Here is a 144,179-nt window from a genome sequence, read left to right on the forward strand (position 1 = left end):
AACTTTATCGCTCAGACACAATTTTTTATTAGAGCGTACAATTGCTGGCGTATGCCGATGATATTGACATCATCGGCCTTAACAACCGCGCTGTTAGTTCTGCCTTCACCAAACTGGATAAAGAGGCAAAGCGAATGGGTCTGGTGGTGAACGAGGACAAAACGAAGTACATACCTCCTGTCTTCAAACAAACAGTCGGCGCACTCGCGTATCGGCACTCGCGTCACTGTTGACAGCTATAACTTGGAGGTTGCTAAAGGCTTCGTTTATTTAGGAACCAGCATTAACACCGATAACAATGTCAGCCTGGAAATCCAACGTAGAATATCGCAGGCGATGGAACGATGAGCTGTATGAGCTTTACGACGACATAGACATAGCGCAGCGATTAAAGATCCAGCGGCTACGTTGACTGGGTCGTGTCGTCTGAATGGATGCAAACGCTCCGGCTCTGAAAGTATTCGACACGGTACCAGCTGGTGGTAGTAGAAGAAGGGGAAGCTTTTTTCAAAAATTTAGATTTTTTTAAACAATTAATTCCCAAATAATTGTCGAAAATCTGAAAAATATTTCCTGAGGCCGCCGTATTGTTAATTTCGAGAAAAAGCTTCGATCAGGCACAAGATTATCTATTAAAAAAAGAATTTCTCTTGTTGAATGATTTTAGACGAATCTCCAAGGACTTGTGATAATCACCGCAAGTGACTTCTGGAAAAACGGGCTGCACACTAACAGCGATAGCTTTTACAATTATTAATGATTTTTTTTGAATTTTGCTAAAGTTAATTCGAAACGTGATGTATTAATACTATGTTTTTGTGTTTGTAAAATAAAGCAATTGACAAACACACAAAAATTATTGAAAATTATAATTTTTTCGGGGTAGCCCTAACCCCGTAAAGCTTTCGTCTCATTAAAAAACAAAATTGATTGTGTTTTTGCTTATTTATGTAGATTAAAGGTTCAAAAATATTGTTGCGAAACGATTTTCGAAATTCCGAATGTTTACGGAGATAAAATAATTTTTAACCGCATCCTCTACTGCAAAACTTTAAAATTAGTTTTCAGGCAAAACAAAGCGTGAATTGCTATTTATGCGGAAAAAATGTTGTTGGGTTTGTGGAAGCAAAACTGCAAAGCTAGTTTCCAGATATATAAACAAAAATTTATGTACCTAAATGTGCTCAAATTTAAGCGTTGACATTTTTACAAAACCAGTTCTTCGAATTCAAGAAGGAACATACAATTTAGTTTGTCTCGAAACCACGTATTGGCCACACATGCATATGTATATAGCCGGTTCTACTTAACCGATTTTGATGAAATAAGATTTAAATGACGTATAATTGATTTCGTTATCATGTGAACTACGAGCGTTTGGAAAAAAATTGTAGTATTTTTTCGGACCTCTGAAGTCAAAAAAAGGGCCAGACAATTGTTTTTCATTTTTGAACGTACGCTTTTTCGTAAATTTTTTTAAGATTAGTTCACACGACAACGACATTCATATTAAACAAGAATCTTTTTGCCTTTTTGATTTCAGACACCTGTGAGTCCCGGAGTCCGTGTCGCCAGCGACATACCGTTTTTTGGAAGACCTTTTTTGCAGGCTGAGAAATTTTTGAACGAACCTCGTTTAGCCAAAACAATTTTTTTTAACAATGCATCAAAGAAAAACATACTCAAAACAAAAATACAAATCCTCTTTTGGTTTCTGTTTCACGCGCTTTTAAAGAAACACCAAAAAACATTATTTCAAACGTGGCCAGGTGCTTAAACGTCAGAATCGCCAATTAATAATAAACTATAATGACTCTAAAACTAAACTATTGAAACATCGTGGGTAACGAGATCTCTGACTCTTTAGCCCGATCATCCACTCAATTCTGCAGCCATCAAAGCCACGTTTAGCAAACGGGATTACTTTATCCCACAAGCGAGTTTGGAAAGCTGAGAAAGGCCACAGATGGGCAAAACTGATGTTACCTATCGTGTCCGACCGACTGTCACAAATCCTTCAGTCATTAAGCGGAAGGGAGTGCAGACAGCTGGTTAGACTGACGACGGGCCAGTTTCTGTGGGCGAAGCACATGGGAAAGGTATGCATTTCAGACAGTGCACTCTCTGCAGTATGTGGGGAGGAGAATGAGACGGTGGACCATCCTCTGTGCATCTGCCTGATCTTCTTTCGAATCCGGCTTGAGGTCTTTGTCACTGATATGTTAAAAAGCGACCCTTGGGTCCTTGACACCAAAAGATCTGCTCAGACTTTTTCGGAGGTCGGTTAGATTTAAAGAAAACGTTGCTGGAGTGCTGTACTTGCTGTTTGTCCAAAAAAAAAAAACTATAAACGTACTCTTTATTTTAGTTTTACTTCCTTCTCTCTTTTCTAAATACAACTATTTCCAACTCATATTCTTTGTCAAAGTAAAGGGAATTTAGCTTCCATGTAAAATCTTAAATAGAATTTTAAATATCATACAAAATTTTTTATTTTTTTGATTTTTAACTCCATTTATTACACACAATCTGTCTTTAAAAAAAAGTTTAGTATTATTTAGAGTTACAATAGAATGAAGTTTAGCTTTGCGTAAGAACACACCTTTGACTGGAATCTCTGTAGCATTTTCAGGTTAGATTTTGAGGCGGAGCCTCATATTTCGACTCCGTACGTCCATATTGGTTTAAGAATTCCTTTGTATATGAGGCCTTTATTGGCTTATGACAATGCTTGGCTACAACCAGGAACCAGAAAAATGCACGCCCAATTTTTTTTTGCTTTAAAAATATATCACACCTGTCTGGATTAAATTAGATTGCAGGTTCTTACTCTCGACAGAGCCGAGATCTTCCAACTTATTAAATGATTGTCTACCCAAAATGGCGAGTCTACGTCTGTATAGAGCAGGACCGTGACACAAATAGTGCGGGATCGTCTCTTCTTCTTCCTCGTCTAGACAACTTCTGCAGAAGTCATATGTTTTCACACCCATTCTCTGGGCATGCCTACCGATTAGGCAGTGCCTCGTATTAACTGAAATCAGAGTGTTAAGACTGTGCTTATCTCTTCTTAGCAGAAGTTCCGTGCGTTTAGCATTGAGAGTGGGCCACAGGTGTTGGGCGATTTTGCAAGTGGCTTCATTACGCCATATTTCATTCGCTACTCATTCGCTTTCTTCACGGATACGTAATTTACATGTTTGCAAGGGTATACCTACATTACTGTCTATGTACTGATCAGCCAATTTGGTACCGATTTTTGCTAGTTCATCGGTTCTGAAGTTCCCCTCAATGTCACAATGGGCATGAACCCGTGTTATCATTAGGTGAAATGACTCAGCATCTCGTTAAGAGATGCGCGGCATTTCAAGGCTATCTTGGAAGTTGTCGGCTGTTTTGTGACGGATTTTATCGCCGCCTGGCTATCAGTGAAAATATAGATATCATCTCTAGGTATCGCATCACACTGTACCAGTGTCACCAGTGACGCCTGTCTAGTAGAATGCCTAAATATTTGTCATTATCTGTCTGAGGTATTAGTGCGTTGTTTAGAGGTACGGCAAGACATGAGTTGTAGAGAGGCATGAAAGTAATCTGCACAGATTTGGTTTCGTTATCAAAAGTAAAAATAAAAACATATTCGTATAAACGCATCAATTTAATTTGTAATATAGACATATTTACAGAAATTTTAATAATTAATTGGACTTCTATTAAACTTTTTTTTATTAATAACTTGAAAAATACGTTTTGGTATTGATATCAGAAAATTTTCCAGCAAAGTGTGATCCAAATTTTACTAAGCATCCTTAATAGCCAATTTAAGCACTAGTACAGTCTTTTACTGGTATCCTTGCCCTTTTCTGTGCTTACATTTTGCGCGTCATGCACCCAGAGAGGCTCTCAACCGGATTCGATTCGGGACTGCAGGGACTGCCAGGAACTGTTGTGCTCTTTGAACCATTTCAACGATTCTTTAAGAACGTGAATGGCAGTGTTAGTTGGTTGGGAAAAGCTCTTAAGTTCATAAAAATACCCGATAGGAGAAATAAACTGAAAAACTCTTGTAAAAAAATTTTAATAATATTTTGTGATTTATTCAATACTGAAGATTTGGGTATAGCGTTTTTAAAAGTGAAATATCTTTGGTTTTTAGTTTAGTATTTAGAAATTTGTGAATATATTTTAAATATAATATAATTTAAAAACATTTTTTTTGTCAGCTATTATAGCCAGAGCGGAGAAAATTACGAAAATTCACAACAGGTCATCTGCCAAGATTGGAAAGAAATATCGATAGCCATATGACTCCTTACAGACCACATCCTACTCGATATACGCAAACCAATCAGCGGCCTCCCACAGTGACTTTTGCAGAAGCTGTTATGTGGAAGAAAAACCAAAAACTATCAGGCAAGTATTGAAGTTACTATGTAACTGCCCGGCAATATATTGGTAGGAGAAAAGAAAGATAGAAACATTTTTCAGCAGAAGGGTTTTAAGTGAAATAAGAGCGGCAATTTCTGCCGTTTATAGACATAAACAGTTTTCAAAATGAAAATTTTCCAAATAATCCAAAAAAGAATCTCGCAAAACGCTTCAGCAAATATAGTCTTATGAGTCATCCGCTAAAAATATTTACAAAAGCGATTCATAATAGAATATATGTATAAAAAATGTGAAAAAGTAATAGGGCAATCACAATTTGACTTCAGAAATGCTATGAGTGCAAGAGGCGCATTATTTTGTGTTCATTAGCTAGTAGAAATTTGAATGGACATGAACGTTTTTTGAAGTTGTGGAATTTATCACCAACTTTACCATATGTGGCAAATATTTTTTTACACGATTTTTGGTTTTTTTTGCACGCATTTCTAAGAACGTAACTACCGTGCTAAACAGAGCCAAGTGTAATTTACAGTTTTTTAGAATATTGCGCTAGCTCGCAGCTTACTTACAATGGCATCACAACAATGCCATCAGCGAAACATATTTGCTAAGGAGTTACTAATTTGTTGCTCCCCAACACGCATACAAATGCTCCCTCATTAGCATTCCTGACATTGCATTAGCATCGGCGTCATGCGAACATTATTTGCATTAACAGCCTGCTATTAACATTAGACTAACATTGCACTTAACTCTCGTGAGCGTCAACATATGCAGGAAATGTGTTAGTAAGTGTTTATTGTTCTTTTTGCAATAGTAATGTGCGGAATTTGATTTTGAAGCTTGCGAAATTCGAATAATGTAAAATTAAATTTATTTTCAACAAGGCGGTGCTACGTGCCACGAAACCATTGATCTTTTACGGGAAATGTTTCCAGATCGTGTTATCTCTCGAAGAGGTGATCACAATTGCCACCGAGGTCTTGTGATTTAGCATCTTGTGACTTTTTTCTTTGAGACCACGTGAAAGAGAAGGTCTACGCCAACAGTCGAGGGTCGATTCTAGACCTCAAAGATGCAATTCGTGAGGCTACCGAGGACATAGGGCAGCCACTTTGTAATTCGGTTATGGAAAATTTCATGAAAAGGATATTGTCCTGTAAGCGTGGCCGTGGTGGAAATTGGCCTAATGTTATTTTTCACTATTAACGGTATACCTTCCTCTTTATAAACATTCGATCATTTTATATTAAAAAATAGCATTTTTCTTTGAATATCAAAATAATACCTCTTATTTCTTACCATAGAAAAAGAACTTACTTGGAGTATATTTATTTTAAGCTTAAATATTGTGATACAATTGAATTCTTCTTCTTAATTAGAGCGAACTTAACAAAGCGCGCTAGTCGTTTCTTTCTCGTGCTAATTGGCGCCAGTTGGACACACCAACGCAGAGGACGCCTTCCTCATCTTCTGCTACCACCAGCTGGTACCGCATCGAATACTTTCAGAGCCGGAGCAAAAGTCCAAAAATCTTGCACAGAATCTTTCTCTTAAACACTCTAGGCATCGCTTCATCGAATATTGTTATCGTCCACGCTTCTGCGATATATGTATGTTAAGACGCGCATTATGAGAGCCTTGAAGAGTGGTAGTTTTGTTCCTCGAGAGAGGACTTTACTACTCAATTGTCTACTTAGTCCAAAGCTGGCAAGAGAGTTTCTCCGTTGGAGCGATTGAGTTTTACGGCTCGCACGTTCCCCTCCAACACCAGGTTAAAGAAGTCACACGAACTCACGAATTCTATGTTCTGAATCAAGGAAATAATTATTTGCGACATATTTTCTTTAAGGGGTTTTTTGCGTCGACAAATAACGTTATGCTGAAGAGACCCATAGTTAGTGCCGACCTAAATTCAATAGAACGCCTCTGGCACATTCTTAGCAAGCAATTTTATAAAGACAAGGACGTAATCCTAGTGCAGCTTAAAAAGCTATTCAAGAGGAAAATGCGAAAATCGTCCCTAGTGTCCCTCAGTGACGAGTGAATTCGATGCCACGAAGACTAGTAGCAGTTACAATAAATAAAAGAGGACATACAATCAATTAAATATTATTTTATATATTTGTTTCTTTTTAGGTTTAATAGTGTTGTCGTATGTATCTATTTTCTTTTACGCCTTTGAAAATTATTAAATTTTTACAAAAAAAAAAATACAATTAGATACATTTTTTAATAAGTTTTTTTCTTCCGGTTGTTTTCTTCCCTTACGACGAAGGGTGGGCTAACCTCTGATAATTTTAAAGGGTGGTTAAGTTTCAAGGGTTGGAGTTGATTTTGAATAAAATACAATTTTTAAAAAAAATTATTGTGATTTCTCTTTATTATGATAATATTAGTATGGCTCAATTACGTATGGAACAAAATGACCACCGCCTCGCCGGCACACCTCCATATGATGGTCCAAATTTTCGATGACGCTGAGACATAATTGAGGTTCTATGCCGTTAATGTGCCGAATTATCTCATCCTTTAGCTCTTGAATGGTTGCTGGCTTATCGACGTATACCTTTTCTTTCAAATAACCCTAAAGAAAGAAGTCTAACGGTGTCATATCACATGATCTTGGCGACAAATTGACATCGCCGCGACGTGAGATTATTCGGCCATCAAATTTTTCGCGCAAAAGAGCCATTGTTTCGTTAGCTGTGTGACAAGTAACACCGTACTGCTGAAACCACATATCGTCCACATTCATATCTTCCACTTCGGGCCATAAAAAGTTCGTTATCATCTCACGATACCGAACACTATTCATAGCAACTGCCTGACCGGCCTCATTTTGGAAAAAATGATGCCGCAAGCCCATAAATCGCACCAAACAGTCACTCTTTCTGTGTGCATTGGTTTTTTGGCAATCAGTCTTGGATTATCATTTGCCCAAATGCAGCAATTCTGCTTATTGACGAATCCACTGAGGTGAAAATGTGCTTCACGAAGTGCGCGATATGCATTTTGATTTGAACGCCCGTTTTCATAATAAGTCTGAATAACTTTAACGCGTTGCTCGATTGTGTATCTTTCCACGGTTCAAATAGAATTAGTCTGAAATTCAAAAATGTGTAATGAAGTGCAGAAACAAAATTGAGGTTTAGGAGTGGTTTACATTCAATATCGGCCATTAAAATTTAACCACCCTTTATAACAAAAAAAAAAATCATTTTTCAGGGTTCCATATACCTATTTCGCCTAGTGTATATGTATGTGTAGCTCTAGAAATATAGAACAATTATCTTGTTTGTTTGTTCAATGCTTACAAATATTTTTTTACTTCAGCTTTAATAAGTACGACGGGGAAAAAGTGAAAAATTCTGCGCTAAATAACCTTTAGTGCTATCTGGGTTAATTTATAAGGGAATTCATTTTTTTTATGCAAATATCTACCTTTACCTACCTGCCTCACTTTTTCACTCTTCAAATACCATAAACTTTTGCCTTCATAATGGCAAATGCTTGTAATTTTAAATCAATTTTATGTTACAAATCTGCAACTATTCGATATCTGATTGCCAAAATATGACAAATCCTTTTCTCATTTGGCTGACACACATACATATGCACATATTTACTCGAAAGTAACGAAAATAGTTGGTTTCGCCGCAACACCGAAATCAACATGAATTACACAATTTTTACACTGCAAATCCATCGATTGTGTGCTTAGGCCTACGAAATCCGATTTGTGTGAAACATGAGCATACGAGCATACACGCACTCGAATCCATAGAAGTGTGTGGGGGAGAGGAGAACATTTTTGAGGCAAACCTAGATATTATATACTAGAAATGTGTTCGCAGTAGTCACTTAAATGGTAGATTCCAAATGAACTTCGAGTTGTGCAAAAGCCGAAAGCCGGTGTGCTTTCGTACATGTATGTGTGTATGTGTGCGCATTCATATTTCTGCGAATGCGAGCTGGTGTGTGGTTTTGATGGCTATGCTGGCATACAGCCAATTTATTTTATTTTTCCGCATTTAACTGCTCACTTGAATCGACTTTATATTTCTCAATTTACCTTTTTTGCCGTTATTTCTTGGGCACGATGTGAAAATTCGAAGATATGTTTTTCTTGTTGTTAATATTTTGGCATGTAAATGTAGGAACTGTGTTTTTTGTTTCGGTTTTTGTTATTTTATGGATATTACTTTTCAGTGTTGGGTTGAATGATCCTTTTACTGGCTACTGACAGCGAGAAATCTTTTAAAATAGCGTTTTTCATGATTTTTTTTCCTCCCCAAAAGCAAGATTTTCATTCATTTTAGTGTATCTAAGAAGAACCATTTTTTCTAATATATCTCAGAAGTCCGTCGTTTTTCATTGTTTGCTGATTTCTGATGTATTTGCATGTTTTGTGATTATACGAGGTGTGGTTACCAATTAATGAGATTGATTCTGCTATAAAGAAATTACGCGTGCATCGAATGTGAAGAATGTGTCGATCGACATTAGCTGGATTGACTTTAAATTTCCGATGGCTAAGGGTGATTAGCTCAGCAGCATTCCCCAGAAAATGTATGCAGAATGAAAATAAAAAAGAAAATAAAAAAAAAATAAAATAAAAATTTAACCTTCGCTTTCGAATGCAGCTTCTTTTGCTTCTGTAAAAAAAAACGGTATTGCCATAGAATTCCTTCGCACTGAAGTTGCTCCTCTGATCCTTGATCAGATAAATCAGACAAAGTGTAGCAAGGATTTAATCTGGAATTTTACATGAATTTTTTTTTTTGTTTTTTTTTCTCCACATGTATTTTGTACATCTCTGTTGACCTTAAGTGTGCTAGTGGTGCCAAACATAGCAATTGATAAATTATTTTCGTCAGGAGGTGGTATGTCTGCGGTGAACAAAACATAAAGTAGTGGTCCTAGAACGCTTCCTTTCAGAACTCCAACTATTATTTGATGAACATCTGAGCAACTATTGTTCTATTGGGTTGTTCAATAGGTGCGCTTCAACTTTTTTTCGATAGGGAGGGCGAACGACGCAATATTTTTTATTTTTCGCTTGCCATTTGTAAACTTCATTAGTATACATTTCATCATGGAACGGTAGACACTTGAGCAACGATTGCAAATCGTGCAAATGAAAATGATCGTTCTGTTGCTGCTACTTTAAGAGCATTACGGCCATCTTACGGTCCATTTAACAAGCCGTCCCGTTTTGGGGTTATCTGAAGTCATTGGTCTACAGTAACAAGCCGGCGACGATTTGTGAGCTCAGAGCCAATATTGAACGCGAAATTGCTGGAATTTCGGCCGATTTATGCAAAAGAGTGGTCGAAAATTGGGTTCAACGATTGGACTTCGTAAAACGTGCACGCGGTGGTCATGCAAAAGAAATCGAATTTCATACTTAAATGTATATGTTCAAGCTCGATAATAAAAAAAAAAACTCCGGTTGGTTAGGTAGCTCAAATAGCGAAAAGATTGTGGTGGTGGTGGTGATGTTGTCTGACTGACACAGCCTATACCCAATTAGCACAAAATAAGCCATTTTGATACACCACTTGTTGAACCACTGCGTTTTATTAGCCTGTGTCGCCTTGTTTCTTTTCTGTAATTTCTTTCAAGTTAGCCATCAAGACTTTACCCAGTATTTTATGTCGTAGAGCACCTAAACTTGGGCGCTCACACTGATACTCAAATACCGTTTCCTTAGAATCTTCTTGATTGCAGATTGCCACCTTCCCAGCATGGTCTCCCAAAGGCCAGTGGCCTATTATTGTTGATGTATTTTTAAATATGTCTACTCGTTGCTTTCTTAACATCTCGACAGTTCTGGATTTGTTGAGGAATTGGAATTATTTAGTAATTTTGCAGGTATCCATGTTAGTCCATCTGTTAACGGCCGGCTTCTAGAAAGGTGGCAAGATCTGCCTATTGTGCACTCCTTGGAGACAGCCTATTTCCATAGCTTCGACGTCTTTATAAGATCACTCCTGTTTTGCCAGTTCATCAGTTATCTCATTTCTTTTTATGTTCATATGACCAGGTACCCAGATGTAAGTGAAGTCTGTCATGTTGAGCATGCATTAAGGTCTTAATTGCATTGTCTGATAATTCGATGCTAAGATGGCTGCTTGATTGTCTGAAAAAATACATGCTTCCGTTAGTTGTTGTGGATGGTTTCTAAGTATCCTGCAAGCTTCCCTTATCCCGAAAACTGTGGCTTGAAATATACCATTCTAATTCCCCAAGCGAAAAGACTTGGCAGTTTCAAGGTCTTTCGAATATACGCCGGCGCTGACGCCGCAATCCATTTTGGATTCGTCAGTATAAAGTGCAGTTGTGTTCTCTTTGAGAACTGAATTTAAATACTATTCTTTTCGCGTGGTCAACTTTACCTTAAACTCCCTTCTGAAGTATATGGGGTAGTACATATAAGTTAGTAAGGCTTCGGCTGTTTAAAATAACACAGTGACCAAACGTCCTACCATTCCAAAAACCACCTTCTTTATTCTGAAGGCAGTATTCGGTGCTATTGCCGTAGTTGTAAGTCTGTTGGTACAAGTAGCGCATGACATTAAGTGCCTCTGCTGGACATCTCATATATATTATATAATTGGCCCGTAAACCGTTTTTGGGTGTTTGGCCGAGCTCCTCCTCCTATTTGTGGTGTGCGTCTTGATGTTGTTCCACAAATGGAGGGACCTACAGTTTCAAGCCGATTCCGAACGGCAGATATTCTTATTTTTACGAGGAGCTTTTTCATGGCAGACATACCTACACTCGGAGATTTGCCATTGCATGCCGAAGGGCGACCGCTATTAGAAAAATGATTTTATTTATTTTGGTTTCACCGAGATTCGAACCTGTGATTCTCTCTTTGAATTCCGAATGGTGATCACGCACCAACCCATTCGGCTACGGCGGCCGCCATAGCTTCAGTTATTCCTGCGCAGTCAAAATGTAGTATTGTTTTGATTTTGTGAATTAAGCCTTTGTGCCACACTTTGCCAAACGCTTTAGCAATGTCCAAAAGCCACGGAGTAACGATTGTTTCAAGATCGAAATGGATTTTATATTTTTGGGCAAGTTATTTTTTCATATATATCCGCCTTATTATTTTTGTAAAATCATAATAGACGTTGTTCTGGTTGTTGATTTTCCTTTATTCCTCATTCAACCGAACTTTTTTGAAGTGATTTGTTAAAGTTTTCACCTTTTTCTCGTTTGTAACGTCTCATGAATTGTCATATTTCTTGATTGGTGGTTGATTTTAGTACCTTTCCATAAAGATTAGCTTATATCTTTTTTATGTCATTTCTCTTACTTAACGTATCGTCTAAAATTTTTGTAGCTAAGTTTTCGTTTGTCGTCGGGTGACTTAGTTTTTCGTCTTCTTTTTCTTGAGTTTCTTTTCTTAACTTTCTTTTCTCAATAATTTGCTTCTTAACTAATAGAAACGTCAGTTGCTGCTGTATTTGATATATTTGCTTGCTTTGGCGTCAATCTGATCCCTGCTTCTAGTACCACGTCGTTGAAGTGAATAATGGCACGTTCAATGTCGAGTTGCGGTTTTAATATCAGATTATTCATAAGTTGCTTCACAATATAGTCGGAATTCTTTCCAGTTGTCATCAAATATGCGAAGTGATAAATCTATAGGTTTAATATCACTTAAGTAGTTGAGTATTATTGGCGAATGGTCAGAAGAAAGTTGATAGCATGACTGCATTTTTAATTGGTTAAGGTTTATCTTTTGGTTATGCAAAAATCGTTTAAGTTTGGAATTTTTTTTTGTGTCAGTTGACCAGTAGGTAGTTTCCTGGGTACTTAAAAATATGGAATTGGTTTTGCAAATTGCATTTATGAATGAATGGTTTTTAAGAGATTGGAGGGAAAGATATTTAAAAGATGAAAATACGAAATGACATTGAAGATGAATCGCACCCAAGGCGCTCTTCTACATGGTAAAAGATTCAAAGCTCAAGGAAATGATGCCCGTTATTTAGGATACTCATAAGATTATATACATTCCATGGCTCTCTAAAGGACAGTTAGTAGTAGGAATTTATTCTACAACAGTTCTTGCTAATGATGACCCGAATTGTGGAAACACAAATCATGGGTTTTCCATTCAGAAAATGTTGCAATCCAGTCTATGTTACATTGTCTGCCAAGAGGTTTCTAACCAAGTGTAGTAACCCAGCATTTAAACATTCACCTTATTCACATTATACAAAGGTGACTGATATCTGTATATAAAGTCTGCTTTAAAAGGAGCACAACCTGCACTGCTTTGAATAATTAAGGCTTCGCTTAGAGCTTTGTGAGGATAGAGGGGACGTGTACTTGTATTGTGAAAATGTGAATGAGTAAATTTGTGTGAAATCAAAACCAAATGATTTACCGTGTCCGTATCCCCATTTAATGGACCACACCTAGTAAGCAAATTTTTGTGTGTAAGAGTGTAGCTACTTTAGGGTGGCAAAGGGCATGAAACACAAATAAGCTAGCGAAAACAAAAGAAAGAAAAACCAAAAAATAATGAAAGAACAATATTGAGCGAGGAAATACGAGTAAAAAATTGATTGCTTTCTCAGGTAAATTGTGTGAAGCAGACAATTGAGCAACCAAACGGTGAAAATTATGAAAGGCTATAGGTAAATCTTGCCCAGTAGAATGAGAAGTGATACGTCCCAAAACGAAAAATAAAAGAATATTTCTTTTGGCATACAACTGGGACAACAAATTTAATTTTTTTTTGCTTTTGTATTAAGGTACAGAAAAGGTGGTGCCCGCAGCTCTGTTTTTACACGGTTAAGTTCTTTGGAAATGCGTGCAAAAAAAGTAATTTAAAAATATATATGGGACATATGATAAATTTGGGGACAGATTCCACAACTTTAAAAAGTCACGTACGATTTAAAAACTTTAAGTGTTTTCCCAAAAAATCGTGCATCAGAAGTGATATTATAATCCATATTACGTAAGTATTTGTAAAACAAAAACAGTTCATTTTTATTAAAAAAATATCAAAATTAGTGTACAGTGAAATTTTAAGCCACAATTACAAAACTTATAAAAATTCAAACTGAAACTATATTAGTAAAAAATAAATAAATTTTGCAACTTCTTGATAAGAAGCGTGCACGTTTATTACGGATTGGACCAAAAATGCTAACATCAGTATATGGTACACCATATGTCAGATATTATGCCTGATATGCCCACTCCATCTATCGGTTGTTTTAGTATTAGTAACAGCTTCTTTTGGTTTATTCCTTGTAACAAAGTTTGTTATTAACCATTGGTTTTGCTCTCCCGAGTTGTTTATACAAAGGGGCGCAAAATTAATCATTCTATCGGAAAATGTATAATTTTTTGCAAATGTGCATATTTGGCCCTTGTGAACTGAACAGCTGCAGTATCCGAACAGACAAGCCATAGAACGTAAAGATCTAATAAAGATTTTAATCACTCAAAATTATTTTTTTATTCAGTAAAAAAATATTCAAAATTGGGTGGTTAATTTTGCGCCGCCTTGTACAATATTTTTTTTTTTTTTTTATTACCAAGATTACGTTGAAATTTTAATGCACAGGGTTAGTTCTAAAATGTACTTATTGCTCTTACAGGAAACATTTTTACTTGAGAAGATCTCATTTTTGGAATTATGTTTTGGTTGGAAAAAAATTTGTTGTTGATATTTGTGCAAGAACTAAAATTTCGTGGAAAAAACTTTATTAGTGAACAGTGCTATTTCAAAATCGTGTAAAAGCCGTATGTTTCAGGGTATTTCTTGAAATATTTTATTCTAGGGAGTGCTGTCGGGAGAAATATTCTTTAATCACTTTGAAATCGAAGAGAGCGGAATTTGGGATATTCTCTATGAAGAATCTTGGTGGCAATTAATCTGCTGAAACTTTGCTGTCGAATTCTCGTTTGGGTTTTACTAGACCACGATTTGAAATTTTAGTGCATCCATATGGGAGAGAAGGTTCTCCTAATGGAACACCACAGCAACGTTACAGCTTGAATTGGCAATCAGGTGGCTTAAAATAATGCACCAGTTTATAGTTCTGGCTCTTCCCACACACAGCACATCGTTCGTAATACGTTTTGATTTTGTTTGTCTCAATTTTAGTTATTATTTGAATATAAAATTAAAAGAATAGAGCTAAGAACTCTAAAGGGATAAAAATTGACATTTTGCTCGCATTTCAGAAGGGAGAATTGCCGAAATCACTTATTCCTTGGATGTATCGCCAGAGTTATTGAATCCACAGATAAAATACCAAAACCCCTCATTATGTTAGTTACGCAGTGCTGAAGTCACCAGCAACAATAATATCTTCATAAGGTAACGAAATTTTTTTAATGGTATTCGCGAGTGGGGCACAGTCAACATTTTTATTTTCACAAAACATTTCTATGACTCCTTCACAAAGACCTGCCAATTTTATACCCTTTGACTGCGAAGAGTTCGTTGCACATATGGGAAGTGAACCATGTTTTTGATACGCACACAATATAAATGAGAGAATTTTCAAAATACCACTTAGGTTAGGTTGGAATGGGCACATTTGGACAAAGATAAACGGATTCGTTCCTTGTGATCGAGAAAATTAATGCTACGAAAGGGTGAGGAGAGATGATGGTGGGTTGGTTAGGAGGATGGGCTTAGAGTGTGCGGATTATGAACGATGACTGTGCTGCGTTTGCGTCAACTGCTTTATGCTGTTGATGAAGTTCAACAGATTTGTAATGCCAACGCCAGCTATATCAGGAGTAAGAGCCAAGATGCCTAGATCTTAGCCCCGCCAAAGCAGGGCAGATAAGGAGAAGGTGCTGAGATGATTCCACCTCATCCTCCATACATCCGACGCAAAAAGGACTTGGGGCAATTCCAAGTCTCTCAGCATGCACTCCTCGCGCATAGTGTCCTGTGAGAAAACCCACGAGGTTTGAGAGCTGAGATTTTGTCAACCTCAGAATCTCGCCCGAGCGCCCCAGATCCACACATGACCAGAAGGATTTCGGGACTTTTCAAGTTTTTGTACTTGCACAACGCTCGCTGAGTTGGCGGGAAGCCTATCTTTCCAGGGGCAGACCGCAGGTAGTCAGGGAAATCCCAATTTTCTCCCTTTGCGGGGAAGTCACCTCACAGATCCCTTGTCTGGCCAGCTCATTTGCCTCACAGTTTCTCGCAATGTCGCTGTGAACAGGAACCCAGATGAGGCTTATGTCAAAGAATTCGGACGCAGTCGAAAGTGAGGTCAGTCATTCCTTGACCAGTTTCGAATATACGGCCACTGACTCGAAGGCCCTAATTGCCGCTTGGCTTTCGGACTAAACATTCATTTAGTACGAATGTGAACAGTCAATCAGCTGCCTCCTTGATTGCGGCCACCTCTGCTTGGAACACACTGCAGTCGTCCGGTAACCTGAGTTTGAGTCTGATGGGGAGCTCCTCGCTAAAAACTTCTCCGCCAAACTTTACTTCCAATTTCGATCCATCCGTGAACATGTTCATCAGGCCTTGTCTCCAAGTGCAGTACCCCGTCCACTCATCCCTTGATGGAGCGTGAGTGGAGAAAGTTCCGGTTGGTCTAAGCGAGGGTATACATGGATCCGTTGGCAGGCGGATGAACTCAAAGTTTCTAAGGATGCTTGAGTGTCCATAAGTGAGGTTTATCCTGTAGTCTGAACCCTCCAGTCTGATTGCGATACGTGCAGCGGCAATTCTGCCTGCGATGTCTACGGGTACCACATTTAACATTGCGTTGAGCGCCAGAGTAGGAGTTGGTCGAAGCGCCCCACTGTTCCAATGAGTGGCGACCTTTGAACTCTCTCCACGTTCTTTCACCAATGCCGTCCTCTCTAGTGAGTTCCACCAGACTATGAGTCCATATAACACGATTGGATTTACAACTCTACTTTAGACGAAAGACCCCATCTTTTGGCAGTTGCGCTGCCGGTTATAAATGAATCTGCTTTCTACAGAAACTTTACTTTTAGGCTATGAAACTCAGTCTGCTGTAAACAAGCCACACCACTCAAATCTGTGAAAAATTATGCCACATTTCCCGTGGAAGGGTTAAGAGTGCCGGTTTTCCTTACTCGTTTGAGATGTTTGAGGTTTCGTTCTACTGGAAATACTTCGTAGGGATTCGTAGAACTTAGTAAAACTAAGTTTTTAGTTTCCTCCTGCATGCATCCATCCAAACAAACTATCTCTCAAATAATATGATTGCACACGAAAATGTAAGTAGCGCTGAGGAGTAGTCGAAAGGGTGAACTACTACTGGGTATATGGTATTTTATGTAGCTTTCTATGTATGTATGTATTTGGGTCGTGGTCGTGGCCATTCATTTCTGTTTCTCTTTTTTTATTATTTAGGTTGCATTAAGTTGTATTTGGGTAATGCTTGTTAGCTTGAGAAAGTAAAAGGTGAACAAGTGGCATTACTAAGCAAACAATGGATTTAAAAAGCTCCTTTGAAGTCAGTAACTCCATTAAGAAAGGCTGATAGCGGGGAAGGCGATAAATTAATTTTGATTAATTCGGTATAAATTTTGTTTGGTGTCTATGAGAGAGTTGGTGTGAAGCCAAGTTTATGACGCCAATAAATTATGCAATTTGGAATCGATGTTCCGCCTAAAGAATAAACGAATTGCAAAGTCGGAAAAATAAAATGATCAAAGGCATTTTACTGCATACTAAGCATGTTCCGTCCAGAATACACACGAGGGGTGCTTTTTATATGTCGGGATTAGAGAAAAAAACAAATTTTAATCATCGAAAATCACTTTATTGTTTCTCCATGAAGATCTTTACACTTTTGCATGCGTTTGAACCAATTGTCGAAGCACTTTTGCCACTCTGAGTGAGGTACCTCCAAAACATGCATTTTGAATGCCGCAACCGCTTCTTCAGGTGTCGAAAAACGTTGACCTCTCAGTTTGTTTTTTACGTACAGGAATAAAATGAAGTCATTCGGTGCCAAGTCAGGACTATACGGCGGATGACTCATTAATTCGATGTTTTTGGTGCTCAAAAATGCAGTTGTTTGAGCCGAAGTGTGAGAGCTCGCATTGTCCTGGTGAAGAGTGATCCGTGTTTGGCGATTGGTTTTCCTAATTTCTTGGAAGACAACTGGCAAACAAATGGTTGTGTATCACTTAGAATTTACTCTTCTGCGTTGTTCTAGTGGTACGGTTGCGACATGTCCAGTTTTTCCGAAAAAACAGGCGACCATTTGCTTGGAAGTGCCTCGTGCGCGAACAAGTTTTGTTGGATTTGGCTCATCTTGAAACACCCATACAGTCGACTGCTGTTTACTTTCGGGCTCATACGCGTAAATCCATGATTCATCACCTGTCACGATGTCATAGACGTGTTTCGAAGCCCCGCGATCGTAAACAAATTGTGTGAGATCCAACGCGAACAAATTTTTTTGACAGTCAAATGTTTATGCAATATTGAATGTATGCTGGTCCCACTAATGCCTAAGATTGTCTCAATCTCACGATAGGTCACATGACGATCTTGCAATATCAGTTCGCGCACAGCATCAATGGTTTTCGGAACAACAACTGATTTCGGACGACCTTCACAAAATTCGTCTTGGAGTGAACTACGACCACGATTGAGTTCACCGTACCATCGATAAACACTGGTTCTTGATGGAGCTTCATCGCCAAAAAATGAATTAAGTTCATCCATGCAATGTTGCTGAGTTAATCCACGTCGAAAGTTGTAAAAAATAATCGCATGTTCACGATTTAATTCCATTTTTGGACCGAGGTGAATCTTTTAAGTTGCTGTAAACAACACAAATAGCGCTGGTATTTCAGAACGTTCTGAGTACGTAAAAGCCAAAAAATGTCAAACTTTGCGATACAGCTGTCAATTGCCAAATTGCAACTCCAGGGTTGTCAAATCCCGAAATATAAAAGGCACCCCTCGTATATATTATATATTAATCAGGTTCCGAACTTGCAAACTCTATTTACTGCTTATGGAATCAAGAAACAGGGAAGCCTAAATTAGGTCGGTAATGGACCTACACACATTTTAGTCAAATTTTATTTGTGTTGGCTGTTAATACTTGGAATCAAACAAACTCACTGACAACGGGAGCTGTAGCTTGTAATATCAGACGGACGGACGAAAATATTGGTTTTAGCATATAAAGTGGGCGTGGTTTTTATCCGATCTCAATAATATCGGATCTAAATGAAGTGAGTGGCATTACGTATATCACTTTTGCTCCAACTTTTTTAAGTAGTTATTGAGATATGGCCATTTGTACAAAAGTGGGCGTGGTACTGTCCATTTTCAAATATTTTACTTGAGTCGTATTTACGGTTTTGGGCCCTTGATTTGTACTGAACTAAATTTGAGTAATTTGGTTTTTTTTATTACAGAGATAATTACTATTCTATCAGTTCTATGCAATTTGAACCTACCTTAAACAGAGCGTAAGGTGTCAACCAAGCCTACATTGAAGTATACATAGTAGTCTTCGCGTGGTTCATCGTGCGCACAGAGGGACGGGGGGTAAGACGGACAAATGTGGCTTAACCGACTCCTTTCAATATCCTAGGCATTAATTATAAAACTCTAACAGGGTCTTATTGTCAAGTTTTCACAATATTTTTAAAATTTTATTTTAATATTTTTTTTAATGAAATTATATTTATTTCTTTCATTGAAGCCATATATTGAGTTGGGGAAAAAGTAAGCATTCCTTCGATAGAACTCTTTCTGCTCTATAGACTATGTTATTTGTATTTTTGAGTTATTTAACTTTTTATTCTTTTTAAGGCGTAGATATGAAAGGCTCTTCTTTGCTTTTTATCGAGGTCAGAAAGCTGCCGAAGCAGCCCGGAACATTTGCACGTGTATGGAGAAGGTGTCATAGGCACGAAAATGGTTTGCAAAGTTAAAAATAGGTGACGTTGGTGACACACCCCGAAAATCACCCGGTGCCCGTTGGAATTTGTCGAAAGCTTCTGCTACCTCGACTGCACTACCTCGGTTGCACTTCAGTATGGGAGTGAAACATGGCTTGTCCCTAACACCTTCACACAGAGCCTACAAACCTTTATCAACAAATGCCTCCGCATCATCTATAGAATATTCTTGCCAAATACCATCAGCAACGACGTGCTGGTGAGATTAACAATGAGGCGTATCAAATGACAAAACAAAAGCAGAAAGGTTAGGTCAGAGGTCGCGCTCGGCTGAAGAGTACCTGGAGAAGGTCGCTGTTGCGCGAGCTAGCAGATGTCAACATCACATGTGAACCGTGTACGGAGGAAGGGTCTTGAATAAAAAAATAAAATTGGAAGTTTTAACGGGCTGTACTGGGTAATCTAGTTAAATTTTTACTATTTTTTTTAAGTCGGTATTCGGTGGCTTTTCTATATAAAAAAAATTATGTAAAAACAGCACCCCATTGTACTTAAATTGCATCTTATTCTTTCATATTTGCTACACTGCATGCTTCTTGCCCTTTTTTCATTCTATTTAGTCACGCGGCCTTAATATTTCTATTGGGAAAAAAACGAATCTATCGCGTAAGGTCCAAAGAAGCAATATTTAAAAAGCGTCTGCGTGTAAGCAAACTTGCTCACTTGCATGCTGATATTTACGAGTATTAATGCAGTTGAGTGTTGTCTTTATTTCACTTCAATTAGGGTCAGTAAAGACCAACTCTTCACTACTCACGAACTAGTACGAGCATGCGAGTTTTTAATATTCAATTATAATTTCTCTTTCGAGGCTCCGCGAAGCGTAAGTGTACATTACGTGCATTCAGTGACCCTCGACATTTTTCGAAATAATTTGTACTTGAAATTAATTTATTGTATAAAAAGTGCAAACACGAGAATTGCATTTCAAATGCAAGCGCAACAATGTTGCTTGTGACCATATAAATGCGCATATGCAAATTCGTGTGTATGTGTGAGATTCGCATGACAGCAAAGCGAACATAAAAGCCATGCCAACCAGCCAGACAGCCTGGACACAGTCAGCGTGCCAGTTTCGCGTTATCCCTTAAATTTTTTAATTTGCATTCAGCAGTCGCCACGTTAGGGCATCGATAGAGTTGGAGGTGTTGGTGGCGCTGACGGTGGCGGTGATGGTGACGAAGGCGTTCGCAACGTTGGCTGTGCTGTGTTGTGATTGTGTCACGTAGCCACGCATGCCGCTGCATACAACCTTGCGCAAATGTAGCAAGTACACGCACACAGATCTGCATATTTTTATACGAGTATGTGTTTTTGTGTGTGTACTTGCCACGAGCTCACACATGAACATCGGCACTTGAATTTACAGCCAACTGAATACATTCATATGCCTAGATTTGCCCTTGACCGAAACGCGAGTGAGTTCAGTTATGCTTGACATTTATTTTATATTTTTTTGCGAATATTTTTTTTTCAACCAAACAGATTTCGCCTCCAAAGCAGATGACCCAGTTGCGTCAAGATTGCTGTGCAGCAGCTAGTTAACTCATACGCCGATATGGAATGCGAATGTGAACGGCATGCAATGATTCAGAGATTTTTTAGCTTAGATTTCGTTGACTCCATCGCTCATGCTTTCTCGTGGTGTATTTAAGTATTTTACACACGCAGTGCTCGAAACGATTTACGGCGCCTAAATGTAGGCGAGCAAAAAGCGTTTAAATTTTTGCTGCCTTTTTTTGCCATGAGTTGGCGATAACACAGCTCGGGCGAGAGATATATGCCACCTGTCAATTTCGTTTTCGTGCTTCGGGAGCCTGAAGGAGCTGCCTTAATAAGCGTTCGTTTGCCTGCTGCTAATTAAACAAAATATAAGTAAAAGCAATTGACGTGAATATTTAAGTTTGGCAGGCATGATTTTGCCTTGCCTTTCACCAACGGGGAGGGATTTGGTTGGTGTTTCGTGGCGCATGACACAGTTACATAATACCTTTTGACTAGCGGAGATTAGCTTGGCATTTGCTCAATTTAAGATAAAACTTAAAGCGCCAAAATGAAACTTTCTTAAGGTATATCTACATGCATGTGTATGGGTAGAAGCAATGCACAGTGCAACGTGCATGGCTAGGAAATTTGGAGGAAATAAATAGATATTAATAAATTGTTCGATTAAAATGGGGAAAAAGCTTAAAATGTGGAGTCAGAAGAGAAAAATAGAGAAATAGTTGTTAAAAAAAAAATTGAAATCATATATAATAATTTTATTCTTATATTTTTCATTTTGCAACACAATTTTTTTTTTTGCAAAAGTTGCTAAATTTTATAAATTAAAATTATTAACTTCCCAATCGCTTAACGTGTTTCAGTCTAAAATAGTAAATACTAAAATAGTTCATAAGTCCCCCTACCGGAAGATTATTAATTTTTTCCAATGACGTCATACATCTGTCATATTTGACACTCGCGAAACAAATTCTAAATCCCTCAGAATTAAAACTGGAGCTAGACAAGGGGTCACGCTCCGATCAACAGTCTTAAACCTTATGCTATGCTGACTGGACATAAATTAAGCAGAACTACCCAGAACTTCGCATACGTGGCTAACATAGCAATGGTCAGCAAAAACATCTACGCCCTATCAAAACTTCACGCATATTGAAATTGCAGCTGGTAGAATTGGCTTTAAAATCGACGAAGATAAGACGAAACAAACGGGGATATTCAGACAAGATAAGCGAACATCAGACAAACTGAAATTTAGAGATTTTTATTTGTATAGACAATCCAGCAAGCCTCACCATCGATTAGAGTCACCAGCGAAACTCTTCAAATCGAAACTACTAAACAGGCAATGCAAATCGATTCTGTAAAAAACCACCTTACCCATTTCTAGAGCAATCAAGGATTACGGCGAGTGACATATAAGGCGGAACGATGAGTTAGACAGCTTAGATATGGCGAATATATTATACGTTTCACCAAAGCGCAAAATTGTAGAAGCCAGAGCGTACAACACTAGAGCAAGAGGAAGACCGAGAACAAGATGGGCCACCGAATCAGCGAAGGACTTCAATAAAATTGGGATAAGGAATTGAAAAAAGTCGCAAGCGATCGATATGTATGGAGATCCCACGCGCAAAGGGCCAAAGTTCACATAGAGCGGTAGAGTAAAAATGTGATGACGTTGCTTAGGGGCGTCCATAAATTACGTGAGGTGTTTTTTTTTTAATTTCTATACCTCCCTCCCCCCTGGTGAGATGTCGTGAGATTTTATTCAACCCCCTCACCCATCCCCCAATCTCACTTGAGATTTTTCAAAATGTGGGTTTCTTATGTAAACGCGCGTTGGATTGTTATTGTAAAAAGAGAAAACAAAAAATTGCTTCGTGCTTTTATTTACAATTAGTTAAGACTAGTAATCAATATTGCTGAGAGTTATAAGTGTAATAAAAATTTAACAATAGAAGACTTAAATCGTAACTACTGCGATTAAAAAAAGAATATCTACTCTAATTCAGTCCATGGAGAATCATGCGCGGTTTCAAGAGAGACTACGCGCTTGCTTAGCTGGTGCAATGTGAGCTGCTCGCCTATGCTCTGCAGCTCTTGTGATAGATACGAAGTAAATACTGCATGTACTGCAGCATCTTTTCTCTAAATTATCACGTATACTTGGGCAATAGAGATCATAATTCGTGCTGATGAAGGCATTCAGCGGTTGAATCGGTAGGCGTATTCGAAATGGAGCGAATGACTTTCCGTCATGTTCTTTAAAGTCCGAAATTGTCAAACGCCCATCAACCTGAGTTATAGGGTATGGAGGTGGCAGAAAACGGTCGTGAAGAATCATATGCAGATCACTCCGGCGTGCGCTGCAGCACTTAGGTCAAGCTCCATATGCAGCTTAGCAATCTGTTTCTTCATAGTATCTTGTGCTGGAGTGGGACGTACGTTAGATGGTGTAGTGTTCGACGTAGCTTCATCCTCATCATCGCTGATCACAAGAAATGACCGCGCTAATATTTTGTAGTTATGATTTTAGCATATTTTATCAAGAATTTCACTGTTTCAGTAGACCGAACCTTTTTCTCAGTGGATTCCCTGAGAAGCCGTTCAATCTCATGTTTAATGTGATGTATTAACTCTTCTTTCTTCGGAAATTTTTGCTTCGCAGTATTCCATAATTTTATCACATCGTCGTGGCAGGACTTCTTCGCCTTATAGACGTATCTTTTGACGTATGCGTTATAAGAATCTTGATAACTCATTTTAAATTAGTAAGAGCATGAACTGAGTCGAGTAAAACATTTACAAGAATAAATGAAGAGGGTTGGAACCTGTCCGTGTGTCGCTGCCACTCAGCTCATACGCTCTTGTTCATCGAATCGCGCGTTCGGCTGATAGTGGCGCGAAAACAAACGACGGGCTACACTGTACCGTAAATTCAGATTAAATTGAGCTATTTGGTATAAAACAAATATGGTGGTTTGACAGTAGTAATGTACATATAACGTCGAAGTATGAATGAAATTATTTTCCTTTAAACGAATTAGTGATTGATCTTAATCATACTACGATTACGCTTAAGATTGAATCTTAAGCATGTACAATCTGGATAAGGGACCAAAATAGTATAATTTTTTTTGTTTCAATCAGAAAAAAAATTGCGTGATATTTGCCGAGAGCTCCAACGTAAGATTAGATGAGATTTGATTCGACCCCCTCCCCCCTTAAACATCTCACGTAATTTATGGACGCCCCCTTATGAACTAAAGGGTCTTTTAAGAGACGCACCTAGATGTAATTTTGAAATAAAATATGTAAAAAATGTTATTCTTTCACGTTTAATTATTTTTATAAAAAATGTCCATCATGTGCACAAATAAAATTCGCCAAACAGTCGATGCCAAATTATTGAGAATCGATGACGTCGAAGTATCGACGTTGAAGGCTGTTCAGCAACAATTTGCGTTACAACAGCAAATTCTCAACAGAACGTCTAGTTTTTGGTCTGCCAGTTCTTTTTCAATGCGTAACAGGCTCAGTTTCTTAAAATTTTTTAACCAAAATTTGAATTGCCGATTCCTTCGGCGATATGTTGTTCTTACAGATTGACCATTTTCACAATACGTTTCAATAATTTTAATAATTTTTGTATGTTGTAAAATAACAAGCAATGGAACGCTTAAAGGTCAAAGAAATTTTCATCGCTCAAAATCATTTTTTTTTTGTGTTTTATTTAGTAAAAAAGATTTTCAAAAACAAAATTTCGTGATTATTTTTCCGCCACCTTGCATTTTCCATCAAAAATTATGTGTGCAAAAACATTTGCCGCATTGCAATGAGACGAAAGTTATTCACGTTTTTCTCCTCACGCGCTATGAATTTTGTATGGCAAAATAAAATAAGTGTACATTCTTTGAAATGAGATCCGAAGTAAAACACGATTGTTATTAGACGACATATACACACTTAATAAAACACGTTCACGGTCAAAATCTTAACAGCTTTGCAATTTGAGAGACCAATGAAATTTTTGGGTGACTCACAATTTTCGGCAATTTCAATTTATTTTCTCACACTAGTCTCCAAATCAAACAGATTTTGGCAAACATTCTACAACACAGTTTTGATTTTGTTAAAATTTTATCTTTATTATTAGAAGAGAGATATGCACGTACTTGATTTTTCCAAAAACGGTCGCTCATCGGCAGGCAATGGTGAACTTCTGAGTGTATTTCAGCCATGAAAAGGCTTCTCATAGAAAACATTTGCCGTTCGGAGTCGGCTTAAAAAAACTGTAGGTGCCTCCATTTATGGAACAGCATAAAGACGAACTCCATAAATCGGAAGAGGAGCTCAGCTAAACACCTAACAGAAGAGTACGCGCCAATTATTTATTTATTTTTAAGTCAATACCCTTACGTATATAAAATTTTCCACTTAGTCGAAGGACAAAAGTCGATAGGTTCAGAACGGCGTTTTCTTCAAAACTTCGCTCTATGAAATTCGCGAACAGATTTTTTTTCAAAGTAAGCTTCTACAACTTGGAATCCTTATTCTGACGTGAAGTGATCCATGATGATGTGAAATGTCAAACCTTTCCGAGTAGAAGTCTCAACACAGTTTGCCATTCTTAGTTGCCAAATCACACTTATCGATATCGATAATTCTCATGCAGCTAAAAAACACTCGATACATAAGATTTATATAATAAATATTGCACAACTGTGTCAAATAGCGGCGCAGATATAAAAAGCTATGTGCGTTCTTGTATGGGGCGTGGCACTGCGCACTTTTTGAAAGTTACGTATAGCCTATATTATGCCCAGGGAGCGCATGAGTCTACTTGAAGAATTTCGTTACTATCGGTTGAATACTTTCGCCGTCTATTAAAGACACACACACTCACCCATAATTTTTTGTTTAACTGCAAATTTTCTTCCAAATATTTTGACCGTATATTTTGCACAACTGTTACACTGTGCTTTACCTTAACAGCTCCAGCTTTGTTGGAAAATACGCAGATCGTTTAGCCTCGTTAAACTAAGCCCATCGTATGCCAATTGCGGTAAGACGCAACAGGGAAAAGAGGCAGGAGAATTGTTTTATGGAAGCTGTTTTCTGGCAGCGCTGTGAAATTAAATATTTGCCAAACAGCGTGAGAAAGGAAAATCCTCATCTCACTGCTGGTATTTATCACAACTAAAATGAAGTCGCGGCGAATACTTACACCTAAAAAGTAGCCAAATATTTGGATATTTCGCAAAAAGTTTGTGGCCTACAATTTGTGAATGTTTGCTTCTGTGCTTTCAACGTCACAATACCTATAGGCTCCGCAGACAAACTTCTCGAGTAAGTTGCTTAATGAAAGTAGAATTTATTCTAAAATTCCAAAAGAAAAAAAAAAAAAACAAAAAAAGTATGGCAAACTATAATACTTTAATGTGTCTCAGTGCACAAATGTCCTTATTGTACACACACGTAAATACGTAATATGTAAATGTGTGTATGTATGCATGTATGTGTATGTGTTCATGAAAAAGCAAAACACACTTTCCTTCTAATTTATTTGCGGCAATTAAAGTCGAGCAGCAAATGTCAAATGTACTGCCTCAGAATTTAGTGCCTAGTCGTACAAGTTGCTCCGAATTTCTTCTACAACTGCCTTCCTGATTATGTATGAACATTTCCTTCCTGCATGCCACCCAAAACCATTGTGCAATTTTCGGCAATGCATCACACACACACACACATTCTGTTGTCACATAAATAACGAAATTTTGTCGTAACACGAAAACTTTAACAAAACTTTGTGTATTCAATGGAGACGCAACTAAGTACACATTTCACATATATGTATGTATGTGTGCACTTATACATTTCTTCTTCAACTTCTTTACTTGTGCTTCTGAATACTTTTGCTCATACTCTGCATATGCTTTTTACTCTTCTTCTTCAACACTTCGCTGATCTGCCATTTTGGGTGGCAAGCAAACTTTCTCTTTCGTTGTTGGCATATTTCTTTACCTGATTTGCTGTATTTATACGAAATCGATGCTTTTCGCATGACAAAAATTCGTGCATTTAAAGTTGCTCGAGCTGTTCGTATTAAATAATTGGATGTGTGTACGTGGAACCTTGAATTGAGTTTTGCGAAGTGAGCAGAAGAAAAAAACATACTTCTCTGATTGCTTTTTCGCAAAACTAAATGGTAAGCAGCTTTTCATGCGAATAAATATAGTTGCTGACTACTATAAAAAATCTTTAAATCTGAAATGCGTAACAGAGTCAACAAAAAAAAAAAAAAATCAGAACCAATGCAATTTTTAAACCAATTCAAGTTTCTTCTTCTTGATTAGCGCGATTGGCCCGTTTATGCAATTCTGGCCGAGTTTAACAAAGCGCGCCAGTTATTTCTTTCCTGGCGCCAGTTAGACACTCCAAGTGAAACCAAGTCCTTCTCCATCCTATCTTTCCCTACGCAGAGGAGGCTTTGCTCTTTCTCTTCTACCACCAGCTGGTACCGCAGCGCATACTTTCAGAGCCGGAGCGTTTGCATCCATTCGGATGAGTTGCCGCGGGATCTTTATTCGTTGCGCTATATCTATGTCTATGCGGCCGTCATTCGGAATTCAGAGGAAACGTGGGTTTGAATCTAATAGCGGTCGCCCCTCGGCAGACAATGGCCAACCTCCGAGTGTATTTTTGCCATGAAAAAAATTAAAAAAGTATGTGCCGTTCGGTGTTGTCCTAAACCTGTAGGCCCGTCCGTTAATGGAACATCATCAAGACACACGCCACAAATCGAAAGAGGAGCTCGGGCAAACACCCCAAAAAAAAGGCAAAATTGGGGGACATCAGAATTCGTTTTAGAGGTATGGTTCCTTCGGTAAAGTTTCTTATTTTGATCCCTAGAATACGATTTTCACAGAGCAATGAGCGCTTTTTAAATCGACCCACCCTAATATACATATATTTTTATGTCATCGCAAAGCTCATACAGCTCATTGTTTCGTCGTCTGCTATATTCGCCATCACCAAAGTGCAAAGGTCCAAAAAGGTTCTTTCCTTCAAACACTGGAGGATGGTTCCATATATAGAAGTTCACGCAAGTGGGGAAGGTCACTGATTGTCATTCACTAGGGAATAGCCAGGACGATTCTTCTACATAGGATCCAAGCAACTCGCAGCTTCCGGACTTAGCCCAAAATATCCTCTGGGTGGCTTCCGAACACTCGTTCGAGAGCGAGCTAATGTGAGAAGGCGAAGCAATCTGGGATAGAAATCTCGGCCAATGAAAACAAACCGAAGCCACAAAGCCTTTTCTACAAAGTTTGATACTTTAAGTTATACAGTTGTTGTTCTTGAACGAACTATAATTTTACAAACAATATAACGGAAAAGGTTAGGTCAGGTTTTGGTCGCAGTCGGTCTGTACGACCAACGCACTTAGTCCTTAAAGTCCGTTGTGATATCATGAGCGACATGAGAACCACATTTATTTTTCTTTGTGGAACCATTTTCTGGCTCTTATGAAGCGTAGGATTGGTACGATTCTCACGACAGGCAGTTCCGTAAGAGAATTGAGGAAGTATCTGCTTTAAAAGCTTTCTCTGATTTTGGGTAAGGCTGGACAATCGCAAAGAAAGTGCTCAGCTCTTTCTTCTTCTTCTTCATCTATACAACTTCTACAATATTCATGGAAGAAAACTCCTCGTCTCACGGAATGTCTGCCTTTTCTGTAAGGCTAAAGTGTCTTTGTATATAAGTGTTAGGCCTCATGCGCTTTTGGCCTATTGGACAATGTTGCTTTTTATTTTTAGTTTGCTCACGGCCAAGGTATCCAAATGATGCTTCTATCACTGAGCAGTTGAAGAGTAGTACCTTTCTTGGCTAGCTCATCGCACCGGAGCGCATAAAAGGCTGCCCGTGAATACGACACGAATATCATTTAGAGCTGCCTGGCATTCCTGTGTAACCTTTGATATTAGTATAGCTGCATCCAATGACTTAATGCCCGCCTGGTTAACCAAGAATGCATTCACTGTAGCTTCTATTACGGCATACGTAGACACGTGGCCACTTCTTTTATAGCTAGAACTTCTGGCTGATAGTGCAAGTCTCAATTCCTTCGCAAATACTGCATAGTCAACCTTATCGCTTCGCTCGGAACCATCTGTCTAGAAGTTTAATTCTCCATAGCCTTGGTGATTACCACTCTCTACTTGACGGTATGCTCGTCTTGAGGAGTTTTTAAAGGTGAGTCTAGAAGTAGAATTATTATTATTATTATTAGAAGGCCATTACGCACTGCGACCAGAGCTGATCTATTGTGAAAGGCCTATTTTGTAACCCTAGAGTTTTAAGCTTTTTAGAAATTTTAGCACAGTTTTGGGTTTGTTGTTCCAAAGATTGCATGGAGATACTACGATACCACCAAGGTGGTGAAGTCTTTGTCTGCCCAACGCAGGACATTCACAAAGCATGTTCTGAGCTTTCTATGTCCATTTCGCAAAAGCGGCAGACATTGGTCTCGGATAGACCAATATTGTTTAGATGGTACCTCAGGCTGCAGTGACCTGTAAGGTATCCGGTTAAAAGACGCAGATCTACTCTGTTTAGTGAGAGAAATTTGTCAGATATTCCTTTGTTGGGACTTAGGAATAGTTTGGCTTGACGCTGACCGGCACAGTTTAGCCAATGTGCGGCAAGTTTTCTTTCCTCCCATTTCCTAAGGAATTCATTAATGTGGCCTTTTGTCAGTCCACAGAAAGGCTCAGGACCAGTAAGTTGCATATTTGCTCCTTGTTTTGCAAGGTCGTCAGCCATTTCATTTCCCTCATGTCCTTCATGTCCCGGAATCCAACATAGTGTTACTGTGTTGAGGTTTCCTAACGTGTTTAGGAGGTTTAGGCAATCGTTTACCAATTTAGAGGTGATGGTTGTTGATAGAAGGGCTTTTAAAGCCGCTTGGCTATCCGAAAGTATGTAGATGTGAGTACCTCTCATTTTCCTTCTAAGGCATTCTCTCACACATATTTCAATGGCATGTATTTCTGCCTGGAATATTGTTGGGTAGGATCCCATCGGAATCGATTTTTTGAATTTGGGCCCATTGATTCCTGCCCCTGTTCTACCATTTTCCAATTTGGACCCATCAGTAAACCATAGCTGGGAGCCAGGTTTGAAGGTGATAGAGTTAGTTCTCCAGTCTGTTCGTTCATTGATTATAACTTGGAAGTTCCTGAAGAGTATTGGTTTGGGTGATAGTATATCATCCCTATGAAGAATGGGACTATGTAGGAAGTCTTCTAAGATCTTTAAATGTCCTTTCATATCCCCACTTTTAAGTTCAGATATACCTTTTAGTCTTAAGGCACTCGAGCGAGCTTCCCTTTCAATTAGAATTGGAAGCGGTGGTATGTTCAGGAGCACACCCAATGCATCCGTGGGACACGTTTTCATAGCCCCTGTAATACCAACACATACCAGGCGATGCAGTTTGCTTAATTCGTTTGCCGCCTTTCTTTGCTTGACCTTGGGCCACCATGCTAAGGATGCATAAGTGACTATGGGTTTTACAACTGTGGTGAATGTCCAGAAGGTCATTCTAGGGCTTAGTCCCCATGTCTTACCAAAAAGCCTTGTACAGGCAAAGAATGCCCTTGTGGCTTTTGAAGTAACTCTCTCAATATGGGAGTTCCACGTAAGCGTTTTGTCAAGACTAACGCCAAGATAGTTCGCTTCTGTCGAGAGTTCAAGTGTTGTTCTGTTAAGGGTCGGACATTTGAGATTTATGTTCCTTCTCCTAGTAAATGGTACAAGTGTTGTTTTGGATGGGTTGATGGAGAGCCCTTTTTCCGTGCACCATTTGTTTATTAGTGTAAGGGCTTGCTGCATGCGATCCGAAATGGTTTCCTCATGCCAGCCTAATACATAAACTACTAGGTCATCAGCGTAAACCTGAGTGTGAAATCCTAGGTTATTCAGTTTGTGGAGAAGTTCATCTATGACTAGAGTCCACAGAAGAGGAGAGAGTACGCCACCTTCAGGGCAACCTCTTGTGGCTTTAATAGATTTGATTGTTCCTCCTAGTTCGGTGCTGATCGTCCTAGATTTCAGCATGAATATTATCCATCTAGTGATGGGTTCAGGTACCTCCTTTAGATATAGGGCATTATAGATTGCCTCATAGGAGGTGTTATCAAAAGCTCCTGATATGTCAATAAATGCACATAGAGCTATCTGTTTGGACTCAATAGCCTTTTCAATAACTGTTACCAGGCTGTGTATTGCAGTCTCAGTGGATTTTCCCTGTTGATAGGCAAATTGAAGTCGATGCAGTGGGAATTTAGCTAGATTGTATTCCCTAATATACTGATCAACTATCTTTTCGTTTTGAGGAAAAATGAGCTGAGACTAATTGGTCTGTATGATTTAGGCAATTGTTCGGGTTTTTTTCCTACCTTTGGAATAAATACGACCTTAACCTCAGCCCATTTTGTAGGCAAATACCCTAGCAGTAAGCTTGCTTTGTATAGTCTGGTCAAATTAGGGATAATATGGTGTGCACCCTGCTGTAAAAGACAGGGGAATATCCCATCAGGACCAGGAGATTTGTATGGGCTGAATGTTGATATCGCCCATTGTACCCGCTTTCCATGGAATAGCTTGTTTGCTAGTTTTAAGTTCTCAGCACCCGCAGATGTAGTGGCTTCTGCCGGTACAGAGATCTCGTCTAGCACAAGTGATCCAGGGAAGTGAGTGTCCAGCAGAAGTTGACTGGTTTCCTCTGGATTCTTTGTGTAGCTTCCGTCTGGCTTTTTCAGGGTACTAATGCCGTTTGAGTGATCTTTTAGTAGGGCTTTTTGGATACGAATAGCATCCGGAAGACTACAAATCTTTTCACAGTGATTCCTCCAAGTAGCCCTTTTAGATTTCCTCAATTCTTTATTGTAGTTGGTTAGGGCTGTTGAGTAGGAGGACCAGTCCCACATTGCTTTAGCTCTATTCCATAGGGTTCTTGTTTCTTTACGCAGGTTGGAAAGTGTACTATTCCACCAAGGAACATTTCTTTGTGGCTTTTTCACTTTTACTGGGCAACTTTCGTGAAACGCAGATATTATGTTTGAATGTAGTTCGTTCGATTCGAACTCAAGCTCAGATATAAGCTGAATGTGACGCTTAGAGCAGTTAACACTTTGTTCTAAATAGAAGTGAAAGTAGTCCCAGTTAGTTTTTCTGGGGTTTCTGTAAATTGTCATTTGTGGTTTGGTTGCACCTATATCGAATCTAATATGTCTGTGATCCGACATAGATGTTTCCTCTGACACATGCCAATTTGAGACTTCGGACAAAACATTATGGCTAGAGAGAGTGATGTCAAGGACTTCGCCTCTGATTGCATTAATGAATGTAGGTTCGTTGCCTCGGTTTAGGATAGATATATTATACCTAAGTAGAAATTCAATAAGGTACTCACCTCTTGGATTGATGTTTGTGCTTCCCCACGCTGTGTGGTGCGCCGGAGACGTTTTTGCTGACAATATTCCACCAGGGCTATAACCTCCCTTGTTGGAGCAGTGACCTCATCTCCTGGAAGGTAGGCGGAGGCAAGTACTACCTCATGCTCACCTTTGCTCGTTGGCACTTTTACCCAAATCGCCACCAGGTCTTCTGTAATGAACTGTGATATTGGGATAAAGGTTAGTTGATTATTTATTATCAACGCCGCTCTGGGACGGTCTTTGTTGGCAGCATATATCAACTTACCGTTTGCGCTCTGGAGTCCCTGAATGACTCCTTTACGTACCCATGGTTCTTGAATGAAAGCTACATCCAAGAGTTCTTGGTTAAATCTCCTCGTAAGCACGTCCGAGGCTGCTTTTGCGTGATGGAGATTTATTTGAAGGCATCCGAGTTGCCTTCTGGTGTTGTAGGGTTTTTGCTTAGGCCAGGTCATCTAGTGATCCTTCGTTTGGCAATGGCTGCCTTTTTCTTGCCTCGGTTGCTTTTCAGCAGGACTGCTTCCTCAGCGGACATCTGATCCCCCCTTCGATCCTTCTTGTGGCTGTGCGCTTTTTTATCAGCCTGCAGCGGGGGTCGCATGCGGATACCCTCGGCCACGTTATGGCGCCATGTGCCGGATATTGTTGGCTTTTCTGGCTCGTGTCTGGAGCAGCTGGCCTTATCGTCCTGGGCTATTGAAGCCGTTGGAGTCAAAGTTCCCGCTTTCTCAGAGCTTTGTTTCGCCGAGGGGTCAGGGTCCTGTTCGGTAACCTTAGGCGGATCAATCGGGCCTTTAGATTTTGGCCGAAGTTGGGTTTTACCGAACCCGTAGTTCAACCAGTTGTTGGAAGTCTTTATGACTTCTGCGGAGATTGGGTCAATAGCAATGGTAATTTCTACCACTGTACCCTTGCGCACTCTGTTGAGCACCCGCCAGTCATTGGTGTTGAGGCCCTCGTTTTGGCCGTCAAGGAGGCTAATGATATCCTCAGTTGAGGGGCTGTCCAATTCTGGAAAGTGACCAACGAAGATTTGTGGGCGCGGTATGTCCGCCTCCTGCACAATCTTCAGCTGTGCATCTTTCCATGGCTTCAGCTTAGGAACTACTTCCTTTAGCCAATTAGCCGTATCATCGCAGCCGCATGATATAACTATATATCCTGGGCGAAAGGTGCAGCTATTAAATTTGGGCTTTGCAGCGCCAGTCTGCTTTTTCCTTATCGCCTCCAGGATAGCATGTTGTATGGCCGTTAGTCTTTCCGTCGACCATACTGTAGTGGGATAGTCAGGAGGAATTATTCCCAACTTCGTGCTACACGCCGCGTCTTTGTAAGACATTTTTGTTGAGTCTACCTTGACTTCTGGATTAGGCACTGCTGCCTTTGGTCCTTCCGTTTCGGTAGGCTCTTCTGCCTTTTGTCCAACGCTAGAGCTCCCCTGTAAATTGGCACGTTTAGGGGAGCTTTGCTTTGGCGTGGTGCTGCTGGAGCGTTGTCGCTTCAGATCAGCTGGTTTTTGAGCCAACTCTCTTGCCTCGTCAATGCTGTGACCTTTTCTTAGGAAGTACTTTAGGCGCTTTCTGGCGGCACCGCAAAGCCGCACCTTGTCTTCGTCCTTTCTTCCTGCGTCACGAGTGGGAGAAGATAATAGTTTCTCCTCTTCCTCTGGTGATATGGTAGAAGCTTTGCCATCTGGCCCCAGGGCCATGTCGTCAACTTCCATATCGGTACTTTCGCTGACAGTTGGAGGGCATTGTTTGCCCTTAGCTGCCTGCGATGTTGTTGGTAATTCGGCACTATTTACCGAAAGGTCGTTATCGACCTGGTTTATATTAGGCACTTCTGCCTTTTTTAATAAATTGTTTGACTCTGCCATGTGGTCCCACGAGTGAAGGGGAAGGGAAGGTCGAGCCACGACAGTGCCCCGGTGTCGCGGTAAGGCTAATTACAACCAGAGGCCGCCCGATATCTGGAGGTCACCGTTATAAGACACACTTACGTAGTGCCATTCATCCTATAGGCACGGTTCGAATTACACCTAGGATTACGGGTTTTTTTCGAGTTATGCCTCTCTAGATCCGCCATTTTTGGTTAAAAGCAGGGGCACCTCGTGCAGGAGTGGCATTCTACCACAATGGTCGGTCTTTAGGCTACTGGCACAACTGCCATACGCCTCTGTGTGCATTCCCCCGAGAAGCAACGTACACTTCACCCCCTAGAAGTAGAATAGTCCATTTCTTGTTTGTGCCTATTCCGAATGTGTAAAATAGAGGCTTTTCCAAATCGTCGGTCTTTCCATACCGCCATACCTTTAGTATGAATCTTTTCCGTGAAGTAGGTTTTTTTTTCTCGCAGTGCCGAAGCGCCAGTATACGAATATTACTTGGCAATGTTTTCGCCAATCACAGTAGGGTTTGTCGTCGTGGTTGAACTTATGTAGATGTGCTTTGACGCAGCCAAGTTCTCTCAAGAATTGGGCCTGATAAAAGTTCACTTCTCCAAGGGCCTCATTGGCCCAAAACTGATATTCAGGATGAATTTGCACGTTCAAAGCCATTTGCTGAGTTATTCCACTAGATTTGTTTTATAGCATGCTCTAGTTGTGTTTTGAAACCAAAATGACTACCAATTACTCCACAGTGATTTTTAGCGTCACGAGTTACATTGTCTTTTTACTGCTAATACGCATCTACGCCTTCTCGAAAGTACTTCAGAAAGAGTTACTGTAAACATAACCTCAAAGCTGAATAAGTACAATAAATAAATAAAAAAATTATATTACAAACAACACCTACGAAATTTAGGGAGCATTGGCAATGTTACTTCTCCGAGTTCAATGGGAAATATGTCCTACAGAGGGATTTTTCTGAATACTACTTTGAAAGAAAACTTTTCAGACATTTTAGAATATTACAATTTTTGAGAATTGCTAATAGATTCCTTTTAGAAATTTTAATTCATAGAATTAGAGAATGAACTTTATTGCCCTTTAGCTTAATGCATTCATATTAACATAACTTCGAAAACCCAACGTTGAACTTATCTGATTATAAAAAGAAATAATGCATCCTTGAATTAAATTCTCATTAAAATTTTAGACGAGAAAAAGCTGTAACACCTTAAATCGCTTGCCAACGCTCCACCCGACTTTGCCCTATAGATAATTATACGCTGTGAGCCTGCATTACCAACACACAAGCTTCTATGCTACTCAAAAACTCGCCACAACTTGGCGTGAGTTGTTTGTCATGTAGTGCACAATTTTTGTGACAGCTTAACCGAGAAAGGCAACAACACACTCCTTGTCAATGTATGTAGGTACAAGCTGTACAGGTACAAGATGTTGGCATAAAACTTGCTTGGCCTAGCCCACATGTGAACATTTCGCTGTATGTGTACATACACAGGAGGCACCCACAAACAGGCGCACTCAGAACAAGGCACACGTGCCCTAAACACTGTAAGTGCTTTAAAGAGGAGCGTTTAAAGACGCAGTACTTAGTAAGCTCACACACTTACACACACGTGTATGTATATCTGTGAGTGAACATACACACGTTTAGTAAAGTATCCACACCACAAATGGCGTATGGCTAAGTTATTTTCCTTGTGGGAAAATTAAAAATTGAACATAAAAAGATGAGCCGACCGGCAAACAAGCAGCCAAGCCTCGCACACACACACACCCACAGCACTCAGCACATAGCGCAGTGCTTTTTGTTGGCAACTAGCGGAAGAGAGCGAGCGAAAAAGGAAAAATGAAAAAATTCTCATAAAACCAAACCGGCGGTTTAGTGCGACGCAGCGTGGGAGTTGAAGTGGCGTACGGGGCGTATTTGGTGGCGGTGACGGAGGCGGCAAATAGGCTGTTTCTTGTAAATTGTATGCTTAGAAGCTCAGTGGGTTGCTCGTTTTTCGGTGTGGCAGCAGTACATTAAGTCACCTGCTGTTTATTGTTGATTTTTGTGGAGTGTTTTTGTTTTTGCTTTTTTAGTATGCTTGTTACTATGTACATACATGCGCCTAAATGGCATCATAGTGTATCTCGGTAATTATAACTCATTTACCATGTGACCTTATTTGTTTATTTTAATTAATTATTAGCATCCTTGCACCCTTTTATGGGGCAGTTGTTGGTGCTACTCTTCTCATTGCGCGCGCTCTTAACAACGCAAGAGTAAACGTACGCAAATATGTTCGAAAGAGCGCACGCTCGCTCTCTTTTATCCGCCTCTGTATGGCGGCGCTACGGATAAATTGCAGATGAAACTAACCTAGGCAAAAGGCGTGCGACGCCATCAAGTCGCATTCAGTTGTACGCAGCACAAGGCAGAGAAAACAATCGAATGCAGCGCGCGTCTTACCGCACGGCAATCAAAGGAAACAACTATAACAACAACACAAATACATTCACGTTTATACGGTTTGATGAGCGTTGACTATAGTGCTGTCAAAGTGTGCATATTAAACGTGTGTTGACCACGTGTGGGTGTATGTGAGTGTGGGTGTGAATGCGCGCAAGTGTACACGCACAGATGAAAGCCTTTCTTGCGGGTACGCTGGAATACGACTTTTTTTGGAAATTTGTGAATTGCAAATTAAACAGCGCAGATGAAAGAAAATAAATAAATAACTAGATGAATAAATAAGTAAAAATGTAAATAGATGAGTAAATAAGCGCTTTCTTAAGTGAAGTGAATTCAGCAAGAAAGAAAACAACAAATTGGTATTCAAATTAAATAGAAATATGTTGAATAAGTTGAGAATTGTTAATTAAGCAATCGACCACCTGCTAGCCACCAGGCAGTGCTACAGTGAGGCAACAACGGATGTGAGAAGAATGCAAATAAATGAGTGAAGGGAAAGTGTTAATCAAAAGCAAGTCATCACAGCACAGCTGGTGCCGCAGTAAAGTATGCTAAAATGCGAGCACAAAAATACCTGAGTGGCAATTAATTATGTGTAACCTTGCGTCGCAATGACGTCGTGGCCTCGCTACAATTGTGCAGTGTTTCTAAAGGCTAGCCAAGGTAGTACTTGAGTCGAAAGTCGGGCTACTGCTGGCCATCGCATACAAAAATACTCGCACCATCGCGGTACGGTTATTCTCGTATTTCGGCACGCACTTGCTACTTAACAACCCGCTGTCTGCTGACAACCTATACAACAAAAAACCACAAAAACAAAAAAAAAAAATAAGAAACGTAATACAATATAAAAAAAAAAATCCACCATTGATTTAATGCTGTGTACCGTGCGCGTACGCAGTAAAAGTGAAGTGTGCCAAAGTGACGTGCTGAGTGGCAGTAGTGTTAGCAGTGGTAGTGAGTGGTCAGCGTCCATTTTATCTACTCAAATTACGTTGCGCGTCGCAAATACAATTTAAGTACAATTTGATACTATTTCGGTGCGTCGGTGGATCGCAAGGGCCGCGTAAAGCCAAACGAAGCGAATAATATTCGTGTTCGCATGCAAGTGCTCGCTGACAGTTCCAAAAATATCCTATCCTCATATCTGCATATAAGTACGCACAGTTGTCGCGGCACTTATGCATGTGCGCTGATATCCAACTGACAAGGCGAAGTGTGTGCGTGCGTGTGTGTCTTTGTCGGTTACTGATTACTCATACGCAGAGGCGTCAAGCTGAGTGCTCTGCGCACTTTTGTGTGTTCAAAGGAAAAAAATGGTAATTTTTATTTCTTTTATTTTACTCAGATTCATACATAACTAAATGCATATAGTCAAGAGCTGAGATATGCTAGATGTGTATAAATATGTTCCCACATATTAATAATACAAATATGCGAATAATGCGAATATAGAAAAAAGCTTGAAGGCGCGCGCGCGTTCATGCGGGACGTATTATACGAGCATGCCGAAATAAGTTTGTTCACGCGTTCGCTTAAACGTGCGTGTATGTGTGTGTATGAATATGATTTTTTTGTTTGTTTTTGTATTAGCTCAAATTGCACTGGCAAATTGAGCGCTCTAAGTGGTTCTATGCATGTCCTTGCGGGCATTTGTGAGAAATGTTGTGCATAAAATTTAATAAAACAACAAATAGAAATATATACAACGCACAGTGCTAGTAATAGCCAGCAGGCGCACAATGAAATAACGCAATGCGACCGCAAACCACATCTCTTGCCGCACAGCTACTTTTGCCGCTTCACTGCACTTCATTTCATGCTTTTATATGTATGGGTTTGTATGTGTGTGTAGTGTGTTTGCAGAGACAATTGTGAGTAAATAAATTGAAGTAAGTTGCGTATACGCCAGAGTGTCTGTGGTTAAGCGGTGTAGCATAGATTGGCATTGTTCGAGTATTGCGCGCTACGATTGTTGAGGATTGTGAAACTTTTAGATGAATAAGATTGAAATATAATCTCTTAAGTGTCTAAAGCGTTGTTCATTGTTTTAAGTAAGAAAAAAGTAGAGAATTATTGTATTTAAGCCCCCACGACACAGCGCATTTTATGCTTTGAAGAATCACATAGCTGCATTTATTCTAGCAACTTTGAATGGCATTTTCTTTCTCGTTATTGAAATAAGTTATATACAGGACCACCAGAAAAGTCGGCCTATATATTAAAGGACATTATTACTTAGGGTGTTTCTGATTAGTTTGTTTACATTATATGCAAGATTTAACGGTTTTCGAGAGGTTCGGTTTAAGGCTTTTTTATTTCTGGATCTGCTTCTTTTTTTTGTTTTCTGAATTTTTTACACTATTCACTTTTTCTATAAATGTCAGGAAGTGGTACTTCAAACACCGAACAAGGAACCCCATTTTTGATAACGGGTACATCAATTACGATCAAGATAAAGGCATCAATAAAATTTGAACCAAGACCTAACAGTTGAAAATAGCCGCTTGATTCATGGTTCCATTGTACATGGCCCTGTACTGTTTGTTTTTGCACCGTCCCATAAGATGTCGCATCTGTTAGTTCACGCAACACCGGCCTTCTTCAAGTGTTGTTTGGTCGACCGCGACCTCTGCTCCCTTGCGGATTACAGTCCAATATCTGGTGGTTTTCTCAATGTGGGACTGAAACAAAAAGTTATAACACTTAAATTAAAGAAGTAATACGGAGGCGGTGTGTGCGGGCTTAGCTAATATTATAGAAAGTAAAACATAGTAAGAAAAAAATGTAAAAATACTTCACCGAAATAATTTAAAAATTGAAATATTTGTATTTATTATAATTCGGGGTCGATATGACCCAATTCCTGATACAAATTCTCATTCTACTACTTCATTTTCTTTTAAATTATTTAAATTATGTCAGCTGACTCCCATCAGTAATGAGGATGCCCTAAAGAGATGATGCAGATGACGAATTGAGGCTGCATCTCCAAACACTAATTTTTAGTAAACTGAACAAATTGTGAACAAAAAGTGAACAAATTTTTATCAAAATTTAGCACATTTACATTGGAGTTTTCAGGAAAATTTCTGGTGTGCAGTTTTATAGTCTATTTATTAAATTTTGAAGTAATAAGGTGAAAGTTTTAAATACCAAAAAAATTGCCTTGCACTTTGAAAATTCTGTTTTTTTTTTTTGCTGGCGTTTTTGTGTACTTTCTCGACACATGGAATAATCGATTTTTTTTATACTGTAGAAAACGTTAATTTATGGTGTGCATGTTAACATTCTTCCACTAATTTTACGTAACCTTCATACGGCAGATGCTGTTTTACGATGAACTTTTTCATGACAGAAATACACTCGGAGGTTTGCCATTGCCTGTCAAGAGGCACCCGCTATTGAAAGAAAAGCATACCAATTATTCAGCTGTCTCATTCCAGTGGGCTTCGAATGGTAGTTAATATCGAATGGTAATCACTCACCAACCTATTCGGCTATGTTAACCACCTTTACTTATACAAAAGTCATTTACACGTTCGAGGTTTCGCAAAATAAAAGATGCGAAATCAAGCATATCACAAAAGAATATCGTCTATTGTTGAAGTGCCCGGGCGTCCGGCACGCTTTTCGTCGTTCACATCTTCTCGGCCTTCTGAGAACATTTTCTACCACCGATAAACGTTGCGTTGGTTCAAAGTATGACACAGTCAACATTCAACGCACATTTCAACACGAGTTTTCTATTTTAGGGTTGCGAAGAGCCGATAGTCGCTGGGAGCGAAATCTTTCGATATCGGTGGATATGGCATGAATTAAAAGTTCAATTCAAGTAGTTTTGCCATGGCCAAATATATAAACATATATAAGGTCCTGTAATTCCTAGTTGAAGCATATGGCGTCAACAACTGTTCTTCGTTATCCAGCTCTGTTTACGGACCTAATTCCGCCTCCGCTGAGCGGCGCCAGATGGTTTGTGGTCTGCTTGCACTTTGTCCTTTCTGTTTGAAGGGGTTCCTTCGCAGCGCTTGTTTGGCGAGGTTGTCATCACTCTTCCTCAGGGTGTGGTCAATCCATTGCCATTTTGTTCTGCGGATTTCAGTCGCCACATCATATTGATTAGCCTTCCTCCGTAACTTGGTGTTGGATATAGTTCGAAGCCAGAAAATTCGCATTATGCGGCGCAAGCAGCGGTTGATGAACGTTTGGAGACGCCTTGTGATCGTTGCGGTGGCCTTCCACCGTGTACAGCTATATAGCAGGACGTACTTCACTCATGCTTTGACAATTCGCAGTTTGGTGTGCGTAGTTATGTTATTACATAGTTTGCCAGAGTGACGCTTTGGCTTTGGTAATTCTGCTTTCGATTATATCCCAAATAACAGAAATTATCCACGCTTTCAAATACCTGCGCACCCACTTTAAAGTGGGTGGCCCATGACCAAGCACTATCCAGAACCATCAACACGTTTTTGTGTTTGGTCAGCAGTGACGTAATAGGGCTAATGGAGATTGTATCAGTGGACTTCTTCAATTTCTTGGGAGAGTTCGGATATTTTAACACATATTGCATGTAGATTCACTGTAAATACTCATTTTATTTATTGCATTTTTCATTTTTCAAGAATACTAAAATACATGAAATAAGAATTTAATATAGAAAATGTATTAAGTAGAAAAAAATAAAATGGCCATTTTAGTTAAAGGATTGTACCTGACCTTAATATTTAGCGTCTAAAATCCCTCCCAATGAATTGCATTTAAAATACATAAGTAAGATATAATTATGCTACATAAGAGTTGAAAGTTGCTTTGTTATATTTTGAAGGAAATCCAATTTTTAAGTCATTATTATGAACAGTTGTGAGAGTTAGTCATTTTTATTGATTGCTTTACTCCCCCAGAGAAGTTGCTAGTAATCTGACAGATATATATTAGCAACTCGCACAACAGCAAACGTAGCAAGTAAAAGCCATTAATTTTAAAAAGACTCGAACACTCAGCCACAAAACTCAAATATGAATATTTTTCTTGTTTGCTCCTCCTTCATTAAATAGCCAACTGTAATGCCTGCACGCGCTCACGGCGTTGCTCAGTCAGCGTAATCGCGTAAAAGTGAATGCTACTGTGTAGTAATATTAAAATACATATTACACAAGTACATATGTATATACACACATACATACATAGAAGAAAATTTATATTGACCAAGTGCCTTTCAGTTTTATCGATGGGATATTGGCGTGACTTTCTTCAACGGTAACCGTTGAAAGCTGCCGCAACATTTAGGTACCTGCGTGCCATTCAATACAATTACCAATATTTCTAGGAGTTTACTTATTTTTACATAAAAGACTTAATTAGATTCTAGGAATGTTATAAATTTATACAAAAACCTATGTCATTTATTTCAATATGAATGCCGTGTTCTAATATAATTGAGTAAGTGACCTTTGAATCCTTAAAAATGTGCTGCGCTATATTTACTTCTGTGCTCTATAAAAATATGAAAAATGTTTAATCGAAAAGGCAACAATTCATAATAGCAATAAGGAAGTGGAACGCTTTTCTTATACCTACACGCGCCATCGATTAAATGTGCAGATATGACAATTTTCAAGAAACATTTTATGGTAGGTATTAAAGGCTTGCATGCTTGCACCGCCATGTAGAAAAATATTTGTTTGAGCTAAAAGCAGTCAACTATTTTTGCGTATAATTTTTACGCAAATAGTTTGAAATTGTTTTATGGCCGATCTTTCTCGTAAGTTCAAGCTACGACCTGCATTTTTATTCACATTACTCGCGAGTGCTGTTCGATCAAAATCATTAAGAGGTTAAGAAAAGGAAGCTCTTCCTAAACTCATTTAAAAACAACAACATTGGTCACAATAAACGCCGACTGTACTTAGTCTTGCAATAAATTCTGTGACAAATTTTACAATGCATACGGCAAGAATAAATTCCTAATTATTTTCACTTTTGTTCGTTTGCATTGTCTACTCATAAATTATACTCGGTTTCGTGGCAAATTTCACTTGCTAACAATGGAGTGGGGAGCTAAGGTAAATCGCGTGGCAGTGATTGGATTAAATAAGTTTGGTAAAAGTCTCACTCGTACTTTTACCAAACTTATATAATGCAAGAATTGCTGAAAAAGCTTAATATTTCGAGTGTGTTTGTTTATCGCACCACCAATCGTTTTTTCCAAATGTCCGAAGGGACAGACAGAAAAAGAAGTGGTCATCCTCGCGTGGCTCGAACCAGTGCAGCCGTAAAAGCCGTTCGAGAATGCATTCGCAGATATCCCCTTATAAGCAGAAAATCATGTCCAGGGAAATAGAGAATTATCTACACATGAAAGCTTTCCGTCCTTCTACTGACCATCTTTTGACAACGCGCTTGAAGAAAATTAGACACGACAGGAGCAAGCAGCGTCTTCGGTGGCAGGCGATCAACGGTCATGAAAATATTCTTTTCACAGGTGAGAAAATTTTCACGATTGAAGAAGCTTTTAATAAGCAAACCGACAAAACCTATGCTAAGGCTTCTAGAGACGTAAAAATGTTGTTCCAAGGGTTCAGAGTGGCCACCATCCAGTCTTCGTATTGGTTTGGTGGGAAGTGTCTTGTAAAGGCATTGAATCTCTCTATTTCTGCGAAAAAGGGGTTAAGACCGGGGCAAACGTGTTCAAGAAAGAAGTATTAGAAGGCCTGGTGAGGTATTTGAGCAGTACTCTCTTCAATGGAGATTGTAGGATTTTCCAGCAAGACTCCGCTCCGGCCCATAAGGCAAAAATCACCCCCCACAGTGGCTAAAAGGCAATATTCCTTTGTTCAAAGCCGCAAAAGATTAGCCGTCTGGTAGTCCACTTCTGAGTCCATTGGACTACAGTTTGTGGTCAGAGAGTCTCAAGTTTGGAGAGTTTCATACAATCTTAGGTTCGAGCAGTGACGTCAACATCCATGGAAACCGACCTAATCGTTTGAAGGCATGTGTAAAAGCAAATGAATACCATTTAGAACGAAAATTAAATTCTTTTTAATGTTTACATGGTTAAATAAATCAAACCTCATTAGTCTACTGTAAGTGTACTAGCCGCCAAGCCATAGGTTGCGGGTTCGAATCCGACGTACAGCACGGTCCTCGCACTTTTCCAAAATTACCTACTTTTCTGGTATCTATAAAAAAACCAAAAAAAAAACAGAAAAATTTGAATAATAATCATTCCTCAACCCCAACAACTTTATCCTTTCAATCCTTACTCCCGCACAAAAGTCAGCGCTTTACTTGCGTTGTGGCTGCTAAAACAAGCAAACGACACAGTTACACATTGCAACAGTGGCGCTAGCAAGATGAAGCGGGTAATCGCGGTAATAGCGCAGACACTCCAAATTTAGCAAAGTCCTCAACCATCTGTGGATCCTTCTGGCAGAAAAAATGTGACACACAGATGGCGCTTCTAGCAGTAAGATGCTTCCTACTACTTAGGACTGGTAACGTCAGGCTAATCACCTACGCTGTCAGAAATCAAATAGATTAACGAAACCAACGCAAGACTGAGTCTTGTCGAGGTCCTACGCTCCAGAGTGGAGTGAACAAGGAAAACAAACAAAAAAAAACCTCATCAAAAAAAGTTTTATAATATCATATCTTTAAGGGACTTAACTTGTAACAGAACTAATGGCAGGACAAGTGTATAAATGTGAATCAATAACTCTTTTTTTTTTATTTATATTAAGACAACAACTAGTCATGACTGACCAACGAGCAGTTTACATCGAGTAACATAAGATTTTAAAATCAATACATTCTATTGTATATTATTAAGCATGAGCTACCAGTTCAAAAGGTTTTGTACGCTTCAATCGTCTTCTTAGATTGCTAGTATAGGGTTTTTCAGTAAGAGCGCTTCAACTTTTGAACTTTTTTGAATAAAACACAAACAGTTTGACTTTTTTAACTAATTTTTTATTTTTATTTTTATTATCGAGTTTGAACATATGCATTTAAGTATGAAATTCGATTTCTTTTGCATGAGCACCGCGTGCACGTTTTACGAAGTCCAATCGTTCAACCCAATTTTCGACCACTCTTTTGCATAAATCGGCCGAAATTCCAGCAATTTCGCGTTCAATATTGGCTCTGAGCTCACAAATCGTCGCCGGCTTGTTACTGTAGACTGACTTCACATAACCCCAAAACGGGACGGCTTGTTAAATGGACCGTAAGATGGCCGTAATGCTCTTAAAGTAGCAGCAACAGAACGATCATTTTCATAAAAAATTTGCACGATTTGCAATCGTTGCTCAAGTGTGTACCGTTCCATGATGAAATGTATACTAATGAAGTTTACAAATGGCAAGCGAAAAATAAAAAATATTGCGTCGTTCGCCCTCCCTATCGGAAAAAAGTTGAAGCGCACCTATTGAATAACCCTATATTAAGCAAATTGCTGGCTTCTTGATTTGGGTGTAGGCGAAGTCTTTCCTGGTGAGACGCTGCCAATTTGTTAATTTCTGCGGTGATGGTCGGTACTTTTAAGTCACGATGAAGGTCTTATGTACTATGGCGCATTTACTATAGTTCGGAGTATTTTATTTTGGAAGCGCTGTATGACTTCTGTATTTCTTTTCTTTGCACAATCCCATAGTTGTGCACCATACATCCAAACCGGCTTTAGTATTTGATTGTAGCTTGCAGTAAACAGACAGTTGCGAGTTTCTGCTCAGGAGACATTGGGTTTCGCAATTTCATTTCTAATTCATCTTTTTTCATTTTGATGTGCTTCTTCTATTTAAATTTCGCGCCCAGTGTCATACCGAGGTATTTTGATGTATTTGAGTACGGTACTTGATTGACGAATATGCTTATTGGGGGACATGCCATTTTTTTTGGTTGTAAAGTTAATATGTGTAGATTTTGAGTTATTCAACAGAATTTTCCATTTAGTCGTCCAAGCCGCTATTTCATCGACAACGTTTTGAAGTTTCTGTGTTGATTTTATTTCTGTGTTGTCAACAGTAAGCATTGCAATGTCATCTGCCAATGTGGCTATGAATGAATCTCTAGGTGATGGCATGTCGTATGTGTAGAGTTAGTATAGAACAGGTGTCCAAGTATGCTGCCTTGTGGAACCCCTGCTTTAATTGGCTTTAGTTCAGAAAATTTATTTTCATCAGTTGAAGGGAATATATTCAGCTTAAATTATTTCTGGAATACGCAAAATGTGCTCGACAAGTTGCTAGGGTACCAATACAGAACGGCTGTAAAAATTTAGGTTTACAGAGACACAACAAATTTGTTAGTTTCTCCATTTCGAAAGCCACTGGTAGTAGGAACGCATTTTGTTCCGATTTCTCTGAACTTTCCTGCTTACATATTTATACATATGGTATATACCCACTTATTTATACATAGACGTACACTCTAATCAGCATACATTCGCAATTTTCACCAACTCCGCTCAGATGGAATTAGCGCTAATGTCATTTACCAATCACCAATCAATTAGTAAAATGCATGCCCGAAAAGTTGTTTCTAACAAAAGTAATAAAAATTAAGCACCTAGTAAATTGCTGCTCCACAAAAATGCCACGCAAATAAATATATTGTCAAAAAATTTTCAAGTCCCGTTTTTGTTATTGTATTTATTTACTAAATAAGTCGACAATAATTACCAACTCGAGCATTAACCGTAGCCAAGAAAAAGATGTAGAACGGGCACACTTCAACACAAAAGTCTGCATTTATATACACACACACACACACACGAGCATACTCATACATAACATACATATGCACTCATAATTGTCGTAACCCGAACACGCACACTTTGAAACACATTATCGTAATTGGCAAAAGTTAGCCAAAGCGAGTCGAATGTAAGGAATTTGCACGATCCACTTTTGCTGTTGTCGTAACAGAGGTAGAAATGGGGTGGCATGGACGGAACTATGTTAATGATGGAAAAATACAGCTTCGATAAGTTGGTTGTGAAAGTGGAAATGCTAAGAATATTAACGCCTAATTGCAAGGTAAATAATTCATAATGAAGGTGAAACTTAGTACTTAGTTAAATAAGCACGAGTTTTGGAATTTTTCAGATCAATGTGGTATTCAATTTTAATATATTAAAAACAAAAATAAAAAGCGCCGTTCCTTTGAAGTAAGTTTTAGTAAACTCACTGTTGCACGTGTTTTATGTATTTTCTTCCTTTTTGTAACTGTAGCCTCGTTTATGACTCATAAAAGGCTTGAATGGACTGAGGCGAGATTTTACACAATTTCAACAAGTCCAATTTGTATGTTAAGTAGGTGGAGGAAGACGTTACGACCTTTCTCCGCTGGGTGTCTTTAGTGAGGCCTATCTTTAAAAATTTAAAATATAATATAAATTTAACGAAAATTTCGAGCTCCCAGTGCTTCGAAAAATATTCTTTCACCGTCGGGTATTTGATGGTACAAGCTTTGTGTTCTAGTGTCAAAAATATAGATAAAACAGAGAAAAATCGTGAATATGTAATAATAAAGAAGAATATAGTACCGCTATAATTGAGGTGAAAATTTGGTGGTGGTGGCCGTTATAAGCCCAATGCAAACAATTTCAACCATTTTCAAATGATTTCCTTCTTGTAATATGGACGCTGAAAATGAAGCAAACTCGATAAAACCCCGGAAACCATATAGTCGCATAAGCTTGTGAACACTTCTCCCATTTCACAGGATTAGTAGATTAGCTAGAAAGCCCTTCGGATGGCGCGATTTTCATAAGACTCACTTTAAGAGAATGCTTAGTATATGGGTCACACAGATCATTACTTCTAGAGCTGATAGTGAGAGGGCGAGCCATTGCAGAATTTATTATACAAGTGGAAGCGCTCATTGATGCGAACCCTTCAAACTCAATGACGACGCTTGTAAAGTAACTTAATGTTTCTGAGGGTCTTATACGTCGAGATTTCTATAAAAATCTCTGATACAGATCCTACGTTATGCGTAGAAGACAGTTTATGCCGAAGAAAACACGAGAAAAGCGAATTATTCGAGTTATTCAAAACGCTTTCTAAATAAAGGGTGTTTTTTTTAGAGGTTAGGTTTTCCAGATGAAATAAAACGTATATAATTTAATGTTATGGCCAAGAATTTAGCTTTATTATAAAGATAAGGGTTTGCCATTATGTTTTAAAAATGATTTCGGGCAAGTGGCCGCCGCGGCTGGCTCGAATAAATTGCAGCCGAGAGGCCCAATTTTCGACCACTTTTTGCAGCAATTGGGGCCGTATGTCAGCAATAACGCGCCGAATATTCTCTTCCAAGACGTCAATCGTCTCGGGCTTATCTGCGTAGACAAGCGACTTCACATATCCCCACAAGTAATAGTCCCGCGGTGTTATATCGCGCGATCTTGGAGGCCACGCCACAGGTCTAGGGCGCGAGATAATGCGCTCACCAAAAGTTTCCTTCAATAAATCGATTGTTGCGTTGGCTGTATGGCATGTAGCGCCGTCTTGTTGGAACCAAAGGTCGTCCACATCAACATCGTCCAATTCAGACACGAAAAAGTCATTAATCATGGCTCTATAGCGCTCTCCATTGACTGTAACATTATGGCCGGCTTAATTTTTAAAGAAATATGGACCAATCATTCCCTCTGCCCATAGAGCACACCAAACAGTGACTTTTTGAGGATGTAACGGCATTTCAGCAATGGCTTGTGGATTATGTTCACTCCAAATGCGACAATTTTGCTTATTGACATACCCATTCAACCAAAAGTGAGCTTCATCGCTGAACAAAATTTTCTTGTGAAAATCGGGATCGGTGGCCATCTCGTTTGGGTAATAAATTTGCAAACGTTGTTCAGGTGTAAGTCTATTCATTATGAAATGGCAAGCCAAACTGAGCATAAATCAAGTGACAGCTGTCAAAAAGACCATCTACGAAAAAAGTAGTGCCAACTTGAAAACCTAACCTCTAAAAAAAACACGCTTTAGATAGATGTAAGCACCTTGAAGCGCCTGGGACCACTAAACTTATACAGAACACTAAGTTAATTTAATGAACAAACTTCTTCGAACTACTTTGTTCCCACGGACTTAAATTCAGTTAATTACTATCACTCCAACAGCATTCTCCGTACATGTTTTTTCATTTGTTTTATGTTTCTTTGATTACTCTGCTTGGAAGCGTAGGACCTCGACAAGACTCTTTCATCGTACACGGTTCTGGACTGTTCTTTGTACAACGTCTCATTCGATATCGGCATCTGCTAGCTCGCACAATACCGATCTTCTCCAAGTATTCTTTGAACCTCGCGAGCTCTCCCACAAGAGAGTTCCAGTCTAGTGACATTCTCGTTATTTTATCTGGTGGTTTTCTAAGCGTATGACCCATCAGTTCTCATTTTCTGCGTTTGGTTTGCCATGGGATGGGTTTCTAATTCGTTGCTCGCCACAGCGCGTCGTTTCTGATCGTAGCCTATGTGTGATGTTGTTAGAGACTAACCATGGTGTTAGAGCGCCTGGAAATTTGCAAACTCGCCCATACTGTATGAGTGCGCCAGAATGCCGCCGTTGCTTTGTTCAGCCTGATCCACCGTCTGCCGTAGTAGGGCGGCCGTCGTAGCTGAAGCTTTCGACAAATTACACCGGGCACCCGTTAGATGTCTCGCTTTATAGCAGTTGATTATCATAGTTTTAGTCTTGGCGATGTTGGCCTTCAGTCCAGCATTACGTGTCAGCGTGACTAGTCCACATTCGCTTGCATGTCAGTGAGTTTGTGAGAGAGGAGCAGATGTTACCAGCGAAGTCCATGTCTGGTGAACTCCATACGATAACCCTTTTGTGTAAGGGCAATTAGCTTATGACGTCGTCTAGAGCAATACTGAAGAGAATATGTGAGATGGACAATCTTGCTTTGCGCTTAGGTTGTTGGTAAATGGATCGATGATATTGCCGTTTTGAAGCACTGCCAATTCGGAGTTCTTATAAAACGCTCTGATGAGGCAGAATATCCTAACGCAAACTCCCTTTGTATTCAACACCAGCCATATTGAGTATCGTTTGTTTATGTCGAATGCTTTCTTAAAGTCAACGAACAGCATGTAAAGCGGAGAGCGCCACTCAACAGACTGTTTTACTATGATTCGAAGAGCGTTGATTTGGTCAACACAACTTCAGTAAGGGCAAAATTCAGCTTGCTCTTCTCTTAAGGAGCGTTCTATACATGTACGCAAAATTTTTCTGCTGTTACAGGAGCAACGAATTTTTTTGTTATGCGCAATTACAAGTATTCGGTGCTCTAATTACGTGAACTGGCGCATATTAATTGGTTCTTGAGTTTTGTTGCCGGACTAGACGAAGAAAGGCAGCAGGTTGGCAGGTGTCGGTATTTAAATCTGTTCAGCTTATAGACAAATTTAGTCAGCTCAATAAAAACATGGAGGTCAACCCATGTCAATCATTTAGTAAGAGAGGGGAGTATAATTTTTTTTTTAACTATAAAAAGTGAGTCTGTTTTAAAAATATTGACATTTTTTCATATTCACATAGAATTATTTTAACTTGGATTAATTTACTGCATTTGTTTTTTTATTTGCAGACTAAAATGAAAGCAGTGCGCGCAGCAATAAATGACGAACTTGACGGAGTGAAAGCTTAAAGCGTTTGAAAACGAACAGTGAAAGTTGTGAAATGAAAAAAAAATTAGCTAGTTAATCAAAAATCGAAAAAATTATTAGCATAAAATTAAATTGAAAAAAAATAATACAGTTAAGGTCATTATACAAAATTTAAAAAAATATTTAAAAATATAAAAACAAAAATAGGTTGAAAAAGCTGCTTGGAGGTGTATATTAAATGTCGATACAAATTTAATATTGTGTGGGGAGTTAAAAAAAGTTAATAAATTTTAAGGCGAATTAATTCAGCGCCATTTTTGCGGTTGTAAATGTCCCACTAGACATCGCTGAAATTAAAAAAAACGAGCAAAAAACAAAAAAAAAAAGAAATTTTAATTAACAGTTTTCGCAAAAATTTAAACCAAATTAAAAGAAACATATCAAATTTTAGTCTGATTTACTACTTTACGCCTCTTCAAGTATGCAAAGCCAATATACAAAAAATTCATTAACTAACAAATAATTTCGTTCAAACTTTAATATATCTGCAACAACAAGCAGTTCGTTAAATAAACCAAAAATATTACGATAAAAAAGTTTATTAAAAATTAAAAAGTTCTGAAGTAAAAAAAAAAATAAAAAATAATACAAGCAAAAATTTATATAAAAATAATTCTACCTAAATATGCATGCATGTGAGTGATTACCTATACATATACATGCATAAATACATACTCAATTTCATATTACTCTAAAAAATTGCTTGCAGCTGTTCCTACTAAACGCAAACAAACTTAACTGCGAAAATTGCATTTTCCAACAATTCGCTTAGTGTTATTATTGTAATCGAGTTTCCGTGCATTCCACTGCAATAACCGAATAAATCTGTGTCAAGTAAAATTTGCAGGAATTCGCTCCACTTACGCCCGGGTAGTGTAGTGCGTGCTTGTGGTAAATAAAGCAACAACAAGAGTGAGATCAATTGCATACATATATAAATGGCAAGTGTATGTAGTGGTATGTGTATGTGTATTGGGTAGTGTGTTTGTATGTGTGCGCCGGGTACACGTGCTCTTGAAAAGCCGCTTATGTGGATTTCATCAAACAAAAGGCAGTGAAAGCTGTTCAAGTTTTACGCCAAGTAATCGTCTCACTTACACACAATTGGCTTATTAATAACACCGCAACAACAACAAAGTCAAACATGAGCAAAGCAAATCTAAAAGAGCTTATAAAGAATTAACCGAAGGAATAGCAACGGAAAGAGTTTACGCCAAAAAATAAATAAATTAAATTAAATTGTCGAAGGGAGTGAACGGGAAAATATGGAAGGATTGCAAAAGCATTTGATCAGCAAAAAGTGAGTAGAATTCAAAAGATGTTTATAATAACGATGAGCTTTCAGGTATTATTTTATTTTCGTAATTGTAAATGTTCAACGTAAGGAAATGCTGCTACTTGGCCAATAACAGCCTCTACGTTGCCGCTGTTTGGAACTATCCAGCGTAAGAAGAGTGGAGAGAAAAGGCTGTGAAATTATTTTATCTGTTCTCCTTCAAGGCAGGTGTCGTTCCAGATTCTTCATAAAGTTTATTTATAACATCAAAGAAAAGGAAAAGATAAGCCTTTAAAATAAGCAGAAAAAGTCGATTTAAAGTATTATTTGAGAATTTTTTCCTTCGAAAAGTTTTTTTTTTTCATTGCCGAACATAAATAGAAATATGAAAGGTCTAAATCTATATTGCAACCTATTTTAGAAGCATATGGTAGTATATATTATCTAGCAACTTTCGAGCCCATATCTTTATAGTCAACTTATAAGTTATTTTCTGAGTTCTAAAGCAACGACACCCATCCGATTTTCAGCTACTTGGAATTTTTATTCAGTGCTGTGATTTCTTGAACCCAGAATCACTCTCCATCAACAACCAGTTCAATAAAATCATCCCTATTCTCACTATAAAATTTCAGAAACTTGTGTGAAGTTTTGATGCTCCTGAAAAGGCACACATTTTTCGCTGACCTTAGACATCGCACGATGCTCATGGATGATGTTCAAACTGGCTGAATAAAGTCTCCCAATATTTGTCTTGCTTTGAAATGTGTATTTTACATCAAAAGTTGTTCGACTTTTACAACAATGTCTGAGGAAGTCCCTCTAATTGCAATCGACCGGCTTGAGCGCTAATCTTTTTCAATTTTGTCCTATATGTGTTTTGTTTTCTGGAGTTCCCATACAAAATTGGGATCCTTCCTGAGTTTATCTGTCGAACTCTTGTTGGCTAAGCCAACTCGTTTCGTGCTACCCAATTTTTGCTACAGTCTTATCTTTTCTTTCTGTTCGTCTTGTTTACACAGCGATCATTAAAAAAAAAAACGTCGAAAAATCCAAGGCATTGAAAACCAACCACACCAACGATAATTACGTAATGATAGTAGACAAAGAACTGGAGTTCGATGATGGCTTCTGCTACCTGGACTGCACTATCGCAGCGGAAAGCATCAAAAACAGATGGAGCAAGGCAAGGGCTTACTAGACTTAGACAGATGGCACTACAACAATTTGTCGGTTTTGGTCGAATCTATAACATTGCGCCATCTAGCTTGGCTTGCTCATTGCTGGCGCCAGTTGGTGATACCAAGCGCTGCCAGGTTATGCCTCGCTTTATATCCCCAACGGAGATTGCGTCTTCCTCTTCGTCGTCGTCCACCAGTGAGATCTCTCTCGAAAGACTGCCGTGCCAGAGGACTCCCTCGAGACATGACCAAGCTTGCGCAGTGGCTGTACTTTAACACGATTCGATATATCCACATCACGGTATAGTTCAAACAGCTCGCTGTTATATCGGCTACGGAACTCATTCTCGCCTACACGAAGAGGACCACCGATTTTTCGGAGAATTTTTCTCTCGTCGCTATCGTCCAAGCTTCTGTGCGATATACAAGAACGGGGATGATTGGGCTTTTGCACAGCCTTATTTTCGTTTTTCGAGAAAGGGTTCTATTGCTCAATTGCCTACTGAGCCCAAAGTAACTCCTGTTTTCAAGAGTTATGCTTCTTTTACTCTCTAGGCTGCCGTCGTTCTGGCTGTTTACACTGGTTCCTAAATAAACAAAGTTCTTCACCGCTTCAAATTCGCGGTTGCCAACAGTGACATGTTGTCCAAGACGGAAGGACTCCTTGTATGTTGGCAGCAGCTTACTTTGTTTCGCTCTAGGTCACCCTAATACCCACTTTTTCTGCTTCCTTCTCCAGACTGGAGTACGCTTAACATACGGCGTGTCCCGACAATGTCAATATCGTCAGCATACGCCAATAGCATGACACTTTTGCAGTAAATAGTGCTAAAGCGGTTTAACTTAGCAGCACGTATAATTTTTTCCAGTAGAAGATTGATGAAATCACGCGAAAGGGGATCGCCTTGTCTGCAACCTCATTTGGTATCGAATGGCTCGAAGAACTCCCGATCCTGACAGAGCTTACGATAGCTATCAACGTCATTTTACACAACCGTTTAAGTTTTGCGGGGATATCAAAGTCAGACATAGCGGCATAGAGACCATTCCTGTTTGTGCTATTGAAATTGACGAAAAGCTAGAGTGTGTCGATTTGTCGTTGGTAGGTCTTCGTGAAGATCTGGTCAATTGTAGACTTACCAGGTCTGAAGCCGCACTGATAAGATCGAATCAGTTCTTTGGCGATGAGCTTCCGTCTCTCAGTTTTGCGCAGTTTATAGAATCACCCTCTTGAGGATTGAACAGAGTACGCTTAAGTTCCAGTCGTTCGTTCCGACCCATTCGATGCATCCATCCGACCATATTTTGCAGATCATCTGGTGCATGCGGTGTGCTAGATCTTCACCTCCAGCTCTGCCGGTAGTCCGTCGACTCCTGCGGATTTGTTATTTTTTAGCAGTGATATGGCTATTCGTATCTATTTAAATTTGGGTGGTGTTACAACTATTACGACGCCCACGACTGGGGTATCGGTCTCAACTTCGTTGCTCTCACTGCTACTACCACCGTTCAACAGTTGTGCGAAGTGATTCAACTCAAGTATTCCGTGGACATCTGCCATTAGATTACCGTTTTCAAGGCAAGGATTGCTTACGGAAAATTTTGGAAAATTCGCAAATTTCCAACACCAACTCATGCGTCAAGTGGAAAATGCTATATGGAAACGAAACGTGTCTTCTTTTGAAAAGGATCACGCAGAAACTCGCATGCTTCACCAAAATTTGTTTGAGAATAATATGAAGCATATTCTGGCCCAACATAATAAGTAAGGAAGGACTCTGGAGACAAACGAACGATGAGCCCATTTTACGCCAGCTAACACACATGAAAATGGAGTTGGATAGGACATGCTCGTAGAAAACCGCCCCACAACATCACAGAAATGTTCCTAGATTGGAATCTTCAATTAAGCAAAAGCTGCGGCCGGCTAAAGAACACCTGGAAAAGATCCATCCTGCATGACTTATCCTCCATAAACCCAAGCTGGGACAACTATAAGACAATATCATCTAACCGCGTACGTTGGAGAAGCCTTGTAGAGGCCCTATGCTCCTTTGAGTAATCCGGAGAAGAAAAAACAAACAAAATATGTCAGAGGTTAATGCATCGATTTGGGTGAAATTAAATGTATAGTCACATTAAATCGCCAAACAGTATTAAGGCAGCCAAACAATTTTTTCTGCTCTATAACTCTTTTGCTCCTCTTCATACTGGCTAGCTTTTTGACTTCGCTTGTAAGTTCCATTTGCAAATAAATTTAATGGCTAGATTTCCCACGGCTACTGCGTTTTGTTTATTTTATCATTTATTAACGAATTTAAAACGAATTAATGAAAGAAAATATTTTTGCAAATATTTTATAATTGTAGGTGTGTATTGCTGTCTGTTTTCTTATGCTTAGAAATATGTTGAAAAACGTTTATTTTTACTTTTATTTTTATTATTGTCTCTCTTGGTCGATTAATGACCATTGTAAACAATCAGCCAATTGCCTCAAAGTGAATACAAGAAGAGGAGAAAAAAGAAATATTTGCTGCACAGTAGGCAAATAGTTCCGTATACAGCGTGGGCCATTTTAGGTTTGCAATATGAAATATATAGCTTTAAGTAAAAAAGGAATGATTTTTTTCACTGTATGTAGATTGTCGTTTAACTTTCTGTTCTTAATACCAATGCAGTTTACCTGACAAATGAAACACCCTCAGTAGTTCCAGCTTCCAGCGTTGGATGATTCCGCCTATACATTCCAACTAAAGAAAATTTCCATAATCTTACATGAACAATAACATAGGCGCACATTGAAACCGTACCCTCGCAACACCAAATGATATGTAATACAAAATCCGCAAAAATGAGTGAATTTCTACAGTAATGGAGATTCCTTCTTTTTGTGAGTTCTTGCAGTAATGGTACATGATTTTCGCACTGACACTTCCCTGTTAGAATTCCTTGGAAATTTATGAAAAATATTTGTTAAAACATGTAGACCAAAGCCTCTGTTAAAAACAAACAAAAAATTGTATGATAATTGAAGAGCGCAATCAATGCCATGGTGAAAAAAAAATCAGAAGCTGTGACCAAAATCAGTTGATCGACTGAGATTTTGTTGATGTTATTCGAAAAAAAAACAAAAAATAAAATAGCTGCAGATTTTGCAATGAACTAGAAGAAAGGAAAACTCTCCAACACCTTCTATATTTTTGCCCTGCAGTGGCTAAATCCCGAATGAAATGCTTAGGAGCTCTACAATATAAGAGGTTAGAATGTCTCTCGGGGTTAGAGATTCAGAGCTCACTTCGATTCGCAAAAGACGCATGCTTATTACAAGAAGCCTACTACAAGAAAAGGTCAAGGTAAGGGTCAAGCTCCATCTGGTACCACTAAGGACCAATAGGTCTATGTGATGGCTATCAGCCAGCCAGGTCAACCTAGCCTAACCTATGAAAAAAATCAAGCAATGCCTCTTCGTTGCCGACTGAACAACGACTGATTGGACGAGTGTGTGAATATTTGGGAAATGAGCGAGCAGATTTCGGCTGCCGAGCCCCTAAGTGCCGTGACAGCCAAAGTTCCTCTCACAATTTTCTTTTTCACTTTAGCTAAATAACCAACCAACATTAAGTCTTGACCTTCTGAGTACTGTCCTAGTATTTTCAGGTAGATCTCTCTGACCAACGTTTCTCTAAAAACAAAATGCTTTGATTATACTTAAATCTTCATTAGGGATATTTTTTTGCCACCCAATTGGGGGAAGATAAGAGGGAATATACGAATACTGAAGTGACATCGGTAATCTTTTTTTTGGTACCTATATTAAAGTATCGTCGTTGATAAAACCAGGATTCATCATTACACACCAGAATCTAAGCAAGAATCCCAAAAATGGATTTCTCCCGGCAAATCTGCTCCAAAGAAAGCGAAGACAATCTCATCGGCCAGAAAGGTTATGGCGACGATTTTTTGGGATGCGATCGGTGTCGACTTCATAGATTCTTTAGAAAAATGAGGAACGATCACTAGAAAATACTACAATGAATTATTGGACCGCTTTCACAAAAAATTTACGATCACTAGAAAATACTTCAATGAATTATTGGACCGCTTTCACAAAAAATTTACGGGGACACGACCATTTTTGGTGAAAAAGAAGTTGCTGTTCCTGCAAGATAATGCACCATCATATTCATGCGGAGTTATCGCCGCCAAACTGCATGAATTGCATTTTGAATTGTTGCAGAGGTGTATTCACCCAATCTGGCTCCTTGAGACTTCTTCATGTTCCCTAACATAAATAGATGGCTCGCTGGAAAAAAATTTAGTTCAAACGAATAAGTCATCGCCCAGACACGGGCGTATTTTTGGAGAGTTCGACAATTCCTAATTTTTGGAGGCGTTTAAAATTGGCCGGTGCATTGGGAGAAGTGTATCTTTTTAAACGCGGACTATGCTAAAAAATAAAAAAAAAATTTATGAAAAAGTGGTGTTTTCACTTCTAACATGGGTACTTATTGAACTCCCCTCGTAAAACTAAGCCCAACGAGGCGATAGATAACTTTTATTTTATAATTGGCGCGTACTCCCTTTTTGGGTATTTGGCGGAGCTGCTCCTCCTATTTGTGGTGTGCGTCTTGATGTTGTTCCACAAATAGAGGGACCTACAGTTTCAAGCCGACTCCGAACGCCAGATATTTTTTTGTATGAGAAGCTTTTTCAAGTCAGAAATACACTCGGAGGTTTGCCATTGCCTGCCGAGAGGCGACCGCTATTGAAAAAAATGTTTTCTTTATTTTGGTATTTCACCAAAATTCGACCCTACGTTCTCTCTGAACTCCGAACGGTAGTCACACACCAACCCTTCGGCTACGGCGGCCGCCAATAGATTACTTGGCCGAAAAATTCGCTTACTTGTTATTGTGTTCGAGTAGACTTCAATGCATACCCACTGTGCGTTGTTTCTTTTCGCCAGCAATGCAAATGGAATTAATATAAACAGGGCACTCAAATAGGGCATAGATAAAGTAAACAGCGGCAGCAACAATAACAAAAACCACAAATTCAGTCAAAAGGCAGCCGACTAACTAGCCTTTTAGCATAATCAGACAAGCGAATAGACACACAGCCAGCCTGGCAGCCAGACAGTTAGACAGCCAGACTAATGGTGACTCAGACCATCGCAAATTTGACTTTCGCGGCTTGAAGTGCCGATGACGACAGTGATAGCGCAAACGTTGTTGCAAATGATATCCTGTCATGCCAAGCCATTTCAACTTATCGTCTCTTTGTTCCCAAGCGTATTTTGTTTGGGGAAACAAGAAATCGTCCGTCTGTTTTACATCATTGCCAATAATATTTCTTCCGTTTGATTTCTTCGCTTTGTTTTACTTGCTTGTTTTACTATTTATTTTAATATTTTCTTTCATGTCTTTCGTGGAAATGGTTGTTATTTGTGCTGTTGCTGCAATGGCGACGAAGCGCACAGTTTGCCAGTTGGACTTAAAAAAATATATATTTTTTTTCGATTAAATTATTCCAGCTGTGAGCGTTTTTATACAAAATAAATAAATAAATAGTATTTGTCCATATTTTAATTCAAACGTTTAATCCACGGTGGAAATATGTCGTGTGAATGTTTTACCTGTTGGAGAACAAAATAGAAAAAACACGTAATTTTTAGTCAATTTTTTTCTTCACACACAGTTATACAGCAATTATCAATTATATTTGAAAAAATCTAGCTCATAAGAACTTTTAAGCCGTCAGCGCTTTGTATAGTAGTCAAATTTGAAATGTGCTGCCACTTGAGGCTTACTTACTTACCAACTGCTCTCCTGATCTCCTCGTGGAGCATAGAGCCTTTAAAATGGATCTAAATCGCACTCTTTAAGGTGTTGCAAGGAAAATGCCAATTTAGTTGTAATTTGTGGCGTCGAGTCCGCTATGGAAGTTTGTGAGCCAGGTGTGCGACGCCAGGTCGTCTAGAGCCCTGGGTGTTAAATCTTAGCGCCTACCTTACGATATTATTCAAGGACTTACGGAGTATGCGATCTATTCAGCTCCGCTTACGTCTACCCCTAGTAACTGTGTGTCAATTTCTTTCCAATTTATTTTTTACTGTTAATCAAACTTTATCGAATGCCTGTGAAACATGAAGGAAAGCCGTAGTAAATTTTTTTTCTTTTAAAGCTTTGCGTAGGATTTTACAAAACATACTTACACCTCACTTAGCTACGTCTTCCTCACGTAAAATTGGAGTTTTGACCCCCAAGTCACGATTATTCTTACATACTTGACAAATACTTACCTTATCTTACCTACCGTAGGTTAGATAGCACAAGTACCACGGGTACCATAGCGCCATTTTGATACCGTAATGTAGACCGCTACCTGCGAAAAAATTCCAAAACTTAAATGAAAATAAACCATCTACAGCTATCCAGTTCTGTTGATGCAGTGGAGGAGAGAAAGGGATCTAGGCTGCGGAACTGCCTCAGGCTATCTCCAAAAGGCAGACTAAGGAATCTCAAGTGGCTAGCTGGCAGACCCGGATATTTACAAAGAAAGTGTTCAAGACTTTTTTCTCTGTCGGGTGCCCGCAACTTCTGCAAACGGTATTGTATGGAAGTTTAATCTTCTCTGCATGAGTTCCGATGACCCAGTGACCGGTGAACACCACTATAAGATTAGAAATTGAATGGCAGGGATACCCAGTCTGTTTCTGTCGTGCTGAGGTGAAAGTGTGTTTGAGATAGCATACGATAAGATAGAACTCTATATGTCTTCCGCTTTTTTAAGAAAGAAATTGTGCAGTTTCCCTTTAAAAATGGTCAAGGGGACATCGATGTCTGAGATAGGGACAACAGAGACCCGTTCTGTCGTCCCCTTCTTGACAAGTTAATTGCCAATTTCATTTCGCACTATTTGCTTATGCCTTTTAATCCAGGCAAGGAGTTGTTCCTGCCCGTTCGATATGTTTGATCTCCTTCTTACAGGAGCTTACCAGTTCAGATTTGTACCATGGCAGCGGCAGCGTCTTAATTGCAGCTTGACTATCGGAAAATATATTTTTATTTCCCGCCCTAAGCATTTTGCATACCTGCAGTATCGCAAAGACATCTGCTTAAAAAACACTACTGCCTTTCAGCCGTTTAAAGAAGACTGTATTATTGGCTGATTTAGATAAAACCCCCGCTTCAACTTCGGACTTCATTTTGGACCCGTCGGAGGACACAGAGCTACATATGTCCGTTCTGAGTCTCCCCCCTCCAATCTTTCCTGCTTGGAGAGATAACTTTAGCGCAACCCCAAAGCCCAGTTTTCGAGTGGAGAGATCTGGTCGAAGTAAAGAGAAGGAAGCAGAAATCTGCGTCAAAATGATAGCAGGAGATTGCCTTCAGAGGACAAACTCCGTCAACCTAATAACGCTCTGAGCGGCAATGGGCTGAACTTGAAGACCAACGGCAAGTAAGTGCAGAGTGACTTTTCATCATGTGATATCATGTAATATCAATACATGTAGCCCTCTACACTAATTTAATGGTATAATAGCTCTTCTGAAGAGATACCCACCAAACTAGGCAGATCCCTAAATTGAGCATCCAGAGGACGACACGCGGCTTGGCAGCACTTATTTAAAACAATTATTATTATTTTAGAAAGCTTTTGAATATTTTCTGTAATGTATTGGATCGAGGTCTCATTGAGACTATACAACTATTTTAGATATTTGTTAGAGCCTAGCTCATTCTAAATTTCTTCATAATCATCTAATCATAAGAAAAAAGCTTTTCTCTCTTCTCCTTTCATGTGTAACTTACGACAAACCACTCAATTTAATCATTTTGCTCGTTACCACGAGCAGCAAACTTGTTGTGTTGCGGGCTGTGATTAAATACATATGGCTAGGTCTACTCTTGATGACTTATGTATTTTCAAAGCAACCTTATATAAAAAGTACCTTCGCAACCTACATATATTTGAAATGCATCGTGCCTAGATTGTCAAAAAATTCACTTTCAAAACTTTTGCAAAATCCACTCGCATGCATTACCCCAACAAAAAGCGATCTGGTTCAGTGGTATGTCAAGATGACCTCCATGATAAACTGGTCCTGAACGTATGGATACAAACGTATTGATATGAACGAGTTGTTGCTCATAAGGACATAATTTTTAAGATGAAATTTTTTTCTACAAATTTTAATTTTCTCCCACTTTTAGAGTTTAAAAATTTCTAGAATGTGCCAAGGCAGCCGATTCGTCAAGAGAGAATGAGAAATCTACTAACTGCATTGTATTTATTCGATTAATTATTAATAAACAATAACAAGTAAATAAAAAAGAATTATGCAACAATATGAAAAACAGTTATTTGAAGGCTTCCTAATTTTTAAAAATTTTTTTATTTATAAATATATATAATTGGCGCTTATAAAATTTTTTGGCTATTTACCCGAGCTTCTCCTCTTATTTGTGGTGTGCGTCTTGATGTTGGTTTACAAATGGAGGGACCTACAGTTTCAAGCCGACTCCGAACGGCAGATATTTTTATGGCAGAAATACACTCAGAGGTTTGCCATTACCTACCGAAGGGCGACCGCTATTAGGAAAATGTTTTTCCTAATTGTGGTGTTTCACCAAGATTCGAGCCTACGTTCTCTCTGTGAACTCCGAATGGTAATCACGCACCAACCCATTTGGCTACGGCGGCTGCCTTTCGTAAAATATTACATTTTTCTTTAGACAATAAGTACGTAATTTAATTCCCAAAGATATGGAATGAGAGCGATATTAAAGAGCCAATGTCCTCAAGCTCATTTAGAAGAAATATACAGGTCATTTAAAACAATAAACCAATAAACCATATCATACGATGGGCTGTTAAATTTTTTTGACTTAAAATAAATTTGAATGAGAAATTCAGAAAATTTTTAGAATTTTTGCTAGAGATCGTGAGTCCATCAAAGATGACGAATGTAGTGGCAGGCTGGCGGCATCGAAAACTGTCGAAAAGAATAAAGTCAAAGAAATAATCTCAAATTAATCATCAGAGAGCTGGCAGACAAGTTGAACATCGTTTACGGATCAGGAAATTGTAGTGGAGGATTTGGGTTTGCAACGTGTTGCTGAAAACTTGGTTTCAGAGTATCTGAATTTAATGCAAGAAAGGGACCGCGTACCAGTGGTATCACAATGGACTTACAAAAGGTCTAAGTATGTCATTGCATCATCCACACTACCTACCTACCTGAGGGACAAAAAACCTACTTGAAGACAAAACGTGACCTTAAGAGTACGACACGCATCCAAGAGATTAGGTGAGTGAGTGGAGAGTTCCAAATGAACCAAGACGAAGAAACCACGTCATTTTCAGTTAAAAAAGAAAGCGAGGCTCACAGTTTCTATGGATTATAACGGTATACTACACCAAGAATGTTAGTCTGAAGGTCAGATAGTTAATAGTTAATAAGGATATTGGGCCGCTATGAGATGTTTATATGAAGCAGTTCGCCGAAAAAAGAAAGGATTTGTGGGAAAACAACTCAGGGGTTTTGCCCCATGATAACGCGCCTTCACATAGTGCCATCATTATGCCTGAATGTTTGACGAAGAAAGAAACGAACACCATCTGAGTTCACCTGATATGACTCATTGTGATTTTTTCTGTTTGATCGAGTCAAAAAACCACTATGGAGATCCACTTCGGCGTTTTATAAGGCCGAAAGGTAGTAAGGGAAAAAGTGAAGACGGCTCTGATGGCTGTACTGAAAGTGTTGTTAATTGAGCGCGTTCAGAAAATATTTATTAAACAGGCATTACGTTCCCTACGATTTGTTTCTCGAATTCTCGGCTAAAGCTAATTAATCTAGAATCTCTAGAAAAGAGTAGGAGAGCCCTGTCACTTTCATTTAGTTCCAGTGCTGTTAATGGTATCGTCGTTAATGCTGTTTTAAGCGGGCTCGGTAGTCTAGCGTAAGTGCACTAGCCTGCCATCCCAAGCTGCTAAAACAAAGAAAAACACACAGTTGCACACTACATCAATGACGCCAACAAGAGGAAGCGGGCAGCCGCGGTAATAGCGTAGACACACCACTTTAGCGAAATCCTCAATACCTGTAAGATCCTTCTGCTAGAAAAATGTGTCATACAGATGATGCTCCCAGCTGAAAGAAGGCGTTGTTTCTAAGCAACGTCAGGTGGGCATTCCCACTACTTGCGACTGATAGCGGCATGCTAATCACCTACCCTGTCAGAAATCAAATAGATTAACGAAACCAACGTAAGACTTAGTCTTGTCGAGGCCCTATGCACCCTAACGGAGTGAACAAGGAAAAAAAAAATAGTATCGCCAACTGCCCAGATCTACTTGAGCGGATTAGCTAATTTGTTCCGGAGTTCCCAATGCTTACCCTTTTATGGGGAAAACTTTAAGACTAAATTGCGAGTCATCCATTATCCAATGCCAGCCTGCTTGATTGCACTTTAACCTGACCTATTTAATTTTGTTAAAATTTTAAACTTAGTTGTAGCTATACGCGTCAATTGCTAAAATAATAATTGCCAAATTTGGTTTATTGTTCTTTACATTTTTGTCTGTAAGATAATTTGTACTGCAGATTATTAAACTAAATAAATAAATAGATAAACTTGGGTTTCAGACATGTTTCGAAGGCAGGGCTAAGTGCCGGCATAATTGCGATTTAGTTGGTAAGGAGTACTTTGAAAACTATGACGAATAAACTCGTATCTTGAATTTTCTGAGTATATTCCAGAAAATTTTGCATGAAGCTGGCAATTTCGAACTCTGCACATTTGTGAATACAAAATTGTAGTACCCCTGTACACTTGCGTGAGTGCATTAAAATGCATGCTTTGAGAAGTATGTGAAGTAGTAAACGTAATGTTGGGTAAAGAGGTCAAAACCATGTAAATAATTGGTTGCTCTACATATGTACATGTATGTGAATTCCGGTTTCACAAGTATACACTTTGTTCATTTATAATTACTGATTATATGAGTATATGCTTGTATTAGTGCTTGTTTGTCGGCGCAGCTAAAAATGATTTATATTAAAAACTGTCATATTTTTCTGCATTTACCTGCCATTTCTATTTGTATTTTGAATAGTATTTATTACGGTGCATTACCCCTATGCCATGTTGTTTCATGCCAGAATATCAAGAGCGAGAATTTCTATATAACCAGTAATTATAGATATATGTATGCATTAAAATTTCGCCAACACCTGACACCAACAGCGATCACTCGTGGAAGTGAAAGACACAAACGAAATTACAGGGTCCGGCACTAATTTCAGACCGTTCGCGCAGCTGATACACGGGTATCAGCTGTCTGTTAGTTGGCAAAATGACAGTCCAGAGTATTGTCCATAAGCGCGCAGAAGCATTTTGCCGAGAGTAAACGCAAAAACAGAAAATCAGTAATGGATCTCAAGCGTAATGGCGTGATTGCATTTTATTTGGCTGGAGAGTCAAAGCCAGCGATTATTCGTGAGCTCGATTACCTTAAAAAAAAAGGGTTTGTTTATCGCACCATTACTAGTTACAGTGATACTGGTAGCATCGCGAAACGTCATTGAGGTGGTCATCAAAAGACTGCAACGTCACGTGAAGAAACGACTTGAGCGAAATTTCCGACAAAGTGGCAATCAAATGGCGAAAGAACTGAAAATATCTGACTGTTGCATCTGCCGCGTACTGAAAAATTATCTCAAAGTCAAAGTTTACAAAATCCAAAAGGCGCATGATCTCACACCAAAGCAGCAATAAGTCCGACTGGAGAGAGCGAAGGAGTTGCTTCGCATGACCAAAAGCAGTAAATTTCCGAACATTGTGTGTTCTGACGAGAAAATTGTTCAAATTGCGCAATTTGTAAACTCCCACAACGATAGGGTACATTTGACCGACCGTTCAAACAAGAATTTGAGCAATCGGTTGGCCACCAGGAGGCAGCACCTGCCACAGGTAATGGTTTGGGCAGCTATAACCGCAGCTCGGCGTTCTTTAATCTTTTTCAGCGAGCCTGGCGTCAACGTAAATAGGAAATATTATCGGGAAAGTATTTCGGAGGTTGCTTTAAAACCGTGGGCAGACAAACATTTCGTTGGCAGACCATGGACGTTTCAACGAGACTCGGGACCGTCTCACAAAGCTCGAGTGGACCAAGAATGGCTAAAAAACAACGTTCCGAACTTCAAAACGTTCACACAATGGCTCTCAAATTCACCATACGCGAATCCGATGGATTATTTTCTTTTGGCCATTTTGGAGATCAAAGTCCAAACTAAAAGGTTCATCAGTCTTGAGGCGCTGAAAAAAGCCATTGCCCGCGAGTGAGCCAAAACACCTGCAAGTTACAATCTCACATTCGGGCAGCATGCGATTTGTTTCTGAACCGCCGCAAGACAATAGTCAAGGCGAAAGGTGTTCATATCGAGCAAAAGTAAATTGATTCTTAATTTTGTATTATTTTCATACAGTTTTTACTTTGAATTGAATAAAAGTAATTTTCCAAATTAATTAGGAATATGGTAATTTTAATTAGTTACACTTGGAGTGCCGGACCCTGTAGCATAGCGCAAACTTCAGCTTAATTCCGAAATACACATACATATATACATATACATATATGTATATATATGTGCGTATGTACCTGTATGTATTAGACCTTATATTTTATATGCTTTGCGCTATTTTCTGGCGCGAGTAGTGTTTATGGACTTTTGTCACGCGAAGCGAAAACACCACCTTCATACCATAAAGATAAATACAACAGAAGTATTTTTAATTTCAAAAAGGACATCTGGCCTTTAAAAAGAGAGGTTATCAAATCGACTGAAACCAAAGTATATTAGTTTTCAACTTTTTTTTGTTGAGCTGGTTTTAAATGTCACTGAAGTATTCTGAAGGTTATCAAATCGGCAAAAACCAAAATATTAGGTGCGCAACTAAGTTCCCGCCGTTTGTCAATAAATGCCGCCAGCAGTGTGTGCTAGTCGATTCTCACATAACCTAAATATCATAAACCAAGCTTAGACATATGGTAAACCAGCTGTTTGCACACATTTGCGATTTTGTCACTTGCAGGAAGTGTTGATTTTCCTCTTTTCTTCGAAAAAAATGGCGGCTGAAGTGCATCGAGAGCTACAAAAGGTTGGAGATGCTGCTTTAAGTGAAACAATGTGCCGAGATTGGTTCCGTCGCTTCGAAGGCGGTGATTTTAATGTTGACGACCGTCCGCGTGAAGGAAGGCCAAAAATCTTGGAATACACTAAATTCGAGGCATTTCTCAATGAGGATCCATGTCAATCGCAAGAAGAACTTACTTCAATGTCTAGAGGGCTATTTCCTTTAGGTCAATGTCTTTTTCTATATCATGAACAATTGTGTGCACTACAGTGACTGTGGATTTTCCTTTTTGGTAAGCAAATTGCAGCATATGGAGAGGGATTACCGAAATAACCTCCTCTCTTAGGTAATAGACTAGTAGCTTCCATAATTTCCAATACGACCTACGTAAAACTCATTGGCCTGTGGGATTTGAGAGATTCGGCAAGCTTATTACCTCCCTTTGGTGGGAATAAAACTTTAACCTCCCGCCATCAAAATGAATCAATGAACCTTTATATCCTGAAATTGCTTCTTACTGTATTCGTTTGCTCTAGGTTGCTCTGATCCTATCTGATCGCACGCATCACGTTTGCTATTGATCAGTTTGAAGTTTTTAGAAAGAATAAAAGCAGTTCTTGCTCGCTCGTTTGTTAGAAACGAGTGTTAAAGTGTTAAAATTCTTACACCTCCTAGAATTCCTCGCAACGCTTTTCCTTTCTGTTTAACTAAGTTCACTACAAATTATGCACGCAACGCTCCTTTTGAAGGCCCTCTTCGTAATTTTAATAAGATCTCCAATTCTAACTTTCTTGATTTCTCAGACTCTAAGAAATATTTGTGTGTACTTTTGAAATCTATCTTTAAATTTATTAGAAGTATATTTTTGATTGGATTATGTATTTATTTTCATTATTATTTAGTTTCAGTAGTCAATCTGGAATTACAATATGTTTTCTTGACTTCTTGAAAGTAAATAAAAGGAAAATTTTTCAGAGAATTTGAACATTCCGAGATGATGCGGATATCATGAGGCAGCGGAAGCTCTTCGTCCACAAAGTGTGGTGGTTGAACTCCGAAAAAATGTTGTTTTCTTCTAAAAGCGTTGGTATCAAGATCAAGAAATCATGATTGGGCTCAAATTTGTGCACAAAATACGTATAAATACCTAATACGAAGACCCAAGATATTACGAACAAATTAATTTAGTGCAATATGACAACAACAAAAAAATTAATCCACTTTGCAAAATTAATTAAGATTTTTAGGAAGATGTAGGCTTACTTCATTCGTGCAGTGGTTCTGTTTTCATCAGCGAGATTGAGCATATCACAGAAAAATTGCAGTGACCGCATGGTGATCTGCTAAATTTAACATATGAAACTTACTTTTAACACTTTCACTTTTTTGGCAGTGCTAACAAAGACCTGAAAAAATTTTTCTTAAAAGAGTGGAAACCCAATGAACACCAATGATTTTCGCATGCTACTTTTTTAGAATGAGGACATAAATATGCTAATGTGCTTTATTTTCGAGGCAAATAGAGAGATTTTTTCTCAATTAACACCCTTGCGGCATCTTCAATATTATCCAAAAGAATTGAAAAAAAATATGTTTTCTTCAAAATTTGTCAAAATTCAAATTGTTGCCTGATTGCGTATACGCAGTGGTGGCCGAAGTTTCGAAGTAGTTGAACAAACGGGGAGAACTCAAAAGCGCACTGGGTGCAGCCAATCAATTTCGATTTTAACCGCTGACCTGTTTCAAATAGCTAATACCACCTTTCAATATGTACAAACAATATTTCAAGATAATTTAGTGGGAAATTATTTATCTAATTCGCAATTCCTCCACAAAATTTACTCACAAGTACTACATCTTATTCACACTAGAAAAGACAAACTTTCTGCGGTATGTCTAATAATGTGTTAATGAAAAGTTTTCAATAGCTCTATTAAACTTCAGATTTCAGCTGCAGTAAATGTTTTTGTTTGTTCAGTTCTTTTGCACTCCATTCCCACTGTCCATTTTACTGTCGGTTATAGTTTTCTCGGCAAGTAGGTTTTATTTTAAGCAAATACTCTGCGTATTTCCGATATGTTAATAAGCTTGACTAGTCACCGAGAATTTCGCATGATTGCTACAAAGACCATTGGTTTGAAAAGTAGAAAGCCATGACGCCATGCTTAGCTACTCCCACTGCATTTGCTAACTGTGTCTGTAGTGTTCACGATTCCTTTGTGGTCACGCTTGGTTAATTTTAGCTGACATCAATAGTGCCACCGAAGTAGTGTTTATGACACTGGTTTACTGTTTTCGGTAGATTTAATCATACTGACGAGCTACTTGAAGCGCAATAATTTGCTTAATTACTGGCAATTAAATTAAATACTGGCATGGAGAAAAATCAATTGAGATTTAAAAATAGGAATAAATTGCGACATTAAATGGCATGAAGAAAAATCAATTGAAAAATAAAAATAAGAATAAATTGCGACGTTAAATTGTATGCACTAGTTTTGTAATTGAAATGTTCTATATACTCGCATATAAATATAGGCTACGTTTCGTTAGTGAAAGTGATGAAGAGACTTGAGTTAAGATTTTAAAACTAATTTTTGTTGGTAAGGGTGTAGGCAAAACAAACCGCAATATCTCAGCTATGAGTCACCTTAGCATTTTTATATATTAGATTTCCAATCTACTGACCACTTCATGCTAAAGGTATATCTGAAGGATCAAGGGCGAGCTGCTTCAACTATAACAAAAAATATCTCCATGTTTTGTGAACCTTTCTCTAGAGAATATACCGCCACTTTTCTGATTTCAGAGTATTTTTCGGCTGACACGCGAAGAAAAAACCTACTTCTACCTGCCGTTTAATGTCTTGAGAAGTTTACCTACTCTGAACTGATATTTGTGCTGGATTGCTTGACATTCTTCTGATATAGATTTAGTTACTCATTGCCAATTTCACGCACAGACAGTTTTTTTTGGTACGCCTAGCATAACTATGTTAAAAGGATAATCACAAAGCTTGTTTTCGTCAACACAAATAAGAATTGCCAGTTTGCGGAACTACACAAATATAATTATACAAAGCTTGCTTGATACTATCGTTTTTTTTTAATTCATTCATGACACTTTTTTTTGTGAAATTAAACTTGTTTAAATGCTTAATTAATATTAAAGAATCTCTGCTGGCGCATAATTATACTGGCTATGGAAATAAGTTTCCGTCCTTTCTTAGCCAAAGTGACGAATTACTTAAACAATTAAATAATACATAACAGTATGTAAAGTATGTGCCATTGCAACCTGTAACTTTACTCCACCTTTCAGGTAGCATACGGATTCCTTTGACGAAAAATTCGAGATCTTTTGACTTAATCCATTAATTGAGCCAGTTCGCTATGCTCTCGTAAGAAGTGAACCGCTCTCCCATAAGGGCTGACTGCATTGATCGGAACTGATAGGTAATCCGAAGATGCAATGCCTGGGGAATACGACTGGTGGGGCAAGATTTCCCAATGCAGGCCCTCTAAATATTTCTGGACCGATTTGACAACGTGTGGCCTGGTGTTGTCGTGCAGAAAAATCAGTTTGTCATGTCTACCGTCACATTCTGGCTGCTTTTCTTTGAGAACTCGATTCAAATGCATTAGTTGCAGACGATAAAAATCGGCAGTGATGGTTTCGGATGGTTTAAGGAGTTCATAATAGATGACACTCTTCTCATCCCACAAGATACACAACATAACCTGTGAAGCATAAATATTTTTGTTCACTGTCAATGGACCTGATTCAACTGGTAGGTTCTAACATTTTTGACACTTGGGGTTACCATAATAGATCGATTTTTTATCGTCAGTGACGAAGTGACGCAGAAAACCTTTTCTTTTCCGCCGTCCAAGAAGCATCTCACGCGTCACCAAACGTCTCTCGACATCCCTCTCCTTCAATTGATGTGCCACCCAGTTACCTGCTTGCGGGACCATTCCCATCGCATGCAAAGGTTTATCGATGGTTGATCTGCCAACATCCAACTCTTTAGACATATCATCAAAGGTTTGACTTGCGTTTTCATCCAATAATTGTTGTAGTTGAGTATCCTCGAATTGTTTCGGTGCCCCTTCACCATCTTTAACACTCACGTCGAAATGCCACTTTGGAGGCGTCGAAACTAACCTTTAGAAGTTGTATTTGATGTAGCGTGATTGCCGTAAATATTGCTCAATATACGACTCGTTTCAGCTGCATTTTTCTTTAAAAGATAATAATGAAGCATGAGATCCCGCAAGTACTGTTTTTTCGATACGAATGTAGGCATTGTTGATGCCAGATATAAAGGGATCTTTATGCTTCAAATGCGAGTGCCAACTACTGCGATTGAAACCTCACATACGCACCTCCAAATCACCAGTATATTGCTAGAGCGAATACAAAAATAGTATCAGCAGCCACACCTCGTTTACTAGGAGGGACATTTATTCCCATACTCAGTAAAAAAACCAATAAATAAACAAGTGAAGAAATAAATATAGTATCTGCCTCTTGTTAGTAGAACACTTATTGTCCACGAAATTCGTTAGGGTATTCAACTGAAGAAGTTGGTTGTTTAATAATTTTGCGGTTTGAAAAGAGAGCGCGTTGCTACTAGCCTAAATTTCGTTTTGTTGGCACACTCTTCACATGACCGTGAAGTTTCAGTTCAATATTTGAATTCATTCCTTGTTTACAAGCCTTTTAGTACCGATGGGAAAGTGGATTTTGTGCACAATTTCATAATCCTTAATTAAAACAAGAAACCAAAGAGTGTTGTGGATCCGGTTCCTTGGCTCTGAAACGAGTTCGTGTTCAGAAACGACCAAGAAGGTATTAGCATAAGTTTTTTGGGACGCGAAACGAATTTTGTTTGTGAAGTACTTGCAAACTGTTAGAACAATAAATTCTGAGTGTTATTGTAACCTTTTGAAGCAGCTAGAGGAAAAAATTCGTGAAAAAATACGCAGTTTGCAAAAGAAAACCATTATTTTTCAGGGCGATGCACCGAGTCACAAGAACATTTTGACAATGACCAAAATCTATGAACTAAAGTTCGAAGCATTCACTGTGTTGACCTGATTTGGTACCTAGCGACGTCCTTCTGTTTTCATACCTAAAAAATTCATATGTGGAATGCTTTTTTCTTCAAATGATGAGGTCATAACAGCTGTGGAAGCGTTCAGATTCTCGCTTCAGAGATGGAATTAATAAATTGGAATCTCGTGATAACAAGTGTATTGATGTTTAGGGAGATTATATTGAAAAATAAAGCAAACTTTTTAAACCATAAAATTGCACTTTTCTTATCGAACCGCAAAGCTTATTGAACAACCTAGTATAGTCGGAATTGTAATGAAAAATTTTATTCTCTTTGTTGATGATGCGAGGATTGGCATTTTTATATATTATATTTCTAGAAAGCTTTCAGGTCATAAGTTTGAGCCTAAACAAAATTTTACTAAGCCAAGAATCTGTTTGCTCCGACTATGCAATGCAAAATCAAAAGCACTATGCGGGAGTTAAATCTAGTATCACTTAAATTTCGATTAAAGCAAACTCTTTTTACTAATAGTATGTTCTGCAAGAAGAACCGACCACAAATCCAATGACAGACATGAATCAAACAAACCGAATTGGGCCTTGTGCTTGAGTTTTTCCCTATTCAAGTTGATTTGCATCATTAAAAATTATTTATTTTCGAAAAAAAACTCTGCTTCCGCTACTTGATTTATGTTGCTCTTCACATAATTAATAGGTATTCCATGACCTACTTATTTCTCCTCGCCCCAAAAACACCTTGTGCGGTTAATGAGTACCTTGAAAAACTTCCAACTCCAAACTAGAAACTTTAGAACACTGAAATCACGTGAGCCAAGCACAGTCTAAGAAAGTGAAATCGTGCCACAAGCTCGCCATAATGAAGCTAATGTTTCGCCAAGGAAATTATTTTTGTTGTTGGCAACGTGACGGATGCACGTTTTGAATTCATCACTCAGTAGCATTAAAGCGAAGACAGATATTTATTCGTGTTGCGATTTTCCTTCCGTTGCTGTCGTTGTTGTTCCTGTTGCTGTACTGTTGGTTGCATATTGCATGTCCTAATTTATATTTCAAGCAGTGTTGAAGACAAGGCGCTTTACGAGCTGTGCTGTTGTGAGGCTATGTAGAGTTGAATTCAAGTAAACTGGTCTGAACCATTGCTTGCATCATTAATCGTGTGCTCTTGCATGCAAAAGCAAAATATGCATGGAGAAATCAAATATTGTACATTGAGGAGTATGCAGTAGCGTAGCTTGGATTTCTTGCCTCCAGTTAGATTTGTGCTTAGTTTTTCAGTAGTGAATCGATCCTAATCCACGCATCTTGCTCTTATAAAATAAAGTTCCGAAATTCCTATGTAATGTAATAACTATAGACAGAATGCTGCAATGTGCAAGAGGCTTTCTGGATTTCAAAGTTGAACTAGTTAGCAAGGTTAGTTTAATTGAGTTTAAGGCAGGTTGTAAACGTGGTTTGCTGTTATATCAACGAATTAATCTATTGCAATGTTTATTCTTTGCAGTTAAATTTTTAAATATTTGCTTTCTTTCTTTTTTTTAAATTGGCTAATTATTTTCTAATACAACAAACATTTTTCTACCAAAAGTGACATTTTTTTACCAAAAATGCCGTTTGGGTGCATGTTAGCCATATGTCAAATTTGTTGAGCTGCGTTCAGTGTGAAAGGCATGAAAAGCTTAGATGAGAAAATGTGCGCTCTGCGTATCTGCTTATTTGTGTTGTTGTTTACTGCTTTTTCGTTTTTTAAATATTTTATTTATTTTTATGTGTTTGGTTGGCGATGCGATGCATAGTTGCTTTGCATTTCTTTGCAGTTGATTGTGTTTTACTTTTTAGCATTATTAGATTAAGATTTTTGCAAACAAATCGGTTGCTAATTGCTTGCTGTATTGGTTCATTTCACCACATTAAAAAGCAATTTGCAATTAAATCAAATTATTGAAAAAGTGTATTTAGAGGAATGTTCTTTGCACTTTGATTTCAATGTTCTGGGAGAAAATTAAATGCTATAATATACTCACGAGGTGAACGCATCTTTGACAACGTATTACCTTACGTCGAATATAAATACACTGCAGCTTGAAATAAATATAGGAAATTTTCCCTCCGGAGAATGCATTGCATATTTTGCTTATAAATTTCTGACAAAAGTGGCGGACAACATTGGTGAACATTAAGAAGGTGGTAACGGTCTCCCGATGAATGTCATTTATTGTCTGTCTAAACACTGTCTGGTCCAGGAAATGTCTGTTAATTTTGTCCTGGATCTCGTCGGCGTAATTTAATAGGTGTCACCTGACGTGCCTAGGAGGCGGCTCTGGCTCAAGCAGGTGTTTGCAAGAGTGAAACCTGCGGTAGCAGCCTAACAGGTACTGCTTGCTGAGCAATTTGTTGCGATCCATTACAGAGAGTATCTGTGGTTCATTGTGAAGGTGTTGAAGAGGAGGCATCAGGAGGCAATCCATCGCTGTCCGAATGACAGTGTTTTGGCAAGTCTGGAGCTTTATCCGCTGCGTATCACTGGTTCCAGGCGAAGCATAGTTTAGAACCGACTGGCCGATTGCCTTAAATATCGATAGCAACAATGCCTTGCCTTTGCCCCAAGTACTACCGGCAAGCGATTTGAGGACCTTGTTGCGATTTTGGACTTTAGTGGCAATTGCGGTTGTGTGCGCAAGTCGTCGTACAAGTCACTGCCGCCAGGTGCTGGCAAATGTTTTTAAAAGGAATTGAATTTTCATCACTTATTTATATAATATAGATGTGTCCTAATATACAAAATAAGTCAGTTCTGACGGATTCTGTATTTTCTAATACCCATATATTTGCTTTAAGTCACTAGCTGGTACTCCCAGCATAGAATTTTTGCCGTCTGCAAGGGCAATCTCTGTAATCTCTCACTTATTAATAGCTACTGACGAGGCCGTACATTGTCAAATACAATTTTTAAGTTCCCTCAGCTCTCTCGGGATACCGCTATATATACGTAGCAGGACCTGTTGTCATATAACTACGTAATCTTAATCCGTCAACATACATCCAACTATAATGGATTGATTAAAGCGATTGAAACACATTTTATTGAGTGTGCAATTTTCGACAATTTAAGGCTGACCTGAAAGCTGTTTCTTGTGTTACTGAAAGAATTACGGACGATTTGTACTTCAGCCGAAGAAAGGTGATCGAAGAAGAAATTGTGCTCATGATCTCGAAAAGGTGAAGGCAGGGGTGGAATAAAGTTCCAAGCGTTTTGGGAAGAAAACTGATGAAGTTGGCGGATGAAATTCTACCACAAACAATGAGGAATATAGTGAAATAGCGGAGGTTAACGTAGCGGATGAAATAAGAAAATTAGGAATTGAAGAAGAGGCAAAAATCATACCCATTTCTCATACGTCTGGTATGCAAATACATTAATCTGAAAATATAATACAATATAAGCCTTTTAAAATTGTTCTACGAGAAATAGAAACATAAAATGGATCTTCTTTTAGCTTGATGAGAATTATGCATATCGATAACTATGGTTAGATAGCTGAGAATGGCAACCTGTGTCGATATTTCTGTTCAGTAAGTTTTGCCAAGTGATCATGATTACTATTCAGTAAGAGCGCTTCAACTTTTTTTTTTAATAAAACACAAACGGTTTGACTTTTTCAACTAATTTTTTTTTTATTATCGAGTTTGAACATATACATTTAAGTATGAAATTCGATTTCTTTTGCTCTTTGGCTCTGAGCTCACAAACCGTCGCCGGCTTGTTGCTGTAGACCAATGACTTCACATAACCCCAAAGAAAATAGTAAAGAGGCCTCAAATCACACGAGCGCGGCGGCCATTCGACCGGTCCATTTCTGGAAATAATGCGCTCATCGAACTTACTCTTCAACAAATCAATTGTAGCGTGTGCTGTGTGGCTTGTGGCCCCGTCCTGTTGAAACCACATGTCGTCTAAGTCCATACCATTTAATTGCGGCCAAAAATAATCGTTTATCATGTCACGGTATCGATTTCCATTCACAGTAACGTGGCGATCGTTCTCGTCAACGAAGAAATATGGGCCAATTACGCCGCCGGCATGTAAACCGCACCAAACAGTTATTTTTTCGGGATGCAACGGTGCCTCATGAATCACGTGTGGACTGCTTTCTGCCCAGTAACGCATATTTTGCTTGTTGACAAAGCCATTGAACCAAAAGCGAGCTTCATCACTGAAGATGATTTTTTGGAAAATTTATATATTTTCATAAAAAATTTGCACGATTATTTTCATAAAAAATTTGCACGATTTGCAATCGTTGCTCAAGTGTGTAGCATTCCATGATGAAATGTTTACTAATGAAGTTTACAAATAACAAGCGAAAAATAAAAAATATTGCGTTGTTCGCCCTCCCTATCGGAAAAAAGTTGAAGCGCACCTATTGAAAAACGCCTTATAACGCCAGAACAGCGCTTCCTAATTTTGGAAATTAACTTGAAAAAAAAAATAAATAAATAAATCTGTTCGCGAAGTTCATATAGCAAAGTGTTGAAGAGGGCGCCGAAATATCGATTCGTTGCCGTCGTCAACTCGTTGGCCTTTGTCCTTCCACTGCGTGGTAAACTTTACATAACGATCGTGACTTACGTGCCTGTAATGTAGAGCTCGTCCAAGAATTGAAGCCAAATGGTACACGTTTGCGTCGAACTGATAGGGCTCATTTAGATTTATTATTATGATTTATTGGAAAAAGTAGTCAAAAACTGGACGGATACATAAAATAGGCCATGTAACTCGTAGCTGCACCGAACATAACACATGGGCTCTAAAGTCCCGGACCTAACGCATTGATGTGTCCAGTTTTAATGTATTCACCTCACCAATTAGTACTAATCTTAAACAAACAGCTGTTAAAATTTCATGATATTCTATTCAATAGTTCGTGAATTATTGTGCTGTTTCTCGATACAAAAAAAATTCCGCTGAAGCAAAGCAATGGTTTGCAAAGTATTATGGGAGCTCCGTTCCATCAGAAACAAGAATAAAACTATGGTTTGTTGACTTCAAACGTGGTCGTAGAGACACCCATGATGCACAACGCAGTGGACGTCAAAATGAGGCAGTAACATCAGAAGAGTCCACAGAATCGTTTTGAATAATCGAAAAGTGAAGTTGCCTGAGTTAGCTGGCATCGTAAAGATATGACTATGAGAAAGTTCTGTTCAAAACAGGCTTCGCGTTAGATCACTGTTGACTAAAAATTAGAACGTGTTAATGGTTCCGAGTAAATTGAAACATCGGAAAAACTACATGAATTGAACTTCGAATTGCTCCTACATCCACCGTGTTCACCAGATTTGGCTCCCAGTGACTACTGGTTGTTCGCAGACCTAAAAAATGAATGAAACACTCGCTGAAACTGGGGCCAATTTTCAGGCAAAAGATAAAACGTTCTACAAAAGTGGTACTGAAATGTTAGAGCGCCTCTGGAGCAATAGTGTTGTTCTGGATGTTACGTTGATGAATAAAGCTAATTTTGTAAAAAGAAAACCTGTTTCCTTTGTTAGGCCCGGAACTTTTCAGACCTCGTGTTATTTATGCATGACACTTTATATAAAAACTTAATTTTACTTGCTTTGTATAAAGAATTTTAGAAACTTCCCAAAAATAAAAAAAATCAACCATTATCTGCATTGAATAATACAATCAATAACGGTAGGAATAGACATAAAAGAATTGTCAGTAGGTTTCGTGTTCAAAAAAACACTAATAACGTATTAATTTTGAAAGCATGTGATCAAGTATATTTTTAAATTTGTTTACTATAAATATTTGAATTGAATTTTAAGTTCTGAGTTCTTTTGTATTGAGAAAAAACTTCTTAGACAACATTTTGAGTGTCATAAATTTTATTAAATAGTAGCAGTAATATTTTCTCAGACTTGCCCCAAGCCAAGCAAAATCTAATAATATGTGGAGTTCCGTGTTATTTTAATTCCATTAACATTTAAAGAACATAGTCTTATAGTCGAATTTAATTGGCATACATATATGAATGGCGTGGCCGGCACGAGCATATGAGCGTCGTTCATTTTTGAATGAAGTTGCGCACAACTTAAACACACAAATGTACATACCATTGAACATAAACCCAATAGCAAATTAGAATATATTTTTTCTTCAAGTTATGAATCATCACCCGAATCGACTTGGCACGCAATGTGTTAGGGCGCTTTACAATAAGTCGCCTAGAATCTGAGTTAGTTTCCATTTCGCGTAATTCAATTATGCTTGACTGGGAGAAGGAGAGGAGGGATAGTTTTAGTGGCCACACCACACGACGCAGTAGATGACGGTCGCTGTATGTGCGAAGGCATTTTGAACCCTACCTCACCCACAAAAAAAAAAAACAACTAAAGGGAAAGCTTGGCGACTGCCACTGGAGCGATAATGCTGCAAGTATCATCCATATCACGAAATATCAACAGTGTAAATTTTTTAAATCCTTTATCGTGAAAATCAAATTTTGAAAAACAATTTCAATTGCTTCTTATATACCTATAAATAGGTGTAAAAGTGTGTGATCTTTGGCGGCTTTAAATACACCAACAAAGAGATTGGCAAAAGCGATTTAATATTTGCGCAATTTTTAATCTCGTGGTAAAAAATCTCTTCCTCTGAACGAAGGCCTCCACATTATTTACTAGCATAATTTGCAGCCACTCAATAAAGCAAATAGCGCAATAGAACGATATCTTACTAAATTATTGTTGGACAATAACTAAGTGCTAGCAATGCCATCAATGAATTTTGGATAAAAAGCTTTGGGTCTTGCTCAAAGGCTTTGAAAGATATCTAAATGTCGAATGTACTTAAAAATTGGGTTTACTATTCCTGTTCTTATTGTAAGAAAGCTAGGCAATTTCTTCAAGAGCTATGAAAAGATACTAGAGGAGTTTTTGTTGGCGGCGAGACTGCCGTTTCGCTACATGACCAAGATGAGGTGCGAATAGCGATAACGTGGCTTAAGAACAACAAAGCCGTATAAGTCGACGGACTTTCGGCTAAGCTATTCACGCATGGTGGTAAGGAGCTGGCAAGGTGCATGCATCCGCTTCTATGCAAAATATGGTCGGATGAAAACTTGCCTGCCGATTGGAATTTAAGTGTGCTCTGCCCAATCCATAAGAAGGGTGACCCTGCAATCTGTGCCAATTATCGCGGGACTAGTCTTCTTAATATCGCCTATAAGATCCTAGCGAGCATATTGTGTGAAATACTGAACCAACAGATTGGACCTTATGTGTGTGGCACTAAAGCTAGCGGAAAATATATAATTGATCAGATATCCATAATACGCCAGGTCCTGGAAAATACCCATGGAAATATAATCGAGACCCGTCATCGTCCACTTAAAAGGCGTATTGGGCAGCACGAAAAGGAGTTGGCTATACGCCGCGAGGTCTGAATTTAATATCCAAAGCTAAAAGGGCAAGATGACGTAGGAGTTGGTAAAACCTCACTGAGCCATTTGATACCAATCGAAGTTTCAGACGGAATGACTCTCTGTCATGTAACGTCTTTAACTTGATCGGGGAATATATTATGAAAGGCGCAGAACTTAATATATTAGCTCAGACACAATACTTTATAAGAGCGTACATTTGCTGATATTGACATCATCAAACGCGCTGCTAGTTTTGCCTTTTACAAACTCGATAAAGAAGCAAAGCAAATGGGTCTGGTGGTGAATGAGTCATAAAACAAGCAGTCGGCGCTCTCGTCGATTTCGAGGTTGTAAGAGAATTCGTTTATGTAGGAACAAGCATTAACACCGACAACTATGTAAGCCTGTAAATCCAACGTAGAATCTCTCTTGCCAACAAGTGCTATTTTAGACTAAGGTTCTCGTCGAGCCCGTTCTAACGTATGGCGCAAAGCGTGGACAATGATAACATGGTTAATGGTAGTAAAGGGTTAAGGTATGAGCCTTTAGCACTGCGACCATATTGATCTATTATGCACCCTATGCTGTCTATTGACTGTTAAGTATGCTTATGAATTGTACCAGCTCCTTCTGAGGGAGTGATTGAAGGTCTTCATCTGTAAGCATGAACTTGTTTAAAAACCTTTTCCTTCTGTGCGTCAACCCCGGACATTCGATAATGAGATGTTCCATAGACTCCTCATCTTCGCAGCAAAATCTGCAGGTGCTGGTGTTAGTTATGCCTAATTTATGTAAGTGTTTGTTGCAGGTGAAGTGACCCGTGAGGGCGCCTGTGAGAGTGCGAATGCTCTTTTTGTTTAACGTGAGGCCCATGCTAGCGCTTTTAGCATTGAAACTTAAGAACTTTTTGGGGTGTCTAAGACCCTCTACGTTTTTCCAATGCTGATTTATTAGAGTTTTAGCCCAGTACTTTACTTTTTGTTTTAGGCTGTTTTTGTTAAATCCAAACATGGGACTAGGTCCGATGAAATTTACATCTGCCCCTTTTTTGGCTTGAAAGTCTGCCTTTTCATTGCCGTTATATCCCTCATGTCCTGGCACGTAAATTAATGAGACATTGTTTTTGGATGCCAGGTTATTGAGTGCCTTGTGGCATTCTAAGAGAGTTTTTGAGTAGCAGGTATAGCTATCTTAAGCTTTTAGAACTGATTGGTTGTCCGAGAGTATTCTAATCTTTACGCTCTTGTGGTTTCTACGTTGCATGATGTTTGCTGCTTCCATTGTTGCATATAATTCCGCTTGGAAGATGGTGGTGTCCCTGGTGAGAGTGAATGATTTGTGGATTCTGAGCCCCACTACTCCTGCTCCTATACCATAAGGTGTTTTTGATACACCAGGGTACCATTTTTGTGAATCATCATTCATCCATTTTGGGTTTGGTTTCCACTCGATCCTCTCAGGAAAGCTAACTGTGTATCCTTTTGTGAAACAGAGGGTTGGGTCAATGTGGTCTGAAACTTGAGCCATGTTTATGGTGTTTTTGACTTTATTTAGGATAACAAGGTGACCGGTGGGGTTGCCTGATTTGAAATTTTCTTTCATGTGTAGCATGAGTGCTTGCGTAGCTGCTTCCTCTTGGATTGCTATATGAAGTGGTGGGAGATTAAGGAGTGCTTCCCAGTTTGGTTACCGCTGTATTTTGAATAGGTTTGCTCCACCATACTAGTGGCCCATACAGTACGATTGGTCTAACCATTTGGAATATATATCCAGAGGGCCATACTAGGGCTGAGGTCATATCGTCCGAGTGGATACAAACGCTTCAGCTCTGAAAGCATACGATGCGATACCAACTGGTGGTAGCAGAGGAAGGGGAAGTCTCCTCTGCGTTGGAAAGGTCAGTTGGAGCAGGTCTTGGCTTCACTTGGTGTGCCCAACTGGTTAGCACGAGAAAGAAACGACTGGCGCGCTTAGTCAAGCTCGGCCAAAATCGCGTAGCGATTATTACGCCAATCAAGCAGAAGAATAAGAAGAGAATCTAAGGAACTTGAGATTATATATATGCGAGTCGCTCTAGTTCGGATGAGAACTGCCTTTACTGATGACGACCCCTGCAAACGAAATAAGGAATATGATTTCAGGGCATGCACCTGGAATGTCCGGTCCCTTAATGGGGAAGGTGCCTCTGCCCGGCTGGTTGATGTCCTCGTGAGAGTAAAGGCTGACATCACTGCCATCCACGAGATGCGATGGACGGGGCAAGGTAAGAAAACCATAGGACCTTGCGACATCTACTACAGCTGTCATGTAAAGGAGCGCAAATTCGGTGTCGGATTTGTTGTGGGAGAGAGACTTCGTCGCCAAGTACTGTCGTTCACTCCGGTGGACGAGCGTCTCGCAACAATCCGCATCAAAGCCCGTTTTTTTAACATATCGCTAATTTGCGCCCACGCCCCGACGGAAGAGAAGGACGATGCGACCAAAGATTCTTTCTATGAGCGCCTGGAACGCTCCTATGAGCGCTGTCCCCGCCACGACATAAAAATCGTGCTTGGCGACTTCAACGCCAGGGTGGGCAAGGAGGGAATTTTTGGTCCCACAGTCGGAAAATTCAGCCTGCACAACGAAACATCCTTTAACGGACAGAGGCTGGTCGACTTCGCCGGGGCCCGAAACATGGTAGTCTGCAGCACCAGATTCCAGCATAAGAAGATTCACCAAGCCACCTGGCTGTCTCCTGATCGAAAAACACGAAACCAGATCGATCATGTTGTGATAGATGGAAGACACGCTTCTAGTGTATTAGATGTACGTACGATCCGAGGACCCAACATCGACTCGGATCACTACCTTGTTGCAGCCAAACTGCGCACACGCCTCTGTGCAGCAAAAAACGTACATCTACCTACGCAAAGAATGTTCGACATCGAAAAGCTACAATCACAACTGACAGCCAGAAGATTCGCCACTCGACTCTCACTCCTGCTCTCGGAGAGTACTGCCCAACAAACCGGCATCCACGAACAATGGAGCAACATTTCTCGTTCTCTACGTACCGCCGCCGAAGAAGAAATCGGATTCCGGCGAGCCCGAAAAAACAATTGGTACGACGAGGAATGTCATGCTGCCGCAGAAAGAAAGGATGCCGCCTATAGAGCCACGCTGCGATCGGGCGCAACGCGAGCCATGTGGGATCGCTACAGAGAGCTGAAAACGGAAGAGAGACGTATTATCCGAAAGAAGAAACGAGAGGCCGAAATTCGTGAGTGCGAAGAGCTTGAGATGCTGGCCAACAGGAACAACGCCCGAAAATTCTACCAGATAGTTCGGCGGCTTACAGAAGGTTTTAAAACCGGGGCGTTTTCCTGTAAGAACAAAGACGGCGATCTGGTGACTGACGTACAGAGCAATCTTAAATTATGGAGGGAACACTTCTCGAACCTGTTAAACAGTGACAGCTGCGCATGTCATAGAGAATGTGAAGATTCCGATACCGCAATCGATGACGACGGAATTGTAGTTCCGTTGCCCGACCATGACGAGGTGAGAATAGCAATATCACGGCTAAATAACAACAAAGCCGCGGGCGCCGACGGACTGCCGGCTGAGCTATTCAAACATGGTGGCGAGGAGCTGGTAAAGTGCATGCATCAGCTCCTATGCAAAATATGGTCGGATGAAAGCATGCCTGCCGATTGGAATTTAAGTGTGCTCTGCCCAATCCATAAGAAGGGCGATCCTGCAATTTGTGCCAATTACCGCGGGATTAGTCTTCTAAATATCGCCTATAAGGTTCTAGCGAGCGTATTGTGTGAAAGGCTGAAGCCCACCGTCAACCAACTGATTGGACCTTATCAGTGTGGCTTCAGACCTGGAAAGTCTACCATCGACCAAATAGTCACAATACGCCAAATTTTGGAAAAGACCCATGAAAGGAGAATCGACACACACCATATTTTCGTCGACTTCAAAGCTGCATTCGATAGTATGGGAAGGAGTTACGTGTATGCCGCGATGTCTGAATTTGGTATCACCGCAAAACTAATACGGCTATGTAAGATGACGTTGCTCAACACCAGCAGCGCCGTCAGAATTGGGAAGGACCTCTCCGAGCCGTTTGATACCAAACGAGGTTTCAGACAGGGTGACTCACTGTCGTGTGACTTCTTTAACCTGATGTTGGAGAGCATCGTACGAGCCGCAGAACTTAATCGCTCAGGCACAATATTTTATAAGAGCGTACAATTGTTGGCGTATGCCGATGATATCGATATCATCGGCCTTAACAACCGCGCTGTTAGTTCTGCCTTCTCCAAACTGGATAAAGAGGCAAAGCGAATGGGTTTGGTGGTGAACGAGGACAAAACGAAGTACCTCCTGTCATCAAACAAACAGTCGGCGCACTCGCGTATCGGCACCCACGTCACTGTAGACAGTTACAATTTCGAGGTTGTAAAAGACTTCCTTTATTTAGGAACCAGCATTAACACCGATACCAATGCCAGCCTTGAAATCCAACGTAGAATCTCTCTTGCCAACAAGTGCTACTTTGGACTAAATAGGCAACTGAGCAGTAAAGTCCTCTCTCGACGAACAAAACTAACACTCTACAAGACTCTCGTCATGCCCGTCCTATCGTATGGCGCAGAAGCTTGGACGATGACAACATCCCATGAAGCGACGCTTGGAGTGTTCGAGAGAAAGATTCTGCGTAAGATTTTTGGACCTTTGCATGTTGGCAACGGTGAATATCGCAGACGATGGAACGATGAGCTGTATGAGCTTTACGACGACATAGACATAGCGCAGCGAATAAAGATCCAGCGGCTTCGTTGGCTGGGCCATGTCGTCCGAATCGATACAAACGCTCCGGCTTTGAAAGTATTCGATGCGGTACCAGCTGGTGGTAGCAGAGGAAGATCAGGTGGAGAAGGACTTGGCTTCACTTGGTGTGTCCAATTGGCGCCGGTTAGCACGAGAAAGAAACGACTGGCGCGCTTTGTTAAGCTCGGCCAAAATCGCGTAAGCGGTTATCGCGCCAATTAAGAAGAAGAAGAAGAGTCGCTCTAGTGACTAATAAGCGGACATCACGGGGATATGGTGTGATCGCCTATTGTGCACTTTCACTTTTTCGCCGATGTTACTTTGTTTACTTTGGAAGAGCCTCATCGTACGAATTTATAGAAAGACTAAGTCCAACTTTACTATAACCGTAACTTATAGTTGCATGTAAGTTGGAAGAACTTGGACTTCTCTTTATTGCTCCCTCAAATGATTGTTTCTCCGCGCCGTGCCCCGTTTGTCCTCCCTGGCTATGACTTTGCATTTACACAACCAAGTATGACAGCTTATGGAAGTTGTCCGAGTGTTTCACATTCACCTACCCTAATGAAAATCAATAATTCAGCCCCGAGTAGTGAGTTAATGTGTCAGCTTGACATGCAAGCGAATAGTCAGCTGTGGATAAGTGAACGCGCAACCATCCAGGCGCTGTAACATTGAATGAAACCTGGCAGTCTGGCTGGCTGACTGGCTGACTGACTCGCTGGATGCCTGTTACACGCTAGCGCTTCAGATTCTGCAGTAAAGCAGCATTCAAGAACCATGTGTTTCAATTTTCTCCTTTCTCATATGCAATTGTGTGTGTGTATGTGCGTATGTGTGAGCTCTCAAAGCGGCTACATGGGTGTGGAAATCGTTAGCGGTTGGTAAATAATACATCTTTACAGATATACGTGCGTATTTTTTTTATTTATTTTTCATGAATGTAGGATTGTCGACAAAGTATTATCATTTATTTGTATTTTGTGAATAAATATTATTCATGCGTAAATATTTTTAAATACAATACATGCTCACATATAATAGATTGTGCACTCATGACAAATAATTACGAAAAAATAAACAGCACGTTTTTGTTGCTCTATTGTGAAAGAGATATGAATTTACCGTATAAGATTCTTCATCTAAATATTATTTATTTTTATGTAAAATTTTTGCGCAAATAGTTTGAAACTGTTTTGAGGTTGATCTTTAGCTCCTAGACTACGACTACTAACAAAATGGTCAACTTCGATTATTTCTGCGATTTTATCGATATTTGCGACAATAACGACATTTCTTTAATATCAAAAATTACTGAACGGAATCGACGAAACCAAAATTGCATGTAAATAGCAGTTCCAACATCGGCACCATAAACACCATTCACACTTTCAGCGGCCTGGCTTGCATTTTCGCCTTTTTACCTTTATCGAAGAAAAACTGTAAAATGTATCAAATTTTCTCCTTGTTGACTCTTTGTTAACACCCTTTAGCTCACAACTGAATGAAGCAAACAAAGAACAGCAAACGATTTTTTTTTAGTGTGAAATGTCACCTTGACAACGAGCATAAACTTTACATTTTTTTATGGATACATTACGCATTTTTTCATTTAAACCCGTACCCCTACGATTTCTTATCATTTATATGCCGTTGCAAAATTATAACAAAACACTATTTTTTTTATAAAAATATACAGGTTCAGCCATCTATCGTTACGGATTTGAACTAGGTATTATTTGAAGAATGGTAACACTTAGCTGTCATCTGGTTTGACAGAAAATTAGTTTTATTTTTCCGCTGAACGAAAATGGTTGTGTATACGCTCAAAGGACCGACCACCCAATGCGTTTTCGCTGCGCTTCATGGGCTTGGGATCGACTTGAAGAAGATGAAGACTTTTACCGAAAAATCATCTTTTCGGATGAAGCTCATTTCCATCTCGGCGGGTATGTTAACAAGCAAAATTGCCGCATTTGGGGCTCAGAAAACCCGCAAGCACTCGAAGAAAAGCCGATGCATTCACAACGAGTCACTGTTTGGTGCAGATTTTGGTCGAGAGGCATCATTGGTCAATTTTTCTTCGAAAATGAGCGAGGAGTGGCCGTAACCGTCAATGGAGAGCGTTACCGGGCCATGTTGAACGAATTTTTGTTCCGAGAAATTGAAGAGGAGGATATTGGTGGCATTTGGTTCCAACAAGATGGCGCTACTTGCCACACAGCGAATGCTACGATCAATCTTTTGCGCACTGTCTTCGAAGATCGCATTATCAGCTGAAATTCAGATATCGTTTGGCCGCCTCGGAGCTGCGATTTGACGCCGTTGGATTATTATCTTAGGAGTGCCGTCAAAGACCAGTGTTATGCCAACAAACCAGCAACAATTGATGCACTGAAGACCAACACACGCGATGTCATAGCTGAAATACAGCCGCATACAATCGAAAATGTGTTGAAAAATTGGACCGATCGTATGGGATAGTGCATGACTAGCCGAGGCAGCCATATGAATGAAGTTGTATTCCATCATTAACCGGAAGGATTGTACTTCAAAATAAAAAAAACGTTTTGGAAAAATATTGAGTAGTTTCTTTTTTATAGCATTTTTAATTCCGTAAAGTTATATGGCGGACCCTTTAGTTCATACCGCAACAAAAATAATATAACGCTACGTTTCAAACTCTGTATAGAATTAAAAAAAAAATTAATCTCAACAGAACTTTTAACTTTTTAACCAAAATTATTAGAAGTTTCCTGGGTACTCGTATGCAGTTTCATAGCCCATTGAATTTTTGTATAACAAAATTTTTGAATAGACAACACATCCTTGATTTTTGACATTTTGACGCTGAGGTCTCACGCTTTTTTTTTATATATGGAAACGAAAATCCAGTTTAATTAATTAACTTATTTTATAATTTAAGTTTTTTTCTACAAATCGAAAAAATTCAAAGACTCCGGCCTATTCTCAAAGTGTGATAGCCAAACGTCGTCAGCAACGATGAGTTATATAAAAAGTGCATCTTGCAGCCAATGGCCAATCATATAATATTACGAAAGTGAAGGTGGATAGGTCACACACTGTGAAAAGGTGCAACGGAAGTTTGCCCACAAGCTCTTGATTGGAACCCCCAAAGAAGCCGCAGGAGGGGCCGACATGAAGTCTTAGACATGGAGAAGATCGCTGTAGAAAGAAGTCGATGAATGCGTGAAATCGTGGAACGCACTAAAATGCTAGGCAAAAACAGGACGAGGTGGAAATGCTTTATTGAGACCCTATGCCGAAATCCAAGATAAAGAAAATGATTATGCTGCTTACGCTAAACTACTGAAAAGATTTTTATTTTTAAAAATCTTCTAGCATCCTGTTAAAGCAACTGAAAAAAACTACATTTTTGGCAAAACACTTTTTTTTTAATTTTCAATAATATGTTTCACCAAATAGGCGCTTGTTAGTTATACAAACATTGCTTAACGGTACTTTTCCAGTTCGTTTTAAGCAAATTCTCTGAGCTGAAAGTTTCAATTAGATAATCGATAGTTTGGTGAATTTGATTGTTCTTATGCTGGCTGCTGACATTTAAATTTTTTAAAGGCAGAAGCAACAAACCGTAATCATTTAGTCCTGAAATTGCATATTTAATACAAGATGACCCCAAATTAAGCATCCAATTTTGCTTTTGACTAACAACTAAATCATTTTGAATAACTCAATAAAATAAAAATAATGGAAATCTTTATTTGGTCCGTATTGCTTTCAGTTTGTATGTCTGTCTACTTCAAAAGTGTCAAGTATGATTAATGCAGAACGCCATTTGCAATTTGAAATCTCTCGGCAGGATGATTAATTTTGCGCCACCATGCATGTATATGTATGTAGAGAGAAATTTTTCCCCAAATTTCTTCAGCGGATAACTAAAAATTTGTATGTATAACGACGAAAGACGATTTATTTGGTTATTAGTTTTTTATAGATGGCAACTTTAAGTTGGAGTATGGTATATATTTTTTCAAGCACACTCCGTTCTATGGCAATAAGCGTTTAGTATGAGTTAGTATATTTAAATATTTTTTACAATTATTTGTCGATAGCTGGAGGAAGCCCTGCCAAAAAATTTTTAATATTTTGTACATTGCATATTTTAATATGTTCTTTAGAAAATGCGGCACATTTTACTTACGAGGAAAATTTTCACACATAATATTTCGAATATTTCGAAAGTCGGGCAACACCATTTGTTACATTTTCTTTCTTATAAACTTATGATTAGTACAAAGTGGCGCAAAATTAGTGATGTTGTTTTTGAACATTTTTTTATTTTGTTACTAAATAAAGAATATAATTTTGACTAGTGGAAATCTCTATTTTGACCCTCACGCGATTCACTGATTGTCTGTCTGTATACTGGAGCTATCTAGTTCACAAGTGCCAATTATGATTGACGTTCACGTCATTTCAAAAATTACAAATCTTTCGATAGGGTGATTAATTTTGCGCCACAATGCATATATACATATGTTGGCAACTCTACATATAAGTAATTTATATGCTTTTTCCAAACACGTTCTGTTCGATGACAATATGCGTTTAGTATGAATTAGTATATTTTAAACTTTTTTAGCAATTTTTTATCGATAGGTGGAGACCCTGCCAACATATTTTAATATTTTTTACGTTGCATATTTTAATGCATTATTTGGGCAATGCGATTAATGTGGTGCATTTAACTTAATATACATAATTTTTAAATATTTCTAAAACCTGGCAACATCATTTTTCACAGGTTTTCCTTATAAACTTATATTTAATAGAAAGCGCTGCAAAATCAAATATTAAGGGGTTAAATACGTTCAGAACTTTCAAAAATCGATTTTTATACAGATTATTATTTCTTATAGTTTTAGGCGTATTTCTGTGGAAGTCGATTGTAAAAATTCCCCATAGATACAAAGATATGGTAGAAAATGTAACTGCCCGACAAAAGTTTGATACGCACAGGTAGCTGTACCTCGTTTGTGGCACTTGAAAGTTTAAACTCATTTTTCTCGAAAGTACTTTTCCGCCACGGTCTGCATGATTAGTAATTTTTAGTATTTTTTGATGCATTTTTTTTTAATATTCGAAATTGTTTTCTCTATAGTTATTCATCCAGTGATATTTATGACGTAAAATGCATACTTTTTTAAAAGCCGTAAATTAAAAATTTTTTCGAAATTCAAAAATCCGGCTCGACAGATTGTAACTACAGCTTTATTTTACAAGAAGTTTTTTTACTTTTTATAGATCTATTTATATTTCAAGGAGAAATTATGAACACCGTGAAGTAACTTTTTTGTCATTGTTCTTTGGGTCACGTCATTTTTTATATACTAATTTCTGTAAGGAAAAATTAAAATACATTTTTTCATAAAGTCTAAGCACCAATAAACAATGTATAGAATTTTTTTATATTTATTTCTATTGATGTGCCTTCTAAAAATGTTTTTTAGCGCATTTTTCGGCGCTGCTGGACGTATGTAACCACTTAACTTTGTTTTTAAATAATTTTTTAGCAACAACAAAATTATTTTCATTGATGAAAATCTCTATTTTGACTCTCGCGTGCTTCATTGATGGTCTAGTTCGCAAGTAAGAAATGTGATTGACGTGCGAGGTCATTTCCAAGCATTATGCATTACGCAACCTTGTATATATGAGTGCATATAGCACTTTTTTAAAATAAAGTAATAGTCCAGCAAGTCTCAGCGGGTCAAAGATTCCAAATTTTTGTTATGTTTTTGGTCTTGATTCTATAGCAGAATATTATGAGTATATTTTTGATGAAACGTAGCTGAGGATGCTCTTTTAATAGGCAAGTTTGACCTGTGCTTTCAGAAAATACCAAAAGACAGACATTTTCAATAATGGACACAAAGATCGACAATATAAGTAGAAGCTCGTAATTAACACAAACGCTTATCTGTCTATCTTACAAATACTCCAAAGGGCACATGAACTCTGTTACTTAATTCGTTTTCTTTTCTAAAATGAGTAGCAAAGGAATACAAAACGAAAAAATTTCGATTATTGCTTTGAAATCACGTGAAAAGAAGTACCATTTATCTAATTTATTAGGACATCTCAATTCTGGTTCTACTGGTTCACTCACACATAATCATTACACTTGTACAGACACTTTTTATGAGAATGCTCAGTATGCAGAACAAACCCACACGCTATTAGGAAAAAAATAAAAGAAAGTGGAGTGAAGAGTAGAGTTCGGTGCGCTGCATAGAAATGGTGCGATTAAATTTTCCCTCTGGCGCTGTGATAAATAAGTCATCGCTATAAGCAGCCGCGTAGCCTTCTGGCGTTGATATCAATTAGGGTGACTCAGAAAAGTGTCAGTGTTGACCCAACGTATTAATAGTACAGCTGCTGGCAACCACGAGTGAGCACCATGTAACCTCTCTCAGCTCGAATTTTTACTTATGTTTTTTTTTTCTTTTGCTTTGCACTGCCTTCTATATTTTCTCATTAATAAGAGTAGCATCATTATTTATAAAAGCGAAAGTAGGTTATCACGTTTTTGTGATGAGCGCAAAAAAAGGTTAAACTAGCGCTCTTTAATGCACATACATCACATATCAGCTTGTGGTAATTTATTTTTCTTGAAATTCACTAATGCATTTATTGAACTATTAGTAATTTTTTTAAATTAAATTTATGAGAAAAGAAAAAAGTTTTCAATACTCTTGTGAGCATTTTTATGTAACAGAAACGATGACGTATACATAATATTAAACTAGGAAGAATACTGAGGGCTGCAAAAAAAATTGTTTGCACCCCTCTGCGCTCCAAACACTTTGGGGGCACTGATTTTCGTCGGCAAAAGGAAATGCAGAAAAAGGAACTCCTTTGCCACATTTACGAATTTACGCGCCACAAAACTTGCCGCAATGCGACGCTTCCAGGCATTAACCTCAATGGGAATTGAGGAAGCCTGTGAATTTGCGAGCTCCCTTTCACCAGCTGAGGACTACTTGCGCGCTTTTAAACTTACAAAAGTGGAAAAGTACTGATGTCTGAATGCAAATACTTGCACACACACATACATATACGCATACATTCATACATGCATACCTACTTGCTGGCGGTTTTAAGTTGCAACGCATCTGGCGCCTATGATTATGAGTGGGGATCCCAGTCATTAAGGCGTGTGAGCTCGAGTGCAAATAAATCTTTGCTATGAGCTCTTTTTCTTCAATGTTGGCTCGTACGTATGTTCGTGTGTAATACATAGTGAGGTGTCATGAAATATGCGCACAATAAAAATGACTAAAGGAAATATTATTCTTAAGAAAGTGCCAGCAGCGTTTATGCACATCACTATTACCTACGCTTGATTTATGCTCGAATTTTTTCTGAATTACGCTGCCGAACCGGGCGTGCCGTGCTGTCCCTACAGGTGTGTTTGTCTGTGGGTGTGCATGTGTTTGCTGATTGTGAATTGCCGCTGTCAGCTTGCCAGCTCAACTATTATAAATGGAATATTTTTTATGAGTTATTTATGGTTTCCCGTCTATAGAAGGAAGGCTGTTACTCCTTGGCGCCACAATTTTGTAGCGATTGTTATTAGCTGCGATATTGAACATTAGACCATGAATTTCAAATGGGTAGGCAATAAATTTATGAATATTGAAAATTGACAAAATGAAGTAGCAGCTGCGCTTTTTATGGCTCGACAATGCAAACTGTTTGTGGAACAGTTATTTTTATAATGTTCTCTTTGTGCCCGGAGTCTCTTTCACAATTGCTTTTTCTAGGTTGATACATCTGTCAATTTTTTGGGGTATTCAGTTGAGCGAAGAGTTTGCCTGGAATTTTGTGTTTCTATTATGTAGAAAATATCATTTGTGAAAGCATTGTAGCCTGGTAGCTACTTTGATGGCAGCGGAGAATCGGGTGCCTTACGTTAGCTTCGGTAGGAAGTATGATGTTTTGATCCCAGGTAGGGATCAGTGGTTAAGTCTAGAGAACATATTAAAGGGATTTCAGCACACTTTTTACAAAGACGGATCCAAAACCAGTGGATGGTACTTAGACCAAGACTCTAAGTACTCATATGCCATATGACAGATGGCCATGGTATTCTTTACGGAAGTATGTGCCATCTTAAACTTGGAATACTGGATAATTGAGAAAAAATGGCGAGGTAGCAGTATTGGAATTTGAAGTAACAGTCAAGCCGCACTGAAAGCCCTTGCTGCCGTTCGAAATTAGTCGGTGAATGTAAGATAAAACTGAATAGTGTTGCAAGACACAACAAAGTCAATCCTATTTGGGTGCCTGGATATTGTGGTATTACAGAAAACGAGTTAGCTGATAAACTGGCTAATTAAGGCTCTGCAAGCACACCTCTGGGGCCTCAACTCTTCTTAGGGGTAAATTTTGCGTCGGCTCGACTATGAATTGACGACTTCTTTAGGTCTACGCATAGAAGTTGTTGGTATGAGTTGGGCTCCTGCAGAATAACCAAGTGCTTTGTGAAAGATACAAACGGAAAATTAGCGCTATTTCTCTTAAAATTTAGTGCTAAGGATCTGAGAGTACTGGTGGGTGTAGTCACAGAGCACAACGCCTATACTATGGGAGTCATTGGCGATCCCCCCTGGCTATCCTGCTGTAAGAATTAGGACACTGCAGAGCATTATCTCTGTAGCAGTAGGGCGTTGTCTAGAATCAGATTTAGGCTGTTGTACTGAGTATAGATAAGGTTCATACTCTTTCTCTTCCGGATCTCTTGAGATTCATCAATAAATAAAAAAAATTGCCGAAAAGCTACTTCAAACCGATTTTTCTATCTTAGCATCTATATTGTATCTATCCTGTCTCTCTATTCCTTCCACTGCAATCTATACGCGTGCAGTATAATGGTCTCCCCAACTGAGTGATTGGACTTGTCCAACGCCCGCAAAACTAATCTAATTTAATATACCACCTATCTATTCCCCTAACTTCTTCAATTCTTTTCATCTTCACTCTCGCAATAGAGTCGATTTTTGGAGGTGACGATACGGTAGTAGTTTTACATTTTCATCTTCACTCTCAGTGAAGCTCTTTTCAGATTATATAATGCAGATGATATGCAATCTTTCTTTGACAACACCTTCCAGAGTCTGTACGCCTCTATGCTTTGCACTACGTTTTCACAAAAGTTCGTCTGGCTAGTGCGCTTTGACTCACTTATCTCTATTATAGAGTGTTACAGCTTTTCCATAATCAGGTCAGTGCGCAGTTCGCCGAACTGGTTAAATAATTTAGGTGGTTTTCTTCTAACTTTGCTCACCAACAAATTTTTTTATCACAGTTCATCATTAGTTAAGCATATTTTGCCAAGAGGACAGCTGCCTTATTATACCCTGACAACTATTTATTGAGAAACTCTGCTCTCTACCCAAGCTCTAATATATTCTCAGCTCTGAATGAGCTGTGTTTAACCTTGGATCATCCCTCAATGGGAGAGTCCGGTGCGTTTTCCTGGAATTTATTAAAATGCCTTCTTCAAAAGGAATTCCTTCATTTTCAAGCCTATTAATCCTGAGAGCAGACATCGCTGATTCATTGGAAACTGTGAAAAATTTGCTAAAGCTTTCAACTTAGTATTTTTTTATGGTTGTATCTAAGACCTCTTTACGCGCTCGAGTAGCAAATATGTACTCAAATCATTCAATAATTTGGTTAATAAGAGTAAATTCAAGAAGGTACTCATCCTTCTAATTGATGTATCTGCACCAGGTCGCGTTGCGAACGTTGGCATCACAGGCGAGTGTCAATGATGGCTTCTTTCTATCGCAGTACTCTATCAGTTTACCGGCTAGTTTTGATGTATGAGCTTAGTCTCCTAGCGTGTATGCCGGTAGAAGAGCGATGCCTCATAAAGTTCCGTTAACCGATACTTGAACTCCGACTAGATATACATTATCAACATATTAGTTAATAGCTTCCATGTTCTAGTGTCCCAGCTTATTTGCATAATCTTTACTGCCAAACCTTTTATTTGTGCAACCTTAGGCCTGAATATAATTTTTTCTCGAAGTCATCATCCGTTGCTATTTCAAGCATCGTTAGATCGAATTCGTCGTTCGGTGGAAAGTTGATTTCCCCAACCATTTTGCTCATTCAAAGGCTACCATTTCCGCAACCTTTCTAATAATACAGAAGCTCCATCTGGTGGAAAGCCTTTATACTAATTTTTCGGGATCTCCAACAGTTGGAATATCAATTTTTGATAGTCAATTTCCACCTCTTGTGCTCACAAAGTTGAAACAGTAGTTTATTTTTTTAAATTCTTTTCCTCCAAAGACCGGTCATTGATTTCGATCACCAGTAGCTTTCTATCTTTGCTTCAGCAGATCCTTTTCTGATTACTATGTATGCCTTATTCTGTACGATAATGAAGTGGAGAAGTTTCTTTGTTTCTACTCTGGTCAATCTCAGTAGAACCGCCGTTGCTATATACACGCCAGGTATCTTTTTTCCCAACGCGCGCTTATAGTTATGGATCTTCTCAGCCAGGCAGTTTACGGACTATCCTATTTTACTATTTATCCCTTCAAGTTTTACTAATTTTTTTATGAGTTTTAGTACGAGTAAGTGTAACCTCAGGAAAGGCTAACACCTGGATTTCTGACACCCACGCTAGGTTTTGCACCGGTTTCGCCTCTTCTAACCCGCTTTTCTTGGTATGTGTCCTTATCGAATCAAAAAACTTCCCGAGCTCACAGTAATAAAACTTTTCTTCCAATTATAGTAATTTCCTGCGGTTTTTTCGAGTTTTGAAGGCGTAACCTACCTTGATTACCTTGAGTTTTGGGTACCTGATGTATGACTCGCTGCTCGTAGAGACCTCCGAGCGTACTGCTACTCAACTTTTTTCCATTGAATAATTCCTAAAGTTATCCTTGTAATTTTTCCAAATTTTATGCCTTTGATACCCGCAAATATCACAGATAAAACTGCTGCATCACACAACGCAATCAGTTTGAGGTGAAGACACTAGAAGAAACACTAGACTTAAATTACGAGCACCTCGGTATCCTTAGGAGCTTTGAGGCCATTCCCATGGTGATTGATTAATGGACACCCGAGCGCGGTTTGAGTGGTATGGCTTGAAGTTGGGCGTAAAGGTTTGGTTCAGACTACCAAATCACTACTGTACTCGTATTTTCCAAGGGAAGTAGTCCCAGTGAAAGAAGCAGTTCATTTGCTGATTACTTAGTTGCTTTAATAGTCAAGCGACAATTAGATCACTGAGCTCGTTGTTGACTCGCCCGAAATTATCTGAATACTTTGATATTCCTGATCACGGAGGACTTAGCTAGACAGATGACTTTAGAGGTGGCGTTCGATGAAAAACATGTGGACTGCTACTAGAAAGATCGTGCCTACTCAACGAGCGCTGGCCCGAATAGATTGAAGGCACTTGAGGGAATTTCAAGGATCACAGATCTATAGCTCTCAAATTTAGTGGGTGTACTTTTCGTAGATTATCCGGGAAACTTGGTAATGATTCGAGTCCTATCTGTAGGAGCTGTCTGTAGAGGAAGGTGGAGTAATGCTAGCATCTTTTACTCAACTCTCTTGCTCTTACTGGGCTGAAATTCACTCTCTGTTAATATTGCAGGTTGAGTTATCACAAACCCTGAAGAATTTCATCAGTAGTACGAAGTTGTTTGCCCAATCGTAAGGAGTCATCATTCGGTCTTCTGCCACATAACCCCCAAACATAGTCCGAAAGTAGAGGAGTCTTAATTTCCTGTTTTTCACCCTTTTATTCTCTCAATGGCCTTAAGAGGAATGGAATCTGTGTTTTTCGTTCAAGTGGGACCTCGCGCGGGCAACCATAACTCACTTACCTGCACCCTCCGTACGTTTATCCTTTTTGATATTTTTAATATGGATTGAAATGGTAACTTAGCATATGAGAGAGTTGTATCAGGGGTATGAGTACGATATTACTAGTCCATTGGCGGACTAGTATCGAGAAATATGGTCAATTTTGATACGATGGCATTTGGTACCAAAGCTGAGCTTCTCTTTTAGACTTCGATAGGGGAATTTTTTTTAAGTTAAATTAAATACCTAAGGAGTTCAAAACTACTCTATTACAAATTATTTTCAAGAGCCCTTGCTAATTAGGTTTCAACGGGGAAAAAGTTACAAATTAGTTATATCATTCAAACTAATTTCACAGTTCAATTGAGGGGTAGAACTACATTTGAAGAGCGAGAATGAAGAGTGTTTTAAGAACTTTTGCCTGAGTGATCAAAATGTTTAAACTTGTGCTCACGGATATCTTTCAGATCTGTGTCTGTTCTAGAGTTTTGAATTTCATTTTACTATAAAATTTTAAAATGATGTTTCTAAAAATACAATAAGTTGCCTTTGCGAAAAAATCGATTTCTTAAAAGTTGTAAAGAGATTTCCCATATAACATACTAGGATTTTGGTATCAAAAAATAATGTGATTAAAAGCGCTTTAATGAACAAATTATATTAATAAAAACTATATATAAATAACACATATATACACACGTACATTAAACATTGAAACTTTACTGAAAGTACATAAGAAAAAAGAGCAAACACTTTTCTGATTTTAAAACATAAAAAATCATGTGACCCTTTCACCACAAACTCTCGTATATCAAGTCGAGAAAGAAAAAAAATTGCTTACTTTAGTCAAGCCAAACTTTTTATGCAACATTTTCTGAAGTGGCTTATATTAAATAAAATATAGCCGCGCTATCATCACATAAAATTTTCATATGCAAATTTCTGCAAACAACTTTGGGAAGAAAATAAAATAAATAAAATGAAACGCTACCAGCTAAAGATAAGAAACAGAATCATGTTTTATTATGCCAAAGGAAACAAAGTAAATAATAAAAGAAAACAACAGTGAACAAAAGGTAAACAAAGTAGAGGGTGAAATGAAGTCAAAGTCGGCAAACTAAAAAGGTAATATAAATAAAATCTAGGTAAGCGGCCGGCGGCGATGGCAAAGCAAGCCGACATCAACTTGACGACGAGTTGAACAAACAAAAGTTCGCGTATTATACCTATGTATGGATGTATCTATGTATGTATGTGTGTATGCATTTATGTATGTATGCGCATATGGGATAAAGTGAGTGCCACTGCGTATGTGTGTCTACCTACGCTGGTACCATACAAGGAAAACTTGAACTATATACATACATACATACATTATTGGCGCGTACACTTCTGTTAGGTGTTTGGCCGAGCTCCTCCTCGTATTTGTGGTGTGCGTCTTGATGTTGTTCCACAAATGGAGGGACCTACAGTTTCAAGCCGACTCCGAACGGCAGATATTTTTATGAGGAGCTTTTTCATGGCAGAAATACACTCGGAGGTTTGCCATTGCCTGCCGAGGGGCGACCGCTATTAGAAAAATGTTTTTATTAATTTTGCTTTCACCGAGATTCGAACCAACGACCTCTCGGTGAATTCCGAATGGTAATCACGCACCAACCCATTCGGCTACGGCGGCCGTACTATATACATATAAGTAAATATAGGGTTATACAGGGTTACCGAAAAAGTTCTCCTAGATACTTAAGGACCTCATACTTAGGTTATTTGTGATTACTTTGGTTATGTGATATGATTCCAAAATTTAACCGTTTGTAAAATATTCGATTTTAAAGATTATTTAAAAAATATATATTTTTTTCTGTACGTCCACTTTTTTATATGTTAGTTCAAGTATTTAATTTTTTTCTAGTTATAGTCAAAAGGTATGCAAATAAACAAACATTTAGATTCTGTTTGAGGTTCGCACTTCGGCCTCATAATCTTTTGTGCTCCCTGCTCATCACAGTACCTTATCCTAACCCAGTTTCCTTATTAAACTTCAGATAGATCTGAGTTGGACTGAACGTATGGTCCTTTATTATGGCTGCAATTGACCGAGATGTCTTAATCTTCTCCCCACTATTGCGCTAAACTCAAGGTGAAGGGGTATTGGAGTCGTAGATTGGTCGCAGAAACGACAAGGGTCAGTGAACCATATCTTGATCATGTGCAGATGACTGCGCAGTCTGCAGTGGCCTGGAAGAATGTTTCTGAGCGTTCTAAGCTTGACCTTGCGGAGGGTTATGAGTTTTTTTATGTTTTTGAAAAGCTAAAATAAATATTTAGCTATCCAAAAGGTAAAATACTTAAATAAAAGAAGTAAGCCGTAGACGGGTTGCGGATTTATTTTTCATAAGAAGCAAAATCAAAAAAAAATATAATATATATAAAATTTAAATAAAAAAAAACTAAAATGAAAAACTTAACAATTCAAACACACACCTCTCCATCGAAGCTAACATGTGCACAAGGCAGGATGGTATATGGGCTATGTACAGAGATCCATAGTTCCTTTGACTGTCAGGAAACAGTTCTTTGTGCCTTTCTTGACACCGAGGGAGCTTTCGACAACGCCTCTCATTCAGGGGTATGTCGCGCACATGAGAAGAGAAACGTGCCTATCTGCAGATGGATAGAGTCCCCGCTATAGACAAGGATAGCTAAAACCGCAGTAGCGTACAGTACTATCCAACAACAAACAAGTAAGAGGTGTCCATTTGGGGTGGTCTTATCACCCCTCCTGCGAAGCCTAATAGTCGATAACCTGCTTCACTTGCTGACAAACAATGGAATCCGATATAAGGGATACGCGAATGACATTGTAATTATAACGAGAGGCCGGCTCGCGAACACTCTTTGCGATATACTGCAAAGAGCTTTAAACCTGACAAAAAGATGATGTGCTGGAGTGAGTCTGGATATAAATCCATCCAAAACAGCAATCGTTCCATTTACCAGCAAAAGAACATTACCAGGAATGAAAGAGATCAGCATAGATGTGGTTGCTATTGGTTTGGTCAGCGAAGTTAATTATCTTCGCCTTGTCCTGGATGCCAGGCTTAGTTGGAAGAGGTATGCTGACGCAACCTTGTACAAAGCAGCAAAGGCTCTTATGATCTGCAAACGTCTAGCAGGAAAATCTTGGAAATAGAAATTTCCGGAAATAGTGAATTGTTATTCTGAGTGGCTCTTTGGCGACATTCATGGCTCTACCGTTCTGTGAGATCAAATCCTCACTGGTACTTAAGTGCATCAAGATATTTAATCTACTAGGAGCTCACGATTGCATCCGATTAATTTGATTCCTTAAGACAGGGGTATGACTGGGAACGAAACAGCGGACGCGGTGGCAAAACTCGCCTCTAATAGGACCCAAGCTATTCCTTGCTATGGGACACAGCATCATCATGTAGAAGCTTAGGAGTGAAGAGTTAAGGGTAAGGGAGGTTTGCTCGCCCCACACTATGGGGCTACTCCAGGCGAAATCCCTACTGGGGAATATAATCAAAAGAGATTTAAAAAACTCATAACCCTCCATAAAGATAAACTAAGAATGCTCACGGGTATTCTCACAGGCCACTGGAGACTGCGGGGTCATCTGCACTTGATCGAGGTTCTTGTCATCGTTTTTGCGACCAACCTCCAATGCACATTCTTCTGGAATGCAGCGCGGAGAAGGTTGAGATATTTTGGCTAACTGCAGCCAAAAGAAAGTCATATACGCTCAGTTCAGCTCAGTTCAGTCATTACGCTGGGTTTAATAAGGGAAGTTCTTCTGGATGAGGTAAAAGACCTTGAGGTCAAAATGCAAATCTCACAGTGAATCTAACTTAATCTAACAATTCAATCCTTTTTATTCATTATAATTTGCTCTCCACATGACTGCCACTATTTTTGATACAAATTCGCTTTACTTTCTTTACGACAAGATGCACTAGATAGTTTTTCCAAGGGCTGTGCACCTGCCGAGAAATGACTCCTGCTAAGAAAACTATTTTCTATCATTTAATGTTTTAAGGCGGTAACGACTTGCGCGCTTTGTTAAACTCGGCCAAAATCGCTTAAGCGGTTATCGCGGCAATTAAGAAGAAGAAAAATGTTTTAAGGCCACAGTTACTTTCAAACCCAGAGTGACTGTAAGTGTTAATTATTTTGTCATGGACTTCTCTGTAGAAGTAGCACTATTTTAGATTTAGCCAAGGCAGGACGGTTGTGTAAGACATTTTGTGAAGTATAATGTACCTTTAGACAGAGGCGGTTTTTTGTCTCAGCGACTCAACTCATCCAGTGCAGTAGCGATGCCAGTCGATTATAATCGTTGAGAAAACCTGTGAGCAATCTTAAAACGGCACTGTTTTACCGGTTTTGCATCTGCTAAAGATCTATTCAAAAGGTTTTTATTACCTTACTTACTTTTACACTTCAATTATCAAGTCACTCCAGGACTTATCCCGCTCTGAGTTTATCAATCCCTACCTCCTTTTATATAGGGATAGACCAACTAAGATCTCGGTCCCTATCGAGCGTATTATAATGTTATATTCTTAGGTTGAAGTTTAGCACTGGCACTCCCCCAACAGCACTAAAACAAGTGCAATAAGAAACTAAAACATCAAAACATCCCAAAAACATCTTGCAGGATTCACGCTAGTGCACCAAAGGATTGGGAATCATGGTAGGCCATATGCTTTACAGAAAAGTTTAGTTTCGTTTATACGAACGCTCATTCTCACATTTTTTGATCGCTTTATGTACTTATGCATATCGAGAGCCCAAAGTTATCATACTCTATGAGCGTAGCTTGAAAAGTCCGTGCAGAGTCAGATAGATGGAACAACACACACCAACTTTCAGCCATATCGGTCTATTTCTTTATGTTTGGCATTCGTTTGAAACGAAAAGACCGAGTGATTTTCCTTTTCTATCGCAAGAACGGACCAACTCACGCCTCAGCAGTTGTGGTCGCAAAACTAATGGAAATATATTATAACTAGGATTTGGAATTGGATCCGTCGAATACCTCAGACTATTATTTACTCTTCAATTTGAAGGAACGACTGGAAAGAAAAATATTTTATTCACTCGTGCAGGTGATTGCAGAAACGAATGGACAGGATACGCTTCTTTCACAATATCCATTTTTCTTTTTGTTTCATGGAGGTGGCGAACAGCATTGAAAGCCGAAAAATATAAGACTTATCTTTTGACGCACCCACTAAAATTCCAACCCAGCTCCGTTTCACTACTGGGACAACCGTTAAGTAATACTTCTCGAGAGGGGGTGTGGCTTATTGCCCCTTCATGAAGATCTGCGCTGTTGCTCAGCGCGACGCAGTTAAGGGACGTCTATTTTTGCTACCTTACTCACTCTCTTGACTCTTCTGAGTCAAACATAATATCCACCAGGTTATTAAACATTATTGGCTGCCCAACCTTATATACTCTAGTCTTTCCTTTTGAAATCAAAAATAGAGCAGAAAAAGAAAACATGCTCTACGTCTTTAACTAAGTTGTCACAAAAAGTACAAAACGTATCATCCTTATGCTGAAATCTGTGCAGATAAGATTCAAAGCACGTTACGTTTTTCATCCGTTCGTAGAGTTCTGCCTCTTCTCCTGCCTCGTACGTATGTTTTAGTTCTCATTAAGTCTTTTGGCTGGTCAGCTGTGCTGTACCCGCTTTGTGCTTACTCGATCAATACCCATTGTGGCCCGCGCTGTGCATGCTGTAGCTTTCGCCAGTAAAAATGACCGTATTATCGAAGAGAGAAGCTGGAAGCATCGGAAAGGTCAGGAAACAATTGAAGTAAAGGGTTTTTCAATAAGGGTGGGTAGATGTTGAAATGGAATAAAATGGCGTTTGCTGTGTGGCACGTAGCGCCGTCCTGCTGGAACCACATGTCGTCTAGGTTCATATGGTTCAATATGGGCCATAAGAAATTGGAAGGGCCACCACGTCTACCGAAAAATGGGCGCAATGCGCGCAACGTTTGCGTTAATGAACACTCATTTTAATAATAAACTTTTATCATTTGAACGTGCTGTTGAATCGTGTAACTTGCCATGATGATTTGGCATAAATAACTGAATAATTAACAACAGATTTGACAGATGTCACCAAAACAAAATGGCTGTCACAGGGCGCCAAAATCGACCCGCGCCAATTGAAAAACCATTTATATTACCAAAAATCGAACAAGATGGGGCGCAGGCGTGGTTGATGCCCTTTGCTCCACGAGGGATTAAAGACCTGAAGAAGAGAGTATTGCCGATGAAAAGAAAATACGGCTCTATAACTGCTTCATGCGTGAACGCCGTATCACATAGTTGCTTTGAGTGGATGTTAGTGTCTCTTCGTGCAACAGTGTCTCAGTGCCCCAAAAACTACGACTTGAGTTATTGGCGTAACCGCTTAAGAGAAAATGCGCCTCGTCGCTCATGATGATTTTCGAGATTGAGGATGCCGTGACAGTAACTCACACGAGACTGACGGCCAGCAGTCATTAACTGATGAACTTCTATTAAATTTGTTCTAGAGTACGACTGGTAACCCGCCGTCTTTTTGATGTTTATTTGTACTCAGCGGCATCGGCAACCACAACTTCGATATTCTCGGCCGAGCGACCAGCCCGGTGGCGGCCACGCCAGGTCTTAAGTGGTTCCAGCCTGTTCGAGTCGAGCAACTAAGTGCCAGAATATTTGCTAAGTTGGCGCAGCACGATTAGGAAATCGACGTCGATATACACTCTGCGCCTACACACCATCGACCGATTATTGGTCAAAAAAATGTACACAAGTATTCCACGCTCTTGAGGAGTATAGCGCTCCAATTGCTTGTCTGTTTGTATACTGCAGCTGTCTGGTTCGCAAGTGTAAATATGATTGAAGTATGACACCAATTACAAATATTATAACATATTCCGATAGGGTGGTTATATTTGTGCCACCATGTAAAAATCGTACGCTACTACTTAAATCTGCAATCGCGATGCAAACTAGTCATGATGCTAAATTCACCAGATGCTGACCAGTTCGATATCTACTAGTGGATTTTGCTGCTGGGTTTTCGCAGAGTTATTGGTATGCGAGTGTGCGAATGTATGAGCAGCCATGTTTAATTTGAATTCAGCTCTAAATGTATGTATGCATATGTAGGTGTACGTATTCGGCCATTTACATATCCCCATAAAGTAATTCATAAGAAGAACTACAAATGGCAGAGCAAACTTAATGTGAATGTACAACAAGCACGCATACATTTGCATTTTTGTTGTCACTCATTCATTCGGCGCTCAATGCGCGCTATTCCATTATATTGCCGCCAAGCAAATACACGAAGGTGAATGCATGAATTGCCAATACACATAAATGAGTACAATTCTAGTGTGAGCGACTAAAAGGTACGCACACATGCACATACACACATACAGGTAGTTAATTTGTATGCAGGCAGTCAGTCATTTGCCCACACCAGCAATGGATGCCATATTTATATTCATGCAATTTGCGTGCAGACATGCAACAAAACAAGACAATTGCGCACAAGCACATCCAGACACACGCACATACATACAAACATTTGCACTCATGCAGGTTTTGATGAGACATGAAGTCTGCCAGTGCTGGGTGACAAGGCGCTGGTTGCAGGGAACTCAAGTGACGGCGTGTTGCACGTGTTTAGCATTTCAAATGCCACAAAGAGATTGAATCGTTCAAATAAGAGCGAAGACTACAAAGCAGACTACGGAACAATAACAAATAACAATATTAAGAGCACACATACACACGCACACACTAACAACAATTTACACCCGCAATGCAATTGAAAAAAAGTAGAAATGTTGCAAAAATACAAACAATGACAACAACAATGTTGCAAAGCAACCGAGCAATAAATGGGGCATGGCGCTTGTGCTTGAAAACCAGCTGAAGTACGACCGACTGTGCAGCGGAAAAGTGCTTTGCATACCACATAAAAACTTTGTATGCATACATGCGGATGCACGTCTAGCTTAATAGCACAATGACAACAACAAAAATTGCAAAGCAAAAAAAAAACAAGGGTAAAATGTAATGTTTTGGTTATGCGAGCGATACGAATATTATGCCTTGCAATTAAAGTAAAATTTTACCCGATATGACATTTGATTGGGAATTCTAAGTGGTTGTGTGAGAAATTGAAATACTTCAAAGTCGAGGATATACTTCAAACTCGAGGTAGGTAGGTCTAGTGGCGACCAATTGACGCACTTAGGCCTGCTTCCATTGCGATATCACCAGGGCTTTTCCCTCTCCTCACTCTACAGCGTCCTCATCGAACCAAACTGGCTTAAATTTTTTTTTTTTTAAACCTTATTTAGTATTCTGTCGATACTTACAATTCTTAGAAGACATTTTACAAATATTTGGTTACATTTATGAGTGGCTTTGATTTTAGTATTATAGGAATATTTCCAGTGAAATATCCTTTCTAATAAATAAAGTCAATATTTTATAGATGGCTCTTGGACGAGCTGAATTGGTGTTTTTCTTTTCAACCTTAAAAAGACACATGATGGTGACATGAGGGTAGAGGCCAGTTCATTTGGGTGCGATTGAAGTCGATTTCGGTATTTACTGGTTACATTTTGTATTTCCTCTTTTATTGAAGGGATGTCTAAGTCCCGATGAATTTGGGCATTTGTCACGTACCACAGAGCGTTGACTAGGGTGCGTAGAGTCTTGGACTGGAAACGCTGCAGGATTTCCAAGTTTGAATTTGACGCAGTACCCCACAGTTGGATTCCGTAAGTCCAGACTGGTTTTATCACAGATTTGTAGAGGATAAGTTTGTTGTCCATTGAGAGGGTGGATTTGCGGTTTAGCAGCCAGTACATATTAGGAAATATTAAACCTAGAGCTTTCCTTTTTGCAAAGATATGCGTTTTCCACGTAAGCCGTTTATCCAAATGAATGCCTAGATATTTAGCACTATCACATTGTGGAATTGGAATACGGTTTAAGTTGATTTGTGAGCAGGTGGTTCTTTTTGTGGTAAAGGTTACGTGTTGAGATTTATGTTCGTTTACTTTCAACTGCCAGCTCCGGAGCCATTTGGAGATTTTATTTATGCTTATTTGGAGCATATAAGAGGCTTCTACGGTATCCACTGCTGTCGCCATAATAGCAGTGTCATCGGCAAAAGTGCCAGTTAGTACACCTTTTGTGGTTGGCAGATCGCGTGTAAAAATTAAGTACACGATTGGACCTAATATACTGCCTTGTGGGACCCCAGCTTTAATTTGTTGGAAATTGGAAATTTCATTTTCGCAATTTTCGTAAAACATTCGTTGGTTTAGATATGATTTAAGGAGCAAATAGGCATTCAGTGGTAATTTCTGTTTTATTTTAAAGAGTAGGCCTTGGAGCTACACTCGGTCGAAGGCTTGTGATATGTCCAGGAAAACTGCTGAACAGATTTGTTTTCGGTCGAGCGCTGTTTATATTTTTTCGACAAGTCTATGGACTTGCTCAATTGTCGAATGCTCATTCCTGAAACCAAACTGATGTTTCGGAATAATTTGTTTGCTTTCGATAAAAACCATTAAAAGTTTAAGGAAGATCTTTTCAAAAACTTTTGACAGTATTGGTAGAAGACTGATAGGGCTATAGGATTTCACTTCATCGATTGGTTTTCCCGTCTTGAGCACCATTTTAATTTCTGCTACTTTCCATTGAGCTGGGAATATGTTTCTGGTTAAGCACGCATTAAATAAATGAGTAATGAAATTATAGGGTTCAGGATGTAGTTTTTTGAAAATTTCGGCCATGATGCGATCATATGCCTGGTGCCTTGTGATCTTTTAGCTTTTTAATAGTGCTAACTATTTCACTTTTGTGAACTTCTGCCTCAGTAGCTCCATTTGGTAGGGTTCGTTTAAAAAGGCAGGAACAGTGCTGTCAAAACAAAGATCAGCTTCAGTATCGTTCGGTGTAAAAATATCTTTTAGATATTTAGAAAAAAACTCAGATTTCTCGATTGCGGTTTTCGCCCATGAACCATCTTTTTTACGAAGTGGTGGACGGTACTCTTTTGTGGTACTTACTTTTTTGCTGACTTTCCACAGGGAGTAATTGGTGAGGTGTGTTGGTTCCAAACCCCATAGAAACTGCCTCATTTCTTTATCGTGTTGCTCTTTCAATAATAATTTTATTTCTTTTGATAATTTGTTAAAACGGCTTTTATATTCAGGAGATCTTGTTTGTTGCCATATTTTTCTTGCCTGGCGTTTCTCTTTCAGTTTGTTTCTTAGGAAGATACCGATGTTTGAATTTCTTTGTGTACGAGTATGAGGACTCACATGAGTGGTGGATGACCACGCTGCATCCTGGATGCATTTTGTTAGATATTCGGTAGCCTCGATTATATCTTTCTCGTTTTTTAGAGCAACTTTTATGCCAAGTGTCGACGTCAAAATGGTTTTAAATTGAGTCCAATTTGTACGGCTGTTGATAAGTTGGAAGTTTTGGGACCTATTTTCGAGTTTATCATTTATTGTGATTATCACTGGCGAATGGTCAGAAGAAAGATCCAGGCAGGATTTGCAGGCTATCTGCAGGTGCGATAGACCTTTGATGACACAAAAATCAACAAGGTCAGGAATCTTTTTGGGTCTGAAGGCCAATAAGTTGGCTCTCCCGTTGAGAAAACTTTCAAGTTCATTGATGTCGTTGCGTTGTGCAATTCGCGTCCCTTTGTTGTCGTAAGCCGAGAACCCCATAGTGTATTTTTTGCATTATAGTCACCTCCTGCTATAAAGGTTTGTGATGGCAGTCATTTGGCTCATTAAATCTCTTAATAGCTTCATCATTTCCCGGATTTCGCTGATCAAGGCGTTGTTTTCGTTGGTGTTTTGGTTTATTTCATTACTAGTAACTTGGGCATACGATAGCTTCTGGTGGTTTAAATTTAGTTGTACTTGTTGGTGGCTTGGATCATTTTGGGCGCTCTGAGATGGCATTATCTTCTTCCTTAGTGCCGGAAAGGAGGTTGCTTGCAGCTTTTTATATACGGTGCATCCTTTATAGTTCGCCGGGTGATTACCCTCACACAGTGCATAGTTGACGTCTCTGGCTTTAATGTATTTTATTAGCTACTTCTGCAAAATTATTCAAGCAACTGTTTGACAAAATATTGAACCTAGAGCCTTGCACCGGCATAGAAAGTGTTCTTCATTCTCTTCTTTTTCTTCAATGACTTTACAGCTTCTGCAGTAGTCGTTATATAGTAGGGTGCTCCCAATCTGCTGGCATGCCTGCCTATAAGCGATGCCCTGTTAGAACACCAAACATATTTCTCACACCCTTTCTGTTAAGTTTCAACAGTCGGTTTTTGTGACCCATACGCCATTCTTGCCACGTCATCTTGCTTGTTGCACAGTTCAAGGACTGGTGGGCAGGTCATAGTCTGCGCGTTGGCAGATTTGATGGTGTGTCTTTCTATTAGTAACTTACAAGTTGCTAGAGGTACAGAAATGTTCACTTTTTTTGGTTGGATCGGTAATGTGGTACTCTATCTTGCTAATCCATCTACTTTGCAGTTACCTTCTATGCGTCTGAGACTCCCAGAGTTTATTTATTGTAAAAAACATCCTTCTACTGCCTTGGACGTAATATTAGATGATTGTGGCGATTTTAGGGACGATTGGCTATCTGAATATATATTTATTTCTCTTGTAGTAGGGCTTCCCCTGATAGCCAGAGTTTCAGCTTGAAATACGCTACATTGTTCCGGCAACCGGAAGGAAATGTTGGCACTCATCTTATCATAGTGAAGCCTTCGCCCACGTGTTCATTGAGCTTGCAACCATCAGTATCGATACTGAGAAAGTTGTGGACGTATTTAAGTGCAGCTTTGCTGAGTTAAAAAAGGTCTATAGTAATGTGGTGTGTTTATTTCTGTCAGTGGCTGAGTGAGAAGATTTTCTTAACCTGAGTTCCAATTTTGCTGCTAGCTGTTTGCTGTGGACCTCAATCGGTATTAGATGCAGTAGGAAATTTATCGCTGCCGAGTATATATATTAATATATGTATTTATGTATACAAAAAAATATATATATATACGCCGAAAACGATGATACTCCAGAAGAAATATTAATTCAATGAGTGCTGTAATAACAAGGGTCGAAACAGAGCAACAATCTGATAGACACCTGATTTGTGTCTTACGGCTGTGCATACACCTCGTAAATTAACAACTAAAATACTTGGACTTATTGATAAGTTTTGACCATTTATTTAATTTTTATTTAATATAAGAGTTGTCATTTTTTTATGATTTTATGTTATAATTAATTATTTTTTATTATTTGTTTTATAGTTTTTTTTTTTTTTATAATCCTCTTGCGTCGGAAAAATGATCTGACCCTTACGAGTAAACTCTTTTCCCCTTTCAATGTCGATTCCTCTTAAGACTCATTTCATTAAAGAGGAGGCGTACTGCCCAAGCAGCTGAATGGTGCACGACGAATTCTGTGTCAGCGCCAGTTGAAATACTTTTCCTTGCCTGAGCAACAAAAGGTAATTCCCTAGCGACGACTCCTATTCTTCGTTTGCGTTTCTCGCTCATTCGGGTAAACTTCTCCTACCATTACTGCGAAACTAAACGATTGTTTAAATGGATTTGACAACAATTGACTAGCGTATATTCCAACTATTCGCATACACGCGTCGAACAGAAACCTCATAAATCCATGTTTCAAACTTTGTGCAGCTTTAAAAACAATTCTATTAAGTTTCACGAAAATTTAACATTTTTTCAACATAATTTTTAGAAATATTCCGAGTACGTAGTTGTATAGTGAATTGCTGTCTCTGGAAATATTTTTCAGTTTTTCGAGAAAAAAACCGACAATTAATTGTTAAAAAAAATCTAAATTTTTGAAAAAGGAGAATCCTTCGACCAGGCGCGAGATTTTTATGTTTTTCAAAAGCAGTATAAATTTTACTGAAATCTTCCAAGCGGTTTCTAGGTTACAGTGATCTTCTCTTCTTAATTGGCGCGATAACCGCTTACGCGATTTTGGCCGAGTTTCACAATGCGCGCCAGTTGTTTCTTTCTCGTACTAACCGGCGCCAATCGGACTTACTAAGCGAAGCCAAGTCCTTCTCCACCTGATCTTCCCAACGCAGAGGACGCCTTTCTCTTCCTCTACTACTACCAGCTGGTACAGCATCGAATACTTTAAGAGCCGGAGCGTTTGTATTCATTAGAACGACATGACCCAGCCAACGTAGCCGCTGGATCTATATTCGCTGCGCTATGTCTATGGCGTCGTAAAGCCCATGCAGCTCATCGTTCCATCGCCTGCGATATTCACCGTTGCCAACGTGCAAATGTCCAAACATCTTACGCATAGTTTTTCTCTCAAACACTCCAAGCGTCGCTTCATCGGATGTTGTCATCGTCCAAGCTTCTGCGCCATACGTTAGGACGGGCATGATGAGAGTCTTGTAGAGTGTTAGTTTTGTTCGTCGAGAAAGGACTTTACTGCTCAGTTGCCTATTTAGTCCAAAGTAGCACTTGTTGGCAAGAGAGATTCTAACTGTCAACAGTGACGTGGGTGCCGATGACAGGAGGTACTTCGTTTTGTCCTCGTTCACCACCAGACCCATTCGCTTTGCCTGTTTATCCAGTTTGGAGAAGGCAGAACTAACAGCGCGGTTGTTAAGGCCGATGATGTCAATATCATCGGCATACGCCAACAATTGTACGCTCTTATAAAATATTGTGCCTGAGCGATTAAGTTCTGCGGCTCGTACGATGCTCTCCAACATCAGGTTAAAGAAGTCACACGACAGCGAGTCACCCTGTCTGAAACCTCGTTACGTATCAAACGGCTCGGAGAGGTCCTTCCCAATTCTGACGGCGCTGCTGGTGTTGAGCGACGTCATCTTGCATAGCCGTATTAGTTTTGCGGGGATATCAAACATCCGACATCGTTGCATACAGGAAACTCTTTTTCGTACTGTCGAATGCAGCTTTGAAGTCGGCGAAAAGATGGTGTGTGTCGATTCTCCTTTCATGGGTATTTTCCAAAATTTGGCGTATTGTGAATATTTTATCGATGGTAGACTTTCCAGGTCAAAAGTCTGATAAGGATAAGATAAGAAGACTAATCCCACGGTAATTGGCACAGATTGCAGGATCACCCTTCTTATGGATTGAGCAGAACACACTTAAGTTCCAATCGGTAGGCAAGTTTTCACCCGACCATATTTTGCCTAGAAGCAGATGAATGCACCTTACCAGCTCCTCGCCGCCATGTTTGAATAGCTCAGCCGGCAGTCCGTCGGCGCCCGCGACTTTCTTGTTCTTTAGACGCGTTATCGCTATTCTCACCTCGTCATGATCGGGTAGCGGAACGACAATTCCGTCGTCAACGATTGGGGTATCGGGATCTTCCCTTTCTCGGTGACATGCGCAGCTGTCACTGTTTATTGGTTCGAGAAGTGTTCCCCCCATAATTTAAGATTGCTCTGGATGTCAGTCACCAGACCGCCGTCTTTGTTCTTACAGGAAAACGCCCTGGTCTTAAAACCTTCTGTAAGCCACCGTACTTTTTGGTAGAATTTTCGAGCGTTGTTCCTATTGGCCAGCATCTCAAGCTTTTCGCACTCACGTATATCGGCCTCTCGTTTCTTCTTTCGGATAATACGTCTCTCTTCCTTTCTTAGTTACAGTCTGTTGATCACTGGTGATCTGACTGTTTAATTGAAAATAGCGCTGATGTCAGATACAGTGCTACATATTCGTTTAAACGCATTGCATTTTTTTCGTTTACTTTAGAACTGTTTTAAGATTACAACAATAACAACAACAAATATTCTTCCAAACTATTCGTTTAGGTAACAGTAAACCATCGTTGCATTTGTTTCTTATCTATTGCTTTTTGTTGTAACATAACGGGTCTCTATTTAAAATTATGCTTAAAAATGCTACATATTCGTATAAACGCATAGTTTGTTAAAGACTGCAGTAGTTAAGTTAAAAGTGATTAACTTGTGAATATTGTTTGTAACTGAATATTTTGGTAAATTCTTACAATGTTTTTACACATTCATTCAAATTTCTTAGTTAAATTAAATTTTTTAACCTAATTTTTTCAGATTTTCTAAAATGCCTAAGGCAAAATACTTAAATGATGAGGAACGGGTATTGGTCAGTGTTTACCACGAGGAGGGCTATTCCAATCGTGAAATTGGACGAAAAATTGGAAGATCGGAAGGAGTTGTGCGTGCTTTCTTAAAGAAAGCAGGCAATTATGGAATAAAGAAAGCAACAAGAGGCAACACAAAATTGTCACAGCGTGACAAAAAAAAAATAAAGTATGAGGCTACGAAAAATTTTTTGAATTGCACACAAATAAAAAATAAATTGGGTCTTCCTGTAACGGCAAAACACACTTTACACATTTTACGAAGTGATGAAAATATAAAATGGAAAAAACCAAAGTCTAAGCCAATGTTAAAGGAACATCAAAAAAAGCTCGTTTGGAATTTGCCCGTAAACACATTCATTGGACTACGGAATGGATGAAAGTTGTGTTTTCGGACGAGAAGAAGTTCAATTTAGATGGCCCTGACTCACACTCATGTTATTGGTATGATCTACAAAAAAATAATGTACGCATGTCGAAGTGTGACTTTGGTGGTGGCAGTGTTGTGGTGTGGGCAGCATTTTCGTCAGCTGGCAAGGCTCAACTGTGCTTTGTGCCGTCAAAAATGAACTCAAAAACGTACACCGATATGTTAGAAGATGCCCTCATCACATTTTTAGATGAAAAAATGGACGAAGACAGCATTTTTCAGCAAGACAACGCTTCCATCCATGTGCCAAGAGAGTCTCGAAATTGGCTTAAGGAGCAATTCTTTAAGAAAGCACGCACAACTCCTTCCGATCTTCCAATTTTTCGTCCAATTTCACGATTGGAATAGCCCTCCTCGTGGTAAACACTGACCAATACCCGTTCCTCATCATTTAAGTATTTTGCCTTAGGCATTTTAGAAAATCTGAAAAAATTAGGTTAAAAAATTTAATTTAACTAAGAAATTTGAATGAATGTGTAAAAACATTGTAAGAATTTACCAAAATATTCAGTTACAAACAATATTCACAAGTTAATCACTTTTAACTTAACTACTGCAGTCTTTAACAAACTATGCGTTTATACGAATATGTAGCATTTTTAAGCATAATTTTAAATAGAGACCCGTTATGTTACAACAAAAAGCAATAGATAAGAAACAAATGCAACGATGGTTTACTGTTACCTAAACGAATAGTTTGGAAGAATATTTGTTGTTGTTATTGTTGTAATCTTAAAACAGTTCTAAAGTAAACGAAAAAAATGCAATGCGTTTAAACGAATATGTAGCACCAAATCGCTAACCATAAATGGAGTTCGATATCGATATATGTAGGTTGATAATGTTTTCTTCTTACAGTTTATAGAGAATGAAATTTGTGAATACTTAGAAACAAGTCAACCAATTCATTTTGTAACATTTTGAAGTAGTATTTTTAGAAGAAAAATCTAGACCAATATGATTTGAAAGCAAATTAAATTCTCTCCAATTTCTATAAATCGGAGCACTGGAAGCATAATTAGTTTTAAGCATTCCTAACTAGAAAATATCACGATTTTGTAAGCTACGCTGAGGAATATTAAGAATAATTTTCTCGATTAGCGAGGGGGCCAATCGCTGCATTCATCAAACCGAAAACGAAAGTATGGAAGAGAATAATCCTCCTACTGTCTAGTTATTTTAGGTTAATGAGCAAGCACCGACGTTTATACATAGGATGGAATTGGATTACTCAAATTCAAAAAACGCAAAGCATAACGCACAAAGGCTTTATGAAGACGATCAAGCCTACTAATATGAAAAGCATAATATGGTATTCAAATAAAGACGGCGTATTCCTGCTTCGAATGTACAAGAGAGCTTTAGAGTACAAAGATCAAAGAAGGCAGAACTAAAACATTAATTAAAAGTAAGAACGGAATATGGTGTAATTTAAATGTGTTTTAAAAGAGAATCTATAGTCAAATACCAGACAAAGATCAATCACTTCATTTGGATTAGATAAAATTGAATCGCCAACGTGGAAGGGAGTGGGTATAAGAGAGCACGATTTAGAATAAGAGAATAAAAGCACTTTAAGTTAGGTTAAGGTTAGGTTTGACAGCCGCATCGCACATAGGGACAGAGATACCACTTAGACCACGAAATGGGTCCGTTGTAAGCCGCAGGGGCTTCGCTACATTTTCCTTTCCAGATTGAACCAGCCTGAGATTTGGGCAAAGCGTAAAATGTTGTTAATACCTAAAGTGTATAGATTATCTATATTCATTAAGAAGTAGGATCCTGCTTCTGACTAGCATACCGGCGTGTGCAAAAAAGGTGTTGAATTTTTTCCAACTCCTCCTCATTCCTACAGCTACGACGGATTCATGCATGTAAACGCCTAATCGTTTTGCGTGATTTCCTCTGAGACAATGTCCTGTGAGAATCCCTACTAAGGTCCTAATTTAAAGTCTACTCAATTATATATAATAATATTCTAGACATTAATTTCGCCTAGGCCATGTTTGCTTATCAATTTCAAAGGCATCGGCACTAACCCATCTTTGATTACAAAATTTATTAATGCGTCCATAACAAGAAGCTTAGGTCAGCCTGGCTGTTTGATAGAGTGCAAATATCTTTTGATGATATTCTATTTATCTTTAACCATCTTAAGGCTTGCTTATATTTAAATTTAAATTATTTCTTTAATCCATTTTGTAAGAGTGGAGTGAAATTCTATAGCCCTTAATTTAGGTATGTATTAAAACTATGCGGGTCATCTTATGAAATGCTTTTGAAAAGTCTGTGTGGACAATGTGAATTTGAACTTTATTTTGAACAGCTTATATAAAATATTCAGAAAACACTGCCAGATTGGAAACAGTTGATCTTATACTCTTGAAACCATGTTGGTCTACAGATATTGAACGATTAACTGAAAAATGCATCTTATCTTTCACATAATGATTGCCAAACAGGTCGATAGTTGAGCGATCTCACCCAAATGACCATTCTTCAAAATCCTTATGCCCAAGATCAGCTAACCTAAACCTCCCTGCTTGAATTTTGTAGGTTTGAAAAATTAAGCAGAAACGTACACCGAAACTTAAAACTAAACTCAGCTAACGCGAGTTGGGAAAAAATGCACGGGAATTATTAGGAAAAAAAAGTGTTAAAAAAAAAACAAAAAAAAAACAAAATAAAAAACCAAATCAAGAACACCAAAAGAGAGCTAAAACCTTTGTTTATATCAAAATTACTGTTGGCAGTCGAATGGGAAATCTTTGAAAAGGAGGCGCAGAATCGTATTGGCTCGCTGTTAATTATCTTAACCCTTTACCGCATATGAGCCCATATATGGTATTGCAGTTTTGATGGAATTCTATTATAATAAACGATTTCAAGGTTTTTTTAATCCATCAAATAAATATTTAGCAATAATAAAACGCAAAAAAACAAAAATTCAATGATTTCGTGTCATTTCGAAATAACCTCACTTTTGTGCAAATGGGTGAAAAAGTAGAACTGAAGAGCGAGTGATTCACTTTCAAAAAACGATAAAAGAGTAAAACGTAAGTACTTAAAAAAATATATTGTATATATATTTTTATCTAGTCGATATACTCATCTTTCTCATCGGGTAATAATTTTTCCGCTTTTCAACTGTTTTCTATAATTTAAGGGGTAACACCACTGTACACGCGTAAAATAAACACGATTTTTAAAGAATTTTTTTGTACAGAAGGAAAGGGAAAGGAATCACTCTGATTTGGGAAGTTATTACTTATATACTAAAATACAAAACTACAAAGTTTGATCGAAAAATTTTACAAAATGGCGGCATTGGAGACATTTTTGTAATGTGGTTTCTCTTGAAGGAGCTCCGCGGCACGCAGCACACAGGGTGCAAATTTTAATCTGGAACAAAGAAATATTTTTTTTCTTAATCCAGAGAAACACGTAGGGGATTTAAAAAATATTTATTTTTGTGGAATTAGCAAGCATTTGAAGGAAAAAACTCTATTTTGGACTAAAAAAACGGCATTTAAATAATTATAACAATCGCTTAAATTAATCTATCGAAAAACCCCTACGCTCTTCTCTTAAGAAGGTTATTATACAGACGTAGTGAAAAACCTGATTAAAAATATTAAAAATTGTTTGAGTTATGCTGCGTGCCAATTTCAGAAAACGTGTTTTGAGAAAAACGCATTTAAAGTATGGAAATTTGGAGAAGTCGTTATGTAGCAGTCACTAACGCTTGGTTAAAAGCTTAAAATATTTATGAAATAAACTTCGGTAACGTATAAAACTTTTTGTTCTGTATTTTAAAAGGTTCAAAGAAATGTTTAAGCTTATAAAGAAAAAATCAATTTTTTGAAATTTCTACAGTGGTGTTAAACGAAATTTTTTAATATAATTCGGCAAGAAAACCAAAATATAAAACTTGTTCATTATTTTTTTTAATATATCTTACTGATAATTAACTAAAGTTATTGCCACCGTGAAAATTTTTTTTCATTTTTTTATTAATTCATGCAGTAGAGAGTTAAATTCGCGTGGGCGTAACAAATAATCTAAATTTGTACTTTTATTGAAGCTAAAAAATGTCTATGTGCACGATAAAACTATAAAAACTATGCAGCTTAACTTCCGTGAAAAAAAAACTGAGGTAGCTCCCACATTTAGTGAATTGGATTGTATTTTCGATGACGTTTTTGAACTCTTCTTACAATTTTAGAATTTTACACAGTCATTGGCTTAGATGTTCATTTTGTTCGCGAGTAGAAATATAAATGAAGACTACCTTTTGTTAAAATAGCTAACTTTGAAAACAAATGCCATTTCAATGAAATGTCATTGACATGCGGACGACCATTTGCGCCGTAGCCGACTGATTTGGGCGTGACTGCCATTCGGTTGCAGTTTACGTGAAACTCTACTAGACATGAAACATCAAATAATTTTTTATTTTTTATTATTGGTTCATAGGGCACTATGACCTCTAATTTGGTATATTGTGCTTGACTGCGAGCCTATAATTGGAGGTTCTTAATTAATTTATGAAGTTATTGAGGATTCTTGTTTTTGTTTTTTGTAGCGGTCGCCCTTCGGTAGAGAATGAGTAGATTTTTGTCATATAAAAACTTTGGATAAATACAAATATTGGAACCTCCATCTGTAGGACAACATCAAGACGCACATCACAAATAGAAGAAGGAGTTTGGCCAAACACCTAACAGAAGTGTATGCGCCAAATACTTATTTTGCATCACGGCATACGAGTACATCGCTAGATGCTCGCCCAGTTACCTACATAAATAAGGATGTAAGCGCCAATTCTGTATATACAATATACGAGGTGTGTTCAAAAAGTATCGATGCCGTCTTTATCTCGTCAATCGTAGCACAGGGGGCCATATCTGGGAAAAACGGTGGCTCTGGCATAATTAGTGTGTTGTTTTTGGCCAAAAAGTCGCGCAGAAGCAACGATTTGTGAGAATTGACGTTATCGTGATGCAAGAGCCAATTTTTGTTCTTCCACAAATCCGGACGCTTCTGGTGGACTACTTCGCGCAAATTGCGATTAGATTAGGTTAGGTTAGGTTAGCCTGGTTGGCAATAAGCCACGCATATACCTTTTGGTCCCTAGCGATACCAAATGGAGACCGACCTCAATGAATATCTAAAGTAGACATCATGTAGGATGTCAGCGCTTTTGGCGAATGTTAGTAGGGCTGGGAGCTCCGCTGTTGAGACGTCTTCCAGACCCTCAAACAGTGGGGCTCTCAAGCATCTTAGTCGCGTTTTTGATAATGCCGGACAAACGCACAGAAGGTGTGCTAAAGTTTTCTCAATATACTCTCTGCATTTTCTGCATTTTTCCGTGTTAACAATCCCTATCTTGTACGCATGTGCAGCCAATAGATCATGACCTGTTAGCATGCCTATAATAGTTCTGCATTCCTTTCGCGAGAGTGTAAGTACGAATTGAGTCAGTTTTTTGTCGTTAGTTCTACACATGACTTTTGCTGTTTTGCATGTGGTCAGGTTAGTCCACCTAGCTTCTACTTGCCTTTTCATGTGGTCGTCCATTTCGTTGTATATTGTGTTTAGCGGTTTTGGTATGTCATTCTCTTGTTCAAATGGTGGTCTCACAGCACTTTTTGCTATCTCATCTACTATTTCGTTCCCCATAATGCCTTTGTGACCAGGTACCCAGTAGATATGCAGCCTACTGTTTCCGGCTAGCCTTTCTATGGCCTCCCTGCTCCGTCGAACATTTTTGGACTTAATACAATATGAGCTTATTGCTCTTATTGCTGCTTGACTATGCACGTACATATTAATTGTTTCGTTCTTTCTTGTTCTAGTGTAGGCTAGCTCCGCGGCTTTCCCCACAGCAAAAACTTCCGCTTGGAAAATACTCCTAATATTCCTAGTTTTGAGCAGTAAATACCCGCTCCCACTCCGTCTAGAGTTTTATAGCCATCTGTATAGATGTGAAAAGTTCTATGGCCAGGCTTCATGCCTCGGTGCCATCCCTCCTCTTCAACTGTAGTGCAAAACCTTCTCTCCCAATTAAAGTTCGGAGTCATGTAGTCCGTGCCACCTTAGCTCCACTTTCCCATTGAGCTGTGACCGAAGGTTCTGCAGGTGAATACCCCCGCAGCCATTAGCCTCCTCGCGGATTTCGCTGCCAGGTTTACCGCCATGAGGTTTTCATCGCTCCTGTTATGCACAGAGCAGCGAGTCGTTGAATCCTATCCAATGGCATTAAATATGTATATTTTCTTGTTGCAGTCCACCATACTAAGGCTCTCCTCAACGTTGTGCTTCCACATCAATTTGCTGTCCAGTATTACTCCGAGGTACCTCGCATAATCTTTGAGAAGTAGTTCGTTGTTGCCTAGCTCCGGGAGATTTCACGCCGGAACTTTATACTTCCTGGTAAAAAGTACCACGTCCGTTTTTCCCGCGTTTATCCCTAGCCTTGCGCGAGATGTCCATTGGTGTATCGTTTTGAGAGTGTTGTTCATCACATTACTGATGGTGTCCAGGTACTTTCCCGTAACTACTATAGCTATGTCAACGGCATATGCCACTAGTTTTGGTGCCCCTCCGTCAAGTTTCTTGAGCATTTCATTTGCTACAAGTAACCATAATAGCGGCGATAGTACCCCACCTTGCGGAGTACCTCTGCATGCATATTTGGTGACGCTCGAATCGTTCCACTCCGCTCTTATCTTTCTGCTAGCTAATAACTGCCTTATCCATAGATAAACCGCGGGTTGCACATTAAGTGACTGTATGCTATTTAAAATAGCATCTTTTGTCACGTTGTTAAAGGCCCCTGATATATCTAGAAATACTCCTAGAGCGTACTCCTTATATTCTAACGCCTTTTCTATGTTTAGAACAAGTGAGTGAAGTGCCTTTAGTGTAAACATGCTGCGCCTTGGATAATTCGTCCGACGCAATTGTGTCTCTAATGTATGTGTCTATAATCTTCTCTAACGTTTTCAGGAGAAATGAGGTCAGACTTATGGGCCTGTATTCCTTTGAGTATAGAGGGTTGCTTTTTCCTGCTTTTGCAATAACACAACTCTCGCTTCTCTCCACAGTACAGGAACGTAGCTGAACTTCAGGCATCCCCTGAATATCGTTCTTAACCATGGTACCACAATATGGCTTAACTTTTGGAGAATGGCTGGGAAGATTCCATCCAGTCCTGACGATTTATATGGGTCGAAACTTTGTATAGCCCATTCTATTTTGTTGGTTGTAATTACGTTCGTCGGGATTTCGTGCACAATATCTCCTCTGGGTTCGAGATATGCAGTGTCCGTACACCTTGGAAAATGTGTGCTGACTAGGCCTTCTAGACAGTCCTCACAGCTGTCAGCCCACTCACCGTTAATTCTTCGTATTGTTCTTGGCAACGAGAATATACTTTAAACATAAGCAAACTATTAAGGGAAGTAATTTCCACATACAAAAAAATCAAATTGCGCATTACTTGCAGGTAATATTCCTTATTGACCGTTTTACCCTATGGGAAGAAGTCATGATGCACAACGCCCCTGCCATCGAAACGGTAAGTAAAACTTTTACTTTAACTTTTTCATGCCCCAATCATTAAAAAAAAAATCGTATGGCACGAGCCAATCGATATGTCTAAGTCCTCAGAAACTTCTCTAACGGTGGTTCGACGATTGGCCAATACCATTTGTGGTTGAAGTGCTTGGCCTTCTGAGAACATTTTGTACCAACATTTTGTACTAGCCGAAACACGTGCAAGCACAGCAGCTGTCAACAATTAACTGAACATTCAAAATGGCCGAACTCGTCGGCATGAGTAAGAGACACGAGTACCAACATATCGCCACAAAAAAAATCAAAGTTCGAATATGCGTAACCTGCGAAAATATAAAATTCGTGATACTTTTTGAACGCACCTCGTCTGTCGGGTGTTTTTTCAAAACTCGAAAACTCAAAATGATAATATATATTAAAAAAATAAATATTGATGGAATTAGTTTTATTCATCATAATCTGGCAGATAATTTCATGCATTTTTTTTCGGTGTTTGAATATGATATACGGCAAGTGTCCACCGCGGCTACGAACTACTTCATCCATTCTATCAGTCCAGTTTTTGACAACTTTTTCCAATAAATCTGACCGTATGGCGTCAATAGTGGCTTGAATATTGCGATAAATCGATTTGAAGTGCGCTCTATGGGAATTTGCGTAGTCCTGTTGTAACTAAATATCGTCGATGTTTAGCTGATTAATTTTTGGAAAAAAAAATTCAGTCAGCATGCCTCAATAGTGCACACCATTCACCATAACGGTAGCTTCTTCTAAAGAAATATTCCACGCATTGGCGCGTAGATGAGCTTCGGGAACATATTTAATTTTTTAAAGTAAATTTCTAGAATTTGTAAATATTTTTCTGGAGTTAAACGAATTGTGGTGACTTGCCAAGTCTCACTGAACTGTAATATCAACACAGTTTGCCATTCTCACTTATCAAACCATAGTTATCGATATCGACAGGTGCTCATGCAGCTAAAAATTGCATCCGATATATAAGTAATCCTTGTGGATTTGCGGATTAAGTTGATTCCATTTTCTTACAATTATGGCAATGCTATCATAAATTGCTCACACATGAGGTTCACATATAACCTTAACCAGCATGCATTCGACCGAGTTGGTTGGGTTGCTTACAAAAAGAATCCAAAGAAAAAAAACACTTCCTTATACTCACACATCTACATACTTATATATAAATATATGCAGGCTCACTCAAAGAGCCATAAAAATTCCACTTCTGTGCAATTACCAAGGTCAAAATGTTGCCAGCTTAGCCGCAACCATCAATGCCGCCACCGCTGACATCAAAACAAGTTTTAAAGGCGGCCGCACTTACGAGTAAACCTCAATCAAATGCAAATAGATCACACATACTTACATACATACACGCACATGTAAACAAGCAAATTCGTACTATATTTTTCTTAATGCATAGCTAACGAACGATGCCTTCACCAACTTCTTTTTTCATATCAAGGATATTTTTTTCTTTTTGCATCTAATTTTGCTGCTGAACGACGCGCGTCAGCGCCAAAAGTACCAGCAAATGCCACAAAATGAGTTCAAAGGCTTTATAAACTCCCACAGCGCTGCGGCATACACTCAGGCGTATACCCGTTGTAGTTAGCAGATTTATTCTGTCAAAAGCCAAAAACCGAAGGGTAATGTGTGTAGGTGTGAACGTACGAAGAAACAAAAGTACAAAAATGTATGTAGAAAATAAAGTAACTGCGCTCAGCCATTAATATAAAACAAACCGAGTAAATCGTTGAGAAAAACGTAATACTATTTTCGGTTACTTTGAGAGCCTGCAGAGTTTAAACAGCACGCCTGTGGGTGGGATATCTGACTGGATATGTTGTTGGATTAATGCTTGGCGGTATTGATTATTTTAAATAATTATTATTTTAAATAATAAACAATAAACAGTTAAAAAGTTAAAATAAATAATAAATAATAAACAGTTAAACAGCAACTCACCTATCCAAATTCATTTGCTAGAAAAAAAATGTTTGAAAATCTTACATTAGATGATGCTAGCTCCATTCCTTGGTATTCATTTTTTTTATATTTCGTAAGTAAATTAACTGAAGAAAATAAAGGATTTTTACTTTAAACAAATCAAATAAAAATTATATTATTTTCGCCTTGGTTTAAAAGAGATTCACAAATTTCTATATGTAAATTTTTGCCACTAAAATCCTGCTGTTTTGAAATCAAATTTAAATAAATCAGTTAAGGATGTTAGATATACAAGGTCTGGTCATCGACTATGGTGAACAAGAAAATTGTAAGGGGAACTTCGGCAGCCGAAATGTGCACAATAATTTCACACATATTCACACACTCGTTCAATCAGTCGTTGTTCTGATAGCAACGAAATGCCATTGGTTGATTTTTTTGTATACCACCAACACTGACACAGCCCATGTGACGTCAGCTCATCAGCTGATGCTGACAAACTCACTCGGAGCCGAAAGAGTCTGTTAAAAACACAGTTCTAAAAATCTTCTCTCCATGTAAATCAGCAACTGCGCGGATTCTAGGAGAAGGCTGGAGAACAGGTTGTCTTTTTTTGTTTTTTATATGTATGTTGAGGTAATCTCTGAAACCACTAAACTAAAACCGCAAATGTTCTGAAAACTTGTTCACTTACAAAAAGCTGGAATATTCCTGCGTGTTATAAGGCTATATACAGGGTGCCAGGTGCCCGAATTATGTTTTCAATTTAAAGTTTCTCCCTAACCGCGGAAAATATGAGCGGGGAGGGGACCACGCTAGCTTCGTTATTCGTGCGCTGTGGGTGGGTAAACAAAGTACATTCGCAATCGAAGTAGATTTCAAAGCAAATGATTCGTGTACATCTTCTCGTCGTTGATTTTGTTCACGTTACAATGATCGACGTTTATGTGAAGCCCCAAGGAAATAACAGGTGGCGCTAAAGTAATCCTCCTATCAGAAAATGCTATAAATTTTGCGATTGGCCCCTAATGTCAGTTCTGTTTTGACATTTGTGTAGTAAACACATGCGAAATACACGTTAATAAACAATGTTACGCTACACTGCTCCAGAACGCGGAATATTGCTGACTATTTATTTGACCAATAATCGGTCGGTGACTTTGGCACAACGTGAATTTCGTCGCAGATTTCCTCGCCGTCCAACGCCTACTGGTGCGACACTGCGACGTTTAGCCGCTCGCCTCGAAGAGACTGGCACAACACGAGATGCTGCCAGGCGTGGCAGACCCCGGAGTAGCCGTTCTGCAGAGAATATTGCTGCTGTAGCCGAGGATGTCATGGAAGCACCGTCGACATCGACCAAACGACGTGCCACGCAAATGGGTATCAGTCGACGGTCTTTACCTACAGCGAGTTTTGGTACAAGATGTTTCCGTACAAAGTCCAGACGGTGCATCAGCTGTTAGCTGCTCACCGCCAATCGTGTCTAACATATGCTCAAGCCATCCTTAATCACTACCAAGAGGAAGATGATTTTTCATCAAAAATTATCATGAGTGATGAGGCCCATTTCCATCTTAGCGGGTACGTAAATAAGCAAAATTTACGCTTCTGGGGCACTGAAAATCCGCGTGTAACCCACGAAGAGCCATTACACCCGCTCATAGTCACTGTATGGTGTGCTGTTTTCGCTGGAGGAGTCATCGGACCTTTTTTCTTCGAAGACGTCGCGGGCCAAATGGTTACTGTGAATGGTGAGCGCTACAGAGCAATGATCAACGAGTTATTTTTGCCGCAACTGGATGAATTGGGACTGGAAAATATGTGGTTCCAACAGGACGGTGCAACGGCACACACTGCACGTGCCACAACCGATATGCTGAAGGATGCATTTCCTGGGCGCCTAATCTCCCGTTTTGGCGATTTGCACTGGCCAGCAAGATCGCTTGATTTGACCGCTCCAGACTTCTTTTTGTGGGGCTTTTTGAAGTCGCGGGTTTATGACAACAAGTCTCAGACTCTTGCAGCTTTTAAAGACAATATCCGTCAAGAATGTGAGGACCTATCGCCGGAAGTTTTGGCCAAAGTGATGGAAAATGCCATAAAAAGGGCTCAAATGGCAATCAACTGTGGCGGCGGTCATTTACATGACATCATACTCTTGACTTGATGTAAAAAAAATTGAAAGACCAAATAAAAATAATCCACAAGAAGAATCAAAGTTTTTCATTTTCTTTTTTAAATTACAGCCAAAAAACATCGCAAGGTTACTTTTGCGCCACCTTGTAGTTGATTAGTTCATTGATGCGACGGTTCCGGACAACAAGTTCGTTGACAAACACTCCACGTCCGCGGAGACCAGCCGGTCATCGCTTATTAGGTTGGAGAATAAGTTCGTAGCGTTTTTATATTTTATTTTATTTTACAATGACTTGATTGCTGTTTGGCAACGGATAAGTATTCATTCGATAGAACTCTTTCGGCTCTACAAAACTATGCTGATTATATTTTTGAGTTATTTAACTTTTTATTATATTAGTTTTGTGGCTTAGAAAAGGAACACTGAAGAGGCAAAACTCAACATTCTCCCCACATGCTCTTCTTTGCTTTTTATCGAGGTCAAAAAGTTGGCGAAGCACCCCAGGATATTTGCGACGTGGATTCAGAAGGTGTCATAGGCGAGTCTACAGCACGGAAATTCAAAAATGGCCTTCTGAATTCGATGGGGAATGTCCCAAATCTCTTTGGAAAAAGAACGGTGGCCAAACCTGTCGTAACTTAGCGCAAACAATTAACTGCGATCATTAAACGATTCTCAATCACCTTCATTCAATGGGATTTACCGAAAAATTGGGAGCCTGGGTGTCTCCCGAGCTCAACGAAAAAACCAAAGGAAGTCGGTTTCAAATTGCTTCTCAGCATCTCGCCACCGTATTCTACGGATCGACCGATTACCATCTCTTCCGCTTCCTGTCAAACCCTATAGAGAGCTTTATCTTCTATAACAAAGAGGTCCTTAAAAACTGGTTCAACAACTTCTTACACATCAAGCGATTTTTGGCGGAATGGCATCACCAATTTGGTCGAGAGGTGGGAAGAGGTTCTAAGCAGCAGCAGCGAATACAAAATTGATAAATTTATTGATATGATTTTTTTTTTTTTTGTTTAAATAAACTGAACTCAATAATATACTAGTTGACATCCCTAGTAAACTACCAACAACATGCGCACATACCAGCAAACACTTTTCCTAGCGTGAAAGCTACCACAAAACCTGAAAAATTGGTCGGGAAAAGTATGATACTTAAGCTAAACAGTATTCAAATAAATACGGAAAAAAAAATTTTTGAAAAATTTAAGTGGTCAGCAAAAGGTTTGAATAGAATGTGAATTCAAAAATTAAAAAAAATAGTTTTATTTAATAACTTAAAAGTCAAGTCGTAAACACAAGAAGATCAAAAATTCAAGTTGATATTAACTTATGTATCTAGATTTACAATTTCAACTACATGACATCTTAAGTTTTCTTTTTTGACAGATACCAATACCAGAATTTTTTAAAGAGGGTTTTGTACTAAATCCTCTAAATGACCTTAATCCTCTTAATGACAGGAATACTAAGATAAAAAAAACATTTTTTTAATAAACTTAAATCTCAATCAAAATGAACGAAAAACGACATTAAGTTGAAAAAAATCTTATTTCGACTCATCCCTTCTTTTTAGAAAGTATATATTAGGGTGGTCCAAAAAAATTTGTATGCTGCCGCCCCCCAAAATAGTAAAGAATGAAAAATAAAAAGACCCGTATTTTTGTTTTTTTTAATCAGACCATATTTAATGGTGACGCCGGGGCTTTGAAATATCCCATATATTTTGCATGGGAAAAAAATACTTTTTCGTAGATTTCATGTAAAAACCTGGAAAATGAATATATTTTAACCGGATAACTCAGTTTCTCTTCAAAATTGGTCAGGGAATAACAACCAATTATGAAATAATTAATTTTTTTTGTATTAACTATTTTTTATAGAACCCCAAAAAGCCCCCATAAAACGAAAATCTAAGAAAAAATCGAAAAACAATATTTTATAATACTTTTATGATATTTTTTTGTGAGATTGGTTGTTATTCCCTGACCAATTATGAAGAGAAACTGAGGTATCCGGTTAAAATATATTCATTTTCCAGGTTTTTACATGAAATCTACGAAAAAGTATTTTTTTCCCATGCAAAATACATGGGATATTTCAAAGCCCCGGCGGCACCATTAAATATAGTCTGATTAAAAAAAAAAAAAATACGGGTCTTTTTATTTTTCATTCTTTACCATTATGGGGGGCGGCAGCATAAAAATTTTAATATAAATTTTTTCCCATTCATTTTTGGACCACCCTAGTATATATATATATATAATTGGCGCGTATACCCTTTTTGGTTGTTTGGCCGAGCTCCTCCTCCTATTTGTGGTGTGCGTCTTGATGTTATTCCACAAATGGAGGGACCTACAGTTTCAAGCCGACTCCGATTGGCAGATATTTTTATGAGGAGCTTTTGCATGGCAGAAATACACTCGAAGGTTTGCCATTGCCTGTAGAGGGCGCCGCTATTAAAAAAATGTTTTTCTCACGTCGCTTGGATCTTTTTACATACATTCCCTCTCACTTGAGTAAGGCCACTTATTTTTTTCTTGTTTTTGTGAACTTTTTTTTTTAAGTTATAAAATTTATCGCATTTTTGTTAAATTCTTTAATTCCATTCTAGGAAAACTCATGGCTAAAAAAATACTCTCGACGTGGAGTTTACTTTACTTTACTTGGAAAAGTGATAATATTCGTAAATGCTAAGAAAAAAGATAATTTACAATTACTTCGAAAATGCGATTGGGAATAGAGCCATTAAGTGATTAGGGTAGTGTAAAGAAATTTTGGATCAGGCTACTGCAATCGCCTGAAATAATGCAATTTCATAATCAAATTGCTTTTCATTTCCCTACACTTTTTTATTCATTCTGAGAGGTTGGTTGGTATGGGAAGGGCGTCAAATATTTCTTGTCTGCCAATATTTGACGCATTTTGATTTGCAGGACGATTTTCTGCAATGAAAAAAATTTATTGAAAATAACACCGCGATCTTGACTAATTTATCGAACTAGGCTCTTTACGACTTTTTCTTGTTCCAAACACAGAAACTCGAGATTTGTCTATCGAGATTAAGTCCACATCGTTGGAAGAAATCAAGCAATATGAAAGAGCTTTGGATAATTATTATAGAAAAAGCGTTGACACAAGTATATAATAGCTGAAGAAGATTACTTTACAAGGGGTGGGGATTACTAACTCAAGGTACAAAATATTTAGTTATTGAAGAATATTGAAGAATAACTAAATATGTTTTGCGAAAAATGAAAAGTCGTCTTACTTTTAGAACACACCTCGTATGTGTTTTGTATGCTCTGCGCTATTATCCAACTTTATGGATTTGCTGCTTATTTACATTGTTTTTATTTCTGTTCTTATATCCGCTTTTTAGCTTCCGCCTTAAGCCTTCCGCTGCTCGCCTCTTTGGGTCGCTCCTTGAGTTTTACTCACTTCAATTTTATCTCTTGCTTCCGCTTCTTGTTCAACAGCTTCACAACATTTTAGCTTCTTCTGCTGTTTATAATAACAAATTTAAGTGCGTCTCTGGCCACAATTCTCCACACACTTTACCGTAAACAGTGCTGATGTTTCTTCCACTTATATCCATGCATTTATTTATATACGTGGTCACGTATGTATGTATACATATACGTATGTGTGCACACCTTTATTGTTCTGTATACCTATTCATTCACATTCCTCTTTCTACTGCCATTGGCTTTTGCTTTGAATAGATGAGTATTGTTGTGGTTGAGAAACAGTGCAGCCCCGTAACCGGCTCAAGTGCGAGTTGAGTGCCGAAAAGCTCTTGAAGTGGGGAAAATTCGGGCAGGCAGTGCCTAACTCAACCGACAACTACAATAAAAGCAAACTAAATAAAAATACATGCGAGCACACAAACGACAACAACACAGCCAACTATGCAAGAGCAACGATTTTGACGCTGCTAAGCTGCGCGATTGAGTGACAGCTCCAGTTGCACACTTTTTGAAGCTCCTTTCTCTATTGTTGCTGTTGTTGCCGTTCTGATTTTTATCTAGTGTTAAGTTGCTGCCGGTGCGGCAGCTCTTGTTGACCTGCTTCGTTTTTCTTTTGCTTTAGTTAACTGGGATGATTTGATTATTTTATTCAAAATGCCCAAAAACGCGAGTTTTGTTATGAGTTGAAGTTATGAGTCTTCAGATGAAGTTTATGAACTTTTTGAACAAAATTTTACGTAATGAAATTTTTACGTTAACTGTAAGAAATACTATATTTTCTTCGTTAAAATTAAATAATTAAAAATTAAAATTATAAATTAGATTTATTTTTCATTAAATTGTTTATCATAAATCTGCTTTATATAGTCTGTAAGAAATACTGCATTTCTAGATTATTAATAAATAAATAAAAAACTAAAAAAAAATATATTGTCATTGTTTATGAAGCTAAAATTTTCATTGAAGTATGTTCCAAAGTGCAACACTTTCACTCATTTGCGTGGTAATACAAAAGATTATTTGTATCGCTTTATGTCTCTATTAGGTTAGGTTAAATGGCTGCCCTTGCGAGGGGCCCACTTGGACAAAAAATTAAAATTTTTCTATTGTGAAACCATACAGGGGGAAGGAAGTGGAACAGGAAAGGGGGAGGAACCAGATGGAATGCAGGGTTTGGATTAGAGAATTTGAGGACGATGACCAACGTGCGGCGATTTACGTTTGTGTTAACCGCTTCAAGCTACTGATGCATTTCACCAGATTTGTGATATTTAAGTCCTCAATATCAGCTAGTGTAGCGAAAAATGAGAGTCCAGATGTTTAAACCTTAGCCCGACGCGAGTAGAGCAGCTGAGAAGAAGGTGCTGAGATGATTCCACCTCGTAACCCCGACAGCTTCTGCGGAAAGGGTTTGCCAAGCCTCACCGCATGGACACCTAACGGACAGTGTCCGATGAGGATACCTACCTAATTCGATAGATTTGGTTAGCCTTAGAAGTTCTCTCGAGCGCCTCCGATCTACCCGTGGTAGCCGCATTAGCTCAGAGCTCGCTCAGTTGACATGAGGCCCATATTTCCAGTAGTAGACTACAGGTTCATATAGAAAATGCAATCCTCTCATATTGCGTTGAAGCCGTTTCAAGGAATGCCTGTCTAGCCAACTCATCGGCCCAGCAGTTTCCCTCTCTGCCTTTGTGGCCAGAAACCCAAATGAGCCTAATATCGAATTATTTCGATGCAATTGAGAGGAAAGTCAGGCATTTTCCGACTAATTTCGAACGCGCAAATAACGAGCCCAAGGTTTTAATTGCCGCTTGACTGTCGGAGTAGATATTTACCTCCTCTACTTTAATTACAGAAGCGAACAGCCAATCCATTGCTTCCTCAATTTCGGCTACTTCTGCTTGACAAACACCATCTCTATTGCGGGAAGATATGCTCAAAACGAGCTAAGGTTCGGGACGAGACAACTCTTGGATGTTTGTGCTTCGAACAGGTCCTGACATTTTGGCCAAACTAGGCCTAGTTCGTAAAGTACTGTCATTCAAAGTAAATACTTCCAAGTACAGAACCTTTGCACAGAAATTTCTACATCTTCTTTATTTCAATAATTCCTACAGAATTTTAATGCCGCGCTCCATACTTGTCGGTTTCATAATCATTAGTTTAGCGATCCATTAGTAGCCATTTTAGCAGCCAAATGTTTATCTTTGAGCTCCTCTGAATTTTTGCAGATTTATGCACTTCTTGTTAGTGCTTGATAGAGACCCCGATTGTCTTATATAATAAGACATTTTCCTGTAGGCCTTATCTCTGATACCCTTTGCTCATTAACCGAAACAGCACTACGTCCTGGGGAATCCAGTACTCATTAACGTTATGCTGTTGTAGCGATGGTTTTTTAAAGCAGTTGAGGTTATACTTTATCGGCCTACCAGCCAAAGCAGGCAGCTAGAAGGGACAAGGGCTGCACACACTTATTTGCTATTTCAGTTGCATGTGAAGATATCTGAGAATTTATTTAACATTCATAAAACCAAACATCATCTGTAAAGGACGAAAATTAATATACATATCTTAAGGTTCCTAGTTGAAACAAAGGGCCACAACAAGATTTTTCCATTCGGGCTGGCTGTACGCCAAAGTTTTCACTTCACTCCAGCTCAGCTTCATGCCACTCCCTTCTGCGGCCATCACTGCCACGGTTAGCAAATGGGTAACTACCAACCACAAGCGAGCAGCTGCAGATGGACCAAACTGATGTTACCTGTCATGTCCGATCGACTGTCGCAAACCCTTCTGTCATTAAGCAGAGGGGAGTGCAGACGGCTGGTTGGACTGATGACGGGCCAATTTCTATGGGCAAACCACATGGAAAGGTTGGGCATATCAGACAGTGTACTCTGCCCAGCTTGTGAAGAGCAGGATGAGACGGCGGACCACTTCCTGTGTGTCTGCCCCGCCTTCGCTCGAATCAGGTTTGATGTCTTTGGCACTGATGTGTTAAGAAGCGACTATCTTGTCTCCTTGGCACCACAAGATCTACTCAGATTTCTTCGGAGATCGGGTAGATTTAAAGAAAAGTAAAAGGGAATCCAAGTGTAGTACAATGGACTTAATTAATGTCTGAGTGCTGCACTTGCTAGTTGTCCCGACAAAAAAAAAAAAAACAAAAAGCTTCATGGAGCAGATTACCAGTTATAGAAGCGGTCTCCAGTTACTAGTCTCCCTCGTCTACGGCTATTATAATGGCCCCAGTGAAGGGCAGTTTTTGTTAGGTCTCCGCTTTCTCTGCGCAGGACGTGGCCAATCCTGCCTCAGTTTCTTTTTCGTATCTCAGGGGGCACGGGCTTCTTGTTAAGTTTTGCTCCAAAAGTCCGCGTTGATATAACATTCGGCCAGAATGTTTTCTTCAGGCAACGATTTATGAAGCCTTGCTATGCATTATTGCCAGCTGTTGGGACATTAGAGGTTTCGCATCTACGCAGCAGGCAGAGTTTCACATTTGAATTCAAGATTTTCATTTTCGTGCGTTTTGAAAATCAATGTACACTGCATTAAAATCAAAGGCGATTGGAATTTATTCACCAGTTTTGCTAATTTGTTTGCTTCTTATTTAATTTGAATGATTTTTTTGATAAAAATGTGTTTCACTTTCCTCCGAAAATAAATCCAAGCCTCAACCATATTGCAAATTTAAAAAAATCCAACAAATTTTAATCGAGATTTCACATTTGAAATTAATCCTTCTGGTATATAGTTTTAAAACTGATTGCATTTTGGTAGAGTAAAGTGGAAGTTTTAAGCCCGAAAATGGCGTTGATTTTTCATCATTTTTTTTTGGCACGGTGTTGGGTGTTTTCTTCCGTATAAAAAATATCGAGCGCTCGTTATACGAAGAAAATCCATAAAATCGCCAGGAAAAAGAAGAAATTATCAAAAATCAACGAGATTTTACAATGGGCCATAAAACTAGAGTAGAATGGGGTAAGATAGGTATGGGGGCACAATAGGTAGGTGGGGTTTTCGGCGCACTGTTTTCGCAGAGATCACTTGTCTTATGTGAATTGAATACGTGGTGGGGAACAACGTTCGCGACTGTCATTTCTGCCGTCACCATTGATTAGTTATCCTAGTTCTGGCGTCGTTTAGTTTTTTGTGAGCTTTCCTCCGACATAGCATTTTTTTTATTCTACGGTGCATTTAATGTAAGTAAATATTTGTCAGGTGAGTTTTATTTTACGTAGAAAATAATGCTGAACACGAATAATGTGTCAGTTTTTTGATATTTTTGTTTTTTAAAAAAATATCGACACTAACATAAAACATGTGCTTGGGGGCACTATAGGTCAGCCGTCTGGGGGCATTATAAGTCACTACTTTTAATGGAATAAAATAAATTTTAATTGTTTTTGCAGCAAAATGGTGCATAACTATGTGCGAAAAACGCCGAAACGAAGTGAAGAGCACGTAAAAAACGCAATCGCGGCAGTCCGAGATCGCGCTAGTGTTCGATCAGCCTCTAAACAATTTAAAATTCCGTTCGAAACATTACGTGCTTGCGTGATGAATTAAAGAAAAATTCCTAACTTTTATAACATGTGCAGTGTTCATACTCTATAAATAAAAGTTAAAACGTTAATTTCCAAGCCATGTACATTGTTCTTTTCCCCTCACATATAGTGACCTATCGTGCCCCCCGATTTTGAAAATATCGAAAAAAAGACCCTTTGTCTTATTGAATGCAGCTTCTAAAATATTTAGCCAAACATAAGTCAGTATAACCAAAATGTTAGCAGATAAATAACCTTTCAAAATCTTGCTTATTTTTCAAAATCCATGCAAAAACACCGTAGCAAGAGCTCTCCAAAAAAAAATGACCTATCTTACCCCATTCTACTCTACATGTCCAAATTTCTCTAATATTTTCACTAAAAGGAAAACTTAAAAAAAAAGTTTAATGAATTAGAAGTAAAAAATTGTCAATAAATCCGAGTGTTTTACCATATATATATATATATATATATAATTGGAGCCTCCATCCTTTATTTGGTGTTTGGCAGGGCTCCTCTCATGATGTTGCTACACCGTTGGAGGGAAGCAGCAGATATTTTTATGTGGAGCTTTTTCGTTTGCATTTTACTATAACAAAATTTAGTCTGTCATAAAACTGTTATCCACTTTTCTAAGAATTCTAATTAAAATGTCTGAAATTTTGATGAACATTTTAAATTTTTTTATTTTCACAAAGTTTGTAAGATTTATGTGATTTTTGTTGGAAAATAAACCATATTTTCGTAAAAGATTATTAAAGCGAATAAAAAACAAATAAGTCATCAAAACTTGTCAATAAGTCTTAGTGGTAAAGTCATTTAAAGCAGTGTACAACAAATTTTAATTAAACTTTAAATTGCATACAAATCAGTTGCACGCATCTTTGAGTTTTGCAAAGATTTTACCAATCATAACTTAATTGTGAGATAAAATTTCTTTAGCCAAAATAACTATTAAATTTCTTACGAACAACCAAAGAAATGTGTGAAAATTTGCTACACAATCGTCATATGCAACTGATTGGTAAATTTTCCCACCAATCACGTCACCATCGCAACAACCTTTGCCTCTAACAAGGATATGAAGCGTGTGAATTATTTACAAGCATTTGTAACAGTCAATTCATTTTATCACATGACACTTTTAGCATCTGTCAATTTCTATGCATTGGATGTGAAGTGGCAGGTCGTGTTGGAAAAAGGACACATCTCCACTTAGTTACATGCCAAATACCGCTTGCACTGGCATGTGCGCCATAAAGTATGCAATTATTTTACGACCGATGCTGGCAAAATTTTTCCTGTCAACAAAGTCATAAACAATAAGATCAAAGAATATCACTTTTCATGTCACACCAATGAATTTGTCATAAGGCCGCCACAACTTACGCATATCCGGATGCACACATTCAAAAAATATGTATACATTACTTTGTGTGTGTGTATGTGTGTGGGGATTTGTGGGGCAATTCGTGTGACGGTGTGTGTTAGAAAAGCAATTTGCGAAATCAACAGGATTTACAGTACATCGTAAAGTGAAAGTAATAAAATCATGTTCAGAGAAAATAAAAATCGCTGTTAGCCATCAGAGTTAGGCTACGCGTTGGCTTAGCCGTTTGATGTGAACGCTGAAATGCTATTGAGTGCACACAAGCATGTAAGCTGTTTGTATTGGTATGCGTATGCGTAGCAATGACAATGACGTCAATGTCGAGCTAACTTACAATTATAGTAAGCCAGCACTTGCAGTGATTGCGGTCTCTGATGAGCAGATATGGATATAGATATTATTAAGAGGTGTTAATATTTCACTGATTTCATTAATTTTGGCTTTTTTGCTCACTTAACTTCAATTACCTCTGCTAATTTATTGATTTTTTCTAATATATTCTTCATGAAGGTGTACAAATATCTGGTGTTTGGTAACATACATTCTATCAAAAAAGTACCGGGAATTGTTCAATAAAACGCAAAATAATTGTGTAACCATCAAAATAAAGGGTGTTTTTTTAGAGGTTAGGTTTTCAAGATGAAATAAAACGTATTGTATATAATTTAATGTTATGGCCAAGAATTTAGGTTTATTATAAAGATAAGGGTTTGCCATTATGTTTTAAAAATGATTTTGGGCAAGTGGCCGCCGCGGCTGGCTCGAATAAATTCCAGCCGAGAGGCCCAATTTTCGACCACTTTTTGCAGCAATTGGGGCCGTATGTCAGCAATAACACGCCGAATATTCTCTTCCAAGACGTCAATCGTCTCGGGCTTATCTGCGTAGACAAGCGACTTCACATAGCCCCACAAGAAATAGTCCAGCGATGTTATATCGCATGATCTTGGAGGCCACGCCACAGGTCCACGGCGCGAGATAATGCGCTCACCAAAAGTTTCCTTCAATAAATCGATTGTTGCGTTGGCTGTATGACATGTAGCGCCGTCTTGTTGGAACCAAAGGTCGTCCACATCAACATCGTCCAATTCAGGCACGAAAAAGTCATTAATCATGGCTCTATAGCGCTCTCCATTGACTGTAACATTATGGCCGGCTTCATTTTGAAAGAAATATGGACCAATGATTCCCTCTGCCCATAGAGCACACCAAACAGTGACTTTTTGAGGATGTAACGGCGTCTCAGCAATGGCTTGTGGATTATGTTCACTCCAAATGCGACAATTTTGCTTATTGACATACCCATTCAACCAAAAGTGAGCTTCATCGCTGAACAAAATTTTCTTGTGAAAATCGAGATCGGTGGTCATCTCGTTTTGGGCCCATTCACCGAACGTGCGACGCGCTTGATCAGGTGTAAGTCTATTCATTATGAAATGGCAAACCAAACTGAGCATAAATCAAGTGACAGCTGTCAAAAAGACCATCTACGAAAAAAGTAGTGCCAACTTGAAAACCTAACCTCTAAAAAAAACACCCTTTATCTTTTGTCGTCTTCAAAACAGGCTCCATTCGAGGCAATACACATAAACTAACGTTTAGTCTAGCCATCAAAGCACCTTTTACACGCGTTTGAAGAGATCTTCTTCAGCTCCTTCAGCGAATTCTCTTTAAGGGGTTACATGGGTTTCGTCGGGTAAAAAAGGCCTATTTTCAATATTTTCTTATCTATGTTAAAAATTATTTATTTAATTCGAACTTTTTTCCGTCTTATAGATACATATTTAAAGAATAATTTCTGAAATTTAAAAAAAAAAAAAAAAAAAATTAAAACTCCTCCGCGTTGTCAGCATAACTCCTGACAGGACCATCAAAACTGAAAAAACAAAAATAAGTGTTTTAGTTAAGACCATAAACTCGTGCTTGAACGAAGGAAAGAAAAAAAGTAAAAATTGGAATTTTGGCCGACATTTTTCCAAAAATAAGAAAATTTCGGTGAAATTTGCTTGACATTAAAACTCCTCCGCGTTGTCAGCATAACTCCTGACAGGATCATCAAAACTGAAAAAACAAAAATAAGTGTTTTAGTTAAGACCATAAACTCGTGCTTGAACGAAGGAAAGAAAAAAAGTAAAAATTGGAATTTTGGCCGACATTTTTCCAAAAATAAGAAAATTTCGGTGAAATTTGCTTGACATTTTGTTTTTTTTTTAAATAGTTGTTAAAAAAAAAAAAACTAAATCATTCGTTCAAGCGCGAGTAAATTATATCCCGAATACTTGCGTAAAATTTCATCAAGATCGGTTGAGTAGTTTTCGAGAACATTTGACAACCGACTTTGAAAAAAACGGTTCCGAGAAAAACGCGTTTAAAGTTTTGAGTAACAATAAAAGTGGCTTAGAGCGCACACATTCCAAAGGCTGCATCTCCGAAGCTATTATTGGGATCGACTTGAAAATTTAGGATAATAATCTTGAGATGTTGTGGAAATTAATAAGCAAAAAATAAAACGATCTTTTGAACCCACGAAACCCGTGTAACACCTTAATGACCTCTATCGACTCAAAGCGGTAACCGCGGAGTGGCAATGTAAGTTCTGGGAAAAGGAAAAAGTCACAGGGGGTTAAATACGGTGGTTCTTTGACGGTATTTGTCGAGTTTTTGGTCAAAAAAGTGTTCACAATATGAGCCTTGGGTGACGGTGCGTTATCATGCTGCACAATCCATAAGTTTTCTTTCCACAAATTGGACCGCATAACTTCCAAATAATATTCCTTATTTACCGTAAAACCGTTTGTGGTTTTTTGGGTGGTTTTTTGGGTTTCTGTTCATGTGGATAGCGCCATTCAGCCGCCTGTTGACTGGTTTGCATGTCAAACTCATATGTGTACGTTTCATCACCTGTTATGATGTGCTAGATAAACGTAGGGTCCGATTTCACTTTCTTCATGTCTTCAACCACCTTATCCCGATGATTTTTTTTAAAGATTTTCAACTATCCTGGAACGATCCAAGCCACGCGTCTCATGCCCAATTGATGGTGTAAAATGTTGCGAATTGATTCGTAAGACACGCTAAGTTCACGGCCTATCTCCCTCAAACGTAAATAATGGTTTTTCAGCACCATTTCCTTGACTTTGTCGACGGTTTCATCTGTTGAAACATTGATGGGCGACCAGATCGGGGCAAATCTTCCACGACTTCTCGGCCCTCTGCAGAAGTCCTATACCACTCGTAGACCCTTGTTTTTGATAAAGCACACTCGCCGTGGACGTTCTGTAACATTTTTAATGATTCGGCACACGAAATCCCGTTGAAAACACAAAATTTTAAAAAATTCTTTGTTGGATATTTTTACCAATAGTAAAAATCGCAGGCCAATAACGAGCTAATTGACAAAACTCAAAACTAACGCTCAAACTCTGCGACACTAAAGAGGACAGCTGTACCAACATTCCAGCAATAAAAATTTAGATATATGTGTAACGCACGCTTTTTAAATGAAAAATTCCCGATATTTTTTGATAGAATCTAAAATATTTTTTTACTAATAGCAACCCAAGTTAATTTGTTTTTATTATATATTATTAATTGAGTATAGTTAAAATCATAAGTTTCAATTGAAATTATTGACATTTGCTTGTTCAGCACCATACTTTTTCTGAGCCTCTGCAGCGTCATAACATCCAACTATATATTGAATACTGATATTGCCTCTCCGTTGTAATTTTATTCGTATTTATCATCACGATTGGTATAGGAACTATAACAGAATAAAATTAAAGTACTTTTAAAAACTTCATCTCTCTGTTTTTCTGTTTTTTTTTTTTATTGTTTTCTTCTTCTTCTTAAATGGCGCGATAGCCGCTTACGTGATTTTGGTCAAGCTTAACAAAGAGAGCCAGTCGTTTCTTTCTGGTACTAACTGGGGCCAATTGGACACACCAAGTGAAGCCAAGTACTTGCAATGCAGAGAAGGCCTTCCTCTTCCTCTGCTATCACCAGCTGGTACCTCATCGAATACTTTCAAAGCCGGAGCGTTTGTATCCATTCGGACGAGTTGCCGCTGGATCTTGATTTGTTGCGCTAATATATATCTATGTCATCGTTAAGCTCCATCGCCTGCGATACTCGCCGTCGCTTACGTGCAAGGGTCCAAAAATTTTACGCAGAATATTTCTCTCAAACACTCGAAGAGACGCTTTATCGGATTGTTGTCATCGTCCACGCTTCCGCGCCATACGATAGGGCGGGCTTTGTTTTCTAGGTTTTTCAATTAAGTTTTGCGGGTCGGTAGGAAAACACATTTTTATGGTTCGAAATGCAATGCAATTGTTCCCACGAGATTCTAATTTATGAATTCCATCCCTCAAGTTAGAATCTGGAAGGGCCACTTCCACAGCTGGTATTACCTCATCATTTGATCAGGAACGATTTGCACGCTTCAATTTTTTTAGCTTTGGAAACAGATGTAAATTACTAGGGACCAAATCTGGTGGACACAGTGAATGCTCCAACAATTCGAACCTTAATTCATAGATTTTAGCTATTATCAAAATGCTCTTGTGACCCGGTGAAAAGGTTTTGTTTTGCTTTGCAAGCTGGGTCTTTTTTCGCGAATTTTCCTTTCAAATTCCTTTCTCATCCCTAAACACGGATGCTAACCACTTCTTGGCGGATTTCTGGGTACGAACTCGTTTCGGAGCCGAAGGATCAGGTGCACACCACTTTTCGGCTTCTTATTTTGATTAGGGATCATGAAATGGTGCACACAATCCCCTTTCGAAAACGCTCTACATGTTACTGAGAAAGTCGCATTCGAATGTGTTTTTGTTCCATTGCCAGCGAATGCGGCACCCATTGTGCACTCAGCTTTCTGAAACCCAATACTTTAGTCAAAATATTGCGTACACTGCCCAATGACATGTCTAGAGCCTCTACTAAAATCTTTTCAGTCACTCGCACTCCAATACGAAATCCTATATTTTCTCCACGTTTTCTGGTGTTGTTGCTGTTTTTGGACGTCATTGACGTGTTTCGCCTTTAAGGCTTGACGAAAGACGTTTAAATTCAGCAACCCGCCATTTTACTGGTTCTCTCTTATTGAACCGTAAAACTTATTGAACAACCTAGTATATTGAGGTTTAGGTTACTAAAATCTGCATTGACAGCTGCTTCGCATTTTACATACTTACAGCTAGTACTTGGCTTGTCGTTGCCAAATTTATTAAAAATATTTTCTAAACGCTCCGTTGCTCTTCAATTAACTCATCGTTTAGCATTCTCATCATCAAAACGCAGTACAAATTTGGTGCCATTTAAAACCAATTTTCATGCTTCCGAAATTTTGGTCCGAAAAGCATGAAAAGGTAACAAAGCATAACAACTTGGCAAGGCGAAACATCAGCACGTAAAACACAAACACACACTCATACATATGCAAGCATATAATCAGCTCCTTCCATTGCGTACTTGGGCCTGAGCTCGCTTTCTAAGCACTTTGATAGTTATAAGCACCGTAAATCTCAGCTTATATGTATATCTTTGTGTGTGTATATAGACACAGTTGCATATGTATGTAGTGTACGTGTGCGCTTGTATGCCACAAATATCTCATCCGTGCCACCTACGCCGCTGGCAACTTCGTTGCGCACTACAGGAGGTCACAGATGTGAGGGTAATGAAGATCAGCAAATGAGGATGCCATAAACCGTTATACCACTGTGATTATGCCACGGCACCTAACTACGACTGTGAAGCTTATAATGTATGTACATAGCAAAAACCATAAACATGGATGCCCTTTGACCATTTGCTTGATGGGATATTACTAAGCGTTCAAGTACTCAGTCCAGTCAAGCAGGCCAACACAGGTCCAATAGCTTTTGTGTGGCGCATACTTAGAAACGTACACTTACAGCCACTCAGTATTTGGCGGGTATTAACGAGCATGAAATGTTGCAAACATTCACTCACACATACGCACATAATATACCCATATACATAGGTATATATGTAAATGGAAATAGAAATACATAGCTAACACACACATGTTTCCGAACACACGCATGCTTATGTACATATGTGTGTGTGTATGGCACTATGTCGTTGGCACTATCCTTTGGATTGTATGCGGCCATTGTTCATTGTTGCCAGCCACCGCGACCCAAGCCGCAGTCTCTATCATCAACAACAGAATCACATCCACTGCTTTTTTTCAAGTTGAATAGCCTCTTTCAGTGTGTTCTTCTTCTTACTGCTTGCTGCTGCTTTGGCAGTTTCTGCCATTTGCCCGACGACAAATTTATGTTAGCCGCACACTCGCATACTCGCATTACCTCCCAGCTCATTTCAAATTGTCCAAAATAACAGATCACAATATCTTCCATCAGCCATAAGGCCATTTGGTAAGCACACCTGCCCAGCTGGAAGTTGCCCTATGACAGCTGATAACAATTACTGAATGCCTCTTATACTAGGGGCGTACTACCGGCACTTTAGTACAAATACAGGGTGGCGCAAAGTTAGTACCCTTCAATTATATTTGGCACTTGTGAACTAGATGGCTGCAGTATACAAACAAACAAGCAATGGAGCGCCATAATAAATATTTTTATAATAATATTTTTAATCATTCAAAATCGTTTTATATTTAGTTAAAAAGTTTGATGATTAATTTTGCGCCACCTTATAGTATGACTGCGAGTACATTAAACGAAACCAGGAGATAAAAGAGATGTGCGAAATCATTGACGTATACGTACGTAATAATGGAACCAGCGTTTAAAGAAAATAGGAGACGATCGGTTGGCAAAGATTGTGAGGAAAGGTCAACTTAAACCAACACGGCCTCCAGGAAGACCACCAAAGTGTTGGCACGAATGTTGCAATAATTATATTTTTATATAAAAAAAAAAAACAACATATTGTAATTTTTTCGTTGAAAAAACAGGACCCAGTTCTGCAATAAAGATGAAAAAAAGAAGAAGTATATTATAAAATTTGAACGAATTGCCTAAATGCCCAACCATTTGGATGATAAATTAAAAATTATTTCTGGAGAGCGCAATTCACTCTGTTCCTTAATTTATCTATTGCCCGACATAGCAAATGCGGCTTCCAAAAAATGATTGCCCTGTCATGTATCTCGAACTGAAGCATTGTGTTCGCGTGAAATTTTGATTTCATAATATTAACCAAAACATAGTTTTAAGCCCTGCACACAAATTATATACTAGTTCAAAGTATGTAATCGCACCGTTTTTATGATAGTACCAGCCCTTTTATATTTTACATATTCAGACTAAATATTAGTTTGAAAAAAAAAAATCCTTTATGTTTTATGGTCGCTCTTGAGCTCCTGGCGATGCTACGATTTCTAACATACCGGTCAACTTCGAAAATTTCTTTGATTTTATCGACATTTTCTTTATTATCGACATTTTCTTTAACACCAAAAGTGATTGAACGGAATCGATGAAACCAAAATTGCGCATAATAACCATTGACAATTTCAGCGGCCTGGCTTGCATTTTCGCCTTTATCAAAGAAAAACTGTAAAATATACCGAATTTTTGGTGAAGGTACAGTTTTTTCTGGTACATAGCAATATTTTGGATTCAGGACTATCCACATACGCTGTAAGAGCCCATAAGGGTAGATAGAGTCCAGAAGACAGGCAATGTTCGGCTTCACCTCCTTTTGAAGGTTTGAAGAACCAAGAATCGATCGTTGTGGAATACTTTAAGTTATAGGTAGATAGGCATTTTGATATGTAACAATGATACTGGTAGCATCGCGAACCATCATGGAGGTGGTCAACAAAAGACTGCAATGTCACGTGAAATGGTTCAAAAAGCGAAGAAGCGATTTGAGCAAAATCCCCGACGAAATGCCAATAAAATAGAAAAAGAACTGAAAATATCTGACCGTAGAATCCCCCACATAACGAAAAATGATTTCAAAGTCAAGCCTTACAAGATCCAAAAGGCGCATGATCTCACACCAAAGCACCAACAAATCAGACTTGAGGGAGCGAAAGAGTTGCTTCGCTTGGCCGAAAGCGGTCAATTTCCGAACATTTTGTTTTCTGTCGAGATAGTTTTTGAGCCAATTGAGCAATTCGTAAAATTCCAAAACGATAGGGTTTATTTGACCATCCGTTCACGCGAGAATTTGAGTAATCAATTGGCCACCAGGAGGTAATGTCCACCAGCCACAGGTAATGGTTTGAGCCGCTGTAACCGCAGATGGACGCTCTTCAATCCCTTTCATCGAGCCTGGCGTCAAGGTAAATGCGAAATATTATCAAGAAAGTTTTCTGGAGGGTGCTTTGAAGCCGCGGGCACACATACATACATTACGGTGGCAGGCCGTGGACGTTTCAAAAGGACTCAGCACCGTTTTACAAAGCCCGAGTGTACCAAAAATGGCTAAAAAAAACGTTCCGAACTCAAATTCACCAACCGCGAATCCGATGGATTATTCTCTTTGGACCATTTTGGAGAGCAAGGTCCGAGCTAATAGATTCACTAGTCTGGAGGCGCCGAAAAAAGCCATTGCCTGCGAGTGGACCAAAATACCTTCAAGTCACATTCTCACATTCGGGCAGCATGCGGTTCGTTTCTGGACCATCTCAAGGCCATAGTCAAAGCAAAAGGTGGTCATATCGAGCAAAAGTAAATTGATTCTTAATTTTGTGTTATTTTCACACATTTTTTACTTTGAGTTGAATAAAAGGAATTTTCCAAACTTAATGTATGGCCTTTTTAATTGGGTACACTTCGAGTGTCGGACTCTGTATTTACGAGGTGTGCCTTTTATATGTCGGGATTTGGCAACCCTGGTGTTGCAATCTGGCAACTGACAGCTGTATCGCAAAGTTTGACATTTTTTGGCTTTTACGTACTCAGAACGTTTTGAAATACCAGCGCTCTTTGTGTTGTTTACAGTAACTTAAAAGATTCATCTCGGTCCAAAAATGGAATTATCGTGGAAATCGTGAACATTTTCGTGCGATTATTTTTTACAACTTTCGACGTGGATTAACTCAGCAACATTGCATGGATGAACTTAATTCATTTCTTGGCGATAAAGCTCCATCAAGGACCAGTGTTTATCGATGGTACGGTGAATTCAATCGTGGTCGTAGTTCACTCCAAGACGAATTTCGTGAAGGTCGTCCAAAATCAGTTGTTGTTCCGAAAACCATTGATGCTGTGCGCGAACTGATATTGCAAGATCGTCATGTGACCTATCGTGAGATTGAGACAATCTTAGGCATTAGTGAGACCAGCATACATTCAATATTGCATAAACATTTGACTGCCAAAAAAATTTGTTCGCGTTGGATCCCACACAATTTTTCAATCGCTCAAAAAAAGGCTCGTGTCGATTGGTCGAAGGAAATGCTCAAAAAATACGATCGCGGGGCTTCGAAACACGTCTATGACATCGTGACGGGTTATGAATCATGGATTTACGCGTATGAGCCCGAAAGTAAACAGCAGTCGACTGTATGGGTGTTTCAAGATGAGCCAAATCCAACAAAAGTTGTTTGCGCACGAAGCACTTCCAAGCAAATGGTCGCCTGTTTTTTCGAAAAAACTGGACGTGTCACAAGCGTACCACTAGAACAACGGAGAACAGTAAATTCTGAGTAGTACACAACCATTTGTTTGCCAGTTGTCTTCCAAGAAATTAGGAAAACCAATCGCCAAAGACGGATCACTCTTCACCAGGACAATGCGAGCTCTCACACTTCGGCTCAAACAACTGCATTTTTGAGCACCCAAAACATCGAATTAATGGGTCATCCGCCGTATAGTCCTGGCCTGGCACCGAATGACTTCTTTTTATTCCCGTACGTAAAAAACAAACTGAGTTAACGTTTTTCGACACCTGAAGAAGCGGTTGCGGCATTCAGAATGCATGTTTTGGAGGTACCTCATTCAGAGTGGCAAAAGTGCTTCGACAATTGGTTCAAACGCATGCAAAAGTGCATAGATCTTCATGGAGAATATTTTGAAAAACAATAAAGTGATTTTCGATGATTAAAATTTGTTTTTGTTCTCTAATCCCGACACATGAAAGGCACCCCTCGCATATCTAACCAACACTATTTCAGTTTTTGCCGAATTTTGTTGGAAACAAACCACTGTCATCATCCTTATTAAGTCATGAAATCAGCTACTGCCGTCAACTTCGCTGAGGGCCCATTAGAGGTTTGATGTTGGCGACAACTTGTACAACTTCTGTACATCGTGATGAGTACAGGATTTCGATCCTTCTTTCTCGCATTTCTATACGCCTTAGCATGCATTCTCGGAGCACTCATTCATTGCTCGTTATTTCACAAAATTTTTCCTTCCAGACAAATGGGCTCAAGTTGTGCTGCCTATCGAGAGCGATACATTTTTATTTTACCGCTGAGGGGCAACCACACACAAAAATACTCAGGTATAGCCAATTGCTTGACTTTATTACTGACATACCATAGAGTGATACCTACATTTTTCTGATCACTGGTCATCCACGAAGGAGAGAGTAATAAGATGGTTTCGATCGTGGTAGCGCTACTTTACTCTCTGCGAATTTGACAATATTAGCTGATTTTCGTGACGTCGGATTGGTACAATTGGTGATCAGTATGACCAGATCACCATTTTGTAAGTTTTAGTTCTGTCTTCCTAACATTTTGATGTTTTATGTTAAATAAAAAAAGTTTAAAAATTAATTCAAAAATTTACTCAGTGCTATTTAGCTATTATTTTTTATCATCTGATCACATTGTTGACGATTGCGATTATTATTGCACTCTCTCGCAACTACAGTGCTGCTTAGTTCTGGATATTAAAAGCCCCTAAAATGCCTATTTAAATAAAATAAAATGCGAAATTTTTATTGAATTGCTTAAAGAACTTTGCATGCGCGAAAATTGTCTCTATTTATGAGTGTTTTTGTTTTTTTATATATGTGTCATTGTTATGTACAATAGACTGTATTGAAGAATTAAAAAAAAAAGCCGGAAAACATTTGTTGCTATATATGAGGTTATGTAAAAGATAAGGGGCTCCTTCTTCACAAAGGTCGTTGTGATTTCTATAGTATTTTTTTGTTTACTTTTACTATGAGTACACCTCTTTAGCTTCAATTCGTATTCAGTAAATTCAATAGCTTTTTAAAATTTATATAAAGGTTTGAAATGTTAAGAGGAGTTGAGGGGGAAGATCCAATATTGTTTTAAAGCTCCAAAAGGAGCAAAAAAATAATATTTGCATTTTCAAAACAACAAATTTTATAAGAATCAATAAATTTTTAATAGCACTGAAATCTACACAGCTTAAGCTTTAAATGCAGGAGTGGCCTTTTTTAGCATTTTATTTGAATTATAAAATTTTTTTTTTAACTTACAGTTTAGGTAGCTTCAAATTAGAAATATAAACACACGAACTCAAAATTTTTCGAATTTTGGGTATAAAAACACTAAATTTATTGCGAAGTGCAAAGGGTTGGCAACAGTGCACAATTACACCACGTCACATACTCTCTGATGGGCGCAATCTTATTTCTATCCCATGGTGAAAAGAATCCAAAGGTGAGCTCTTTAACAAACTGTTATTCTGCTCTGAGCGAATTTGATCGAATCAGCTGATGGGCTGAGATTTTATTGTTGGTATATGAAAAACATCAACCAATGGCAATTCGTTGCCATCTGAACAACGACTGATTGGACGAGCGTGTGAATGCATGTGAAATGATCGAGCAGAATTCGGCTGTCGAGTCCGCAAGTGATGTGGCAGCCAAAGTCCCCCTCACAATTTTCTTTTTCACCACAGCTGGTAATCTCTTAGCACTGTTTCTATCATTCTTGTTGTTCACCAACTGCACCTATTGTGGTTAAACGATGTACAGTGGAAACTTGTTTGAATGAATCTCGGCTTAATTGGATTAAGTACTCAATCGAGTGCACACCAAATTTCTTTCATCGAGTACTCTGTAGAGCGAATCTTATTTTCTTTTATACTAAGAAGATATAAATTTAAGCTAAGTTCATTAAGAACTAAATGGAAAACATGTTGTACTGATGCTAGAAGCTGTTGCAGTCATTGACAAAGCTACTGAAAGGGCCGAATAAATAAATAATTGGC

General features: G+C 38.7%; 1 long non-coding RNA gene across 1 annotated transcript; it reads left to right on the plus strand.

Moving 5' to 3' along the window:
* Positions 1-36,706: 36,706 nt before the first annotated feature.
* LOC128855242 (uncharacterized) lies at positions 36,707-118,500 on the plus strand. The gene is made up of 3 exons (XR_008453702.1): positions 36,707-38,067; positions 50,354-51,732; positions 118,430-118,500. It is a non-coding gene; the product is annotated as an uncharacterized LOC128855242 (long non-coding RNA).
* Positions 118,501-144,179: the final 25,679 nt, after the last annotated feature.

This window comes from Anastrepha ludens, chromosome 2 (assembly GCF_028408465.1).
Source record: "Anastrepha ludens isolate Willacy chromosome 2, idAnaLude1.1, whole genome shotgun sequence".
Lineage (NCBI taxonomy): Eukaryota > Metazoa > Arthropoda > Insecta > Diptera > Tephritidae > Anastrepha > Anastrepha ludens.